Below are 144,179 nucleotides of genomic sequence, written 5' to 3'. Positions count from 1 at the left end.
TCAAAATTATAGGGAAAAATAAATTTTAAAAATTTCCCTTGTTTATTTAGATAATTTGGCCTAACCTAACTTGATTTTTCATAGGGAAGTCAATAGATTCTCTAACAGAAGGAGCTAGCCTCATTATTTAGGCTCATTCATGTCTGCATTAATAAGCTGAAAATAGTAGATGCACCCAGATATCGGGACTAGCTTTTTATTGCTAAGTTCTGCATGTTCTTCTAGGCTAGAATTGAAGAAAGTGTTGAACATGCAGGAAAAACATGGGTGTAATAGATAAATTGCAGACAGTTTGCTGGGAATTTTGTGTCTATTGTGCCCATATGCCTCTTCTTAGTGAGGGCTCACAAAAGAGCAAGTAGCAATATATCAGAACAAAAAAAATTCACCTGAGAATAGCACTCACCTTAATATAGTGAGGAATAATTGAGCCAGTTGTATGAATAGACCTCCTTCAGACTTCAAAAAGTCGTGACTTTAGACCTCCAGGAACAAACAGGAAGGTTAGTTGTTTTTTAGGTCTCAAATCGTTCCTCCACAGGACACACCCTTTTTTGTTTCTTTAAGTCTACTCTGGCACTCCCTCTTCATTTTGGTGTTCACCCATCATCTCTAAAAATAAGTAATGGGCAGGTTAGTGAAACAAACTACATTGACCACTGCTTTAGCTTATTCTAAGGTGACAATTCATTATCTGTGTCTTCACCACACTTTCTAAATTTTCTTTACCCATGGCAAACCCTGCAGCTGGGTCAGGTCGCTTGCTTAGTAGTATAAGACAAACCCTAATTATGGAGTGGTCTGAACCCTTGCCCTTTTCCTTACCAGATTGTAATTGTTGCAATTTTCTGTCTGCTCTGTCACCAGGAATGGAAGTAACAAAAGACTTCCATGTAATTTTTTAATCTGTTGTTCCTTGATACCATTATGTAGCAACCACCCTATGCCCTCAACATGACTAGAATCAGTAACATCTGCCAATATAGTAATTTATTTCAGTGTCTACAGTCTACTGGCATGAGAAGCACAAAGTTACCATTGCCACAGTGGTATTACGTTTAATAATCCTTACTCTATCCACCCGGGGAAGCATTCTGCTCCTGGGATCTAACACCAATAGTCCAGCATTTTAGGAAGGGCAAATTCCACAGGACAATTACTGGGGCTAATTGTGGGAGAGGTCAATTTATTAACTTTCTATTTTCTAGACCCATCTATCCTAGCATTTGGGGATACAGCAACATATGTTGGTCTTTGGTCTATATACTATTCTGGAGGAAAGTATACCAACCCAATTGACACCAACCCTTCTGTAGGCAAATTTCCATCAGGTTGTCTGCTTCTAGATAATGCAGTATACTGTAGTGGATCTCATGGCCATGTGTTCATTGTCATAAGTCCTTCACTGTGGAATTTGTTTCTTTGTCTGAGGCAATATTGTGCATTATTTCATGTCAGTAAATAAAACATGTTGTAAAGCCCTAGGATTGTAGTGCACTGTCAAAGGCACTGCATGCAGGAAAGACATACTGCCATCTGCAATAGGTATATTTCCAGTAAGGATGAATTGTTGATGTCTAAAGTGGAAGAGTTCTGATGGACTTGCTCTTGCTACCCAGTGCTGGTTGACTCCTTGAATGAGAGAGTACCATATTGAGGGCTCAGTTACGTTCTTTGAGGCTGACAAGTTGGTCTTCAACAACAGCTGTCTAGGAGGGAGTCCCTGCTGTTGAACCAATTTACAGTTTTCAACCTGCCACTCTATCCATATCATCCCTAGGTGCATCGCAAAGGCCATCTCTGTCTTATGGAGGTTTTTAGCAGGTTGAAGATGGTAGGATTTGAAAATACTTCTCCCTAGAGGAGAAAAATAAATTGGACAGTGAAAACTCTTCAACAGTTAGTGAAATAAAAACAGTGAGAACGGTGAATGTATTAGTCAATTTTGTGTGTCAACTTCATTGGCTGTGGGGTGCCCAGATTAAACATAATTTTGGGTGTGTTTGTGTGGATGTTTCTGGGCCAGATTAGCATTTGAGTTGATGGACTCAATAAAGTAAATAGCCCTCCCCAATGTGGGCATCATCTAATTCCTTGAGGGTCTGACTAGAACAAAAGGTCGAGGTAGGAACAATTCACCTCTTTTTCCTCTGCCTTACGGATTGAGCTGGGACCTCTTAAATTTTCATCCCTTTGACTGGGATTTACACCATCAGCTAACCTGGTTCTCAGACTCAGACTGAATTACACCACTAGCTTTTCTGGATCTCCAGCTTACAGATGCCAGATCATGGGACTTCTCAGCCTCCATAATCACATGAGCCAATTCCTCATAATCATAAATATCCTTTAATATCTATATGTAAATATAGAAAACAGATCTGGGAGCCAGGAGTGGAAAGAGGGATTGACTGCAAGGGCCACAAGAGAACTTCTGGTACTGACGAAAATATTTTTATCCTGATTGTAGTCATGGTTTCATGAATTTATGCATTTGTTAAAACTCGTCAAATTATACACTTTGTTCATACATAATTATTAACCTATTGTTATAAAGGATGCCTTAATAAAAATACAGTTTTTATTTACTCATTAGTTATAAAATTAAGACACTCTTTGTGCATGTACTGAAAACACACAATAGTATAAAAAAATATCCAGAAGCAATCTGTATGTTAGTTTTCCTTTATACTTTTCTGCTACTCATGAATGTGTGTGTATATTTGTATAAATTGAAACTTTTACTAAATATACACTCAGTTTGGGCGCCTGGGTGGCTCAGTTGGTTGAGCGACTGCCTTCGGCTCAGGTCATGATCCTGGGGTCCTGGGATCGAGTCCCACATCGGGCTCCCGGCTCGGCGGGAGGCCTGCTTCTCCCTCTCCCACTCCCCCTGCTTGTGTTCCTGCTCTCGCTGTCTCTGTCTCTGTCAAATAAATAAATAAAATCTTTAAATAAATAAATAAATAAATAATAAATAAATATACACTCAATTTAATAATAGATTTTACGTTCCAGCAAATTTTGCTTTTGTACACACTTTTAACAGAAAAGCTGCAAGTACTGTAAACTTCTCAGAAATGAAAATATTTGAAGGAAAACAAATTCAAAAACACATGTTATATACACAAAGATATTTTCTCAACTGAAATGGGTAATTTAGGCAATAGGGTAATTTTTTCCCAGCAAAATGTGAAATGGTTCCATTGATCAAGTTATAGTGAGATAGACAATGCATATGCTGATACTATAAACTGTGAAACACAGAAACACATAAAGAAAAAGATCTTTTTAATGGTAATTTGTCTATACTACCAAAAGCCATAACACAATTCACATTACCCCTTTAATTGTTTCAATAATTCAGCTAAAATCTAGGTTAAAAAGATGTTGATATAGTAGTTTTGAAAACAGCAAAAAATTTACATAACTTAATTGTTCCAACAATACAAGAATAATTAAGATTAAGGAATCAGTCTCCATGTGAAACAGAACTTCAGTGTGTGTTAAATCTCAACCAATGCAGATTTTTATATTTGCTTCTCCATTTAAACACTTTAACGCTATAAGCCAGGTATAGATTTGAATTATTTACTGCACAACTCATGTGACTTATGTTACAGGAACACCACATTTAAGTAGCTCTTAATTACTTAATAACTACAAATCTCTCTCTCTCTTTGCTAGTTGAATATGTGCTGTTTTATTTCTCCTACCTCTGGTAACAAGGCTCTTACTACCCTCCTCACGTCAAGACTAATCTGAAAGGGAGTCAATGATTGTATTTGTTTGCACAAAGAAGTCAGTAATTTTAACGTGGGAAGGTACTAACTAGGGTATTGCCAACTGGTGAATGCTTCTCTCCTTCCTTTTCGCAATTCACTTCTTAAAAGGAACAGGGTCCTGTTTTTAATTTCTTAGTCTGTGGTATTATTTCTTCCCAACATTTATGTAAATTGGTTTTATAGAAATATCATATATATTATGAAGGCATATAGTCATAGTTTCCAATAACTATTTAAAGGTTTATGAATATCCTTGGCATTTAATACTAAATTAAAATGGCAACACACAATTCTGGATCCAGCCTAAAGGAAGGAAATAAAGATTAGTTCAAGGCTGAGTTAAGAAGCAGATACAATAATGAGGGATTTTTGGAAAGAAGTATATAGTTATAATTGTACTTCTTAATTGATTATAGTATTCCTGAATTGCTTATGTGTTTTTGTTGTTGTTGTTCTTCTTCTTCTTCTTCTCTAGCACACAGCAAAAGTTTGGTAATGTTTAATTTCTTCTTCAAGTGCCATCTCCCAACCCCCACTCCAGGACCTAGATTCTATTAATGCTTATTGTTAATTTGTTCCTTCCAGATAAGTTGCTTTTACCAACAGGTTTATCTCATACTCCACAGGTTTTACCAGGGTCCAAGAAAGCACACACTACAAATGATTGCATCACCCCTAACAAACATTTATGAAGGATCTACTATGCTCAGAATGCTGTGGTGGTAGATTCTGAAAAGTCATGCCGGCAACAGTGTGTATGAACTAGAGGCAAGTAAAGATTAGAGGGAAAGAAGTAGGAAGCTGTTTTAATAACTGAAATGGAAGGTGATAGAGCTCTGACTGAGGCAGGGCCAATGAAATTGATAAAATGGAATAAATTAAAAAAACTAATAATGTGTATGTATGTATGCATAAGGTGCTCCCTATGTGTCTAAGTGCATATAACTTATTTAACGCTTATTTTAAGTTTGCATATAACTTATTCAATATACCTTATTAATGCTCATATAATATGTGTTACGTACTATTATTTGTCTCAGTTTAAAGATAAGAAAACTAAAACATGGAGACATTAATTAATTTGCTCAGGATTACACAGTTAAAAAGTTCTGGAGTCAAGATTTGAAGGCAGACCTTTTTGATCCAGAGTCCTTGCTCTGAATCATCATTCCATGTTGACTTGCTTAAATGAAGAAATATAAGACAAAGAACAAAAGACACAGTTTATTCACTAATAAGAATGAGTGGTAAAGCTAATGGACAATTTGTCACAAGCATTTAACTTATAGAAGAAATTATTCCATTACTTTAAGTTAAACATGTATGTGAGGGAAAAGTCTATTTAATGAAGAGTCACAAGGCTATAACTGGGATCCAAACCTTTCTAGTGGTGACTTATTCCATCTCCTCAAAAAGTATCTGTGAAAAAAAATAGTCAAATAATTGCTTTAGAAATTAAAGTCCAGGGGCGCCTGGGTGGCTCAGTTGGTTAAGCGACTGCCTTCGGCTCAGGTCATGATCCTGGAGTCCCTGGATCAAGTCCCGTATCGGGCTCCCTGCTCGGCAGGGAGCATGCTTCTCCCTCTGACCCTCCCCCCTCTCATGTGCTCTCTGTCTTTCTCATTCTCTCTGTCTCAAATAAATAAAATCTTAAAAAAAAAAAAAAAAAAGAAATTAAAGTCCATAAATGACAATAAATATCATTACTGCCTGATGAGTGCCTTTGCATAAGTAGTCATTTTTTCACCAAGATTATGAAAATAACATACTCCTTTAAACTCTGTTTTCCATTGACTCCTAGAGAAATCATTCGAAAGTACAAAAACAATATCATTATTGTTACCTTGCTCATTGACTAGTAATAAGCTAATGGCTAATGAGTAGCAGATAGTTAATTTTCTCTCTAAATTAATTTGCGGGTACAAACAGGGCGCAAATACATTTCAAATGAGTGCTCCTGGCCACCAATGTTCTCGTGCATTTTGTGTTATAACCCGATGTGCTAACATTAGACATCCCTAACACCTACAACCAAGAGGGAGGCCAGCAAATATGTGAACTTCACAGAAGTATGAAATTTCTTATAGTAAAATAACTCTCTAGAGAGATTTTAAAAGAATGTCTAAATCCTTAAAATAATTTGAGCACAAACCAAGCTATATTTGTGCAACTGTCATCTCTGCCATAAACAATGACATCATAACCTGTTTCCAGGGGCCCTCTGATTCTAAATTCTGCCTCTGGGCTGACCTAGATTTCCTGAGAATACCTTCTGTGCACTGGTTTGCCTTGCTGTTCCTTCCCAGAGTTTCAGAGTTTGTTCCTAGTGCCTGCCTACTTGCTTACACTGAATTTCCCTTCCCAGTTCAGTACTTTCCAGAACACCAGATTGGAAGTACATGTGTTATCAACACTCTGGGCAGAGAGCTATAGTGAATGCTATTTTCTTACTGGTAGTAACTGTTTGCCATTTAATTTTAAATCTACCTTCTGGCCTTCTAGAACCTGTCTAAATCTGTCAGCCACAAAGAACACGATGCATTATCACCTCTTCACAGCCTTCATCACAGTTGGGCGCTTGAGGCTATTGGATGTTGTACTCTCTCAGCCTGTCTCCTAAAAATCCAGTCTTCCTTTCTTGTTTTCGTTTTTCTACTTATTTATCCATCAGAGCAGTGTTGTACAGGATGTGGTTTGTGAGAGATCCAAGCCTGGGGCTCCAATTAGAAAGGGTTGAATGAAACTAAAAGCCAGGATAACTGCAACTGGACTGCCATTAACATCTTAGGCTCCAAGTCTGTTCAGTGTTGAATAGGTGAGAAGCCTGAAGGGGGAAAAAAGAATATTTGTTTAATCATCGTTGGTATGTAAGTTAGGCAAATTTAACTGCTCCCCGTGCCTGCTTCATAAGGAAACTTATGTGTAGATCCTGCCTCATTACTACCATACTACAAATAAGGTATATTCTGTTATACTTATCTCTTCCTCTTACTAGTTTTAATTTTTTTAATCTTCTGAAATAAAAATAATGGCACTTATTGCATGATGCAACACCTTGAAAACAATGGGAAACTTTTATAAATATGAACCCAAATGAAGTCTGTCTACTCGGATGATTTTCAATTATAATTCTCATACTATACAATAACATACATGGGCTAGGGGAAGATCTTTATTTTATTTTATTTTTTTTAAAGATTATTTTAGAGAGAGAGTGTATGTGTGCATGAGTGGAGGGAGGGGCAGAGGGAGAGAGAGAGGGGAAGCAGACTCCCCACTGAGCATGGAGCCTGACTCAGGGTCCTAGGAGCCTGAGATCATGATCTGAGCCGAAACCAAGATTCAGATGCTCAACTGAGCCACGCAGGCACCCCTTTATTTTTAATTATCCTTTGTGTGTCTTTCATCTTACTGTTTAGACAGTGCTTTAATATAAGAAGTATTTGCATAGGCACCATCTCCTGTATGTTAAAAGTCAATGAAAAAATATAAGTAATATGTGTTAGGGTTCTCCAGAGAAATAGAACTATATCTATTTCATCTATCATCTATCTATCTCTGTATATCATCTATATATCTAAATACATGTGTATATTTACATGTGTATATAGATACAAAAAAAAGAGATAGAAATAGAGATGATAGAAATTGGGAGTTTGAGAGAGAGAGAGAGAGAGAGAGAGAGAGATTTCTTTTAAGAAATTGGCTTATGTGAATATGGAGGCTTGAGAAGTCCCAAATCTGCAGGGTCGGCCAGCAGCTGTAGACTCAGGGAAGAGTTGGAGTCCAAGGGCCATCTGCTGGCAGAATTCCTCTTTACTAAGGGGAAGTCAGTGTTTGTTCTCTTAAAGTCTTCAACTGATTAAAAGCAGCCCATCCACATTATAGAGGGTTATCTGCTTTACTCAAAGTAAATGTTAGTCTCATCCAAAAAATGCCTTCACAGAAACATCCAGAATAATGTTTGACTACATATCTGGGCACTGTGGCCCAGTGAAGTGGACACAGAATAACCATCACAAGCACCATGTACATTTTAGATAATAATAATAATAAAGGATAGAATATATTCATTTGTCAGGATTCTTAATTATAATATTTATTAAAAGATATGGTACACCTAGTTTCCCCCTTAACTTCTAGCATTTTTTTCCTTATAGAAACATTTTTTGGTTACTTTATATTCTGTAACAGTTTCAGTTCAGTTCAACTAGATTAAACACATGCCCACAAGCAATATAGGGTAAAGTCAGAGGTAATATCTTTCATTATTAAGAAGGGAAATGATGTCTGTCTCTCATAATTTTCAACAATTTGCCAAATTGCAAAATGCATTAAAAATATTCTTAGATATTGCTCAAAATCCTCAATTCACCTAGACCTACTAACTTTAACTGCCTCTTGACAAATTAAACAAGCTGGGGAATACATCCATTTCCCTTGTGAGGTGGTTTTTAAACACCTCATCCCTTGATCGTTTTCTTGAGAAACAATGTATGTTTTCTGTAGATTTTTACTATAACTTAATGAACTTATAGAGGAACTAACACTAAATACCAAAATATAGCATACATTCTTTTAAATGTACCTTTTGATTCTAAATCTCATTTCAATTCTTCTGCTCCAGTGGTGAAATTGAGATGATTATTTCTAAGGTCCCTTATGTCCCCAATGTTCTATACTTTATTATCTTAAACATCAGACTAGGTATCATGCCATAGAATATACGGTTAAGCTTGAGGTGCATGGTAATAACAGCTGCTGTTTGTTAAGGACATTAGTAAATGCTTTATATATATAAAATGCTCTCTACATATATCTGATAATCTATTCAGCAAATCTATGAAGTAGATATTATTCCGTCTGTACAGTTAAAGACGCTAGGGTAATATAAATTACCATTGTCACATGACTAACATTTTTCATGGTAACATCATAATAGGTATCATAACCAGCCTAAGTTAATTCTGTCTCTGAGGTTATAAAAACTGAAGTGGACTTATTTACTCTGACAGTTTGGGGTCACTTTGCTTATATAAGCACTATTAGTAGGATTGCCAGATAAAATAGAGGATGTCTGGTTAAATTGAACTTCAGATAACAATGAATAATAATGATGTAAGAAACATGCTTTCACTTAAAAATTATTGTCTGATGTTCACATTTTACTGGTCACCTTGTATTTTACTTGTTAAATCTGATGATCATTAATATGAGTTAAAATTATTTATGATGGGGAATCATAAATTTGAGATTTGGAAACAAATCTCAAATCTCAGGGGATAAGTTAACAAAGATTTTATTTTTTCCTAGTTTTTAAGTACTATGCAACTATACAACCACAATTCTTTGAATCACTGACATCGTCTTGTGCTCGTAATTCCTACATTCCATTTGTTTCTTCCCATATTCTTTGGTCTCATTTCCTATCAACTTGTCTCATTTTACTCCTCTTAGATTTTTCATGGAATGTCTTTAATATTTTAAATATTGCCAATCCAGGTGATTGCTCCTTTTTCTCTGGTTGTTCAACTGATCAATTGTGTGAAAAATTATTTTCAGCATTTATCAAATAGATTAATTACTGCTGAATATTTAGGTTTTGTTTTTTTAATAACATTTCAGTTTGGCACTTTTGCCATATGCTTGATGTGGTCAGAAGGCTGAGCTCTGAAGGACTGAGGAATATTAGGATCTCTATTTATAAATGGATTGGTGGTTATAAAATATATAGCAATTAACTTTTACTTGAAAGTTCAGATTACTCAGAAATCTCAGGAGGAAATAAATTATAAAATAAATGATTATTTTAGCTGAGCTATTCCTTAACAATAGAAAACAGTTCTGCAACAAATTGAGCATTCATGTGTAATCAGATCTACCAATTTTAGTTTTGGTCAGGGCACTTAGGAAAAATGACTGCATTTGCTTGTGTGGGACCCTTGGTTGGTAGAGTATCCTCTCTAAGGAACTGCTTATTATTTTAGTTTTATCCCGAACTGTATATAATAGAATGTCTATATTAGTTTTCTTCTATATTCAATCAGTCAATCATAACCATGTTCCTAAAGGGACGTTAGATTTAGATTTCCTTATAAATAAAAGGGAGCAGAAGTAAAAGTATTAGATATTCCCTAGGATCTGGGATTTGGAAACCAGAGTATGTATTTAATATTACTCACGGAAAATATATATCATCTCAAGTTAAAAAAAAAATTCTAATCTATCCTAAATAATCCTTCCAGTACCAAAGCACATCTATTGACTTAGCATTACCAATGGTTTTCCTGAATCTGAGACCCATATAACTCATACAGTGCTAGTAACCTCACTTCCTTGGACAACACTCTCTTTTTTTCCTTGGACAAGACTCTCTTTTATACACACATTCAAATTGCCTAAGAAAACATCAAAAGTATTTCAATAACCCCAAGATTTATAGAAAACTCAAGATTCCTAGGCCATCATTCATCTTCATGCCTCATCACATAGATACCTATCTCCTTTGGGCTTTACGTGGACTTAAACCCTTCCAGTTTGAAAGCCACAATCTCCAATCACCAAAATCTCCTCTCTCAGTAATGTCCTCATCTGTTCCATTTACCTACTTGCTTAAAGTGGTAACAGCCTATCTCTCCTAGCGATGGTTGATTCCTCTTCATCCCTCTTCATTAGTAGTTTTGTTTTTGTTTTGTTTTCTTTTCTTTTCTTTCCTACTCTCCAGGCTAACACTGTTTCTAGAGATAGATTGTATTTGCACCTGGGTCCTCATTGCCACTTCCTTATAATTATTGTCCAACCTCTTAAAACTCTTCCCTTCATTTGAAGTTCATAATAACAACATCACTCGTTGCTTTTTACAGTTCTTTACAAACTACCACCTCATTTCTCATTTCTTCAGTACTTGAGTAACTTAGTGTTACTAAACTGGAAAACAACAACAACAAAACTTACTGTTCTTTTAATTCTTTTTTTACATAAATATTGTTTTATTTTTTGGTGATTCTGACATCCTCCTAGAAGTTGTTTCTAATATCTCTACCTTTTCAGCTCATTTAGTCTAGGACTACAACTCCAAAAAATTTAAATCCACCAACTTACGTAATCCATTGATTTAACCAACTTCTCATTGATCCTTATTCCCCCTCTGGCCTCAATTCACTCTTTATCTGGTTTATATTGGAGCAGTCATCTCTTCAATAACTCCTTATATGCACTTCAATCTTTCTATTGTACATGAATGAGAAAACCCTGAGTCTAACTCTCTATTTCATATCTTCATCTAATAGCTAAATGTATGTACGTAAATACAAAACTGCATTGTCTGGTGTCAATTTAAATTGATGACCACTAACATCAAGTTGGCCCTTGATATTGTTTAGCAAAACTTTGCTTTTATAGAGCTAGTTCACTCTCTTATTCTCCTCACTGACTATTTTACACCTTCTGTCTCCTCAGACCTCATGTTCTCCTTATTTCTCACTTTCAAGTAAAGAAAATAAAAGCTATCAAGAAAGATTACCCACTACTCCCACCAACAAAACTATCAACCGTCCCAGACTTTACTGCCCATATTTTTCAAAGGATAAAGAGCTGGTGGCCATATGTAAGGATACACCCTTCATTTGTGCACTGGATTCCCTTATTTCTCAACTATTCATACACTCCTCTTGTAATTGTCTGTTCTTTTTTTTAAATTTTTAAACATTTTTTAAAGCTTTTATTTATTTATTTTAGAGAGAGAGAGAGAGCGGAGGAGAGGGGCAGAGAGAAACCCAAGCAGACTCCTCACTGATCACAGAGCCCGGCATGGGGCCCGATCTCACAACCATGAGATCAGACCTGAGCAGAAACCAAGAGGCAGGCACTCAACCAACTGCGCTTGCCAAGCACCCTTGTTCTTTCTTCTTAATCATTGATTCTTCCCTCCCTACCCCCATCAGCATACACCAGAAGTTTTCAAAATTGCTCATTTCATGCTACCCTCGGTGCCTCACTATTGTTTTCAGAGCTCCCAAACCACAACAGATTATTTAACCATTTCTTTTACCAAGTAGTTTAGTCTAAGTAAGTTCATCAGTGTCTATATCCTAAAAATCTAGTACCCTGTGAAATGACAACTCCATTTTGCCTATGGGTCAGGCCCCAGATCCTGACTTCTTCCTGTCAAACGCTACATCCAGATCTATTGGCCTAACCTCACAAAAACCATCGTCTCTAACTTCACAGATCTAAAATCTAACAAATTCTCACCAGTTCCACCACCATCACTCAACTTCAAACCACCAGTACTATTCATGTGGGTTATTGCAATAACTTCCTGCTTCCATTATTACCCTCTACAATCTATGTAACAAGAGACCCTTTAAAACCTGAGTTAGATTATGACATTTTTCTCTTTGAAACAATCTGATGGCTTCTTATTTCACTTAGACTGAAATTAAAAACTGCATATGATCTACCCAATACTTCTTTATCCCTTTGATGTCATCTCCAGCCAGTTTCACTATTTTAGATGTGTTAGCAGCCTTCCTTATGTTCCCCAAACATACAAGCCTGGCTTATCCTAAAGCTCTTGCATTGTTCTTCCTGCCTGAACTACTCTTGCCTTAGAAAGTTTGACTCAATTCCTCACTTTCTTTTAGTCTTTACTAAAAATGCCTTTTAGCAAAGACACCATCTAAAATAGTACACTACTTATCACTCACCATCTTTTTACCATGATTTTTCTTCACTATTAATCGCCACATAAAAGAGTCCGTTTATTTATATATTGTCTGGTACCCCCTTAAGGATGTAAATCAAAGCTTCTGTTTTATTTTTGAGAGAGAGAGAGAGCGTGAGCATGGGGAGGGGCAATGGGAGAGAGAGAGCGAAACCTCAAGCCAACTCCCTGCTGTGCGTAGAGCCCATCACAGTGTTCAATCCCAGGAATGCTAGATCATGACCCAAGCCGAAATCTAGTCAGCCACTTAATTGACTGAGCCACGCAAGCATCCCTGAAAACAGAGGCTTTTTTTTAAAACTGCTATATCCTGGTTCATATTATATTTTCAATAGATATTTTGATGCATAAATAAGTAGAAAAATGAATTTGTTAAAAAAAAAAACTCTGAGGCCATACTGTGATTTAGTAGAATAGGTTGTGGTGATTGAATAGAAATACTTGGCAACACAATGTTAGTTGTACCTTATAAATACTTCAGAGAAATAGGAATTGACTTTGTTTGACTTATGAAGTATTCTCAAAATGAGTAGTTCTTCAACATAAACCAAGATACCGGTTCAATTATATTAGTTCCTGTGATATAACAAGGATTTATATTACTAGAGCATAAAGTGAAAAGTGAATGGTGACCTGGTAGAGGGAGAAGTGAGGCCAATTCATGAATGGCTTCATAGCCATACTTGTATTTTGTTCTTCAATGTCCGTACCTCTACGAAATCTAATTGCATATCATGACAAGTTGTGCAGGAATCCATTTTATAATGTTCTTTTCCTAATCAGGCTAAATTAAGTGTCCAACACCTATTTATGAAAATAAATAATGCATTTTTATGTTTTTAGGTGTTGTTATAGGTATTTTCCATTCAGATGCCCATGAACTTTGTGAAATCTTGTTTCCCATTATTTTATATAGCAAAAATACATATAACAAGTTTATCAGTTATTTCAATGAGAGTAATTAAGCTTTCCATTCCCATAATTAACAATACATAGCATTCTTGGTAATGTGTTTTCATGATCATGGCTAATTGTATCCATCTGCTAGTTTTTAATGAATTTGATGGAATGTATGCAGAAATTAATTGACAATAAAACATGTAAATTTATTAGCTGAATTCAATTCAATGCCATTAGTTAATTGAGTTTTATTATGCAAAAATATTTAAAACACTTTAATGATTACTATTTTACCTACAGGTAAGCTCATTTATCTTAATATTTCAAAGCAATATTACTAAAGAAATATTGAATTAATTGCCAATAACTGTAGCTTAAAAAGGATGTAATACCAAAAGGGTCATGGATATCTTTAAAAATAATCTAACTAGTGATGAAGAAATGAAAATTAAAATAACAGTAAGATATACAGTATTAGTGGAAAAAGTATATTACACAATTTGGGAAGTACAAGATGTAGGGCCACCAAATAAAAGTGTGCAAGTCTTTTATTTGATTGAAAGTGTCAGGCCAAGGAGATAGCTTATGCTTTTTGCCAAGCTTATGCTTTTTGCCAAGCCTCCTGTCCTGGCAAGGGCTGCATCTATCTAGAGGAATTGGTGTGTTTTCTTAATTCACATAAAGTTTCTGTGTAGGCTGGTGGAAGTACCTATCAATATTTTGAAATTTAATGTCATTAGAACTAGCTTTTCTACTTATAGACATCTATTCAGTAACATTCTGGTTACATGTTGTTTGTTGAAGAAATATTTCTAATAAAAAATATAAGGGGCAATTGAAGTACGCATCAGTAACGGAGTAATTAAATAAGCTATGTTGTACACTGGTAATGTGTCCTATTATGCTGCTTTAAAAATAAGCCTGGGTGGCTCAGTCGTTAAGCGTCTGCCTTCAGCTCAGGTCATGGTCCCAGGGTCCTGGGATCGAGTCCCACATCCGGCTCCTTGCTCGGCGGAAGCCTGCTTCTCCCTCTCCCACTCCCCCTGCTTGTGTTCCCTCTCTCACTGTGTCTCTCTCTGTCAAATAAATAAATAAAATCTTTAAAAAAATAAAATAAATAAAAATAAGTTAAATCCTAAAGTATTACTATTAGAAGATATTAATGGTATTACCATTAAATGATAAAGTTATATACACAGTATTAAAAACCATAGTTTCATGTACATTTTACTATAGTCATCTGTACACAGAGGTACACATGATGTGTGTATTCAGTTCTAAAGAATCCTCTATTCTAAGTTGTGCTATCTAAGGTATTTTTAGAAAAAAAGGAACACAGGACAGTAAACTATTCTTAAGTATATTAAAGTTCAAACAAATTAAACATCTGCTTATAGACTTTTTTTTCTTATACTTTAAAATATGAAAAATAGATCTTGGTGAAAGAATATGTAATTTCTGTTTTATTAGAAGCATACATAAGATACAAACTTTAATAAGAGTAATTACTCTTGGATTATGGAAACAAACAGATATGAGGTTAACACTTCTACATTTTGAACTTAATTGAGTGGTTACTCCAATTGCAACGGCTGTTCCCGATGTAGTATGTTTACTAGCACAAATTAACACATCCCCAGAACGTGGTGTAAAGATATTGCTAATGCTTTTTTCTTTCCATCAATTTGTAAGGACACCCAGAAGCTGTTTGTTTTTACCTTGCACGTCCACCGGTATGTCCTACATGTCTTTTCTCAGGACTATCTCAATTCTATTGCTTTGTTCTATGATATAACATGGAGAGATCTTGATCATCTTGACATTCAATGAAATGAAAAACTGGTCCACTCCATTGATAGCATTTGTTGGTTGGATCAGAAGGCAGAAAGAACTTTAGATTCTTTAGTATGACATGTACAAACTAAAAGGTGATAGGTGAACCACACAAGAAGTCATGAACTCTCCACATCACTGAAATTTCTAGGAATTCACTCACCTGAGACATGGTAACATATGCCTTACAAGTAAAAGACAAGTTCTCACATCTTTGACAGATTACTGTAAAGACAGAGGTACAATGCTTGGTAAGCCATTCTGGATTTTTGTGGTAACATGTAGCTCCTTTGAGTCCCTTGTAAGGTTTCCAGTTTAATGTAGAGACAAGAAAAAGAGAAGACTGCAACAGTTGAGGCTGCAGTGATGATAGTTGCTGTAGCCACCGGGACTCACAATGATCTAGCACACATAATGATATTTACTGGCCATGGCAAATAGGAACCCTGTATGGAGCCTCTGGCAAGCCTAAACTGGAGGATCACAACACAGATCTTTAGGCTTAGTAGCAAATCTGTGCCTTCTTTTCCTGATAACTTTACCCTCTTGAGTTTTTCGCCTGCTGTTGGGCCTTGGTGGGTAACATAAACATGAACTATCAGCTTGAACTCTCCTGCAATCTGTTATTAAATGCAAATGTTATGTAAGAAACCAAACTGAGGCAGATCTGGGAGGAACAAATATGTTGCATGAACATATGACTCAGACTCTTTGGCCACTGATTCCATTACTTCTTCTTAAAATTCCATACTGTGGTGGGCCCCTGAGGCATTCCTTGTGACCAGTTAATTGAGAAAAAAGAAAAGAAAACAAAACTCACGTCTAGTTTACAGATGCAACAGTGTCATATGCTGGTGGGAAGCAAATAGGAACAGTGACAGCACTATAACCCTGAGTGCCCGTGACAGACATTTGTAAGGCAAATCCTCCCACTGGGTAGAACTTTGGGTAGTTGTCTACTACATCTGGATTGAGAACTGGCTAGAAGTAAAGATCTACACTGCTTCATCTACAAAAGCTCCTAGTTTTGCTGCTTTGTTAGGAATTGGGAGGAAGAGTGTTAGAATACTGAGTGACAAAAAAGTCTGAGGAAAAGGTCTGTGAATGGAACTGTCCGAAAAAGCATAGACTGTGAGGCTGTTTCTGTCCATGTGAATGCCCACCAAGGAGCGTACACTACGAAGTAGGCTAAAGGCTATTCAAGTGGGAAAAATGAAGAAAATGGCCATATCGGTAGGGATGGCAGCTAGGCAGAGACTCAACATCTTGGAATTTCACTTATCAGTGCTATCCTGGCTAACACTACTGCTGGGTATGTCTGTAATCTGTCAAAGTAGAGACCAGCACTGAGCCAGTCTGGCATTATTACCTAGGCAGAACAGACAGCCACCTAGGGGCAGGTTACTTGCATTGCACCTCTTCAATTAGGGAACAGACGTATGTCCTCACTGAAATAGACACATATTCTGGGTATGGATTTGCCTTCCTTGCCTAGGACCACCATCTGTGGACTGCCACCATCATCTACGGACTCATAGAATGCTTATCCACAGTTAGGTTATTCTGCACAGTATTGTTTCTGCTCAGTGAATTAATTTCATAAAAAAAGGAAATGCACCTAGAGGCCCATAATACTAATTATTCTTGTTACACTGCACATCACCCATAAGTGCCTGGGCTAATTGAAAGGTAGAAGGACTTACTGAAGTCTCATTTAGGTCACCATTTGGGAGATGATACCCCGAGGGGATGTAGTTCAGTCTTATAGGATGCAGTATATGTTTTGAATCAGATCATCCCATGATTCTATCACTCCAGAGAAAGAATATACGGATCTGAGAGTTAAGGTGTGGCAATGTGAATGGCTTCTCTCACTTTTATACACAATAATGCACTTGGAGAAATTTTGTTTTCCATTCAGGCAAACTTGAGCTCTTCTGGTTTAAAAACCTTAGTCCCTAAGGGGGTAGTATTTTAACCAGGGACACAACAATGGTTTCATTGGGTTAGAAAAGGAGAGAGTCACCTGGGCATTTCAGCTCTTTATGCTACTAAGCCAATAGGCAGAAAGGAACTGCACTGCAGGCAGGAGTCATTGACTACAATCACTGAGGGAAGAGCTGTTGCTGCTGCCCATTGGAGTCAAGGAGTGCCCTATTGGATCCAGATGATTCTCTGGGACACCTCTTTTTTTCTTTTTTTCAAGGTAGCCTTCTTAAGATTTTTTTTTTTATTATGTTATGTTAATCACCATACATTAAATCATTAGTTTTTGATGTAGTGTTCCATGATTCATTGTTTGCATATAACACCCAGTGCTCCATGCAGAACGTGCCCTCTTTAATACCCATCACCAGGCTAAGCCATCCTCCCACCCCCCTCCCCTCTAGAACCCTCAGTTTGTTTTTCAGAGTCCATTGTCTCTCATGGTTTGTCTCTCCCTCCGATTTGCCCCCCTTCATTTTTCCCTTCCTGCTATCTTCTTCTTCTTCTTCTTTTTTTTTTTTTTAACATACAATGTATTATTTGTTTCAGAGATACAGGTCTGTGATTCAACAGTCTTACACAATTCACAGTGCTCACCATAGCACATACCCTCCCCAATGTCTATCACCCAGCCAACCCATCCCTCCCACCCCCACCACTCCAGCAACCCTCAGTTTGTTTCCTGAGATTAAGAATTCCTCATATCGGGCGCCTGGGTGGCTCAGTTGGTTGGGCGACTGCCTTCGGCTCAGGTCATGATCCTGGAGTCCCAGGATCGAGTCCTGCATCGGGCTCCCTGCTCAGCGGGGAGTCTGCTTCTCCCTCTGCCCCTCCCCCCTCTCATGCTCTCTCTATCTCATTCTCTCTCTCAAATAAATAAATAAAATCTTTAAAAAAAAAAAAAAAGAATTCCTCATATCAGTGAGGTCATATGATACATGTCTTTCTCTGATGGACTTATTTCGCTCAGCATAATACCCTCCAGTTCCACCCACATCATTGCAAATGGCAAGATTTCATTCTTTTTGTTGGCTGCGTAATATTCTATTGTATAGATATATCACATCTTCTTTATCCATTCATCTGTCGATGGACATCTTGGCTCTTTCCACAGTTTGGCTATTGTGGACATTGCTGCTATAAACATTAGGGTGCAGGTGCCCCTTCAGATCCCTACATTTGTATCTTTGGGGTAAATACCCAGTAGTGCAATTGCTGGGTCATATGGTAGCTCTATTTTCAACTTTTTGAAGAACCTCCATACTATTTTCCAGAGTGGCTGCATCAGCTTGCATTCCCACCAACAGTGTAGGAGGGTTCCCCTTTCTCCACATCCCCGTCAACATCTGTCATTTCCTGACTTGTTAATTTTAGCCATTCTGACTGGTGTGAGGTGATATCTCATTGAGGTTTTGATTTGGATTTCCCTGATGCCGAGTGATGTTGAGCACTTTTTCATGTGTCTGTTGGCCGTTTGGATGTCTTCTTTGGAAAAATGTCTGTTCATGTCTTCTGCCCATTTCTTGATTGGACCATTTGTTCTTTGGGTGTTGAGTTTAAGAAGATCTTTATAGATTTTGGATACTAGTCTTTTATCTGATATGTCATTTGCAAATATCTTCTCCCATTCTGTTGGTTGTCTTTTGGTTTTGTTGACTATTTGCTTTGCTGTGCAAAAGCTTTTTATCTTGATGAGTTCCCAATAGTTCATTTTTACCCTTGCTTCCCTTGCCTTTGGCAATGTTTCTAGGAAGAAGTTGCTGCAGCTGAGGTCGAAGAGGTTGTTGCCTGTGTTCTCCTTTAGGATTTTGATGGACTCCTGTCTCACATTTAGGTCTTTCAACCATTTCGAGTCTATTTTTCTGTGTGATGTAAGGAAGTGGTCCAGTTTCACTCTTCTGCATGTGGCTGTCCAATTTTCCCAACACCATTTGTTGAAGAGACTGTCTTTTTTCCATTGGACATTCTTTCCTGCTTTGTCAAAGATTAGTTGACCATAGAGTTGAGGGTCCATTTCTGGGCTCTCTATTCTGTTCCATTGATCTGTGTGTCTGTTTTTGTGCCAGTACCATACTGTCTTGATGATGACAGCTTTGTAATAGAGCTTGAAGTCCGGAATTGTGATGCCGCCGGCTTTGCTTTTCTTTTTCAACATTCCTCTGGCCTTGCAGGGTCTTTTCTGGTTCCATACAAATTTTAGGATGATTTGTTCCATTTCTTTGAAAAAAGTGGATGGTATTTTGAGGGGGATTGCATTGAATGTGTAGATTGCTCTAGGTAGCATTGACATCTTCACAATATTTGTTCTTCCAACCCATGAGCATGGAACGTTTTTCCATTTCTTTGTGTCTTCCTCAATTTCTTTCATGAGTATTTTATAGTTTTCTGAGTACAGATTCTTTGCCTCTTTGGTTAGATTTATTCCTAGGTATCTTATGGTTTTGGATGGAATTGTAAATGGGATCGACTCCTTAATTTCTCTTTCTTCTGTCTTGTTGTTGGTGTATAGGAATGCCACTGATTTCTGTGCATTGATTTTATATCCTGCCAATGTACTGAATTCCTGTATGAGTTCTAGCAGTTTTGGGGTGGAGTCTTTTGGGTTTTCCACATAAAGTATCATATCATCTGCAAACAGTGAGAGTTGGACTTCTTCTTTGCCAATTTGGATGCCTTTTATTTCTTTTTGTTGTCTGATTGCTGTGGCTAGGACTTCTAATACAATGTTGAATAGCAGTGGTGATAGTGGACATCCCTGCTGTGTTCCTGACCTTAGAGGGAAAGCTCTCAGGTTTTTCCCATTAAGAATGATATTCACTGTGGGTTTTTCATAGATGGCTTTTATGATATTGAGGTATGTGCCCTCTATGCCTATACTCTGAAGAGTTTTGATCAAGAAAGGATGCTGTACTTTGTTAAAAGCTTTTTCTGCATCTATTGAGAGGATTATATGGTTCTTGTTCTTTCTTTTATTAATGTGTTGTATCATATTGTTTGATTTGCAGATGTTGAACCAACCTTGCAGCCCAGGAATAAATCCCACTTGGTTGCAGTGAATAATCCTTTTAATGTCTGTTGGATCCTATTGGCTAGTATTTTGGTGAGAATTTTTGCATCCGTGTTCATCAAGGATATTGGTCTGTAATTCTCCTTTTTGATGGGGTCTTTGTCTGGTTTGGGGATCAAGGTAGTGCTGGCCTCATAAAACGAGTTTGGAAGTTTTCCTTCCATTTCTATTTTTTGGAACAATTTCAGAATAAGTATTAATTCTTCTTGAAATGTTTGGTAGAATTCCTCTGGGAAGCCATCTGGCCCTGGGCTTTTGTTTTTTGGGAGGTTTTTCATTACTGCTTCAATTTCCTTAGTGGTTATAGGTGTTCAGGTTTTCTATTCCTTCCTGGTTCAGTTTTGGTAGTTTATCTCTAGGAATGCATCCATTTCTTCCAGATTATCTAATTTGCTGGCATATAGTTGCTCATAATATGTTCTCATAATTGTTTGTATTTCTTTGGTTTGGGTTGTGATCTCTCCTCTTTCATTCATGATTTTGTTGATTTGGGTCATTTCTCTTTTCTTTTTGATAAGTCTGGCCTGGGGTTTATCAATCTTGTTAATTCTTTCAAAGAACCAGCTCCTTGTTTTGTTGATCTGTTCTACTGTTCTTTTGATTTCTATTTCATTGATTTCTGCTCTGATCTTTATTATTTCTCTTCTCCTTCTGGGTTTAGGTTTTATTTGCTGTTCTTTCTCCAGCTCCTTTAGGTATAGGGTTAGGTTGTGTACTTGAGACCTTTCTTGTGTCTTGAGAAAGGCTTATATTGCCATATACTTTCCTCTCAGGACTGCCTTTGCTGTATCCCAAAGATTTTGAACAGTTGTGTTTTCATTTTCATTTGTTTGCATGAATTTTTTAAATTCTTCTTTAATTTCCTGGTTGACCCATTCATTCTTTAGTAGGATGCTCTTTAGCCTCCATGTATTTGAGTTCTTTCTGACTTTCCTCTTGTGATTGAGTTCTAGTTTCAAGCATTGTGGTCTGAAAATATGCAGGGAATGATCCCAATCTTTTGGTACCATTTGAGACCTGATTTGTGACCTAGGATGTGATCTATTCTGGAGAATGTTCCATGGGCATCAGTGTATTCTGTTGCTTTGGGATGGAATTTTCTGAATATATCTGTGAAGTCCATTTGGTCCAGTGTGTGGGACACTTCTTAGTACTTCTGTGACCAACAGTAAAACTTCAAAAAACAAACAAAAAGTAGCAGGAGGACTCAGGCCTTCAAGAGTAAAGGATTGGGTCACCTTGCTAGGTGAGAACACTGACCAGCAGAAGTTCTGGCTGAGGATAGGGGAAATATGAAATGGGCTGAGGAAGAAGAAACTCACAGATACCTATTATGGCTTTGAGACCATATGCAGAAATGAGGGCCACATTTTCTCTCTCTTTCTCTCTTTCTCTATTTATGTGTTTCCTGCCCATTTTCTTCTTCACTCTCCTTCCCATTTTTATTTTAGATACAACCCAGAGAGCAACTTTACATTCTTGTTTATGTAGTAGTATTCAGTGATACTGTGATAGAATTTGAGGAATAATTAATATATCAATAGCCTTGTTAATATATCAGTGAGGTTGGGAACATGTGTCTCATCATATTGGGGAGAGAACTTCCTTACTTGCATAGAAAATAACCATGTCTTGTTGGTTGGGAAAATATAGTTGTTTTGTGTTGTATGGAAGTTCAAATGTATATAGAATTGTGTGGATGGAGGTGTGCCAGTTTCTGCAGCATTTGGCAATCAGCTGCACCCAGGGGCCAGCAGATTCCCCTGGTACTTTTTCTAGCAATTTTGCAGTGACTGCCGCAGGTGAGACACCTCCTTGTGAATGGCCTGTTCCAGCCTCTCCTTGGGTGACTTTATAGGGAGTTCTAAGTTGAACCAGTTTCTCTGACACCCCAAAGCACAGTTTTTCAGCAAGTCCTGGTGAGACACTGGGCAAATTTGCCACCATCCAGTAAGCCATGCCATGCCCTCTCCAATAATTTCTGAATCCAACCCCTGTTGGCGAAGGGGGAGTCTGTCTATGGGAAGTCCATCTCAACCCTAGAGGCAGTGACTATTCCCTACACCTGCCACTACTGTATTTTTATAGTTTTTTAACTATTATTAACTTTCCATTACTCTAGCCTTTTGTTAATAATTCTTTATTATACACTTTCTCTGGTCAGATTATTATGTGGTTTCTGTCTCCTCATTGAACCCTGATTCATACCATGTGAATTCTCTACTCGTGAATAAAACTTTATATCTCATTCAAGTGTTATGCATATGTGTATGTGAGTTTAATTTGTGTTATTTGCTTTTATTAGAGAACTCAATTTAAAAAACACATTGTTAGAGCATGAAATATTTTAAGGGATACATATATTTTTATACAACTAAATACAGAATTATCTAACAAGAAAACCTGTGAAAGGTAATAAAATGTTAGTATGTGTCTAAAAAGAGAAAGAACAAATAATGGCATAAGGCACATAGAATATATGCTCAGGTCTCTCTGGTGTCACTGAAGAAAAGTACAGGACATTTTTAAAGGGCAATTGCACAGATGTGTTAGTCACTAATTTCACAATCCTTCATGTAATCTAATTAGGTATTGTAGTTATTCTTTTTGTATCATTTCATTTTGCTAAGGTTGAGGACCCAAGTAGCAGAAGGTGATAGTTATCTCCCAATGTTACTTCTCCCCTTATTCCATAGTTACAGGATTGCCTGCATTTCCGTATGGGGGTTTTCCACTGAGCTATTCTCAAGCTCACTGATTCTTTACTTGGTTGTGTCCAGTCTACTGATGAGCCTATAAAAGGAATTCTTCATTTCTATGAAAGTTTTTTTTTTTTCATTTCTAGCGTTTCCTTATGATTTGTAGAGTTTTCATTTTTCTATTTTGATTACCCATTGGTTCTTGTATTCTATCTACTTTTTGCATTCGAGCCTTTAATATACTAATCATAGTTATTTTAAATTTCTGTCTGCAAATTTCAAAAACTGCGTCCTATCTGAATCTGATACTGATGCTTGCTTTGTCTCATTCTTCGATTGTGTTTTTTCTTTGCCTCTTAACATGCCTTTTAACTTTCTGTTGAGAACCAGCTCTGATGTATCAGGTAACAGGAACTGAGATAATAGCCTTTAGTGTGAGCTTTTATATCAATCTGGCTAGGAGTTAGTCTGTGTTTAATGTTTGTGGTAGCAAACAAACTCTGTGGCTGCCAGAGGCTTCAAATTCCTCTGATGTCCTAGTTTTATCTCTACTTTTGACTTTGGGCTTCCACAAAAAGTACCTCCTCAGATAGATGCTCCATTTTGCAGTTCTTTCAGCTGTAATCCACCTTTATTATACTGGAGCTGTTGTGGTAAGGTGTGGGAGATGGGTAGCATTCTATAATCTTATGGACAAACCTCACTCTTTTAATAGGCCTGTGTTCCTGGGCTCAGTATTTCTTAGTCTTCCTTCCCTTAGATGAGACAGGAAAGTTAGAGGGGAGAGAAATGTCTCTCCTCCAGATGCATAAGACTCTGGTAATGTCTTTTCTCTGCGTAGTAGGTCTTTGGGATAGATAATTCTGTGAGTTTATTTCCCAGTGGTTACTCTTTCTACTCCTGTCAGAGCCATAAAAAGACCTCTGTTGACTTTTCACCATGTGAACTGGATGGGGTTCCTGGAAGTGAAACCCACAAAACATGGGGGCCTCCTAAGACCATGGTTCTTGGAGACTCTTACTCACAAGCTAGTTCATGCTCAGACTCCAGCCATTTATCAAATTACCATGTAATTGTTATAAACAGTTTATGACTCCCGTGGCCTCTGTTCCACGTAAGCAGATCTTTAATGTAACTCTCTGGATTTCCTTGTCTCTCCAGATTTCACAGTATCACTTTGCCCTGCAACCTTAATTTTTGGATGGGTTCAAGAAGAGTCATTTTCAATTTGTTCAGATTTTTCTTGTATGAGGACATGAGTGACGAGTTGCAAGTGCTTTGCATGTTGGCACTGGAACCAGAAGTCAAAAATCTGCATTGAAATCCTAGAGGTATGGTCAGTTCTCTACTTGAGGAGACAAAACCACCCAACTTCTAGTCTTTTTTCTCCACTTAAAAATGTATAGCTTTCCCCCCCCCCCCAAATTATAAGCTTTACAATTGCATTTTCCTTTTTAGGAAAATGAATATAAAACTACTGATCAAAATATCTGGCAGTTTGAATCCTGGTGCAACAAAGAAGTAGGCAGTGGGATCTCACTAGTCTCTAAGTAGCTCTTTCTCTGTCTTGCTGATTGGAGATTCAGCACAATTAGAAATGGCTGATAATAAGTCTGAGAAGGACCCTGGAAAGGTCAAGGCAAAGCTGGTTTCCTGCTCACAGAGAGCCAGCTTGCAGTTCTTGCTTGGCCATATTATATTCATGGCACCTGATATCTAGGATGACTGGCTGTTGGCATGTGGGCACGAAGGCTACTGTGTGTAGTGCAGCCATCTTGGAGTACCTCATCATGGAGATACTTGAACTGGCAGGAAGTGCATCAGAAGACTAAAAGGCAAAGAGTATTATTCTTAATCACTCGCATCTTGCTCTTTGTGGAGAACAAGAATTGGACTCTCTCATCAAAGGTTACCATTCAGCACACCCATAGATCTCTGATGGAGAAAACAAGACAACAGAAGACTGTCTAAAGGATATCTGGATTCCTTACGATCTCAGGATGATATTCTCACCCCAGTGTTGAGATTCCAGGGCGTTGTATCTCTGTGAAAAAGGCAGGTTTGCCCTTTGGTAATGCTATTTGAACAAGTTGGAAGTTTCATTAGCTTTCCAACCAAAAAAATATTTGCATTTGAGTCTCAACAATTTTTAAGGGTTACTGTGGCTTCGAAGAATCCACTAATTCTGAAGTGACTATTTTTTAAGTTTGTATTTTCATTATGATGTGGAAGTTATAGTAACAAGCATTTGGTTTTGTATAGACATTATTTCTACTCTGGTGAATAAGCTCAATAAAGGTCATTACCCATTCCATCACCCCACCCTCCCAAAAAAAAATCTCTGTCAGAGTTCTCATAGAGGTGATAGGAAAAAATTAGAAGGGAAGTACTTTTAAGCTGTAGAATTTTAGCAATGCATGTGAAATGTATTTTTGGAAAAACGTAATAGTCTCAAAAAGTTGCACAACATTTTAATAAATGTTTTAAAATTATGTTAAAGGGACCAAGGTATTCCCAGAGTATATAGAACAGCGTGGGCTCTGCTGAACAATGCATTCATCACCATGTCTAAGTAACAGATCATGGGTCACAGGCAGTATATCAATATTAAACAGGGCTCATTGCAAATATTATAAGAGTGTCATAGGACATAATGAATACTAAAATAGAAGGTGGGATGGATACTTCTGCAAAAGTGGATCTGTAAATCTTGATCTCAGAAGTTATTCTGTGATTCACCCTCCAGTACTTCTCCTGTGCTATGAATTATTAAAGCTGGTTACAATTATTTACCTAGTAATGGAAAGAAAAATAGCAGCAGACTTTTGGTTTTGTTATCATATGTTTGCTTTTATTTTTTCTGCAATGCATAGATTAATATGGTAGTAGTTAAATGACAGACATTTGGGGAATATTTTATATCCTTGAATTGTTTCTAGTAACTATATGAGATGTTATTTCATTCAACCTATTTAACTATAATTGTGGAATGTGATCATAATGATCAAAATTAGCAGTACTCGTAAAAATGACAATTAGCTCCTACTGGCTACATAGTTTTGTTTGTTTGTTTGTTTTTAAGATTTTATTTATTTATTTGACAGAGAGAGAATGAGAGAGCACATGAGAGGGGGGAGGGTCAGAGGGAGAAGCAGACTCCCTGCCGAGCAGGGAGCCCCATGCGGGACTCGATCCAGGGACTCCAAGATCATGACCTGAGCCGAAGGCAGTCGCTTAACCAACTGAGCCACCCAGGCGCCCCTACATAGTATTTGAACTAGAATTCAAACTTGTGCTTCCAACAATATGGCAGATGAGATGAACATCCAAAATGAAGAGAGGATATAAAAAATTGAGTTTAATTAGGCCAGGTATGGATCATCTGAGTATCTCCAAATGAATAGTTAATAAACTTTTTCTCTCATGTGCCAAACAGTAAACATTTTAGGCTTCACGAGCCCTTTCGTTTTGGGTACAATTTCTTTCTTTTTTTTTTTTTTTTTTTTTAGATTTTATGTATTTATTTGAGAGGGAGAGAGAGCACAAGCAGGGAGAGAGGTAGAGGGAGAAGGAGAAGCAGGCTCCCTGCTCGGCACAACTCTGAGGACTCTAGTATCATGACCTGAGCTGAAGGCAGATGCTTAAGTGACTGAACCACCCAGGTGCCCCTGGGTGCAACTTCTTAACTCTGATGTTTGAAGATGCAAACAGACCAAGACAGTATGTAAACAAACGAGCATGCCTGTGTTTCAAAAAAACTTTACTTATAGATACTAAAATTAGAATTTCAAGTAGTTTTCACTTGCCCAAACATACTATCTCCCTTTTGAAGTGTTTTAACCATTAAAACATAAAAACAAACAAAACAAACAAAAAACTCTTAGCTTCCAGGTGATGCTAATACAATCCAAGAGCCATAGGTTGCCAACCCCTGGTCTAGATTTTAAATAATCCCTCCAGTGTTTTATCAATGAATTATTTTATTTCCCATGTCTTTCAACATATAAAATATTGTAGTATTGTAGTACATATTGGATTACAGGAAATCCAGAGATATGGGGTGTCTGAACATGTGATCTTCAATGTGTTTCCTCATTTATGCTATAAGGATATATGCACCTACTCAGAAATGATTTGCGAAGCCCTAATATATGTCAAACACTATTCTGGTATTAACAGCTATGAACAAAGCAAATAAGTTGTTGCTCACCAATGAGGTTAAGTTATAGAGGTGGGAGGTAGACCACAAACATATAATAGGTCACCAGATGATAACCGTGAAGGGTTATTAATTATATCTATATAATTACATTATATAATTATATAATTAAAATTCTATATTTATTATTAATATATTATTAATTATATTTTATTTAATTTAGACATATATTTAATTATATTTAACATATAATAATAAAATGTATAATATATAACATATTTATATATAAATATAAATATATTTATATTATAAAATATATCAAAATATATTATATTTTATATATAAAATAAATTTATAATATAAATAATAAATTATGAAAGTGTAATAACACTTATCACAGAGTTAACAAGTATAGACATACCTCATTTTATTGCACTTTGCTTCATTGCACTTTGCAGATACTGTGCTTTTTTTTATAAATTCAAAGTTTATTGCAACCCGTGTAGAGCAAGACTATGGGCACCATATTTCCAATAGCATTTGTTCACTTTGTGTCTCTGTGTCATATTTGGTAGTTTCCACAATATTTCAAACTTTTTCATTATTATTATATTTGTTATAGTGATCTGTGATCAGTGATCTTTGATGTTACTCTTGTAATTGTTTTGGAGCTTCATGAACCACACGCATATAAGACAGAGAACTTAATTGATAAATATTCTGTGTCTTTTTTTTTTTTTGAAACTTTAAGGTCAGTTTATTAAGTTCAATGATGAAAGCTATCAGAAGAATATTCTCCTGAAAATTATTTTTTCTTAGAAAAAAAGAAAGAAAAATCAACACGTCTTTTTTTTTAAGATTTTTAAATTATTTTTAAGTAATCTCTATACCCAACGTGGGGCTTGAACCCTCAACCCCAAGATCAAAAGTCACGGGCTCCACCCACTGAGTCAGCCAGACTCCCTGTGTGACTTCTGATTGTTGTTCCCCCACCTCCCTACCCCCTTCTCAGGCCTGCCTATTCCCTGAGACACAGCAATATTGAAATTAGGCCAATTAATAGCCCTACAGTGGCTTCTAAGTGTTTAAATGAAGAGTTACACCGCTCTCACCTGAAATCAAAAGCTCGAACTGATTAAGCCTAGGGCAGAAGGCATGCCAAAAGCCAAGACAGGCTAAAAGCAAGGCCTCTTGCACCAGCTTTCTGAGTTGTCCATGCAAAGAAAAAGTCCTTGAAGGAAGCTTAAAATGGTACTTCAGGAAACACACAAATGATAAGAAAGCAAAACAGCCTTATTGCTGATACGGAGAAAGTTTTAGTGGTCTGGAAAGAGGATCAAACCAGCCACTACGTTCCCTGAAGCCGAAGCCTAATCGAGAGCAAGGCCCCAACTCTTGTCAGTTCTGTGAAGACAGAGAGAAGTGAGGAAGCTGCAGAAGAGAAGTTTCAAACTAGCAGAAGCTGATTCATTTGATTTAAGGAAAGAAGCTGTTTCTGTAACAAGAAAAATGCAAGGGGAAGCAGCAAGTGCTGATGGAGATGCTGCAGTAAGTTCTCCAGAAGATCGAGCTCAGGTCATTAATGAAGATGGATACAATAAACAACAGATTTTCGATGTAGACAAAATAGCCTTCTATTGGAAGAAGATGCCATCTAGGACTTCCATACCTAGAGAAGAGAAATCGGTACCTGGCTTTAAAGCTACAAATGATAGGCTGACTCTTTTTAGGGGCTAAAGCAGCTGGTGACTTTAAGTTGAAGCCAGTGCTCATTTGCCATTTTGAAAATCCTAGGGTTTTTAAGAATTATGCTAAATCTACCCTGCCTGCATTCTATAAATGGAACAAAAAAGCCCGATGACAGCACATCGGTTTACAACATGGTTTACTGAATATTTAAGCCCACTGTTGAGTCCTGCTGCTTGGGGAAAAAAAAAAAAATACTCCTTCCAAAATATGACTGCTCGTTCACAATGCACCTAGCCACCCAAGAGCTCTGATGGAGATGTGCAATGAGATTAATACTGTTTTCATGCCTGCCGACACAACGTCCATTCTAATCAAGGAGTCATTTCTACTTTCAAGTCTTATCATTTAAGAAATACATTTTGTAAAGCTGTAGCTGCCATAGATGGTGATTCCTCTGATGGATCTGAGCAAAGGAAATAGAAATCTTTCTAGAAAGAATTCACCATTCTTCATGCCTTTAAGAACATTGTGATTCATGGGAAGAGGTCAAAATAAAATTGACAGGCATTTGGAAGAAGTTGATTCCAAAACTCATGGCTGACTATGAGGGGTTCAAGATGTCAGGGGAGGGGCACCTGGGTGGCTCAGTCAGTTAAGCATCTGCCTTCAGCTTGGCTCATGATCCTAGGACCCTGGGATCCAGCCCCACGTTGGGCTCCTTGCTCAGTGGGGAGCCTGCTTCTCCCTCTGCCTGCCGCTCCCCCGGCTTGTGCTCTGTCAAATAAATAAAATCTTTAAAAACAAAACAAAACAAAACAGAAAAACAAAAAACAAACAAACAGAAAGACTTTAGGAGAGGAAGTCACTGCAGATGTGGTGGAAATGGCAAGTGAAGCAGAGTTAGAAGTGGAGTCTGAAGATGTGAATGAATTGCTGAAATCTCATGGTAAAACTTTCACAGATGAGTTGCTTCTTGTGGATGGGCAAAGTGGCGGTGGGGGGGGGGGGGTCGTTTGTTTTTTAGAAAGTGGTTTCTTGAGATGGAAACTACTCCTGGCAAAGATACTGTGAAGATTGTGGAAATAACAACAGAGGATTTAGAATGTTACATAAATTTAGTGATAAAGCAGTGGCAGGATTTGGCAGGATTGACTCCCAATTTTGAAAGAAGTTCTATTGTGGGTAAAATGCTATCAAACAACATCACATGCTACAGAGAATTGTTTGTGAAAGGAAGAGTCAAATCAATGCGGCAAACTTCACTGTTGTCGTAGTAGAAGAAATTGCCACATCCACCCGAGCCTTCAGCAGCTACCACCATGATCAGTCAGCAGCCGTCCATGTCCAGGCAAGACCCTCCACCTGCAAAAAGATGACAACTTGCTGGAAGCTCAAATGATGGTTAGTATCTTTTAGCAAGAAAGGATTTTTTAAAATTAAGGTATGTACACAATTTTTTTAGACATAATGTTTTTGGATACTTAAGACTACAGAATAGTGTAAACATAACTTTATATGTACTGGGAAACCAAAAAAAATCATTTGATTTGCTTTATTGTGATGGTCGTCTTATTGCAGTGGCCTCTAACCACACCTGCAGTAACTTGGAGGTTTGCCTACAGTTTTTTAATCAAAAGGATTGTTAAAGAAGGCCCTAAGAAGGGGGAAATTTGAGTAAAAAGAAAAAAAAAAGAGAGAGAGAGAAAAGCAGAGAGTATGTCATGCGCTATTTGGAGAAAAGCATTTAAACAGAAACCTGCCGGTTGTTTTTTAAGAACAACCAAGAGGGTCCATGTAGCTGGAAAATAACAAATGAGGGCTGAATTGTAAAAGACAAGGTAAGTAAATTATCAGGGGCTGGACAATGTAAAATATTTTGGGCCATAATGAGGACTTAGTATTTTATTATCAGTGGGTTATGAAGCCATTGGGAGTTTTTTAGCAGAACACTAATATTATTTCTGCTTAAAATGATGACTCTGGTTGTTCTCTGAAGAGAGATGAGATGCAGGGATATCAGTTAGGAGGCATTACTCTAATCTAGGTAAGAGATGAGAATGATTTGTACTGGGAGATTAGTAGTGGGGATGATGAGCAATAATTGGAATCAAACATTTTTTTTTCTTATTTTCTTATTTTTCCCAAATTATTTTTTTAAAATTCCAAATGAACATATATTAAACTGCTGTGAGTATCCTACACATTACTTTTAGCCTTTCTCACAGATGCTCTCCATGTATCTATAATCTATAATCTTTACGTTCATTTAGTTTACATTCTGACCAGGAGGTTTGATCTCATTTCAAGCCACAGGTCAGATATACATATACAGGGACATAGGCATACATAAAGACTGATCTGTTTGGATGTTAAATGGAGGATAATATGTGAATGAAAATAGAGACAGCTGAAATCACTCAAATTCCTGAAAGTATATCATTAAGTGCTAGAATTTCTATCTCTTAGTTCACGCTTTATGAGAGATGATTGGAACAGCGCTGTATTTTAATTATTATCAATTTTGAAAACATGTAATTCAATGTCAGTTCAATCTACAAAGGGCTGTTTAGTTTTTGCCTTAAATATACATTCCTTACCTTTGCATATTAAAAAAAAATTATACACGAAACCAAGTCTATCTAAAATTCCCTTTACAAATAGAGGTAAGTATGCATTATTTAGAAATAAGGAGAGACTAAAAGGTTTACTATTAACATCATAACCATATCAGAGAATGAAAAAAAAGTCTTCCATAACGCAATATAGAAGATGTACAAAAGTTGATAATGGTAATGTTACATCTTTGTGAAATTCATCTTTTGAAAAAAAAAGGAAATTATCCAGCAGTCATAAAACCACACGTACTCAAATTTAATCACCCTTTACAAGAATACTTGTGTATTTCTAAGAAAGATTTCCCAAAGACATGCAAACTAGTATCTGCAAATTAATGTTGCACAGGTTCCTGATCTTTCTCTCTCTTGATCACAGGATTATGAAAGCTTGGTTTCATAACCAATAAAGGATTATGCAGAGGATGAATTTAATCTGAGAACTATAAAAGAGAGTCTTTTTGAGTATGACTTTACCTCTAATAATTTGAAATTTCTTCAAAGAGTTCCATTTTATTGGCGTAATTTCAAATACTAGGAGAACTACCACGTGAGTGTAGAGGGACTTTTAGGCAAAAGAGAAAAGAGAAAATCTGAAACACATGCAACAAAGGGAATTGTGAATGGAAAGCAGAGTGTGACCTCTTGCCTTGGCTCTCATGCCCCCAAAGGCTGCACTTTGAACAGCATTCTTCAGGGCCATTGCCAGTACTCCATTTAAAGTGGAACAGGTTTAAATCATTGGCACATAAAGTTTCTTCTATAAGTGAATTTTCTGGTCACTAAGCAGGTGACCTTTAAGACCAGTCTAAGCGGGTTGTTTTCTTTATAAGCAGCACACACTGGAAAATGTGAAATGTGAAGAAGGCAAAGTTAGAGTTTGGTTTACTTATGTGAGAAAAGCAGGATTCAACAACAAAATTGATTCTTCCTAGTTATTATCTGTTCTCTTCATTGGCCATGTTTCAAATACAGAAGCCTACCATTTTATTCCTAAAATCATCCTCTCTAATATATCTCTTCCTCGACTACTGTGGAGTTCTCTGTGTTCCCTTTCTTCTCTTCAATAGTTATCTTGCAAATGTTTCCTAGTCCTGTCTGCTTTTTGTCTAATGCTTACAGTTTTACTGAATGCTTTCTTTTCAGAGATCTTCATGGGAAAAATATCAATTAATTGGTTAAATAACTATAAGCCAGATTCATGCCTGAAACTTGCTTATAACCTACAAAACTCATCCTACAGTTTAGTGTTGAGAGAGGAAGACTGATATTAATCAAATAGCTATTCAAGTAAATGTAATGTTACAAGGTATCTAGTGCCATGAATGTGAGATACTTGGTACCACACAAGCATCTATTAGGGGATTGATATACTCAGGGAGAACAAAGAAGTTTTGTCTTTGGAGATGATGATTGGACTTGGGTATAGATATGCAGATGTTAATTTCATATAGATAAACTTAGATTCAGAAGTAATCACAAGTACAGAGTTTTTGTAGTTAGGGGGACCTGGAGTGAAAACAAAGTTGAGGCTTGAGAGGTGAGTAACTATAAACTCTTACAAAGATTTTTGAGTCTTGTTTAAAGAATTTTTTTTTTTTTGTCCTGAAGGTAAATGGAAAGCCATGGAAGTCTTTTAAGGAACAAATAACTATATGATCATATGCATGTTTCAGAAAGATTTCTCTAGCAGCAGTGAGGATGAAAAATTGGAAGCAGAGGAGAACTGATACTATTTGACCATTTAGAAAACTGTGGAGTTGTTTCAGGAAAAGATGATTGTACTGGATTACATTGAGTTACATGGTATTGGAATTTTATTACTTGTGGCTTAATTTCTCCTTCTTACACTATTTTAATATGTGGGTAATATTTGTATTCTTTTTATGTGTATATTCTGTATCCCGAACTACATAAAATGTAAAGTCAAGAACAAGACATTTTATTTCATGGTTTACAAGTGAAGAGGGACCCAGAGCTCCATGTGTCAGGAGATGAGTCCATTTTCACAGTATTCACATCAATACCAAGCCAGTCTGCTTAACATACTATCAGGACAGTTCTCATCAAGATTATCAAATAAATGGTCAACTTAAGACCTGTGCGTATGCTCTTTTTCCAATTCTCACCTCTTTCTGGTTCCCCAGATTTTCCCACTGTGTCCTCTGGATCTTACAGACTGTCATTGGTCTGTCATCCCCTATATCCTCAACCTCATCTCTAAATTTTTCCAACTTCTTGTCTTGCTGAAACCTTGATTTTCCTGAGCAAGCTCTCCTTCAGCTATATCGGTCCCATTGCTGTTGATTCTGACACTGGGGTAGATGTCTTCTTTGTTTCTCCAGACAATTGTTTTTCTTTTCTTTTTTTTAAAGATTTTATTTATTTGAGAGAGAGAGGGAGGGAGAGCACAGAGGGAGAGTGAGAGGGAGAAGCAGACTTCTGAGCAAGGAGCCCAGTGTGGGACTCGATCCCAGGACCCTGAGATCATGACCCTAGCCAAAGGCAGACACTCAACCCACTGAGCCACCCAGGCACCCCAATTGTTTTTCCCTTTTCTCTAAAATCCATAAGGTTTGAGGAACATAGCTTTAAAATACCCTCAAGATTAATTATATTATAATCTTTGAGGTATTCAAAACTGTGTAAAATAACTTTTCAATAATCTGGCCTCTTAAAAACTTGATCTCCTCTCTCATTTGGTCTTTTCCTCTATTTTCCCACTCCCTGGTTGTAATTTAGGCTTCTTTCTTTCCACTGAAAGTATCCTCTCCAAAACATAATCTCAAGGATTGCATTGAAAACTTCCTGGCACACTCCCTTTCTTGCTCTTCTCTTTGCCCACCCCACTTTCAATTTTCATCTACTAACTTTGTCAGATTTCCAGGGTTCCACAGCCCCTTCATCTCAACTCCTCTCCTTATCCAGTCTACATGTATTGCTATTATAATTAAGTCATCCCTTACATCCTTATTCCTCTTATCTCTGTTATTCTGGCCTGGAGAAACACCAGTCTAGTTAAATCCAAATTTCTGACTACTCCGCAACTTCTCCAGACAGCCAAACACAGCTGGAGAAAAATGCACAAGCTTGATAACTGCATTCACTTTAAATTTATGACCACCAACATCAAATAGACACCCACTGCTATCCATCATTTCTATGATATTTACCAAATACCTTCACTCTTATACAAACTTTTTTCTCTTTAAACTTTTAATACCTGCTCCCCTCTCTTTACTCATAAGTTATAAAGGTGCTATCAATTTTCAGTGAAAAAACAGAAGTAATCAGAAGAGGCTTTCCACTAGACCTCTCCACAGGTTATATCACTACATTTGCATCTTTAAACGTGCACTCTGATACTTCTTTTCTTAGAAAGGATGACTCTCCTGTGTTCCACTTTTGCGCAAAGCCCATCTCCCTCATTCCTACTCAAGGGCATCCCAAGAGCAATTCTTGCTTCTCTCAATGTTAATCTTTCCACTGGGTTGTTTCTATCAGCATACAAGCAGTATATAATTCCTCCCTTCTTTAAGAAAAGCCTCACTTGTCTCCAACTAGTGCTTCAATTCTGTACTATTCTTTATAATAAATTTCTCCATAATTATTTTCTAAACCAATTACAACCAATTCTACTTCTCTCATTTTCTCTTAATACCAAATAATTTTCTTATCACACTCCCAAACTATTCTTACCAATTTGCAGCAATAGCAAATTCACTGGACAGAGATTAATGATTGCCTTTCTGATTATCCCTTCCCAAACTCTCAACTGCCTAGCATGAAATATCAACTTATATGTTTGATGTGCATCTACTAAGAGAATCGGCCAACCCCCCAATTTTCAACACTTTATTAAATGTTTGCTTACTTCTTTCAGTTGTCCATGCAAAACCTTAAAGCCATTGACTCTTTCCTTTAATTTCTTATATTTATTTTTACAAAAATAAATTTACTTAGGTCTTCCTGTATGCTTAGTGAGCTATATAGGGAGCATGATAGTCAAAATATTCTTCATCATGGGGATTATAATATTGTAAACTGCAAATAAATTTCGAGGCTTTACAAGGGGATTGGCCACCTAGATTAACCATACCTAAATATCTGTTTATTTTTTTAAAGAGGTATTTATTTTTTGATATCTCTATATACCTTAATATCATAAAAGCTTGGTCTTTATATCTTATAGCAGTTAAGAGTATAGAATTTTAAAATATATACATATTGGGATGTCATAAACATCATAAACCCAGAAAAGTGCACAAATTATAGTGCACAGACAAATGCATTATCAGAAATTAAAATATTCATCTAATCATCATCCGAGTCAAGAAAGAGAAAATTGCCTGCACCCTAGAAGCTCCCTCATGCCCCTCTCAATAATAGTTATCTCTCCTCTCCCAACTTTTTTGACTCCCAGCATTATAGTTTAGCCTGCTTTGTTTTAAAACTTTATATGGCACAATCATGCAGTAGATATTTCAGTCATCCTTTCCAGCTATTGGCATATATATAATAATGCAGCATAACAAATTGCCCCAAGCACATGGCTTAAAACAATAATCATTTAATCTCACATACACATCTGTGTATTGGCTGATGATCAGCTGATAAAGATAGGGTTTGGCTATCTGGCTTTTCTTCAACTATGTATCTAGATGATCTTGGCTCTTTACTGCATGTTGGGCTCACATAAGACAGTGTGAGTTCATTCTTTTTTTTTTTTTTAAGATTTTATTTATTTATTTGTCAAAGAGAGAGAGCATGAGCAGGGAGGAGGGGCAGCGGCAGAGGGAGAATCAGTGTGAAACTTGATCCCAGGACCCTGAGATCATGACTTGAGCCGAAGGCAGATGCTTAACTGACTGGGCCACCCAGGCATCTCAATGTGAGTTCATTCTTATTGAAGCTGAAGGAGTAGCAGTTATTATGGGACTCTTATTACTTGGTAATGTCAGAATTTCAAGATGGCACACCCTACCACATGAACACATTTTAAGCTTTTCCTTGTGTCATGTTATTAATAGTCCTTTGACTGAATCATGTTACATGGCCAAGTGCAAACCTCAAAGATGGTGAAGTACTTTGTCTCTAGTGAGAAGAATTGCAAAGTTGTATGACAACAGGCATGAATATAGGAATGGGTAAATAATAAAGGTCAATAATTCAATATATAAAGTTTGTCCATTTGGTCACAATTACTCATGCCTCTCCCTGCCATTAAAATATAATCCCCCTGCCATGAACAACAAAAATCTAACCCAATCATGTCTTCAAGCTCTAAGTTATAGATTCATAAGATACATAAGGTCCAGACATGGGTTTTCTTAACACAGACACCTGTATACTAAAAGAAAGTTGTCTGCTTACAAGTACAAATATCCAGACACAATGACAGAACAAGGACCAAATTACTGCAATAAACGGTCTCATTCAAAAGGGAGACTGGAAATCACATAGTATTTGTTGCTTCAAAACAATCTTGAAAACAAACTTGAAAATTTGAAATTTTCTCTAGGTTTTTTTTTTTTTTTTTTGAATACCTGTCGAGAGTTCTGCTCAACTGCTCAGCCTCTTATTTATCTCTTCTTCAGTCAAAATAATCCAAACTGGACAGCTGTAGAGTAAAAGGGACTCCCAAATCCAGGCTCACAATTTTAGATTTCTTTCTTCTCTAACAGTTTGGACCAATAATTCTTTATCTTGTCATTAGCCCTCCAGTGTCTTCAAACAGATTTTCTTTCTTTTCTTTTCTTTCTTTCTTTCTTTCTTTTATTCTTTCTTTCTTTCTTTCTTTCTTTCTTTCTTTCTTTCTTTCTTTCTTTCTTTCTTTCATCTAAGATTTCTGGTCATTCTGTGTGGGTCATTTTGCCTGTTACTAAAAGTGAATCCTCTATATTAATTTTAATGGCTGTATGACCATGAGTAATTAATTAACTTTTAGGAGACTGAACTAGCTCATCTTTAACATATGAATGCATATATTTCATGGTCATTATCAGAATCATAAAGAGTAATATTATAAATACTGAGCCACATGTTTTATGTCTGCCATTATATAATGGCCAAATAAGTTAGTAACTGTTATTATTGGTTTAATTTTAGGTAACTTGCCAGATTCTTTTCCAAACTTTACATTATATGAATTCTCAATCTTTTATTTTTTTAAAAGATTTTATTTATTTATCAGAGAGAGAGGGAGAGAGCGCACAAGCAGGGGGAGTGGCAGAGGGAGAGGGAGAAGCAGACTCCCACGAGCAAGGAGCCTGATGCGGGGCTCAATCTCAGGACCCCAGGATCATGACCTGAGCCCAAGACAGACTCTTAACCGACTGAGCCACCCAGGCATCCCTCAGACTTTTAATTTTTTAAGTGTATGGTATACATGTGAAAATATATTCATTCCCCAAAATGAATTTCTCATATTATCATCTTATTTGATCTAGGAATATAAGATAAATAAAGTAGTAAAAGATAAATCCAAGTTTGTTGGTTTAACCAATAGGATGGGTGGAGTGGCCATTGAGTGACACTGGGAAAATTGCAGTTAAAGGAGGTGTGGTGCCAAACTCTAAAATATGTCTGACTAGATATTCACATGATATGTAAACTCCTCCCATGACAGGAAGGGCTGGCTTATGTAACTAATAGGATAGTGTGCACCTTCCAAGCTGGTTCATAAGAGACATTATGGACATCTGCCTGCTCCCTCTGGAAACACTCGCTTTGCAGGAAGCTAAATGTCACGTCATGAGGGCACTCATGAAGCCCCATAAAGAAGTACATGTGGGGAGGAATGGAGGCCATACAACAAGACATAACTTGCAAGGCATGTGAGTGAACCTTTGCAGAAATGGATCTTCCAGCTCTAGTCAAGCCTTCAGATGAATACAGCCCTAGGTGGGATCTTGACTGTAAACTTATGAGAAAACCTGTACTAGAAACGGTAGGCTGAGCCATTCCTGTATGAGACAGTACATGTTTATTGCTTTCAGCTACTACGTTTTGGAGGTGATTTCTTTTTCATCAGTAAATAACTCAAATATCAGGTTTCAGGGAAACAAAAACAAAACCAGAGTTTGGCTTTGGACAATGCAGCAGATGTTTGTGGTCCAACTCTGCTTGGCGCAATTTATTTCAGAGCAGTGCTAGGGAAGAGTTGCATAGATTGCCAGCGCCCATCCAACAATGTACCAGAGCATCTCTCTGCTTTTCTTTTCAGTGCTTTTCCTGGTGTCTCAGAGTCTGCTTATCCAGATGTAGGCACAACTCTGAAGGACAAGGGAGGCAAAAACCAATATTTTGCTTCAGACCATGTTTTCAAGGTATAAAACTTAAAAATATTATGTTTGAAGTGCTTAGTAGATACCTAAGTTATAATGGTGTTATAATGTTGGATATAACGTCTGCAATTCAAAACAGAGTTCTGGGCTACAGACATAAATTTAATAGTTGTCAGAAAGCGTATTAAGTCATAAGACTGGGGACGCCTGGGTGGCTCAGTTGGTTAAGCAACTGCCTTCCGCTCAGGTCATGATCCTGGAGTCCCAGGATCAAGTCCCCCATCAGGCTCCCTGCTCGGCAGGGAGTCTGCTTCTCCCTCTGACCCTCCCCCATCTCATGCTCTCTCTCAAATAAATAAATAAAAATATTTTTTAAAAAAAGTCATAAGACTGGATGATCTCCCAAAGGATAACTAGAATGAGAAGATCAAAGTACGAGAACGAAGTTATGAGGCACTCTTACCATGTAGATTATTCCATTTTGCTTCTAAATAAAATAGAAGCTCTGATAAACTTATCTATTCTGCATTATCTAATATTTTTTCATTGTAGCACTGCATAAACTATCCATGCATACGCATTAGTCAGGATTCTCCAGAGAAATAGAACGAACAGGATTTATGTATTGATATATATACAATCTACATATATATATAACTTCCTTCCAGTAATGGGAAAAAGCTCTTACAGTGTATGACCAGAAAACTTGGATTAAATAGGGGGGAAAAATATGTTTGAAGGCATTGGTGAGTTAATGATAAGATAAAGAATTATTGGGCCAAGGTCTGGAGAAGACAGAGACCCAAAATTATGAACCTGCATTTTGGGGCCATGTTACTCTATAGATGTCTGATGAGGCCTTTTCTCTCTTCCACTCTGAGAATTGAGAATCCTAGCCACCACCACCATCAGCACATTTATTCATTTGATTGATCTTACATTTCACTGAAATTGGTGTCAGAATTGAATATCAATTTACCATTACCATAAATATATCTACTAAAAAGACTTCAGAATTTCTTTGCACTTTGTTCCTTAATCCTCACAGCCCACCGAACTCCAGACTCAGAGTATATAATCAAATAATATGTATGTGTTCCTAAGCTATCTGCATGAGTTGTTTTTTGTTTTTGTTTTTTCCTTTTCTTCTTATTTTCTTTACTTCTTTACTCCTTCCCTACCTTCTTTTTCTTTGTGGTTAGAGTTCATTTGAAATATATTTAGGGTCATTTTTTTAGTTTCCTTTTAGTTTGAATTTTTTCCCTCTTTCCAAATCTTACTGATTTATTTTTATAGACACGGTATTTTTTTTAAGATTTTATTTATTTATTTGAGAGAGAGAATGAGAGAGAGAGAGAGAGCATGAGGTGGGGAGGGTCAGAGGGAGAAGCAGAGTCCCTGCTGGAGCAGGGAACCCGATGTGGGACTCGATCCTGGGATCCAGGATCATGACCTGAGCCGAAGGCAGTCGCTTAACAAAATGAGCTACCCAGGTGCCCACACACGATAGACACGGTATTAACATGCTTTTATAATTGGCAGTATAAAAAGGTATACTTTGAGAAATGCCTTGTCACTCCCTCTTGTGTCCCTTTACCTCACACCTACCCTATTCTTTGTATGTATAAACTTCATCTTTTTATGATCTGTCCTAATGTTACTTTTTGTAATGATAAGAAGATACACATCTATTTGCTTATTTTCCTTCTTTCTTACAGAAAAGGTAGGGTACTCTGTGTATCTTAATACATTTTTTTTCTCACTGAGTGAAATCACCTGAAAGTTACTCCAGAATTACTCCAGTTTCATATGGGTCTTTCTCCTAATTTTCATTAAGCTGTATAAAATGCACTTCAATTACTAAAATTCACCTCTTTTATGTCATTTTTATTGGATATCCAATAGTCACTTCAAACTTTCCAATTTAATTTCTGCACCTAAGGTGATCTCTTTGTTTCACAAAATAACCCCCAAGGGCAAATTCAATTTTCATTTGCTATCTTTGTAAATTTTTAGACTGCCAAATAGTTACTCTTCTTTTTCACTACATTTATTTGTCATCAAAATCATGCATTTTATTCTTTGAAATATATATATATATTTTAAAGATTTTATTTATTTATTTGAGAGAGAGAATGAGAGAAAGAGATTGAGCATATGAGAGGGGAGGGTCAGAGGGAGAAGCAGACTCCCTGCTGAGCAGGGAGCCCAATGTGGGACTCTATCCCGGGACTCCAGGATCATGACCTGAGCCGAAGGCAGTTGCTCAACCAACTGAGTCACCCAGGCGCCCTGAAATATATTTTTTAAAGATTTATTTATTTGAGAGAGACAGAGTGGGCGAACACGGGTCGGGGGAGGGGCATTGGCAGAGGGAGAGAGAATCCACAAGCAGACTCCCTGCTAATCACGGAGCCAGATTCGGGGCTCGATCCCAGGACCCTGAGATCATGACGTGAGCTGAAACCCAGAGTCAACCTCTTAAAACGGACTGAGCCACCCAGGTGCCTCTGAAATATTTTTATTCTTGGAATACTTTCTTCATCCTATTGCTACTAACCCAGACCTCAACATTTCCATTGTGTATTGTTTTCCTTGCAAATCTCATTGTCTTTGAGATTCCCCTTCCATTATAGTCCTATTTACATTTGCATGTCAATCTAAGGTTTCTAAAGTATCACTTTCCTAACATTCACTGTGTTCACAACCTACAATAGCTCTCCACTATTTATTTCAGTACATTAAAATACTGCTCCCAGGATGCTAACAGTCTTACTATTTGGGCTCTTTCCTAATAATGACAAGTATTGTTCTTAACATCTCATATCTTGATCACACATTATGTGTTTGCTTTGGCCTCTCTGCATTTGATTAAACTGTCATTTTAAACTGGAATGTTCTCCTCATCTGATGATCTGTGTCATATTTCATCGTCCTTCTGCAACTGCTTTTGACCACATGCTTTTGAAGTTCAATTACATTCCTCATAATCCCTATGGTATCATGTAACTGCATGAAAATATTATGTTCCTCTCTATAGCTTTATAAGATGGACTATATGAAATGTACTTGTTTTTCATATACTTCACAAAACAAAACAGAGTTATTAATATTTATTAAATAGTTCCTGAATATTTACAAAATCCTTTAGAAATACTTTGAGTTTTAAAAGTTATATTTCATTGTAAAATTTTAAATTTATTTATATGTTTTATTTATGCTATTTTTATTAATAAAATATTATTGATATTAAGGTCATTTTGGCTCTTTCCAGGCAACTTTGGTATCTAAGATTTTATCTTATAAATTGTACTAAATTAACAATTAGTGTTACTCATATGAAATAATTATTTTGCAAGACTGATATGCTTTTTTTATCTTTATGTAACCAAGGATATGTTAAATATTAAGACAGAAGCAAATGAAAAGTGACCTAGCTATACATCGAGCCATTCTATCTCAGTTCTTAAAATAGCTGACAGTCCTGCTATACATATTATATTTTAAAGTATTTATTTCAGATTGTTGTTCTCATTATGCTCAGGAACAATGTTCCTCAGGGTCACTCTTAAAGTGTTTATGTTAACTATTGAGCTAACAGGGGCTGAAGTCTTTATTACTGATACAAATTTAATACTCTTGTTGTATAGCTGTCTATACACTCTTCTCCAGTAAACACTAGTGATTTGTTTGAATTAAGTTCTAGCTTCACTTATAATAAGGTTATTATTGTGAAAAAAAATCAATTTCAAATTTAAGCAAGAGACAAAGAGTCTTAAATATTGTTTATTCTATTGCATGGTACATTTTTAATATCTTGGTTTGTTTACCCCACTAGTATTATTAAAAATAGAGCGTACATTACCAAGTATATACAGTCTTTGCTGCATCCTAAGAATCTAAGGATGCTTAAAATAAATGCCAAATGGTTGATCAAGATGAGAAATAATGGAGTTCAGTATAGTTTGGGGTCACCACAAGATTTGTAGAGGATAGGCAAACTTAACCTGAATTTTGAAGGAAGATTAATATTTAAGTAAGTAGAGAGGAGTGCTTATGGCATTTCCAGCGAGCCAAATCACAGAGTAGGTCACCTAGGGAAGACCAGAAAAGAAGAATTTAGAGTCTGAAAAACAGATTTTTATCCATTAATGCCAAGTGCAGGAGTCTGAGTCCCAATGCAAGCTTTCAAATCTGCTTTCCAGATGCATAATGTGCCCATAGACATAATTAATATGTCTATGTGATTTACAATGAATTTTAGTGGCAATAAACTGGTTAGAATCAGTTGAAATAGGTGTAAAATGTGGAATTCCTGAATTAGAGTATGTGCTAAATTCTCATTACAGTTGCAATCAGACTCCATCTTTAGCTTTTGCATTTGGAGTAAAAGCACAATCTTGCTGCATTTGTAAAAGAATATTAATCAAAACTCCTTTTCCTTTCAGTGTAGTTATTTGTATCAGATGAACAATAAGACCTTAGTTCCATTACTTTAAAAAGGTCTTGACCACCAGATAAAATCCATTATAGAAAATTCCACTTGTACTGGATACATGTTGCCTCTTCAAGACTGGCAAAGTACAATAAATCTAAAATTCTCAATACAGTAATTACAACTTCAGAGAAATTCTCAGGGATTGGATAAAGTAACAAAGTAACTTCTTATCATTTCTGGACTTTGAACAAAGGACAAAAAGTTAATTGACTAAAATGATAGAGTTTACTTTCAAAATGAAAGCACATTAACCTATAAAATCAGTCTGTCTCATTGAAAATAAATGATTTTACCTCTATATTTTTACTGTAGAAGTCTCTCATGGGAAAGAAACATCATTAAACCATAAATTGTGAGATTTAACAAAATTCATTAATAATGGTTAAATAAATTCACTTTCATGGCATCAGCCCAAATATAGAAGGCACACAATCATGTGTTATTAGCTTAACACTGTTGGGACATCATTAGATGCATAAACTCATATAAATTTTAATGATCTACTCCAATTAGGGGAGCACAGAAATATAAGACAATGTATGGATAAGCAGTAAGGGAACATAGATTGAGAAATTGAGTCAGTAATGTTTGCAACATATCAAAGACTGCAGAAATATATAGAAGGTGTCTCAAACTGCATATTTAAGCATATTTCTTTGAATAAGGAGTGGTTTGACTTCAAAGTGTATTTCAATCTACCTAATGTATATTGACAAATGAAAAGATTGCTCTATTATAAACTTCATGTAGGTTTAACTTAAAAAAAAATTATCTGCACTACTGAGCTTTTCCTAGTGTATAGCCCACATTCCAAGACTGTAGTTGACATAATGTTTGATGTAAATATTACATTTAAATTATCTGTAAGTTATAGTTAACTCAGAAAGTATGTTAAAAAATTGTTTTCCAAATATGTTGAATTTCCATAATTTCTGTCATTCCCTAGCCCTTAGTGAGCACTCTGGACTTTGTAAAGTGCTAAACAAATATAAGTTATTATTAATATATCTAGATACACACAGTTATAAAACAAGTTGAATAAATATAAACAATAGAATTACAAACTTCTCTGGTTTAAGAGTCAAGCAAGAATTTGGCTGCCTACAAATATAGAATATATACTGTAGAAAAAATAAAGTAATTATCCGTATTGAAAATGAAACAAACTTTTGAACAACTGTTAAGTTTTGAATAATTTTTGGGTAGGAGAGAAAAAAAAAACTACAAACAAAATAGCAGTCCTCTAAATTTTTATGAGTAGCTTTCCATCTCCATTACCCTCAGAGTGTGAAAAACTTTAGTGACCAAGTGGTTCATTTTCCCTATTTTACTGATGAGGCAATTGGGACACTGGTGAATATTTGGGTTTCCAGTCTCCAGTCTCTGTGTACTTACGAAGCTTGGAAGTCACCATGCTGTCCTAACAACAAGTAAAAACCTGAACAGACTGAAAAATCAACAACTCTTCTTAGATCCTTAAGAGAAGAGAGGTCATAAGGCAGACCTCTATCCCCCAAACTGGAGTAAATACAGAGAATCACAGCTTAAAGGAGCAGAGACTCACAAGCTGCAGTCTTGGTGGGAACCACTGCTGGAGTGGGGAGACCAGCACTGCAACTGAATGGAAAGAGTCTCAGTGTGGACAAGTTTAAGAGCTAAAAACACCTGCATGACCCAGTTAAGTGAGTTTTACCTCCATGAGTTCAACCAAGTTCTCAGAATAGATATCAGAGAAAAGACTCTGCTTCTGGCCGGCAGAGGGGGAAAGAGCCATTTAGAAATAATGCCATAGCACTCTGTTCTAACATGGGCTGCCATTAGGAGAAATTAATTAACCTAGCCTCATCTGCCAGGGTTTTATCAGAACCTAACTGACGTAAGAAAAGGGAAATACCCAACTCTACCTGGATCTAGCCTTCTACAAGGAGAAAGTAGGATACCCACCTCCAGCCCCCCTGGAGGTGGGTATCCTACGCATAGGTCTATAGAAATGCGTCCCCTCCCCATACCTCACTACCGCATTACTAAAGGTCTATTTGCAGCAGTTCCTTCTACCAGGACATCATGTCCAACTATAAAGAAAAAAAATTACAAGACATGCTAAGAGGCAAAAAACACAGTTAGTTGGAAGGGACAGAGCAAGCATCAGGACCAAACTCAGATATGGCAGGGATTTGGGGCTTATCACACCAGGAATTTAAAGCAATGATTAATATATATGTGAAGGGCTCTAATGGATAAACCATGTTGCATACAAGATCAGATGAGTAATGTATGCAGAGAGATGGAAATTCTAAGAAGAAACCAAAAAGAAATGCTAGAGGAAATAAAAAAATATAAAATATAAAACAAAAAATAAAAATATAAAAAATAAAAATAAAAAATACTGCAACAGAAGAAGAGTGCCTTTGATGGGCTTATTAGTAGATGGCAAATGGTTAAGGAAGAAATCTCTGAGCTTGAGGATATCTCAATAGAAACCTCCAAAACTGAAAGCAATCAGAAAAAAAAAGGACTGAAAAAACAGAGTAGAAATCTAAGAACTGTGGGACATAAGAATAATGGGAATACCAGGAGACTATTTGAGTTTAGTCAGTGGTAAAACCGGGGCTAGAATTTAGGCCTCATAACTCCAGTTCTGTTTTTTTTAAGTCTGTGCCATGTTCCTGCAACACATAGGTCTGCTTCCCAATTGCCTAGTGACTTCAAACCGCTGGCTGCTAGTAAACCCCTCTTGGACTGTCTCCTTGCAAATGCCCTTGTTCTCAATTTACTAATACACATCTAACCACAACCAAAAGAGCATCAAACTAAAAAAACTGCAGAGTACCAAATAACTACATTAAATGACAGTTAACAGGTTAACTAACTCCCTCCCTCTGTGTGTGTGTGTGTTTATGTGTATGTATGTAACTTATTTTCTAAAGCATACAAGTAAAAATCAATCTATATGTTCTATTAGTTGCATATAAAGGGAAGGCAAAACAAAGAGGAGTTTTTAATTAACGTACTCAGGATTTTCTTGTTAATTCACTAGAAATTAAAATAATGGCTCACTTCCTGTTGGTAGAGATTAAAAAATAAAATGTCTATTACTTATACTTCCTGGAAAGCAATAATTTGCACTACTGCAAAGTAGTTCAGTCATTCCCAGATATGAATTTTGATTGTGTCAACATTATAATGGCAGTGAAAATAAACAAAACTTGTCAAATTCAAGTTATAGAATAGCTGCTGGCTCCTATCATAAAGACAGAGTAAAATGTTCACATCATTTTTGGCTTTGGAATGAATTAATTACTTGAAACATATTTTACCTGAACTTTGGGGAACATATGTTAGAGAAACATCTTATGAGGTTAGGGAAAAGGATAGTGATTAATGTTTCTTCTTATATCTAAAGTATTGTTTACTCTTGTGCTGGTGAAGGTAGTTTTATTTTCCATAAGAGGTCACTGCCTTGTAAAAAACACCGTTTTCTGAAAGGACCATGAATTTTGGAAGTTAGCTTCTAATACATGTACTTTCTTAACTTACCTTTCTTCTAATGCCACACCTGCCTAAGTATTTGTAAAAATACCCTTATATCATTGCCTCCTCAAAGCTCTTCTGAGCAGAGCCATCTTAAGAGAGAAGCAAAATGTTTTCTTAATTAGAAGGCTTCATGGATCTTGGGTAAAGTGGCAGTCTTGAAGTCGATGGGTATCTTGATTTCTGTCCATGAGTTTCCTATCCAGTGCATGTGGTATTTGTTCAAAAGGAAAATTTTGAACTCTAAAGAAAAGGATATTTAATGTGGCCATCCTTGTTACTTTCCCACAATAATTATTAACACTCTTTCCTGATAGCCTTGCACAAAGCCCCTGACATGTAATGCATGCAGGTCTTATGATAGCCCTGCCAGAAAGATATCATTAAATCCACTTGTGTATATGGAAATTCAGACCTGAAGATATTAACTAACTTGGTTGATTGCAAGCCCTGAGCATTTTACTAAGGTCCTTAGGACAGGATCAAGGAAAACCATTTCTAAATTGGATCAGCTCCTTAAGGTGAATAAAAGGATATATTATGATTTTTTTTCCCCATTGCACTTGATTTACTCTTTTAGGGTAAGGCATTAGAAACTTCTTTTTCAAGGGCACCTGGATGGCTCAGCCGTTAAGCATCTGCCTTTGGCTAGGTCATGATCCCAGGGTCCTGGGATGGAGCCCCGTATGGGGCTCCCTGATAATCAGGAAGTCTGCTTCTCCCTCTGCCACTCCCCCTGCTTTGTGTTCCCTCTCTCGCTGTCTCTCTCTCTTGCTGTCAAATAAATAAATAAAATCTAAAAAAAGAAACTTCTTTTTCAGAGTAGTGGATAAGTAGAGAGAAGCCACTAACCCTTGAGTTTACATATATATTTTTACTTCTCCCAAGAGAAATGGGAGATAGATTAATCTTTTGTGGAACAAATAAAGAGAATCTTGACCGCTCTGGAGTGGTGTGTTGGGTCTGCAGTGCCCTGGTGATGTCCCGGAGGTATCTGGGAGCCCGGAAGCAGAGAAATTAGTGGGACGATGGGCTGGCTGTTCTTCATTTACTTTATTGACAAGTCATATTAAATATTTTGAGGAAAGATTTAGGCAGGAAAAATACTTGAAAACCATTAATTTAGAGAATGAGATATGAACAGAATGTGAATCATCAAGCAGTCAGGGGACTCAGACAGGAACCAAGAGGGCAGGGGAATAGTTTGCTGGCATCAAAATTTTCCTGGATCTAGGCTGATAAGAAACCCATTATCCTATTCAGAGGAGGGAACTAAATACAACACCAAGGCTTTACCAAAACTGAGAGTGTAGAGTAACACTTCTGCCATCGCTACTCAAACTCTGCTTTGCAGCGTATTCGTCACCACCCATGTTGTAGTTTGAATGTTCCATCGCTAATTTGCTAGTTAGCACTGTGGTGAAACTCTTCAATGATATTACCAAAATAAAACTGGGTTATAATCCTTGATCTAGGGACACAGAGCTGTTGTACTTTGTATGTATTGTGCAAAGACTGTCCCCTAACCAAGGGGACAGATAGGATGTGAAATCCAGTTGGCACTCAACTCATCGGCCTTACTCTCTGGCTTAGGAATGTGTATGCATGGAGTTAAGAGGTACCTTTTTCTCACTTACACAAAGACACCACATGGGCTAGTGGCAACCCTTCCTTGTGCCATGGTCCCCTCTACACCCACCCCTACACCCTGTAATCTGCATTTACCTCTCTCATGGCATTTTTGTTTAACATGGTAATGTAACTCCCTGTAAATTTGGGACATTATTCCTTGCCATACAATAGCATAAGCATAATGATTTGTTATTATATCTCCTACATCTTAGAACTGTCCCTGACACATAATATACACTCCCTAATTGTCTTTGGATTGTTACTGAATGCATGTTCCAATGTGGTAAGATTAATTTGCATGATTCTCAATAGAGAACTTTAAAAAAATATGTGTGCTTATATAACTTTTTTATGTTCACCACAATGAAATATTTGATGCACCATGTGAATTAGATGAATCATATAAAATGTATTTAATTCACTCTAAATTCTAGCATCAAATTAGGTTGTTTTCTGTCATGCATTACTCGTCTTGATTCTTTAGACACTATGATACTCTCCATTGGCATAGAGAGTAAAATATAAAAGCCATAGGAATATCACATGATTTAATCAAATCACATATCTGATTAAGAGGTCCTGGACTGGAGGAGGAAAGAGGAAGTTTCTATTACATGATAGATTCTGTGTCCACTTGAAATTATTCTTTTTCACTTTTAACATACAACCACTCTTTGAATTAGATATTTCATTTTAAAATGAGGTAACTGAATATCAGAGAAATAAATGACCTGGTAAAGTCCCTTATCTTGGGTCTGCCTTTGGCTCAGGTCATGATCTCAGGGTCCTGGGATCAAACCTTGCATCAGGCTCCCTGCTCAGTGGGAAGCCTGCTTTTCCCTCTCCTTCTCTCTCTGCCCCTCCCCCAGCTCATGCTCTCTCTCTCTCAAATAAATAAAATCTATTTTTAAAAAAAGTCACTTATCTTGTAAGTTCCAGAATTGGAAAGTCCAGTGTATTTATATGAGAGACTAATTTGTCCAGCTGATATTTTACTTACACTGATGATGCCTTCACAATGATGGAGTATTTTGTTTACTTGGGAATTTCAGCTAATTATCTCAATACTTTTTCTATACAATGAACAATAACCATTTTGAGTGATGGTATTTTTTCTCAATAAGGTGGTTTTTTCCCATTTAACTGATTTTTTTTAAGCTTTTATTTATTTATTTGTCAGAAAGAGAGAGCATGCACCCAAGCAGGGGGAGCAGCAGGCAAAGAGAGAAGCAGACTCCCCACTGAGCAGGGAGCCCGATGCGGACCTTGATCCCAGGACTCTGGGATCATGACATGAGCCAAAGGCAGATGCTTAACTGACTGAGCCACCCAGGCATCCCTAACTGAATGTTTTGATGTCATTGTTGTATAGTCCAGAGCCAGTCTCTAATTCCCCACTGCATCCTGGTACATGAAGTAAAATACCAAGATGCATTCAAACATAGGCCAAGATATTTTCATTATCACTCTCCACCAAGCATGTATATTCTTCCTTTAATGAAAATAATTATCTTTTCCTACTAGCTTTGTTCTTTGTTTAAAAATGTCTCCCTGCTTCAAAGTCTTCTCACCTATTGCTTTTCTCTGGGATGAATGTTTTTTGTTGTGTTTTATTTTGTTTTAGTTCTACTGAGTGATTCTCAGAAATCTTACATAATACAAACTTTCTCAAAAAAAGCAATATCAAATCATGCCAAGGATATATATTTTTAAAAATCAAAAATATTTAAGCAATCAGTTACATATACAGTTTTTATCTATATTTTGCAGTCTACACAAAGAAAGATAATAAAAAATAAGATAAATAAAAATTTAGATCTGTCTCCAGAAATGTTTATGGAAGATTTTATACATACCACATATGCACACATACTCATATATATATAGTAAATGCCAATAAAGCCAAATTTGCAAACTGTTGTCCTTCTGGGGCGTTTGTTTAGAAGTCATTAAAAGTTGAGCCATTTCTCATAAACATCCAAATTTAAAAGACCAAGCACCCTAGGCTATGTGTGGGTAACTGGTATGACTATCCATTAGATAAGATGTTCTCCAGGTTGTCATGGAGCATGTCATCCCTTTATACATGGGATTGTCCTCACTTGAATTAGGGACTTCTTTACCCATGTGTCTGGTTTAGGATGATTGAAAAGGAAAGGAGATTAACAATAAAGTCTTCTAAGGAAAGAAGGAGGAACCAACATGATTCAGGCTTAGATTGGGCCAGCAAGAGAAATTTACCTGGCAAATGAGACTGAAGAGCATCAAGGAAATACAATAAAGGCAGACACTTAAGGTGATTTCAAACCCTGAATATTATTAAATGAACAAAACATATAGAATACAAAATCTGCCATATGTTTTCTTAGGTAATAATATGATTAGTAGTATTCAGATACCTTGTGTAAACTCAATAAATAATTTTTCAACATCTACTTTATGCCCGGCATCAGGCTGGCCCCCGAGGATGCCAAAATTGGGAAGATAATCCTGCCCCAAGGAAGTCACAAACCAAAGGAGGAGACTATCATATATAATTGCATAAAAATAAATGGACTTACAACTCTTTAGTAAAAAGACAAACCACTTAAAAATAGACAAAGGACTTACCTTACACCACATAAAAAATTTAACTCAAAGTATACTGAAGACCTAAACATAAGAGCTAAAATTATAAAAGTCTAGAAAGTCTAGAAGAAAACATAGGAGAAAATTTTAATGATTTTGGGTTTGGCAATGGTTTATTTGATATGACACCGAAAGCACAGCCAATAAAAGAAAGAATAGATAAAATGACTCATTCAAAATTAAAAACTTTTGTGCATCAGGGGCACCTGGGTGGCTCAGTCATTAAGTGTCTGCCTTCGGCTCAGGTCATGGTCCCAGGGTCCTGGGATCGAGCCCCACATCGGGCTCCCTGCTCAGCAGGAAGCCTGCTTCTCCCTCTCCCACTCCCCCTGCTTGTGTTCCCTCTCTCTCTCTGAGTCTCTCTCTGTCAAATAAATAAATAAAATCTTAATGTACTGTTGGATCCTATTGGCTAGTTTTGGTGAGAATTTTTGCATCCATGTTCATCAGGGATATTGGTCTGTTATTCTCCTTTTTGATGGGGTCTTTGTCTGGTTTGGGGATCAAGGTAATGTTGGCCTCATAAAATGAGTTTGGAAGTTTTCCTTCCATTTCTATTTTTTGGAACAGTTTCAGAAGAATAGGTATTAATTCTTCTTGAAATGTTTGGTAGAATTCCCCTGGGAAGCCATCTGGCCCTGGGCTTTTGTTTTTTGGGAGATTTTTGATGACTGCTTCAATTTCCTTAGTGGTTATAGGTCTGTTCAGGTTTTCTATTTCTTCCTGATTCAGCTTTGGTAGTCCATACATCTCTAGGAATGCATCCATTTCTTCCAGGTTATCTAATTTGCTGGCATAGAGTTGCTCATAATATGTTCTTATAATTGTTTGTATTTCTTTGGTGTTGGTTGTGGATCTCTCCTCTTTCATTCATGATTTTGTTGATTTGGGTCATTTCTCTTTTCTTTTTGATAAGTTTGGCCAGGGGTTTATCAATCTTGTTAATTCTTTCAAAGAACCAGCTCCTAGTTTCGTTGATCTGTTCTACTGTTCTTTTAGTTTCTATTTCATTGATTTCTGCTCTGATCTTTATTATTTCTCTTCTCCTGCTGGGTTTAGGCTTTATTTGCTGTTCTTTCTCCAGCTCCTTTAGGTGTAGGGTTAGGTTGTGTACTTGAGACCTTTCTTGTTTCTTGAGAAAGGCTTGTATTGCTATCTACTTTCCTCTTAGGACTGCCTTTGCTGCATCCCAAAAATTTTGAATAGTTGTGTTTTCATTTTCATGCAAACTGGTGCAGCCACTCTGGAAAACAGTATGGAGGTTCCTCAAAAAGTTGAAAATAGAGCTACCATATGATCCAGCAATTGCACTACTGGGTATTTACTCCAAAGATACAAATGTAGGGATCCGAAAGGGTACATGCACCCCGATGTTTATAGCAGCAATGTCCACAATAGCCAAACTGTGGAAAGAGCCAAGATGTCCATCGACAGATGAATGGATAAAGAAGAAGTGGTATATATATACAATGGAATATTATGCAGCCATCAAAAGGAATGAGATCTTGCCATTTGCAACGACGTGGATGGAAGTGGAGGGTATTATGCTGAGCGAAATAAGTCAAACAGAGAAAGACATGTATCATATGACCTCACTGATATGAGGAATTCTTAATCGCAGGAAACAAACTGAGGGTTGCTGGGGGGGGTGAGGTGGGAGGGATGGGGTGACTGGGTGATAGACACTGGGGAGGGTATGTGCTCTGGTAAGCGCTGTGAATTGTGCAAGACTGTTGAATCTCAGATCTGTACCTCTGAAACAAATAATGCAATATATGTTAAGAAAAAAAAAAAGAAGAAGAAGGTAGCAGGAGGGGAAGAATGAAGCGGGGGAAATCGGAGGGGTAGACGAACCATGAGAGATGATGGACTCTGAAAAACAAACTGAGGGTTCTAGAGGGGAGGGGGTGGGAGGATGGGTTAGCCTGGTGGTGGGTATTGAGGAGGGCACATTCTGCATGGAGCAATGGGCGTTATGCACAAACAATGAATCATGGAACACTACATCTAAAACTAATGATGTAATGTATGGGGATTAACATAAGAATAAAAATAAATAAATAAAATCTTAAAAAATAAAAATAAAAAATAAACTTTTGTGCATCAAAGAAAGCTAGCAACAGAGTAAAAGATAACCCACAGAATGGGAGAAAATATTTCAAATCACATATCTGACAAGGGAGTCGTATCCAGAATATATAAGGAACTCCCACAACTCAACAACAATAACAATGACAACAGCAAAACAAACAACCCAATTAACAAATGCAGAAAGGATTTGGATAGACATTTCTCCAAAGAAGTTATATTGATGGCCAGGAATACATGGGAAGTTGTTCATCATTAGTTATCAGGGAAATGCAAATTAAAATCACATTGAGGTACCACTTTACACTTATTAGGATGACTGTAGTAAAAAATAGTCAATAAAAAGTGTTGGCAAATATGTGGAGAAGTTAGAATGTTCATGAACTGCTGATGGGATTGCACAGTGATGCAGCTGCTGTGGAAAACAGTCTGGCAGCTCCCCAAACAGCTAACCATAGAGTTACTGTATTCCACTCTGAGGTATATACCCAAGAGAAATGAAGATGTATGTCTACAACAACTTGTACACAAGTATATAGTAGCCAAAAAGTAGAAACAATCCAAATGGCCATCAGTTGATGAATGGATGAACAGAACATGGAATATCTTTACAATAGAATGTTATCCAGCCATAAAAAAGGAATGAAGTCTGGACACATGCTACAACATGAATAAACCTTGAAAACATGCTAGATGAAAGAATTCAGTCACAAAAGACCACATATTCTATGATTTCATTTATATGAAATGTCCAGAAGAGACATATCTATATCCAGAGAGTAGAGATTAGAGGTTGCCTAGGGCTGGGGTGAGTGGGGAGATTGAGGAATGATGGCTAACAGATTGTGGTTTCTCTTTGCAATAATAAAACCAAAAATCAATCAACCAGGGGCGCCTGGGTGGCTCAGTCATTAAGCGTCTGCCTTCGGCTCAGGTCATGGTCCCGGGGTCCTGGGATGGAGCCCCACATCGGGCTCCCTGCTCGGCGGGAAGCCTGCTTCTCCCTCTCCCGCTCCCCCTGCTTGTGTTCCCTCTCTCGCTGTCTCTCTCTCTCTGTCAAAAAATAAATAAAATCTTAAAAAAAAAATCAATCAACCAATCAACCAATTATGCCCAGCATATATGTTTAAAAAAATCAAAGATAAATTTAAGCAGGCCAGATGATAAAGTATAGCAATCAGTTACACATATTTTTTATATGTTTTATAATATACACAAAGAAAGACAATAGAAAATTTAGATGTCTCCCCAGAAATACATGTGGAAGAGTATGTGTGCCTGTGTGCTTGTTTTATTTTTGTTTCCATAAAGTCAGAGTTAAATTGTAACTTTGTTTAGAGGGAAGAACTTTTCTTCTTCAAAGACAAACAGAATGTTAGACATCAGAGCAACTTTCAAATATCAAAGGTAGGCTAAGAAGGTAGTTTAACTACGAGCAAATTCGTATTTCATGCAGAACTGGTAAAATATGTTTAATAATTCAATTAAATATCAAACCATTCCAATCATTTGTGTCATGTTCTTGAAACTTAAAAGTTAAATTAGTTCTGTAGTTACATATGACCATACGAAGTAATTCTTAGCCATGCATTTCATTGGTTTTTAGAACATTTTTGGAAAAAGGGGTACTACATTCTGCTATTATTTTTTTTTAAAATGACTATTTGCAGATATAAGCATACATATAAATACAACTACAAGTAGGTATAGCTGTAGATATGGATACAGATAAGCTGTAGATAGCTATAGACATAGTTATCATCAGTGAGTCCATGAGTATTTCAGTTAACTGAAATCTTTGGTTATGACTACATGACCAGAAGATACATTCATACATATTTTCCCCATTTTAAAGTAATAAAAAGGGTAAATGAGACATATTCTCTACAAAAGAGATAATCTATTAGAAGAAAACTATAAATATGAAAATATAATAATTCAAAGAAAACTAGAATAACCACAATAATAAAGGTGTGAAGTACTATAGTGCACCAAAAGGAAATAAATCAGCCTATAATTTCATAAAACTTCTCCATATTTTGAGGTGGGCTATCTATTGTAGCCCTGGGTTTGCCATCAAGTAGAAATGATTTTGTCAGATTGTCGAGCAATCTGACACTCATTTTCTTGTATGAAAAATTAGTGAGTTGGTTCTAGGTTTACTTTAACTTTTACTTTTGATGACAGAATCATTATGGCAACTGTATGGTACTATCATGAAGACCCTGTCCCTTGATGAGACAGGAAAAAAATTCCAAAGTAAGGAAAGCATATAACATATGCATGAAATTTCTAGAGATAAAGATAAATAATAAAAATAAGAAATCAAACTAAATAGAAGGAAGCAGCATTAAGCAAATAATGGGACTGTTCCCCCCCAAATAAATAAATATATATATATATATTTTTTTTATGTATATATATATATATTTTAAGAAAAGTACATTGTTCAGTTTAGATGAAGCAGAGTTGTATGTAGTTTGGTGATAAGCAATAGAGCTAGAGTTGTAGATATTGGTTGGAATTTTGTTGTAGTGGTTGTAGATAGTATTTAATAATAATAATTAAATAATAATTTAATAAAATAGAATTTTATTATGTTTACATTTAATTTGGTAGGTAGAAGGGTCAGGAATGCATTAGACCATGAATGGAGCTGTTCTGGCAGATTTGGGAGAAGGATGGTTTGAAACCAATGCCTGCCTGGAATTTAGGATCAAGTTAATGAGTATCCAAATTAACATGAGAAAAATGAGAAGACAATGGAGAAGAGAACAAACATTAAGAAGAACAAAATACATGAGGTGGGGGGTGTGTGTGTGTGTGTGTGTGTGTGTGTGTGTGTGTGTGTGTGAAGGAATAAGGATAAAGAAAAGGATACACGTTGAAAATTTAAATGTGAATAACTGGATATATGGTGGTGTCATTGCAAGAAGAAAATCACAAGGAGGAACTTGTCCTCGGGGAGACCAGACACAAAACAAAACCTTACATAGTTTATGAGCTGGGAGAAAGATTTGAAATCAACTAGGATAATATGTCTATTTCACACATTAAGAAGCCAAGGTTCAGAGAAGTGACTTAACTAAATCAGATGACTAATGGAGAATGAAATTTTGAAATATGCTCAGTTGGAGGGGTGGAGCAGGTGGAGATAAGGCAAGAGTACAGCTGATGACAGCAATAAATATACAGTTTACTCTCAAAGTAAAATGATCACCTCACTATAATAACTTTGAAAGAAACATACAGAAGAGCAACTTGCTACAAAAGTGCCAGGAATTGCAACAATATTATAATTTTAGGAAAACTAATTTTCTCCTGACATGTCCAGATTATATATTATAAGAAAAATTGAGGAAAGAAAACATTCTTAAACCTCAGAAATATTTCCTGCTGTTCTGTTACACTGAGATTAATTGCAAGTCACACAAGTTAAACAGTACAAAATGTTTTACAGAGCACATGGAAGGTTTCACATGCCCTAAAATAAAGGGCTATAAATGTGACATACTACACTCTACTGGAAGAATTTCTGAATATTTCTATTATAGAGTAATTTTCTCCTACTGCAGCTTCCCTAGGAAAGTGACAAGATAAAACTGATTTCTTAAGCCATCATTTCAAAGGACAATATAATTATCTCATTTTAAAATTGAAAAAAAAAAAGCAGTAATGCTATTAGTAGCTTTCATTTTTCAGAGAAGTTTCCATATATTTGCATACTAAAATTAATTAAGAAATTGCTACAAGGGGCCAATGGAATTAATTTATAAATAGTAAAATTTGTCTCCAGCCACAAATAGTTTTAATCTTCACAGTTATATTTTTAAGAATGCTTATTTGTGTCATTTCTTGTAAATACATAAATAATGGTTTTAATAAATAGAACCATTAGATAAATAATTAAATATCACTTAATTTCTACCCATTTGTAACATATTTCATATAAGTTAATTCCCAGATATATATTTAAAAATATTTATTTAACCAAAATTTTGACATACTTGGAATCTACGATATGAATCTCAATTTTATTTATTTTATTTATTTTTTTCAATGTTTTATTTATTTATTCCTGAGAGTCAGAGAGAGAGAGAGGCAGAGGCAGAGGGAGAAGCAGGCTCCCCACCTAGCAGGGAGCCCGATGCGGGACTCGATCCAGGACCCCGGGATCATGACCTGAGCCGAAGGCAGCCGCTTAACCATCTGAGCCACCCAGGCGCCCCTGAATCTCAATTTTAAAAATAAATGGATTTTGGGACACCTGGGTGGCTCACTCGGTTAAACGTCTGCCTTCAGCTCAGGTCATGATCCCAGAGTCCTGGGATCGAGTCCCACATCGGGCTCCCTGCTCTATGGGGAGCCTACTTCACCCTCTGTCTCTGCGTCTCTCTCTCTCTCTCTCTCTCTCTCTCTCTCTGTCTCTCATGAATAAATAAATAAAATCTTTAAAAAATAATAATAAATAAATAAATAGATGGTTTTTCTGTCACATACTAATGGAAACAAAAAACCTTAAGTATTTTATTTTTAAAAATTCAGAAAAATATACATTTCACAGTAATGACCTTGGTAAACTACAGTATCTCAAGTACATGATCCTACATGGAGGTATAGTGATATATGTATCTGTTGAGTAGAAAGAACCACTTGCCCATCCAGACATCTTTGAGTACTGATGAATAATCTGAAAAAAAAAGAAAAAGAAAAAAATGGGAAAGAGAGAGAAGGAGGAGGAGAAGAAATAAGAGAAGAAGGAGGAAAGAAAGAAAAGAGGAAGGAAGGGAGGAGAAAAGGAATGAAAAAGGAAGAAGAGAAGTCACAAAATCTGATGACTTTGTCTACTAGTAAAGTGACAAAGTGAGGATAAAGGCCAGTCACTACTCAACCTATACTCTCAAATATACTAAAAACTTCACCTCTGCCATATTCTGTGCCTCAAATTAGAACCATGACTCTTAAACATACAGGTTTTCCCCACTATCCAAAATAGAGTGTTTCTATAAGACCTGTGGTAAGCAGAAATGGTGGAAAGCAAAGAAGTAATTACCATTAATTGATATCAAAATTTTTTGAGCATTCTCAGACCCCAGTAATAACCTCTTTGGCTTTTCTGGTACCTGAGAACACATCTTGCTAAAGGATGCACAAAATAAATAGAGATAAAGCACAGATGCTCTCAGACACAGTTCAAAGCTCTGGCAGCTTGATGCCAGGATGCTGAGTATTGTTGTCAGGGAAGGAGCTTGGTGGCACCACTCCTGCTGCTTGAGCCATGTGCTACCCCTACAGCAGCTTGCTGCAAAAACAAATGTTGAATGCCATGTTCGCTTTTCATCTTTTTCCATAAAAACAAAAATCCTCGTTAGATTTCTTTCAGTTAGGGAAAACAGGTACTTAATGTAGGTCTTTCTTAAAAGCTAAGTGGCAAACCTGTAATGGACACTGGAGGAAGGAAACAGGTTTGGGAAATGAATAAATGCATTGTCTCCATTGCAGAACCCTCTTCAATCTCCTGATTAATATTTCCTTCGTACCCTGGGGTGCTTGGGTGGCTCAGTCGGTTAAGCGTCTGACTCTTGGTTTCAGCTCAGGTCATGATCTCGAGGTCCTGAGATTGAGCCCCGTGATGGCTCTGCAGTAGGGTTGGAGCCTGCTTAAGAGTCTATCTCTCCCTCTCCTCCTGCCCCTCCCCTACACACATATTCTCTCTCTCTTAAGAAAAAAAAAATTTCCTTTGTACTCTTTGGGTATCGCCTTCCTCTTCCATGTAACTAACCTTTGTCTACCTTTCTTGAGCTTTGATCATGTTTACCTATCAAGAAAATCTGCTGTAGGGACATCTGGGGGGCTCAGTGGGTTAAGCATCTGCCTCTGGCTCAGGTCGTGATCCCAGAGTCCTGGGATCAAGCCCCATATCAGGCTCTCTGCTCAGCAGGGAGCCTGCTTCTCCCTCTGCCACTCCCCCTGCTTGTGCTCATTCTCTCTCTCTGTCGAAAAAAATAAATAAAATCTTAAAAAAAAAAAAGAAAATCGGCTGTAAAATTATCTGTCGAATAAATCATCTCCAGAATATTTACTTTTTATTAGACAAGAAAATAATTCTTATTTAAGCAATAATGTACATGGAATGACAGATGATGGGATTCACTGAACTCCTTTGCATATTATTAAATTGACAACCACCTACTTTGTCCTCTGACAAAGTCAGTTAAGGTATCCAAAACTGTATTAGATGGGTATTTACTCAAAGAATGTGTAAACATGAATTCAAAAGGATATATGCATCCCTATGTTTATTGAAACATTATTTACAATAGCCAACTTATGGAAGCAACCAAAGTGTCCATCAAGAGATGAATGGATAAAAAAGCTGTGGTAGATGTGCGCACGCACACGCACACACACACACAATGGGCTATCATTCAGCCATATAAAGGAATGAAATCTTGCCATTTTCAACAACATGGTTGGATGTAGAGAATACAATGCTAAGCAAAATAAGCCAGTCAGAAAAAGACAAATACCAAATGATTTCACTCCTGTGGAATTTAAGAAACAAAACAAAGGAACAAAGGGAAAAAGAGAGAGAGAGAGAGAAACCAAAAAAACAGACTCAACTATAGAGAACAGATGGTTACCAGAGGGGAGGTAGGTGGGGGGATGGGTGGAATAAGTGAAGGGTATTAAGAGTACACTTATCAGAATGAACACTGAGGAATGTATAGAATTGTTGAATCGCTATATTGTACATCTGGTACTGATATAACACTGTATGTTAACTACATGGGGATTTTAAAAAAGGCCCAAAAAACCCACAAAAAATGAAAACTGTATTAGATACTTGCTCAAAAGTAACATGAAAAGAATAAAATATGTACATGCATAAAATCATAATATAAAGTAAAAATAATCATCTTGTACTGTGTTCAAAAATTTTACTTAAAAAAGCATAATAGATGAGCACCTCAATTATTTGTTTTAGTTCTTTAGAATTATTTATAGTTCTATACATTTTAGCTTTATGTCAGTTTATTTACTTCAATTGTGAACTTTCCCTAAAATTTCTCTTCATTCTCTTCATTGTGTCCCATGGATCATGTTGTATAAGCAAAACAGACAACCCTTACATCCAGAGTGGCGATGTCAAGGTTGAGGGCTGGTGGGTTGTGGGGGGGAAGAAGGGGAATCCTGGGGGCTTAGGAAGGGTCCTGAACATAAGCTAGGAACTGTCGCTCAGAGCCTGACTTCCATAGGAATCGGGGTTGGGGGCCAAAGCCCAGGGCAAGCCCCCTGTGGGGTACCTATCCTTCCTGCCCTGCCCCTGCCATCCCCAGACCCAGGCCAGTCAGTCTTGAACTCTGGCCACTGTTCAGTGTCTCACCCACTTGGAAATGAGCCAGTCTTTTTTGCAAGGTTGGTTGACCGAGAACATATTTCTCAATTGTAAATAGTTGTGTTTTTGTTTTACAGTGGGTGGAAGGTAGGTGAGGAATATAAATTTGTTGCATGAGTAAATGGGTCAGGCCTTTAGTGTAAGCAGGTGCCCTTCTGCTGGAGAGGGCATTGTGTTGAACATAAGCACCTTGGTAACTAAACCCCTTTAAATAGCTATAAAGGTGTTCTGTATTGATTCAGTTACTGTAAAAGCTTGGGTTTATTTTTTGTAGGACTTAATGGCTAAGAATTAGAATGTAGCAATGGGCTGCTCTGTTGGAATAATGTATATTGTAATTATAAGTAAACATGCAAACCTTTAAAACTTAAAAAAAATTGTTGTTAACTGTTGATAGCTTTTCTCTTCATTGTTAATTGTTGATAGCTCTTTTCTACTCTTAATAATTTATTTAGCCAGTTAAAATCTAAAACTGGCAGAATTTTTTGATTTTTTTAGTACAAATATCAGAACAATCAAAGATTGCTATCAAAATAGATTGATCCTGAAGGCAAACCCCCTTAGAAAATATTTTAAATCAAAATTCTCCTGGAAAATTTAACATAATTTTAAAATTAGAGTAAAATCACAAGTATAAAATATTATGATCGTGATACTGCTATATATCATATACAAGTAACCTTATTTAGTTCTCTCTTTTTTAAAGATTTTATTTATTTATTTGACAGAGAGAGAGGGAACACAAGCAGGGGGAGTGGGGGAGGGAGAAACAGGCTTCCCGCTGAGCGGGGAGCCCTATGCGGGGCTTGATCCCAGCACCCTGGGATCATGACCCGAGCCGAAGGCAGACGCTTAACGACTGAGCCACCCAGGTGCCCCCTATATAGTTCTTATAAGATGGTTTATATACTTCAAAATTTCACATTGCAAATATATGTCATACTGTATAGGATAAAATATAATACTAAATATTTGTGCTCTCATAGACAAATGGTAGTATTCCTTTGTGCTGTTTGCCTTACTCCAAGCTTAAAAGTAATATTAATAGTAGTAGACTCTGTCCCACTTTCCAGGACTAAGGCTTATATTATAATCCTTATTTTAATAATTTTTATACTTTGGCATCTGAAACATAATATGAACAAAAGAGTACTCAGCAATCAGGGGTGTGTGGGTAGCTCAGTCAGTCAGTGTTTCACCCTTGATCTCTGCTCAGGTCTTTATCTCAGGGTTGTGAGTTCAAGCCTGACATTAGGCTCTATACTGGGTGTGGAGCCTACTTAAAAACAATAAAAATAAAGAAATTTATAAAAAGAAAAGAATACTCAGCAATCAAAAATACGCATGGTCTAAGGAAAATAAGGATATTTTCTTCAGTCTTTGTATGAGACTTAAGTTTGGTTATATATTGAAATCATTCTGTGAACATATATTTTATTATATGTCCTGGTTTTATATTTAATCAAATCAAACCTTTTGATTTCTGTACAAAAGAAACTGTATATATTATATAGATTGGGATAATTCATCTGCATCTAATATCGACACCTCATTAAAATTTAAGATCCTCTCCAATATCACATTTGTAAATACTATGTGCTGTTGAAAATCTATGGTATAAATATGAGCTGCTGGTTTCAGTTTTTCTACTTGCTAATGCTACGCCTTCTATAGCCCTGTAAACTGTCATAGTGATCTGCAGAATCCACTTATTTTAAAAAAATATTTACTTAGCATTATGTACCATCTCTGAATACAGACCACTTTTTTGAAAATACAGTCTCATAGTCCATAGTTAAAATTATTTTTGTTATTTTTATTTATCATTCATTCAAACATGTATTGAATAATTATAATATACCAAATATTTTTCTATTCTTATGAGATTAAAAAATGATAAAAAATGACAATGTCCCAGTCCTCAAGTTGCTCACTGCCTAGAAAGGGAAAGAATATACTATCTATATAATAATGGCAGTGCCATCATAACTATATATTATGTAAACATAAGATTACTGCATAGTAATTTAAGTGAATATACATATAAAACTCATATGTGAAATAGAAATTGATTAACTCTATTTGAAAAAAGGTCACAAGAGGTTTCAGAAAAGATAATGAATCTCAGCAGGGTGTTGTGATTTAAATATGAACTACCTAGTCTTAAAGATAGCCAAATATTTTAAACAGAGAAGGAAGCATTTCAGTATTTCCAAAGTATCTCATCCCTTGTGGTTGGTAGCTAAGATGACTCTGAATATGTACATTGAAACAAAATCATGAGGCATCATTTATGTCATGCCAACTTGAGAGTGGAGGAAAGTTTCTGAGCAAACAATTGATGTAATCAGGTTTCATTTCAGAAAGTTCTCTTAAAAAAATAAGAAAGTTCTCTTAAAATTTGAATGCAGAGGATGAATTGTAGGGAAAAGATACAATTATACTTCTCCTTATAATAATGCATTAAATTCCATTTATACTAATAATTTCTAAATTTCCTTTTTCCTTAACAATTATCACTTTGTCACATGTGTTGTCATCATTTGTTATTATTTCTATTGATTCCAAGCTCTCAAATTTAAATTGCAAGGAGGCTGGAATCTTTGTATATTTTGTTCACTGATATTTTGAAAGTACCTAGAAAAGTTCCAATCCTAGTATGTGCTATTGCTTAATATTTTCTCTGTAAATAAAATGTATGAATTTTGCTAATTTGCAAGATAAGCTATTGATTTCCTTATATTTAGTTTGATTGCAGTCCTTGACAAATTCTCTTAATAATCATAGGAATTTTTTTTTATTGATTGTCAGGTTTTCTAGGATGAAAGCATATGATCATCAAAAGGAGAATAACTTTTTTTGATATGCCAATATTTTTACAAATTATTTCTCAATTTCACTGATTGCATTCAGTAGTATATCTTAAACAGAGATAAACAATAACAATAGTCAATACCCCATAATTTTATTGGCATTAAAGATAAAAGTAGTTAACTTTCAAAAATTTTTAAATTATGGTGAGAAATCTGGTGATCTTCAAAAAAAGCAAGGAGGTCAGTGTATGGCAGGAGCAGAATAAATTGAGTATGAGATAGTTATCTTTGAACGTTTCATATTTGGCTCTCATGTACTCTCCTGTATTTTCTATTTTTCTCTGTATTCAGTTTGAGTATCTTCTATTTACCTTGTATTTATATTTGCATCCCATTATGTCTCTAATTTTATCTCTTCATTTTTTTTGTTTCTTTAAAAGATTTTATTTATTTATTTGAGAGAGAGAGAGAATGAGTGGAGGGAGAGGCAGAGGGACTCCCCTCTGAGCACTGAGCCCGAGGCAGGGCTCTATGCAGGGCTCCAATCCAGGAGCCTGAGATTATGTCTTGAGCCGAAGTCAGACACTTAACTGACTGAGCCACCCAGGCACCCCTAACTTTATCTCTTCATTTTACATGGCATTCAAAAATCTGCTTGTTTGTTTATCTCCTAGAAACCACCGCGTGCTATAGGTTTTTGCTTGTACCAAAAATTGGTAACTGCTTCCCTTAGAAAAGTGGATGCAATTTACTGACATTAAGTACTTCACTTCTCTGGAATGTTAGATTATCTAGTCTTCCTCACTTCAAGATATTTTTGATGCTTCCAACTGATTTTGTTGTTGTTGTTGTTATTTTACCCATTTCTCTGGTTGATGACATAGTGCATCAGTCTGTCTCAAATATTCCAGCTCGGAGGAAGTGAAAGTGATATATCTGATTTATTTGATCAATTTGTCTGCTTTATTATGAGCCAGCAAAAAATAGAAGCAAGAACGCATGTTAGAAGGCCATTGCTGTATTCCAAAACACTGATATCAATGCATTCTAAGTCTGCTGAAGTGGAGATATTGGAGAGTCACTGGATTTTGAAGATAGGACCAACAAGATTTGCTGATAGATTTGATGAGATAAAAAAAAGGACTGGCAGATGATTCTAAAATTTTGGTTCAGTCAAAAACCAAGCAAATAGACAACAATATCATCTGCTGGCCTTGGGAACATTGGTGAGGAAGAATGTTTGAGAAAAATGTAAAGTGTATTAGAAATCCAAGAGGAGTTATTGGATAGGCAGTTCTATGTACAAGTCTGGAATTCAGAGAGATTTATGTCTGAAGTAATCCTGTATAGATAACATTTAAAACTAGGAGACTGGATGAAATTATCCAAGGAGGAAATATAGATAGAAAAGATAGCAGGGCACAGAATTACAAAGAAAAACACTTCCAAGTGAGTAAAGGAAAAATTAGGCGAAGAATAAGTTGGAATATTCAGTGGCTATAAGGAAAATCAGGAAAGAATGGAGGGGCGCCTGGGTGATTCAGATGGTTAAGCATCTGCCTTCAGCTTAGGTCATGATCCTGGGGTGCTGGGATCAAGCCCCACATTGGGTTCCTGGCTCAGTGGGGAGCGTGCTTCTCCCTCTCCCTGTCCCCCTCTCCCCAGCTCATGCTCTCTCTCTCTCTCTCTCTGTATCTCTGTCAAATGAATAAATTAAAAAAAAAAAAATCTTAAAGGAAAGAATGGAAATCCAAAAGCCAGATGAAAAGTGTTTTAAAATTGAAGGCATGATCCACTATATGAAATGCTGCTGAGAATTTAATTAAAATGAAGACTGAAATTTGGTTGCCAATTAAGCAATGATGAGATCATAGGTGACTCACAAGTATTTGAAGGTTGACTCTAGAGCTTGACTGGGTTGGCTCCAGAGTCAAGGGAGGAAGCGCAGACCAATCTGGAGAAGTTTTGCACTAAAGGAGAGGAGAAAAATTTAACTATTCAACTAAAAGCAATTGAGGTAAAGAGAGGATGTATTTTGTTAGTTGGAAAATGAAAACACTATGCTTCCTTGATGTTGGGACTGATCCTGTAGAGAAGTAAAATGTGATGATGTAGGATAATAAGATTATACTTGAAAGAACAAAGTCCTCGAGGCAAGAGAAGTTGCTGCCCTTAGGTAGAAACATGGTTGGCTCATACACTGTAATGGGAAAAAAGTTCAGCCCATACAGTACAGTTGCGCATTGAGAGATTGCTGGCAAAGGATGGGAAAGTTCCCTTCTCATGTATTTTCCCAATGAAATAAAGACCCAGCTTATTGATACTTGAAAGGAAAGAAAAGTGCTGGAGGTTTTTGAAGAGAGTACAAACTACAAAATAGTTATCTAAGAGAGCAGAGAGTGGATGGTTTAGTAAAATATAGTAAGATTGCTTTTTGCACTAAGGATCCATAGGAGATGCTCAGTCATGAAATTGACATGGCTTATGTTTTCCCTAGTCAAACTTTGAGGGTGCAGTGAATGATTGTAATAGATTTTATTTTTTATTTATTTTTATTTTTATTTATTTAAATTCAATTCAACATATAGTACATCATTAGTTTTTGATGTAGTGTTCAATGATTCATTAGTTGCGTTTTAAAAAAAAGATTTTAGGGGGGTGGAGCAAGATGGCGGAGGAGTAGGAGACCTGGATTTCGTCTCCTCTCAGGAATTCAGCTGGATAGGGATCAAACCATTCTGAACACCTACAAATTCAACAGGAGATCAAAAAAAAGAATAGCAACAACTCTCTCATCAGAAAAGCGACCACTTTCTGGAAGGTAGGACGTGCGGAGACGGGAATCCGAGGCGATATTCGGGAGGATAGATGGTGGGGGAGGGGCCTCCATCGGCCGCTTCTGGCAAGTGATAGAACCGCGGAGCACAAAATCGGAACTTTTAAAAGTCTGCTCCGCTGAGGGACGTCACTCTGGTGGCTAAGCGGGGGGTGGAACACTTGCTGGGACAGTGTGGTCTCAGGACCCTCGGGGTCACAGAAAGACCGGGGGTGCCTGAGTGTGGCAGAGCTCCCAGGTAATGGAGCAGGGAAGCCGGCTGCAGAGGCAGAGCCCAGGCACAGGCTCTCAGCTCGGGGTGATCCGTGGCACAGTCGGGCCACTGCTCCTCCAGCAGGGGCCCAACAAGCAGCAGATCCGGGGAGACTCACCTTCCTCCCCGGGGAGAAGCAGCGCGGGAGTGCACCACAGGGATCTGCGGGTTTGGAGACTCCACCTGGGGTCTGGTGCCAGAGATAGAAACACGCGGTCACAGGCCGGGTGAGCACGGAGTGCGGCCGGAGACCAGGGAGACGGGAGTGACTGATGGCTTTTCTCTGGGGGCTCAGTGAGGAGCAGGGCCCTGAGTTCTCAGCTCCTCCAGGGCGGAGATTGGGAGGCCGCCATTTTCACTGTCCACCTCCAAAGCTGTACAGAAAGCTTGCAGGGAACAAAAGCTCTGGAGAGCAACCGGAGCAGATTACTTAGCCCGGACCGGGCAAGGGCGGGGCAATTCCGCCTCCGGCAAAGACATTTGGAAACCACGGCAACAGGCCCCTCCCCCATAAGATCAGCAAGAACAGCCAGCCAAGACCAAGTTTACTGATCAATGAGAATGGCAGAACTCCAGCGATAGGGGAATACTGCACATAGAATTCATGGCTTTTTTACCATGATTCTTTAGTCGTTCAAAGTTATTTTTTTTTAACTGTCTTTTTTCTTTTTTTTTAATTTTTCTTTTTCCCTTTTTCAACCAACATCTTATCAATCCCTTTTTTAAAAAACATTTTTATTTTTCATTTTTAGAGTCATATTCTATCCCTTCATAGTAGTTACCCGTATTTTTGGCATATATATGTAAGTTGTTCTCTCTTTAAAATTTTGAGATAGTTTCTTCTAACAGATCAAAACATACCCTAAATCCCTAGTATATGGCTTTTTCTACTCCCCTGCCTGATCACATTCTCTCCCTTTTTTTTTTCTTTTTTCTTTTTTTAAATCCTCTTCTTTCATTTTTGAACAACTTCTTATCAATTACTTTTATAAATTTTTTTATAATTTCCATCTTTACAGTCATATTCCATCCCTTCATCATATCAACCCTTATTTTTGTACATATATAAGTTTTTCTTTCTTTAAAATTTTGGGAGGCACTTCTAACAGACCAAAATACACCCCAAATCTAGAGTGTGGCACTGATCTATATACCAGCCTGATCATATTTGATCATATTCTGGTTTTTGTTGTTGTTGTTTTGTTTTGTTTGTTTTTACCTTTATCTTTTTCTTTTTCTTTTTCTTTTTTTTTTTTTTTCTTTTTCTTTTTTCTCTCTTTCCCTTTCTTTTCCCACAGATTCAGGTCTTTTCTGATTTGTTTAGAGTATATTTTCTGGGGACATTGTTACTCTGCTAGCATTTTGTTCTCTCATTAATCTATTCTCCTCTGCACAAAATGACAAGATGGAAAAAATCACCTCAACAAAAAGAACAAGAGGTAGTACCAACTGCCAGGGACCTACTCAATATGGACATTAGTATGATGTCAGATCTAGAGTTCAGAATCATCACTTTAAAGATACTAGCTGGGCTTGAAAAAAATATAGAAGATATTAGAGAAACCCTTTCTGGAGAAGTAAAAGAACTAAAATCTAACCAAGTAGAAATCAAAAAGGCTATTAATGAGGCGCAATCAAATATGGGGGCACTAACTGCTAGGATAAATGAGGCAGAAGAGAGAATCAGTGATATAGAAGACCAAATGATGGAAAATTAAGAAGCTGAGAAAAAGAGAGATAAACAACTACTGGATCACGAGGGCAGAATTCGAGAGATAAGCGATACCGTAAGACGAAACAACATTAGAATAATTGGGATCCCAGAAGAAGAAGAAAGAGAGAGGGGGGCAGAAGGTATAATGGAGCAAATTATAGCAGAGAATTTCCCTCATTTGGGGAAGGAAACAGGCATCAAAATCCATAAGCACAGAGAACCCCTCTCAAAATCCATAAAAATAGGTCAACACCCCGACATCTAATAGTAAAACTTACGAGTCGCATAGACAAAGAGAAAATCCTGAAAGCAGCTCAGGACAAGAGATATGTAACCTACAATGGTAGAAACATTAGATTGGCAACAGACCTATCCACAGAGACCTGGGAGGCCAGAAAGGACTGGCATGATATATTCAGAGCACTGAATGAGAAAAATATGCAGCCAAGAATACTATATCCAGTTAGGCTGTCTTTGAAAATTGAAGGAGAGATAAAAAGCTTCCAGGACAAACAAAAACTAAAGGAATTTGCAAACACAAAACCAGCCCTACAGGAAATCTTGAAAGGGGTCCTTTAAGCAAAGAGAGAGCCTAAAAGCAACATAGACCAGAAAGGAACACAGACAATATACAGTAACAGTCACCTTACAAGCAATACAATGGCACTAAATTCCTATCTTTCAATAGTTACCCTGAATGTAAATGGGCTAAATGCCCCAATCAAAAGACACAGGCTATCCGACTGGATTAAAAAACAAGACCCATCAATATGCTGTCTGCAAGAGACTCATTTTAGAACCAAAGACCCCCCCAGATTGAAAGTGAGGGGGTGGAAAACCATTTACCATCCTAATGGACACCAAAAGAAAGCTGGGGTGGCAATCCTTATATCAGACAAATTAGATTTTAAACCAAAGACTGTAATAAGAGATGAGGAAGGACATTATATCCTACTTAAAGGGTCTATCCAACAAGAAGATCTAACAATTGTAAATATCTATGCCCCTAACATGGGAGCAGCCAATTATATAAGGCAATTAATAACAAAAGCAAAGAAACACATCGACAACAATACAATAATAGTGGGGGACTTTAACACCCCGTTCATTGAAATGGACAGATCGTCTAAGCAAAAGATCAACAAGGAAATAAAGACTTTAAATGATACACTGGACCAAATGGACTTCACAGACCTATTCAGAACATTGCATCCCAAAGCAACGGAATACACATTCTTCTCTAGTCCCCATGGAACATTCTCCAGAATTGATCACATCCTAGGTCATAAATCAGGTCTCAACTGGTACCAAAAGATTGGGATCATTCCCTGCCTATTTTCAGACCACAATGCTTTGAAACTAGAACTCAGTCACAAGAGGAAAGTCGGAAAGAACTCAAATACATGGAGGCTAAAGAGCATCCTACTGATGAACGAATGGGTCAACCAGGAAATTAAAGAAGAATTTAAAAAATTCATGCAAACCAACGAAAATGAAAACACAACTGTTCAAAATCTTTGGGATGCAGCAAAGGCAGTCCTAAGAGGAAAGTAGATAGCAATACAAGCCTTTCTCAAGAAACAAGAAAGGCCTCAAGTACACAACCTAACCCTACACCTAAAGGAGCTGGAGAAAGAACAGCAAATAAAGCCTAAACCCAGCAGGAGAAGAGAAATAATAAAGATCAGAGCAGAAATCAATGAAATAGAAACTAAAAGAACAGTAGAACAGATCAACGAAACTAGGAGCTGGTTCTTTGAAAGAATTAACAAGATTCATAACCCCCTGGCCAGACTTATCAAAAAGAAAAGAGAGGGCGCCTGGGTGGCTCAGTTGGTTAAGCGACTGCCTTCGGCTCAGGTCATGATCCTGGAGTCCCGGGATCGAGTCCAGCATCGGGCTCCCTGCTCGGCAGGGAGTCTGCCTCTCCCTCTGACCCTCCCCCCACTCGTGTGCTCTCTCTCATTCCCTCGGTCTCAAATAAATAAATAAAATCTTTAAAAAAAAAAAAAGAAAGAAAAGAGAAATGACCCAAATCAACAAAATCATGAATAAAAGAGAAGAGATCACAACCAACACCAAAGAAATACAAACAATCATAAGAACATATTATGAGCAACTCTATGCCAGCAAATTAGATAACCTGGAAGAAATGGATGCATTCCTAGAGATGTATTGACTACCAAAACTGAACCAGGATGAAATAGAAAACCTGAACAGACCTATAACCACTAAGGAAATTGAAGCAGTCATTAAAAATCTCCCAAAAAACAAAAACCCAGGGCCAGATGGCTTCCCAGGGGAATTCTACCAAACATTTCAAGAATTAATACCTATTCTTCTGAAACTGTTCCAAAAAATAGAAATGGAAGGAAAACTTCCAAACTCATTTTATGAGGCCAGCATTACCTTGATCCCCAAACCAGACAAAGACCCCATCAAAAAGGAGAATTACAGACCAATATCCCTGATGAACATGGATGCAAATATTCTCACCAAAATACTAGCCAATAGGATCCAACAGTACATTAAAAGGATTATTCACCACGACCAAGTGGGATTTATCCCTGGGCTGCAAGGTTGGTTGAACATCCGCAAATCAATCAATGTGATACAATACATTAACAAAAGAAAGAACAAGAATCATATGATCCTCTCAATAGATGCAGAAAAAGCTTTTGACAAAGTACAGCATCCTTTTTTGATCAAAACTCTTCAGAGTATAGGCATAAAGGGTACATACCTCAATATCATAAAAGTCATCTATGAAAAACTTACAGCGAATATCATTCTCAATGGGGAAAAACTGAGAGCTTTCCCCCTAAGGTCAGGAACGTGGCAGGGATGTCCACTATCACCACTGCTACTCAACATTGTATTGGAAGTCCTAGCCACAGCAAACAGACAACAAAGAGAAATAAAAGGCATCCAAATTGGCAAAGAAGAAGTCAAACTCTCACTCTTTGCAGATGATATGATACTTTATGTGGAAAACCCAAAAGACTCCACCCCAAAACTCCTAGAACTCATACAGGAATTCAGTACATTGGCAGGATATAAAATCAGTGCACAGAAGTCAGTGGCATTCCTATACACCAACAACAAGACAGAAGAAAGAGAAATTAAGGAGTCGATCCCCTTTACAATTGCACCCAAAACCATAAGATACCTAGGAATAAATCTAACCAAAGAGACAAAGGATCTGTACTCAGAAAACTATAAAATACTCATGAAAGAAATTGAGGAAGACACAAAGAAATGGAAAAACGTTCCATGCTCATGGATTGGAAGAACAAATATTGTGAAGATGTCAATGCTACCTAGAGCAATCTACACGTTCAATGCAATCCTCATCAAAATACCATCCACTTTTTTTAAAGAAATGGAACAAATCATCCTAAAATTTGTATGGAACCAGAAAAGACCCCGCAAGGCCAGAGGAATGTTGAAAAAGAAAAGCAAAGCTGGCGGCATCACAATTCCGGACTTCCAGCTCTATTACAAAGCTGTCATCATCAAGATAGTATGGTACTGGCACAAAAACAGACACATAGATCAATGGAACAGAATAGAGAGCCCAGAAATGGACCCTCAACTCTATGGTCAACTAATCTTCGACAAAGCAGGAAAGAATGTCCAATGGAAAAAAGACAGTCTCTTCAACAAATGGTGTTGGGAAAACTGGATAGCCACATGCAGAAGAATGAAACTGGACCATTTCCTTACACCACACACAAAAATAGACTCCAAATGGTTGAAAGACCTCAATGTGAGACAGGAGTCCATCAAAATCCTAAAGGAGAACAGAGGCACCAACCTCTTTGACCTCAGCCACAGCAACTTCTTCCTAGAAACATTGCCAAAGGCAAGGGAAGCAAGGGCAAAAATGAACTATTGGGACTTCATCAAGATAAAAAGTGTTTGCAAAGCAAAGGAAACAGTCAACAAAACCAAAAGACAACCGATAGAATGGGAGAAGATATTTGCAAATGACGTATCAGATAAAGGGCTAGTATCCAAAATCTATAAAGAACTCATCAAACTCAACACCCAAAGAACAAAGAATCCAATCAAGAAATGGGCAGAAGACATGAACAGACATTTTTCCAAAGAAGACATCCAAATGGCCAACAGACACATGAAAAAGTGCTCAATATTGCTCGGCATCAGGGAAATCCAAATCAAAACCTCAATGAGATACCACCTCACACCAGTCAGAATGGCTAAAATTAACATGTCAGGAAACGACAGATGTTGACGGGGATGTGGAGAAAGGGGAACCCTCCTACACTGTTAGTGGGAATGCAAGCTGGTGCAGCCACTCTGGAAAACAGTATGGAGGTTCCTCAAGAAGTTGAAAATAGAGCTACCATATGATCCAGCAATTGCACTACTGGGTATTTACCCCAAAGGTACAAAAGTAAGGATCCGAAAGGGTACATGCACCCGGATGTTTATAGCAGCAATGTCCACAATAGCCAAACTGTGGAAAGAGCCAAGATGTCCATCGACAGATGAATGGATAAAGAAGAAGTGGTATATATATACAATGGAATATTATGCAGCCATCAAAAGGAATGAGATCTTGCCATTTGCAACGATGTGGATGAACTAGAGGGTATTATGTTGAGTGAAATAAGTCAAACAGAGAAAGACATGTATCATATGACCTCACTGATAAGAGGAATTCTTAATTGCAGGAAACAAACTGAGGGTTGCTGGAGTGGGGGGTGGGGTGGGAGGGATGGGGTGACTGGGTGATAGACACTGGGGAGGGTATATGCTCTGGTAAGTGCTGTGAATTGTGCAAGACTGTTGAATCTCAGATCTGTACCTCTGAAACAAATAATGCAATATATGTTAAGAAAAAAAAAAAGAAGAAGAAGAAGAAGAAGGTAGCAGGAGGGGAAGAATGAAGGGGGGGAAATCGGAGGGGTAGACGGACCATGAGAGATGATGGACTCTGAAAAACAAACTGAGGGTTCTAGAGGGGAGGGGGGTGGGAGGATGGGTTAGCCTGGTGGTGGGTATTGAGGAGGGCACATTCTGCATGGAGCACGGGCTGTTATGCACAAACAATGAATCATGGAACACTACATCTAAAACTAATGATGTAATGTGTGGGGATTAACATAAGAATAAAAAAAAGAGTAAAAAAAAATAAGATAAAAAGAAATAATAACTTGGCAATTGGTTTTGCAGAAGTCTCCCTTTATCAAGGAAAATGTTTATTTACAGTTGAGGTTGAAATACTCATAAATAAACAATGTTTACTAAAAAAATAAAATAAAAATAAATAAATAAAAGATTTTAAACCTCCTCTGCGTTTTTAGAATAAGAACAAAGTTTCCTTGGTTTTTTTCGACAAAGTGACTTTCATGGTATTTAGTATCTACTTCCTTCTTTTTAATAACAGAATCCATAGTTTAAGTTGCACAATTAGCTATTGGGCCAAACACTACAATTTTTTAGCCCTCCCTCAGCTAATTGTGTTTTTATGGCAGAATTCAGGGTAATGAACTATGAAAAAATGACATGTTTAGCTTTTAGTTGATCTCATTAAAAATCCAAGATTCTTGTCCTTGAAGTTCTCTTTGTTCCACTGCCTGCAAACGGCAATGGGTGGTAAATCCTGAAGGACGTATATTAGGGAGGGCATAATTGTCCTGCCAGCCTGGGTCACTAGAGGACACATTTGTACTGCACCATTTAATGCAAGAGAAATAAACATTTATTTGGGGTCTTGTCTTGGAAGCTTTCCTAATAAAACAACAGAATAGTTTTGTAAATTATTTGCTAATGTTTAGTTAAACTATTTACATTTATAGTCATAAGCAAAAGGTAATCATTTTTCCTTTTTTAGTATTCTCAGTTGTGCTATTAAAGTTATGGTTTGGTTTTCTACTATTGATTGGAGAGATTTGCATACTGGGTCTGGACCTTTGAAATAATGTTTAATTATCTCTTCTTTACTAGATAGTTGGAACTCAGTTTGGAAATATCTGTTCCAAATGCTTGTTTTAAAAGATTGATTTTAAATATTTAAATATTTTATTTTCAAATATAGTTAGCCAATTTAAGTGTACTAGTATGTCATATTTTTTATATTTTGCTAAGATATCAGCAGTTTCCTTTTAAGTTTTCTGATTTATCATAATATTTGCTCTCTTTCTTACAGCTTACCCCCTTCACATTTCTAATATATATATTTTTGACCCCTTTCTTTCTTAAAGCTTGTTGATCTATTCATTCAAAGAATCATATTTTTAATTTAGGATTTTTTGTTTCCCATTTCACTAATACCAGATATTTACTTCATTATTTCCTTTAAAAAAATGTATTTCACATTTTTTCTAATTCTTAAGCAAATAATTAAATTTTAATTTAATCTCACATTTTCTAAACTTTAAGCAAAATAATTTGTTTAGGAATCTATCATGTGATCCCCTAAATACAACCTCTTTTTCATCTCTTCTGTATTTGAGAACCTTTGGGTTTTCTGTTATTATTATTACATATGTTAGTAACAACTAACCATCACCATTAGGTTATTTAGCTCCTCCATAGCACTCAACTGGCAGTAAAAATAACCAATAATTGATGCAACTCATCTCTACATATTCATCTCGTTTTTTCATATGTCCAAGACTTCTACAAGCTTAGTTTTCTCTGCGTTCCAAAACACCTGTTCTGATATTCAACTGCTTAGTTTACTTTTTTTGTTTCAAGTTTAAATAAAAACTTTGTTTCAAGTTTTTATTTAAATTCCAGTTAGCTAACAAATATTACAATACTAGTTTCAGGGGTAAAATTTAGTGATTAGTTTCTTATCATTTGTAAAAGAGAACACAATCCTGAACCAGATTTCACTGTTGAGATGCTGCAGCACCACCGAAATTGTAACAGAGCTTGGCTTTACAGACGTAGAACAGTTGGGTTAGGGTTTGGGGGCAAACAAAACAAGAATGCATGTATAAGTGGCTGCTTGGATTGGTGAGCAGCCCCTATGCCTGACCTACTATTATCTGTCACTAGGTGTGTGACTCTCTAATATCACCAAAGTGATTATAGCATATTTTGCTCAAAAGGCCTATAAGGATATGCAGATCTCCTCTGTGAATTATTGCTTTGAATGTGTGTGTGTGTGTGTGTTTAGAGAGAAAGAGGGGAAAGGGGGAGGGGCAGAGGAAGAGGGAGAGGGAGAGAACATCTTAAGCAGCCTCCACACCCAGTACAAAGTCTGACTAGGGGATTGATCTCACAAGCTGAGATCATGACCTGAGCCAAAATTAAGAGACGGACGCTTAACCGACTGAGCCACCCAGGCACCCCTAAAAATATATTTTAAAACAATTTAAAGACCAGATTAATCTAGTTGTAAGGCCCTAATAGCTAATGCTTTTGAAATTGGCAATCTAGATCTATTTTTGTGAGTAGATTTAGATAAATATAGGTAGACCGTAATCAAATATTTCTATTATTCAATCAGATAGTGTTTCCATTAAGAAGCAAGAAAAATAAAATTCAATAAAATTACAGTTATATCAATAATACATATAAATTTATGGATAAGAAGCAAGTAAATATTGCATTCCAAAAAGCAGAAGGCTTAGAACATAGTAACCTAAAATTCATTTTATTTGTTTACTTTTAAAAAATATTTATTTATTTATTTCAGAGAGAGAGAGTGAACACATGAAAAGGGGGAGGGACAGGGAGAGGGAGAAGCAGACTGCCCGCTGAGCAGGGAGCCCCATGCAGGGCTCAATCGCAAGAGCCCAAGACCATGGCCTGAGCCAAGGGCAGATGTTTAACCGACTGAGCCACTTAGGCGCCCCTCATTTTAAATAATTGTAAAAATGTGTATGAAAAACAGATTTTAAAAAATTAAATTAGAATGTAAAATTACTACTAAAACTTCTGTGTAAATAAAAGATAATTTAAAAACCCTATTCCTTCCCTAAAGTGAATTACTAAAGTGATTTTTTTCTAACTTCAAAACATATATATATATATTTTAAAGATTTTTATTTATTTATTTGACAGAGAGAGACACAGCTAGAGAGGGAACACAGGCAGGGAACACAAGCAGGGGGAGTGGGAGAGGGAGAAGCAGGCTTCCCGCAGAGCAGAGAGCCCGATGTGGGGCTCGATCCCAGGACCCTGGGATCATGACCTGAGCCGAAGGCAGACGTAAAACAAATATTTAATTATATAAAATATTGCTTTAAAAATCTTCAAGCATATGACAACACTGATAATTGTAAACTCAAAGGCTCCTAGCAAAATCTTCAAGGCTTTTTTTCTAATTTGCAATCTTTCCACATTTTGAATCTTTCCATATTTTATGTATGCAGGGAAGCACATTTATAGACATGTTTATTTCAATTTTTCCCTATGGATATATTATTTTCATTAAGACATAGATGTCTTGATAAATGTTTTCGTTGCCTAGATAAGTGCTTTTTTCTTACAAGGTCTATACAGATTTTTTTAAGTAAATTAAAAGAATTTTTTATGATCACTGGTTTGTCAGGAGTTAATATTACTTATCTATAGTTACTAATATTAGGGTACAATGTTTCTTTTCTTATTTTGCTCACTGAAGAGTAAATCCCAAGTATTTCCTTTGGGATTCTCTTTAGAGGTTTGTCTCCAAGATTACTTAGTAATATCATTCATCTGGGAGCATAATATATTCTACAAATGCTTAATAAGATTTTATAATAAGTTTTTCCTAAAGTGTTTAAAAATGTAAATTATAATGGCCCTTGGATGTGATAAGAAACGGAGAATTTCTTTTTGGATTGATGTTGTGGGAATAACACAGACATATTATGCATTTAGGAGATGATGTCTTGACTATTTTTTATCATTGTTGTTTAAGAAATAAAGTTTAAATATACATAAGAGTCTTTAAATTATTATTTTAAACTGGTATATGCCACTAATTTCCTAAAACCTAAATACGCTTAAAGTAACAAAACAGACTATATTAATGTAACATTTTTTCCTCCACTTGAATGTTCAAATTCCAAATTATATTTTAAAAGTATAGGGGCGCCTGGGTGGCTCAGTCGTTAAGCGTCTGCCTTCGGCTCGGGTCATGATCCCAGGGTGCTGGGATCGAGCCCCGCATCGGGCTCCCTGCTCTGCGGGAAGTGTGCTTCTCCCTCTCCCACTCCCCCTGCTTGTGTTCCCTCTCTCGCTGCGTCGCTCTCTGTCAAAAATATAAAATCTTTAAAAAAAAAAAAGTATATAGCAGGGGCACCTGGGTGGCTCAGTCATTAAGCATCTGCCTTCGGCTCAGGTCATGGTCCCAGGGTCCTGGGATTGAGCCCCACATCGGGCTCCTGGCTCAGCGGGAAGCCTGCTTCTCCCTCTGCCTGTTGCTTGTATTCCCTCTCTCGCTGTCTCTCTCTGTCAAATAAATAAATAAAATATTTTAAAAAATTAAAAATAAAAAAATAAATGTATATAGCATACAGGAATTAGGGTGACTAGTGAAGTGTAACTTTTCTGATCAAGCATACTCTTTTGTAAACCCAAGTGTTACAAGAATGCACTAATAGGCAATTGAAAACATTTATAGATCTCAAGAAACCATAGTACAAGTCTTTTAGATAGGTACAGAAGAAAATGATTTGGGAAAGGTCATGATGGAAATATATTTGAAACAATCTCAAAAAAATCAATTAATGATAAAAAGTTCAACTATTAATTGGATCTATAAATGCATGTAATGAAACTAGGTATTCTAATCAATATGAAAATTGACTTCCATGAGGTATGCCAGAATAGTCTTCTCTTGATTTGTGTGTAGGTCTATATCATTTCTATAGATTTTTGTTTAACAGCTGACTTCTTCCCTCATTTCCTATGGATCCAGTGTCCCAAGAATGTCTGGAAACTAGGTACTAAATTTGTCATAGGTGCTTACGGTAATCATCTTCAAAGTGAATCCCAATGATTCTTGCTTCCTAGTGTTTGTGCCCTTGTGTAATCCCCTCTCCTTGTATGTGGGCCAGACCTAGTGACCTGCTTTTAAAAATAAAATATGGCAAATGTGTCACTTGTGAGATACTTCTGAGATACAACTATAAAATATTATGATGGTATTTCACAATTTCTTACACTTCAGTACTGTTGATAGATTCAGTGTTAGTTATGAATCTCTTCCCTTTTTAAAGTCTTGTTGTTCCCCTCTGGAAGCTTGTAGTATATCTTCTTTGTTCCTGGAGTTTAGCTACTTCACCAGAGTTTAACGCATGGTATCTCTTTCATATATATTTCAAACTCAAGAGAATTTGCCGCCTCCTCCAAGGACCACTTTCTGCAATTGTTTTCTTTGAGCTTCTTTTGAAAGGATCCAGTGTTATCTGTCTGCTCCCAGCTTCAAGGAGAGGAAGCTGAACCATATACTCTGAACGGCCACTTGTTCTAGCTGCTGCCAAAGGCTACAAAGGCATCCACCCTCTCAAAGAGAACTCAGAAAAATCACTCTTTCACTCATGTAATTGAGGTTTCATCAGTATGCTGACATTTACTTTCTCCAAGGAGCAAATTGGAGAATTAAAATTATATACTGAAGTCACATTTTTTTTCTCACCCATATGATTTAAAGTAATTCTTTGATCACTTTAACTATCTGATGCAGTGTTATCAAAAGTCCAAATAATTTGAGACACTAGAGTTGAAAGGCAATGATAACATATTATACTGTGCAGAATACTCTATTTAAGAAATACATTTGAAATGTTAACTTTTGAGCTCAGAAATATATTCCAATTTCTGCTTTTGTTCTTCATGACATTTGTAAATTATTATGTGTGTGTGTGTGTGTGTGTGTATACACACATTTTTCAAGAAGTTTTCATCAGAAGACATCAAATTCCAGAGGCGCCTGGGTGGCTCAGTCATTAAGCGGCTGCCTTTGGCTCAGGTCATGATCCCAGGGTCCTGGGATCGAGTCCCATGTCCAGCTCCCTGCTTAGCAGGGAATCTGCTTCTCCCTCTCCCACTCCCCCTGCTTCTGTTCCCTCTCTCTCTCTCTGAGTCTCTCTCTGTCAAATAAATAAAAATAAAAATCTTAAAAAAAAAAGAAGACATCAAATTCTGACCTATATTACTCATTTACTGTTTCTTATAGCCCTTCCCTACCCTCAAGTAGTTTATTCTCTACTAAATTGTTTGTTACTCACACATTTATAGAATTTTATAATATCCATACATACAACCTACCAAGAATCTAAGATTAAAATCTAAGCAGTGTTTTAAAATACAGTTGTTCAGGATATATAAATACTTGCGTTGTGTACCTGGAGAAGTCTTGTTAGTTTCTCTGCCTGTAGGAGAATTATAGTTCTTGCTGCTCTTGATCCGAAGAGTACGGCCAGATAACTTTTTTCATCACTTCAGGGCTGATGCTCTGAAAGAAGCATTGATCAGTTTGTCATGTGTCTTTTCCCACAAGACCTACAATGTTTCAGATAGGGGCTGTTTTGCTCATGGCAGAGATGGAATGATGATGATGTAAAGCAGAGCAAAAACTGGCCCATAATTAACATTTAGTAAAAATGACAACCATTATTTTTGAAAAGCTGATGAGAATTGGGAGCAGTTTATTACCATAGCAAAATGCAGTTTATTTTGATCAGCGCACCTCTTGAAAAAAAATAATTCTCTCAGACTTCTTGTTTAAAATGCCAAATGAAAATTAGCAATGAAATGTTTTAATTTTTATTATATTCTCTGCAAAACTAATAAGAAAAGAAACTACATACAGTAAAGAAAGCAATCTACCTTTCTTATGTATATTGCCATTACTTTTGAAATATCCCACCACTGTGTTAACTGAATTTTTTTCTTCCAGTTCTCATGAGCTGCATTCTCAGGAAAATCTCATAACGTCCACTAAGGACTTTATTTTTGTCTGCCTACTTAATAGATCTTTCATTACTCAGCTTTAATGAGACCTAGTCAGGTCCACAGCCCTGCTAATTTTCACGATATAAGGAAATCCAAAGTCCAAGACATTGGGCTACTCAATTACAGGTTATGAAACCCAGACAATAAAGGCACAATGAGAATTGGTTGAGGAACAGACAAAAAAGAAAGAAAGAAAAGAGAAAACAACATTAATCAGCCTGGGACCTGCCAAGTAAATTATTTGTCCAAGGATTGCTCTAGATCAGAGATCAGCAGAGTCAGATGGAAAATATTTTAGGCTTTGAGGGCCATATGATATCTGCTGTTATAGTTTAAAATCAGCTGTAGACAATACAATTGATTGTCAATAAGTGAGTGAGACTGTGTTCCAATAAAACTTTATTTACACAAATAGGTCACTGGTCAGGTTTGGTTCCATTGGCTTTACTTTGCTGAATGCTGCTCAAGGTAGGGCTCCTCTGTAATTGGCTGCGAAACATTGGATACTTAAGGAATGTTATTCCAACATTAATTTGTATATCACAAATTTGCATTTCTCATTCTAGGTAGTTGCTGTAATGTTTTCTTGACTTTAATAGTATTTAATTTAATATATTAATAGTATATTTTGAGATGCAACCTCTTTATACCATTTTCAACACCTATATATTGGTTGATGTGAAGGAAGCTTATATATTGAGATCCACTGGGTTTGAAGAATTTCCTTAATGATTATTACTCACAAAAATGTGAGCATATATCATTTGTTTTATTTATTAAAAATTGCATTATCAATTTTCTGGTAGGCGGTTTGAGTGGGAAAATAAAATTTAAACCAAAGTCAAAAAATGGCTCCCACTGCTAAAGAAAGACTATGTATCTGTGCACTTGTTCCTTTTCTAATATTATTAATAGGTGTAAAGCTTATAAAAATCCAAATAGTACCTAAAATGTTTCTCATTATGGAATAGGTTATCAGCTATTAGCACTAATAGTATTTATTGCATATAATGGCATTACCTTAATTGCAACCATAATCAAATTAAAGTTATATCATAATAAAAGGTATAGTAGCATGAAATAAACACAACATTAAGCAAGCATTAATTTTAAGTGATTAATCTCTTCAGTTGCATATTTTATGCTTGTTACTATAAATTATATTGTCTGTAATTCATTTATATCGAAGGTACAAGTAATGACTTTCTTTATTTACAGCAGATTTTTTATTTTAGGTCCTTATTTGTTTTGTCTCCAAGTGTTTTATTAACAATTGAAAAAAGCAAATAATAACTCAGAAATAATAATCATTATAAGAAATTTTGTGTGAAACTTGGAATTAATATTAAGTTTTTAAGTTAATATACTTTTAAATGCTTAAAGTTACATTTACCTATCATACATTCAGAGTGACTAGCATGTAATAATCTTAATCTTATCTTTTTTGATAGCTCTTATAGTATTTTCCATAAACACTCTATTGGTATATAATTATAACCAATCTTTACCAAAAGAATCAGAGAATTTATAGTCAACCCTTCAAGTAGGATTCCTATTTAAAAATAAGTTGTTGTTGTTTAATCAGATAGAACAGGTGAACTAACTATGCATTTCCATTCCATCCTCTTCAGCTAAATTTATATACTCTTCGTTTTTCTGCAAATATTTAAGAGAAAAACATACCTAAAATAAATTAAAACAAACCAATGACAACTGGATTTTGACCAGGGAAATCTAATTTGACCTTATTTATTCAAGTGTTTTAGAAAACTGATTTGAATCTACTTGGCGCACCTAACTTCTTCAGGATAAGTTGTTTGTATTTTTGTTTTTGTTTTTGTTAACTTACCACCATACATACGAGTAGTAACTGTAATTCAAGTCATTGAATGGCTAGAAAGACTAATAATAATTATATAATAAGTTGAAAAGCTAGGACAAAAATTTGAAATTATGTCTTATCCTTTAAAATTTTATTTATTTATTTTAGAGAGAGAGCACAAGCAGGAGCGGCAGAGGAGAGGGAGAGATAATCTCTAGCAAACTCCACTCTGACCATGGAGCCTAATGAAGGGCTGGATGCGGGGCTTGATCTCACAACCCTGAGATCATGACCTGAGCCAAAACCAAGAGTCAGATGCTTAACTGACTACACCACCCAGGCACCCCAATATATGTTTTATCCTTTAAAAAAGATTTAGGTCTAAATAAATAAATAAATAAATAAATAAATAAATAAATAAATAAAAAAGATTTAGGTCTATGATTCTAAAATATCAGAGTCATGGGATCATGACCTGAGCTGAAGGCAGATGCTTAACCGACTGACCCACCCAAGCACCCCTAAAAGACACTGCATTTATAGTTAAAAATTATATGACATAGATAACCTCAACCCCAAATGTTTTTATTGGTGAATTTTACCAAACATTTAGAAAAGAAAGAATACCAATTCTACACAAAATCTTCAGAAAATTGAAGTAAATGATACTTCCTAATATATTTCATGAGGTCAATATTACAGATACCAATACTAAAGGTATTACTAGTAATTCAAGCCTCATGCCAATATCCTGCATGAACATGAATGCAAAATTTGCAACAAAATATTAGCAAATTGGACCCAACAGTACTTAAAAGAATAGCATATCATACCTAGGTGGGTTTAATACCAAGAATACAAGGTTAGTTTCACATTACAAAATCAATCATCATAATTTATCATATGTATGTGACCCATCCAGAGAGAGAAACCTCATAGTGATTTGAACAGAATCATGTAAGTAGTTTGTATCATATAAAGAATGATAAACTACAATAGGAGTTGGATTCATAAGTGATAAATTGGCTGGTAAGAAGTAAACATAACTCTAAAGAATTTTCTAACAGATATAGAAGCAATCACTTCCCATAGTTTTGAAATAGGGAAGAGCCTCTGCCTATAGTTTGAAGAGCCAGAATGTGATGGAGATAGCAAAATTGTGGCTTGCTGTTGGGCTGCACTCCTGGAAATCCATCCCCTGGAACTTGCCAGAAACCTGCCTTATAGGGCTTTGGGGAAAGCTCTTCATGGGGAGGTTTCTAATGGGAAATTGAGCAAAGAAAACACAGTGGCTGATGTATACACATAAATACATACATATACAGGAAAACAGAAGCCAATGCAAAGCTACTGTTTTCATTTCTATAATCACTCACGAGGTCCTCATTGACAACTATGTCTTTCTTCTTCACCTACTCTTTCAGTATTTCCTCTGTCCTCAGGCAGAATATCTGCTGCTTGGGGTTCTTTATCTAGCGTAGGGACCTAAATCTTCATTGTAAAAAGGCCTGAGCCCTCAATGTCCTGACTTTTTTTGATTGCTATAGTTTTTCATTAACCTTTACTATTGGACATGAATGTACTGGGGAAGTACCATCAAGAATCCCCTGTAATACAGAGGTAGTCTACTTCATGTTTGTTGTGTAGAACATATTTTCACTTAGCAGACAGGGTCAATTGCACCAGCCAGCAAATTAATACCCCCTTTCCCTGTTAGTTTAGTTACAGAAAGAGCGTCAAAAGTCCAGGAGGTGGTCTAATCTTTCCATTTCAGTGGAAGCCTATGTGGTAGAATGTCTTATACTGAAGCCTGAATGTGATGTGGAGTCTTCTCTTGTTCTGGTACCTACTTATAACTGGAAACTTTATGGGTAACTCTGTAGATAAGTCAAATTAACACAATTTGGTATATGTTGCCAAAAAATCCAAAATGGCCTGCCAAGTATCGTGTCTCTTTTCTCATAGTAGATGGTGAAAATTGTAGCAACTTGTTCTCGTTGGAGGGGATTTCTTGACCTGCTCTAGACAAGTGAAATACCAGAAACCACTCTGTGGAGGCAGGCTCATGAGTCTGTGAGTATATCTTCTGTCCTCTTCTTTGCATAACATACTTGCTACTTCCTCTCATCAGATCCAATCAGCATAATGTCATTAGGGTAGTGGACCGCTTAGATGTTTGTGGAGTGTCAAGATGATCAACATCTATAGACTGTGTTATGGCAAGGAGAAGAATTAACATAGCCCTGAATCAACATTCTAGAACTACACTGTTGGCCCTGCAGGTCAATGCAAACTGCTTCTGGCGATCCTTGCAAATTGGTACAGAGAGAAAGGGATTGATCAGGTCAATAAGCTGCATACCAAGTGTCAGACATTGTGGTAAACTAAATAATGGTCCCTTAAGGATGCCCAAGTCTTAATCCTGTTGCCTGTGAATATATTACTTTACAAAAGGGATGTAGTAAATGTGATTAAGTTAAGGATCTTGGGATGGGAAAATTATCCTAAATTATTCGCGTGGGCTCAATGTAATCACAGAGTTTTTTATAGGAGAGTGAACGAAGGATCAGAGTCAGAGAGAGAAGATGTGATGACAGAAACAGAAGTTCAGTTAGGAAAAAAAAAAAAAAGATGCAATCCAGTTGGCTTTGAGGATAGAGAACGTGGCCACAAGCCAAGAAATAGAGGTGGCCTTTAGAAGCTGGGAAAGAAAAATAAAAGAATGTCGCCTAGAACCTCTAGAAAGAATGTAGACTTGCAGACACCTTGATTTTAGCTCACTGTGACTGATTTTGGATGTCTGATCCTAAGAACTATCAGATGAAACATTTGCTTGTTTTCATTCATTAAGTTTTTGGTAATTTGTTAAAGCAGGACAAGGAAACTAAAACAATAGTTATGTTGATTTGTTCCAGAAAAGATATCACATCCACAGTTGAATATTAGATGGTAAATCCCGTTTAACTGGCCTACCTCCCTAAGCCTTTGCATTCCACTCTCCGCATTACACCACGACTGCTCTGGCCATTCATTCTCATTAGCTACTTCTTTTTTTTTTTTACTAAAGATTTTATTTATTTATTTGACAGAGAGAGAGAGCACAAGCAGTGGGAGTGGCAGGCTCCCCGCTGAGCAGGGAGCCCGATGCGGGGCTCGATCTCAGGACCCTGGGATCATGACCTGAGCCGAAGGCAGACGCTTAACCGACTGAGCCACCCAGGTGCCCCTCCTTAACCACTTCTGAGTCCAAGTTTCAACCAGCCAACCAAGTTAGCGGATAGAGTGACATCTAGCTACACATGTCAACATATTCACTCCAGAATCTCCAGTAAGTTCACTGACTATAGGAACAGCAGATAATAGAACATGTATCATGCCGAGCACTGAGACAGAGCAGTCGGGAAATAGTACCCTCCTCTGAAAGCACACGCATGGGCCTTATATCAATATCTCATTGTGGAGAAGCAGAGTTGTGGCTCACTAAAAGACAGAGAAGCCACTGTGGTAAACTTGCCAGAAATTTGCTCCCTAGGGGGCTAATGAAAGCTATTCTTGGGGAAGTGTCTCACAAGGGACACTTTGCTACAAAGTATTTGGAAAAGGTGTCAGGAGAAAGCTCTTGGTTTCTAGATGCTGCCGCCCTCCATATATAACAGAAGGCAAGCAGTAGAGACTCTGTGAGCAGGACAGGAGCCTGGTATTAGAGAAAGCACAGCAGGCTGTAGAAGATGCCAAAGGAGCACAATAGTGACAAGAAACTAAACTCTACTCTGCAGCTTCTCTCCACTTTCCTCTACTGATAAAGCTTCAGTGTCAGGTGATAACAGAAAAATATTTAGGGGGGTCAGATTCATTTTCACAGAGCAGGCGAAAAGGATGCATTTCTAGCTGAGAGACAATAAATCAATGACTGTCACACTATATTAAAAAATTAAAAATCTATAGGATCATCTTCATCTTTGCAGTTTACTCAACCTCAGTTTCCAATATTTTTTAGTATAAACTCTTGTGTGTTCAGTGAAAAACTTTTAGAATGATCCATTCCAGATATATTTCAGTTTTATTTAATAAACACATCCTGTCCACTCTTAGTGTGATATTAAAATAAAATATCGCCAAAGTATTGTCATTTATTTTCTAACCATGCTACTGAATTCACAGCATTTACAAATTTGTAATGATATTTCTTACTTTGTTCTGCTATTTCTAGCTGTAAGCTCGATTTTAAATTGGAAAAAATATGCTTATAAGTGTTACAAAATTGCTCTTGCAGATCTTCTGGCACATTTTTCATAAATAAAAATAAGCATTTTCAGGCAGAATTCCAAAACATGGAGAAATGAATCTGATCATGGGGGAAATTTCCCTTGGCTAGAAAGGAACTAATCACACATTCAGAGAAGAAATTTACATATTTTAGATATTTATAAAAAAGCATGGTACATTCTAAAATAATATAGAAGACAACAGCTATAGAGGACATGATTTATACAGCATATACATTGGCCTACAAAATGTACATAATATCTGGCAGTAAGTTTTTATTTGGGAAACCACTAAAGGTGGAACAATGCAGAGATGAATTTTTCCTAGGGATAGATTTTTATAATAATCTAATGACTATGATTTGACTGCTTTTAATCTGAACACAAAAATCATGCTGAGGTATACGTTCATGCCCCAGAATATCATTTATATATTATTCTATTATTGCATACACAATTGTTAGATACAAATAACTAATGAATGGGCTAAAATAAAGGACTTTAAGAAGGCTAGTAGTGAAGATGGTAGGCTGTTTAAACATACACTCTTGTTACAATGTTATGTGTATAACATTGGATCAGTAAATTAGAAGACTTCATTCTTTTCAAAACCAGTGACTCAGATTGTTAACATTATTGACTCAAAATATAATCTGTTAATAATTTTAAAAAATGATTTTTTGGCAAATGCAGGATTTCAAATAAGTTGAAAGTCTAAATCTGGAGAACATTATGCCATAGAGTAGATTCATATATGTTGTTCATTACACATGTTCTAAGCATCAGAAATTAGGGTTTGCAAGTTTTTTCCTAAATGTCTTTCAAGTTGGAAAAGAAAAAAAAAATGTAAGTACGTTATTCCAAGAAAAAATATTATCTGTTTCATCTGCAAAAGATAATAATAGGAAGTGAGATAACAAATGGATAAAATGTTTACATAAAAAAGTTTTTTACATGGTTAACAGGCCCTTCAACTCTACAATCTTATTTGCAAATCACTAAAAGAACATGGATAAGGACATCCTTTCCTATTTTAATTTAATTAGCTGTCATTATATATTTTTCCTAAATCAGCCTTTTTATGAATACACCTGTCTGCATTTCTCTTATTTTCTTTGTAAATAGTATGGAGGCCAGATATTTCATACTAATAAGGAAACAAGCAAATACTATGAATGCTGATGGAATTAGGGATGACAGGAACTGTGAGTACAACTGCCTTTATTTTACTCTTACAAAAAGACATTGTGAGTCAGAGCACTAGATGGCCCATGGTGTGATGAAAAAAGTCCCCGGGCTGAATGCCTCCTCAAAGGAACTAGTCAAGGCTGAGTCACCACCCCCCAGGCAGGTTGTTTTACTTGGTATTTGCTGTTCCATAATTAGAACAATAGAAAGAAGATGTGGGCATCTGTGAAACTGCAGAGCTTCCGCTAACTTTTTATTTGAATCTGTTAGTTTCTAATTGTTGCCTCAAAGCTAAAAGGTAATTCAGCATCTACACCATCTTCATTTAGATGGTGGCAATAGTATTATAATTCCACCTAGTTTCTCAATTTGGAAATGAATTTAACCCCAAGAGAAGAAGCACCATTATCTTCCCTAATAGTCACTACCTAAGAGAGATAAGTTTGCAACTATGCTGAAACCAATTTAAGTTTCTGCTAAGAAATCTTGATTAAATATGATTTTATATCCCCCTCCTTTTTTTAAGGGAATACAAGCCCTTTATAGAAGAGTTTCTGAAAGTTTTCATTTCTGAAGCAGTTTTGAAATTAAGAAATATATTTCTTTAAAGATTTATTTACTTATTTGAGAGAGAGAGAGAGAAAGAGAGCATGAGCAGGAGGGGCAGAGGGAGAGAAAGAGAGAATCTCAAGCAGACTCCAAGCTGAGCATGAACCTGGATGTGGGGCTTGATTTCATGACCTTGAGATCATGACCTGAGTGGAAACCAGAGTCAGATGCTTAACTGACTGCCACTCAGGAGCCCCGAAATGATATATTTTAGATCTTAGACAAATATTAAGTCTTAGATAAGACACTTTAAAGTGTTGTACATTTGGTGATAAAATATGTTTGTAGAATCAAACTTCACAGTAACTGGGGAGTATAAATACTTAAGTCTAGAAAGTTAAGTAAAAATATTTACTGGTTTAAGTAAAGTTGTGCATAATTACTGTTATATTTTGCCATGTGTATCTCCTCTTGTTTATTTTCTTCTACATTTAGAGTCAAAACAAACAAACTATAGATTCTAGAATAGAAAAGTTGAATGAATAAAGCAATGTTGTCTCTAAGAGCCTCACACAACTTTAAGAAGTCACGTGAAGTGGGGCGCCTGGGTGGCTCAGTCAGTTAAGCATCTGCCTTTGGCTCAGGTCATGATCCTGGGGTCCTGGGATGGAGTCCCGCATGGGGCTCCCTGCTCAGCGGGGAGTCTGCTTCTCCCTCTCCCTTTGCCTGCCACTCCCCCTGCTTTTGCTCTCTCTGACAACTAAATAAAATCTTAAAAAAAAAAAAAAAAGTTATGTGAAGCATTTGACCAAAGAAAAAGAAAGGACATAATTTAATGCCAACAAGAGTTCTAGCTCTACCTCAGTTCCAATGTAAATTTTAGTTACTGAATAAACCTAGCGCTTCAGAAAGCCAAAAATGTCTGAACTTCCAACTCTCAAAAATAGGGACGAATTATTAGAGGAAAATTAATTAGAACATAATTTAAATATATCTTTCAAATTGTTTCCAAGGTATCAATATTCCAGCCCATAGACTCCTTCACTTATGCTAATTATTTTACAATTTGCTGTAAGAGAAAAATGTGCTTTGTATTTATACCTAATGAAAATGTTTTTATAAAACTGTTCTTTCTAACTGAATTAAATCTTAATAGAAGTTTGAGAATTACTGTTCAGATGGGTTGGTCACACAACACTTCTTAATAACTACATATGTTATATCATGATTATTATATGTTAATATACATAATTTATATGCACACATATAAAATTATAATTTATAAAATTATATATTCTATATATTGATTAGACATGTGGGGGGCACCTAGGTGGCTTAGTCAGTTAAGCGTCTGCCTTCGGCTCAGGTCATGATCCCAGGGTCCTGGGATCGAGTCCCGTGTGGGGCTCCTTGCTCCGTGGGGAGCCTACTTCTCTCTCCCTCTGCCTGTCGCTTCCCCTGATTGTGCTCTCTCTCTGTCAAATAAATAAATAAAATCTTAAAAAAAAAAAAGAAAAAGATTAGGCATGCAGTATCCAAGAAGGCAATATTTCAGCAGAGACTTGAATGAATTTAATGAGCCTCTGAATAATTGGGAAAAGAAAATTCCAGATAGAGCAATTAACAAGGGCCCACAGGCAGAAGTCAGTTTGGTAGTGGTCAAGGAAAAGGAAGGAGGCCAGTGTAACTAAAGCAAAATTCATGAAATGAAAGTAGGAAATCAGGATATAAAGGTAGTTATATTTTAGATGTTTAGGGCCTTATAGGCTGTAATCAGGACTTTGAATTTTATTTTACATGTGATGGAAGTCTTGATAGGATTTTAGGAATAGAAATGAATGACATATTTGACCTACACATTTAAAAGATCACAGTGATTATAAAATATTCTATAAGTATTTAACACTGAAAGCGGGAGAATAGTATGAAAGCTATGTCAGTGGTGACTTTGTCTAGAGTGTTAGTAGTGGAGAACTCAGTAAGTGGTCAGAGGCAGCATGTTTTCTTTTGGGTATTTCATTCAGACGGTATAATCAACATGTTTTGCTGATATGATATATGATAGAGGTTTAAGAGTCAAAGATGAGACCAACTTCATTTTTTGTTGTTGTTGTTTTTTGTTTGTTTGTTGTGTTTTATTGACTTAGGAGGGAGAACTCAAGGAGGAGCAGATTTTAGTCTGGGATCTACTAAGCTTGAAAAACCTGTTACATACCTGAGCAAAGATGTTAATAAAAGAGACATCATGAAAAAGACTCCTTGACCAGACTTGAGTCAGGTTCCTCTGAACTCCATTCTTGACTAGGCCCTGTCCTTGCCAGACTTGCATAGCCCAGTTTCAGCCAGAACCTTGTTAGGAGAGAACCCTCACTCTAGATATCTGCTAACCCTTGATATCTGATGTAAGTGTTCATCCCCCAGGTGATATCCGATTATCCTGGCCTGCCTTCAGCAAGAATCTTGTCAAGTTGGTTTAGCCAGAAACCCTCCTTACCCCTGAGGTTTCCTCTTGGTAATTTTCCATCCACTGACCCCCACTGACTTCTTGACTATAAATCCTCACTTACCCAGTCTGTATTTGGAATGGAGCCCAGTTCTGTATAGAGATCTCTTTCTCCCTACTATAATAGGTTATGCATGAAACCTGTTTGTACTGCTTTAACTACTGTCTGGCTCTGGTTTTCCTTTAACTATCATCACATATATCATTTGCCTCTCAAGACTGGCTTCTACCCTTTTCACTTTGATCTGTGCCCTGAGCTCCCTTGCCCTCTATTTCTCTTTGGTTTAGCCAGTTGGGAGCCTCAGCAAGAGAAGAGCAGGAGGAAGTGAGCAATTATGGGTATTTTTTCTGCTCCAACCCACTGAGATCCTATCAGGCTTTCAGTGCTTCTTGTATGAAGGTCACTGCTTTTATCAGGATGATCCTCTACATCACTTCCTTCTTCCCAGTTTTGGATACTACTCCTGGTCCTAAATTCTTTGGGTGTAGAGATATTGGTAGCTTTATGGGTTGAACCTTGATGTGCTGCATTTTCCTCTGTGATTTCCCAATTTTCTGTTTGTACTTCATCAAATCTGCAAATCATCCAAATTTCAGGGAGCAGTATCTGAATTATGATTGGACTCATTTAGGTTACTGATACTGAATGTGGCCTCAGGAAGCAGACCCTCCAAACAGAATTTTTGAATTAGCATGGACATATATTAAAGGAGCTCAGAGATAATCACCTGCTTAGAGAAATGGACCGTATGAACATAGGCTGTCTTTGGTATGCACTATAATAATGATCAATAAAATGATCAACACTGGTAACATGGTAGCAAGTTGAGGTCAATGTATTGTGAGAGCAAGTAACTATGATACTTGGTTTTTATGTCAAAAATATTGTTTATGAAGTTTTTAGTGTCACTTGGTTTCTTAGGGAAGTACTAAAGTGTATACTTAGGCAATAAGGAAATTAAAAGTCATGGATATATAATTAAGAACCTTCATGAAAACTTTTTTATTTTATTTTATTTTATTTTATTAAGATTTTATTTATTTCCAGAGAGAGAGAGAGCACAAGCAGGGGGAGTGGCAGGCAGAGGGAGAAGCGGACTCCCCGCTGAGCAAGGAGTCCAATGTGGGACTTCATCCCAGGACACTGGGATCATGACCTGAGCTGAAGGCAGACACTTAACCGACTGAGCCACCCAGGCATCCCTCCATGAAAATTTTAAAGGCGTTCTTTGTCTCCTATAATAGCTGGAAATGTCAGACTCAATCTGAGAGTAAGAAATAGAGTTGATTGCCAATTAAATGCTCCACACTCCCCACTCCAAATCTTCTATGCTAAAATAAGGACATTGTAGGGAAGGAATAGGACCCTGAAACATGGGATAAGGAAATTTAGGCAGACATAGATAAGGCCAAGAATATGGAACTACAAATTCCCCTAAACCTCTTACCACTGGAGGCAGACATCCATCCTCTTCTGCACTAAAAGCCTTTCTGTAACTTCATTTGGTGAAGTTACTGCAAAAGTTCAAGCTTATTTTCCTCTGAATCTACCATCACAGTTCTTATTGCTTATAAGCCTTACTGATAGTCATCATGGCATGGCCTGGCATGAGAGGTAAAGGTGAAGACAGCCTATATGCCTCACAAATCTATTTCTCAGCAGTGTGAGATGCTTAAGTGGGGAGTATGATAAGGATAATGGAGCAAGTTCGACAAAATATTCTTATATTGTCAGTTGGCCCTATTCCTGGCCACAGGTATACTTTATCCAGGGTTTTGGATTTAATGGGTTGTCTTGAACACCTGGGATAGAAATAATTAGTCCTCTATGTTAATTAGTCTACTATGTCAGTTAATTAAGGTCTGGCTGGACTAAATATGACTTACAGTTGATGAAGTAAAAATTGGAACTTTCCTGGAACACTATAGAAGAGAGCCCCAAGGCTCAGGCAATGCCCCCCCCAACCACTTTCTGCCCCCACAAGCAGGTTATGGAGGGACTATTTACAAAACTATTTTTAAGGTGGAGGAAAACTATAGGGAATATTGCAATATCTTGCTGGTGGAAACAAAGGAAGTGTTACCACCTCTAAGGCCACAGGGAAATGTGTTTCTTTGAAACAGGAATTAAATAACAAGATGTAAAGCACCAGATGAAGACTTTTTATTTTTTAAGTGATTTGGTTTACAGAAAGCTAGACAAGCTAGTAATGAGATACTTTGATATGAATTATTTGATTGTGGAAATTATAATTGCATTAGAATATATCACCTCTGCATTCAGCACTTGGTTTCTAAGAGCATGGTTTCTCTTTCATCCCAGACCTCCCCCCAACCTCAACTTACAGAAGATATTTGGTTTATAAACTTCATTTTTTTCATTTTTCCTTTTGAGTTTTATTTCTAAATCTGTATCTAAAATCATATCTAAAATGGGGATAATAAGGACGCCTGGGTGGCTCAGTCAGTTAAGCGTCTGCCTTCAGCTCAGGTCATGATCCCAGGGTCCTGGGATTGAGTCCCTCATTGGGCTCCCTGCTCAGCAGGGAGCCTGCTTCTCCCTCTCTCTGTCCCCCACTCATGCTCTCTCTCACTATCTCTCTGTCTCTCAAATAAATAAAATCTTTAAAAATAAAATAAAATAAAATGGGGCTAATAATAGTCCCTACCACATAGGTGCTTGTAAGGATTAAAAGGCATAATTGCAAAACACTTAGAGTAATACACTCAATAAATCTTAACTCTTGTTAGTACTAATAGGATTCTATTACAAAAGCTGCAGAATCAGCTAGATCAGTCTTTTGACTTTCACCTGAATATATCATCTCACTTTTATCTTCACATTTATATTTATATTGCAATCTGTGTCTTAAATAAAATCATATTTAGCTTTCTAGATCTAAATGAATTAGCTTGAATTCAACTAATTAGCACTTATGTTACTCATTTGGCATCTTAATTATATATTTATTATTGCTAAAGTCATTTATGTATATATGGCTGATACCTGCTAAGGAAAACCAGAGCTCAACAGTAGTTTAAAGTAAAAAGCAGATTTTATTCAGGAGCTATTACAATAAAAGAAAGGGACCTCAGTACAGAAGTAGGTTCAGTTCCAAATACAGCATGGACAAATGGGGAGATAGCCAAGCAAAGTGGGGACCAGTGAGTGGAAAATTATTAAGAGGAAATAGCAAGTGTAGAGGAGATTCTGGCTAAAGAAACCTAATAGGATTCTTGCTGAAGTCAGGCCAGGGTGATCAGATAGGACTTAGGAGATGGTAGGAGATGAGAAGTTGAACAGACATCAAAGGTGGAAATTCTGGTTAAATTGACTTAGTGGGATTCCTGCTAAATTTGGGTGATACAAGTACCATAGGAACAGATGCCAAGGTTAAGGCTTAGAGGCCTGACTAAAGTTAGGTCAAGGAAAGTGTCTTTTCAGTCCCTCCTCTTGTTAAATAAGGGAGAGGCATTCTTCCATCCTTTGAATAATATGTCTATTTCTCATTCAGTCATCTTCTATTCATTAAAGATCAGCTGAACCATCTACTGGTACTTTGCGTTAGAAGTTATTTGCTGAATGGTGCAAAGAGTCAGGCATTTAATGAGGAGAGTGTCTATGAAAATAAAAGAAAAACAAAGACTAGTAGTTGAGCATATAGTATCTGAGTCCATAGGGCAGTCAGTTGGGAAGATTTCTAGATGTTAGGCTGGAAGCATCTTTACGGAGTGGAGTAAAGACGCACTGGCAATCCCATGGATTTCCTGGTTTGCTGTGTAAATATTTGATGATGGCATTGGGTGTTACAGTGAAATTTCTGAATGTCCCACACAGCAACAGGCATAAAGGTTGCCCATACATGATATGTTGTGCTGGTATTTTGAAGTTATATCAAGTAATCCAGCCGCAGCTCTAAAGATTTAAGGAAAAGGGCAATTTTCGTTCCTAGGGATGACAAATCCTGAGGGTGGGTGAAAAATTGGCAATGTTAATTGCTAACAAAATGCATAAAACAGGATCCAGTCCAGTTTACAGGTAAACAAAAAAGTAGAAAGAAATGGAGCTTACCTACAGGTGAAAAATAGCTCAAAGATAGTAAACAAGATTATAATCAAATAACCCATCAGGATGTTTACAGTTCTCCAGTGAAATATAAAATTTTTCTCTCCAGTCACCTCCCTTTTGATTTTCCATCACAAGATAAATTAAAAAATAAGTGTGGTCTTACTAGATTTGGTCTTATTATTTACATAAGCACAGCAAGAATAGTAATTGATCACATAGACCTTTATGAGTTTGCTTTGCTAGAACTTTTCATAAAGGATCTCAAATTAGATTTTTTAAAGCTTCTTGAGCCATGGGACACCAAGCCAAAGACTTTCCATCAGATGTTTCCTGCCTTATTTATAGATTTGGAGGAATTCCTCTCTTCTTGAGTTTCCTAGGTATCCTAAAGGTCCTGAGCCATCCAGGAAGTAAATGTTCTTACTCACCTGTGAGGCTAGGAAACTATAAGCCAAATACCAGGCAAGTTGTTCCAAGAGTACTTTGTAAGCATTGGCTCCATAAAGTCAACTTTAGTTCCTTAAAACTGTCTGGCCATATTTGATTCTATGTATCATTCTCAAATATGTCATTCCAGTCAGAGCCTGGTGATATATAACTGATATTTCCAATTATGTTTTGTTACAAGGAGAATAGATTCTTATAGAATCTCAAATAATTATATTGCCAGGAAAATAAGAATACTCTACAACAGTTCCCAAATTCTGGAGGGATCAGGTATGGAAAAAAGATAAATGTTTCATTTTTATTTACAAAAGTACATCTACTGTTATATTGTGAGTTGCAGGTAGCTTGAGAGAAAAGGGAAAAGAGTTCCTGATATAAAGAATATAGAACATTGAAGAGCTAGCAGTGTTCCAGACAAAAATTGTAATTATTCTTTATTAGTCCATTCAGTCCCATGTAATTTACTTTTGTTCTGCTTGATCTTGAGTTAGCAGTTTTATGAACTTATTAGCCTCTCCACTAGAGTTCTGAAAATCTTTACTCAGTCCATCAGTATGCTCTTAAAGTTATTTAAGCAGTGCTATCAGAAGCTTTACCCCAGAACCCTTGTCATAATCCTTTCCATACATCTCTGAGACAGTCATTTTTTGTTGAAGATGAAGCATTCTGGCTCTAACCCATTACAAATGCAGTCAGAGAAAAATTAGAGTAAAAGAAAGACTATCATCAGTGGATGACAAAATAGCATGGTAAAAGATCTGAGAGTTCATTTGATAAAGAACTTTGGTTATTTCTGTGGCACAAATACTTTAAAATAATAACTGGAACACCCAAAGAAGAAATAATCCAATCAGGAAATGAGCAGAAGACATGAACAAACATTTCTGCAAAGAAGACATCCAAATGACCAACAGACACATGAAAAAGTGCTCAACACCACTCTGAATTAGGGAAATACAAATCAAAACCTCAGTGAGATACCACTTCACACCAGTCAGAATGGCTAAAATTAACAAGTCAGGAAATGACAGATGTTGTCGAGGATGCGGAGAAAGGGGAACCCTGCTACACTGTTGGTGGGAATGCAAGCTGGTGCAGCCACTCTGGAAAACAGTATGGAGTTTTCTCAGAAAGTTGAAAATAGAGCTGCCTTATGACCCAGCAATTGCACTACTGGGTATTTACCCCAAAGATACAAATGTAGGGATCTGAAGGGGCACATGCACCCTAATGTTTATAGCAGCAATGTCCACAATAGCCAAGCCATGGAAAGGGCCTAGATGTCCATCAACAGATGAATGGATAAAGAAGATGTGGTATATATCTACAATGGAATATTATGCAGCCATCAAAAAACCCCGAAATCTTGGCATTTGCAATGACGTGGATGGAACTAGAAGGTATTATGCTAAGCAAAATAAGTCAATCAGAGAAAGACAAGTATCATATGACCTCACTGATATGAGGAATTTGAGAAACAAGACAGAGGATCACATGGGAAGGGAGGGAAAAAATGAAACAAGATGAAACCAGAGAGGGAGACAAACCATAAGAGACTCTTAATCTCAGGAAACAAACTGAGGGTTACTGGAGTGGAGGGGGGTGGGAGGGATGGGGTGGCTCGGTGATGGGACATTAAGGAATGTATGTGCTATGGTGAATGCTGTGAATTGCATTAAGACTGATGTATCACAGACCTGTACCCCTGAAACAAATAATACATTATATGTTAATAAAAAAAATAAAAATAATAACAACTGGAATTATGACTTATAATATTATACAAGACCTATCATGAACATTGAGGGTAATGACAAATTTCTATGAAGTTCATATGATTTCTAAAATATTTATATTAATAATATTTACCATGCAAATATAACCTGGTGTAGGTTAAAACATTTCTTCTTATTTGATAATGTCTTTTTATGTAATTCAACGTATCAAATAAATGAATTAGTTTAGTATCTTTTTACAACGTGAGAGAACAAATCCTTTGAGATTTTCCAAGAACCCTCTGGGAAATCTCAAGGTCAGTTTGAGAATAAGAAGATTTAATTTAGAATTTGATTTTGGGAAGTTGTTAAAAATGTCAAAAGGTTTGAATACTTGATTAAATAGGATCACAGATGACTATGAATCAATACTTAGGTTCTCTTAAATATTTGAGGCCATGATAAAGATTAACATATAGTACAGGAGATTATTTGGATAAGACAAAATCTTAGATTCTAGGCAGTTACTTGAAAGGTAAAGAAAAGACTTTTATAATCTAGTAAGAGCAGGCCAATAATACAAGAAAACTTTGTTGTTTTAACAGAGAAAAAGAACTCTAATTTTCCATCACCATGCTATTGAACTCATTTTTTTAAACCTTATGCATAAATCCAACTAATCTTAGCCAGCTTTGACAATATAAGGTAAGACTACTTTTCTAAGATCTTTTTCCCACAAACCTTCTACAACTTTTTTTTTTTTACATTCATTACTGTTTTGTTTTGTTTTTCTTCTTTTCTTTTCGTATATTTTCCTCTTTCTCATTCTGGAACAGACCATTAGTAGCTTCTTCTTTTTTTTTTTTTTTCCCCTTTACAGAGAACTCTAGGAAGTGGACAATTGTGCAATGTCCATCACATACTAGGATTCTGTCGCAAACTAGTACACTTTATGAATATAGCCATCACAATTTTTATAGGTGTATGCTTCCTCGTGATATAATTTCTCAAGGTGGCAAAAGGATCATATTTATTGACACAACCAAATATATTCAGCTTCTTCTATATCATATAAAAATAAAAAAACAGAAGCATACAAATTTAAGCTTATGCTTAGCAATGAGTATTTAAGTAGTGCATCTTACTTAGAATTATATAAGTATTTAGTGAATAGTTCTTGCTTAACTTAATTTAGCAGAGGTCTATTGTTTCAAGTTACCAAAAAAGACTTGGGAAACTATTCTCACACACACATATTATAATATTAAACAAAGGTAGTCATCATCTCAAGTTATTTCCTTGTTAACTATTTTTACAAAACATGAACTTTAGGCAAGTATGATTAAAACAAAAAAAAACATAAAAACTTAATTACAAAATGCATGTTTATATTATACTTAATACTAGCTAATAACTCAGAAGACATAGCTGTTATTATTAAACCAACAATACTAAACTAATCTTATTTGCAAAGATTTACCCAAGTTGCAAGAACTTTAAAAGCATTTGAGTTAGCTTCTATATTTCTGGGAGTTTTAGCAATATTTAATTAATAACAGTGCTTATTTATCTCTAAGTTAATTTGAACTCACTCCTTTAAAGGATTTTATAACTTAAGTTGGTAAGACGTTCCAGAAGTAGAAAAATATTACATGTATATTACATACATACATAAACATGCATAAACATACAGACAGACAGGCACAGAGATGGTACTTCTTTTTTCTAAAATTTTAGCCATATGTCAGCCAAACATAATAATATACTCTCATTTATGCTCTTCTTTATATGTGTATCTGAACTGTGTTCATAGCAAATGACCTGTCCAATATGAATGTTAAAGCTTTTTATCAATATTTATGGAAGAGACTTTCAAAATTTTCATTTGCTCTAATATGTAAACTGATGTAGTGTGTGGATTATGTTTTAGATGGGAGACTGAAGGGACATCAAACAGCTGTCTGGGTATTTCCAAAGACCATATAAATGGATAAAATATTCAGTATGTTTCTAATTAGCTCCATTTATTTATTTGTTTTGTTTCAGGATTTCTTTTCCTTTAGTGTCCGTGGTTCTTGGTCATGCCTATTTGAAGAATGAAGAGGTAGACCAGACGAAGAGTGGTGGGCAGCAAAGCAAAGTTTATTGAGTGATAGTACAAAGCTCCTGAAGAGGAAGAAGACCCAAGAGGGTTGCCTTTGGAGTTTCTAAGTCTAGGGGTTTTTATGAGAATGTTGGCCAGCTGTTTTAATCTGTTTATGCCTCCATGGGCCTGTCACCCAATCAGGTTTTGGTCCACCCACTCATCTACCTCTTAGGTAGTTGTTCACGTGGGAAAGGGAAGAGGGCTCCTTCCAGGGGGATGTAGAATAACAGGATGGGATCTTTTTCCTTTTAAGGGTAGTTTCCTCTTAGGATGGGGTGTAAAATGGTAAAGATGGATTATTCAGAATCTATTTTAATAAGGCAAAAGAGACCTCAGTACAGAACTTGGCTCAATTTTGAATGAAACCTAGACAAGTGGAGATCTACTGACAGGGAACAGAGTGGGAGTCAGTGGATAGAAAATTACTGAGAAAACATCAGGAGCAGAGTGAGGGTCCTGTTTAAATAGACCCAACAGGATTCTTGCTAAAGGTAGGCCAGGATTATCAATTATCACCTGGGGGATTGGATAGATGAGGAACTTGATTAGACAAGATATCAAGGGTGGGGGATTCTGGCTAAACTGTTTAAGCAGGATTCTTGTTAAAAACAGGGCAATCAGTGCAGATCTGACAAGGACATGTAACCAGGTCAAGACCTAAAGGCTTTAAGAGGAGCCTGACTAAAGTCACAGAGGGTCGTGTTACATCTCTAACTAGCTGAAAAACCATTTTTTAATGTCTTGTCCTCAATAAATACTTTAATAAATCAAATAATAGTATATACATGCATAAGAGGGGTTAACAAACATCTATCAACAACCCTCAACATTCACCATGTCCTTATTCCTATTGCCATTACAATGATTTTCCATAGCACCAACCCACTGAAGAAAGGAACATACACAGAAGTGGAAAATACGGTGACTGATTTAACACAGAATATGTGTAAGGTGGAATTATCTAGCTTGAAAAAGAAGAACTAACTTGGGGGATTTGCAGTGCTGAATGTCAAGTCTCATCATAAACCTGCAGTATTTTAGAACTCATGGTATTGGTACAAGTTTAAATGAATAGAGGAAAAAAATAGGAAAATAAAAACAAAATGCATATCCAGCCCAGAAACAGATCCAGCTATATATGGTCAGCTGATTAATGACAAAACTATCACTGGAATGTAGTCAATGAGAGAAAAGATGGTCTTTTCAATATTGGCCATGGCTCATTCAGATATTGTTATGGGAAAAGAAAACATCTTGTTCAGTTTCCATTAAGTTATAGGTCTAAATGTAGAATGCAAAACAACCAAGTTTCTAGGAGGATATCATGAACCTAGGATGAGTAAAGATTTTTGCAATAGGGTGCTAAAAGTGTTCCATATGTTAGCCTGGTTGTTAGTTACAGAAGTATAATAACATCAAAGTAATATGCAAAGTGTACAATGTGTCCTGTAGATATTTTATACTTTGAAATAAGTTTACAAAAAAAACAACAGGAGTGGAACTTCTCAGTGAAGGACTTCTGGTATTGAAATCTAAATTAACTCATTTGCTTATAATTAGAACCCTAAGGCAATAATTATTGCCATAATAATTACATATTTTCAAGAACATGGTACTTGGGAGAGGTAATTATTTTTTTCAGTCCATTGTTACAATAGCCATATCACTGTAAGTTAAACATTTAGATAATTGGTCTCTCACTCACTCTTATTTCTTCTTCAAAGCCAAGTTAGCTGCACCCAACTCTTATGCCTACTTCTAAGTTTCCTCTGATATTTCTTTAAAAAAAAAGATTTTATTTATTTATTTGAGACAGAGCTAGAGAGAGAGAGAGAGGGAGCATGTGCAGGAGCTGGGGGGTGGAGGGGCAGAAGCAGGCTCCCCACTGAGCAGGGAGCCTGATTCAGAGCTCAATTCAGGATCCTGGGATCATGACCTGAGCCAAAGGCAGAGGCTTAACTTGACTGACCTACCCAGGCGCCCTCCTCTGATATTTTTGAGAGTGATAGTTTGAATGATTCAAGTGCATGCGGATACTGTCAGGTCAAATACAAATTAAAAATAAGATGCTTAACTCTCCTTGTTGAAAATAAGGGAAGAGACTTCCCTTCTGACCTTTCCTTAGAGCATTTACTTTGGAAACCCTATAATTTTAAGTGTTTTCTTTGTCTTTTGGAAATCTATGTAAATCCCTTTAAAAGCTAAGCAAGACTTTTACCAGCATTGTGACCCAGGAATGTCTTTCTCAAATCCCTCAGAACCATGTCTTTAAAGATGATCAAGGAAGGGCGCCTGGGTGGCTCAGTTGGTTAAGCGACTGCCTTCGGCTCAGGTCATGATCCTGGAGTCCCTGGATCGAGTCCCGCATCGGGCTCCCTGCTCGGCAGGGAGTCTGCTTCTCCCTCTGACCCTCCCCCCTCTCATGTGCTCTCTCTCTCTGTCTCTCTCTCTCAAATAAATAAATAAAATCTTTAAAAAAAAAATAAGGATGATCAAGGAAAATAACTGCCCCACCTCTGCATTTCCGCGAGAGGATAGGAGGTTAAATTTATGGGTGCCTCACTCTAAAACTAGTTCCTATCATAAAGATATGAATTTATTTTTTCCTTTGGATAAATCCTCTTAGCTAACACAGGTTGTCACCCAATTACCTGGTGAATTTAGGATGAACTATGTGTGACAAGTGATGCTGGAAAGTCCTCTTAAGGACTAGTTGTAATTTATCTTGAAAACATGTATGTGATGGGCTGCATATGCTTATCTATTTAAAGGGTGAGATTTATTTGTCTTTGCAATCTCTAGCAGATTGCCTGTGATGCAGATCTCATTCTAGTTTAATGTTTATTCAATGCTACAACTGTTTCTTTCTCTTCCACTTTTGCAGAGGTTATCAAGGATGGGAAGAAGATTTAGGTTTTTAATTTTTTTTACCGAAGAACACATTTCAATCAAATCATTCCTTTGATAACTATTTGTCCTTTATTTTATACCATCAACCAGTGTGAAATAATTATTTTTTTGGTGGGGGGAGGCAAATATCAGTCTAATATCCATCGTCAAATACTACACATATGTTGAAAGTTACAGCACATTACCTTTCCGAGTACATCACTTTGAAGTATACAAGCAATGTTGTATTCATAACTGTTATTTTCATTATATTCTATGAGATTTCAAATTTTGTTTGATTTTATGAACTGTTGAATTATGAAACAGTAAAGTATTCATATCAAGAACATCATTAACAAGATATTCAGTTAGAAAAAGGCAAGTTTGCCTTCAGGAAGAAGTAATTACGTTACTTTGAAAAAAAATTATGGTTTTCAGGATTATGTCATGAATTACTTTTTCAAATAAACTTTTATTTTAGAATAGTTTGGCTTACTATTAGTTTGGAAAAATTTTGAAGATAATTCATTCATTTCATTGCAACCTTCCAATAACTTCTTACTGGAAATCTGGTTACTAAAGTATATATATGTATTTCATTCATTATCTACATCATTACATTATTAACCCTGATAGTTAAAATGCTTGTTGAACTCAGGATAATCCTTAGCTAGAAAAGCATTGAGGTGGATCTTTACCTGAAATATTTTTCTAGTAAATGATTTAAGATATATTTTAGGATTTGACATGAAGGCTTTATGCTTAGTGAAATACAAGTAGAGTCTATGTTTGTTTCATTGTATTTCCTCTGAGAATACAATACTCTGTTAGAAATGTTAGAGACAGCTCACCATCACACGCAAGGGAGACCAGAATACATGACTCCAGAATGTGCTACTTTGGCATGTGGATTATTTTAAGCTGAAGACGAAACCCAACAAATTCAAGAAGAGCTTTTAATCTCCCCCTGCCTAAAAAAATTTAGGTAGAGGGGTATACCAAAAGAGAGCTAATACAAAGATAACTTTTTATATCAGAAAGACTTATTTGTATGGCCTGGCAAACACTCATTTACCAAACATCTGTTTTTCTCATTTTCCTGAGATTTGTTTTCCTCCCTTTTGAGACCCCAGGCCCCTAGCCCCTTCTCTTTAGCTCAGAATGGTATATAAGCCAGAATTATGTGACTGCCAGGCAACCTCTCATGTCTTTGTGGGGCTTCTGTACCTACAAAATTAAATTTATTTTTTCCCCTGTTAATCTGTCTTATGTCAATTTAGGTATTAGACCAGCCAAAGAACCTAGAAGGGAAGAAGGGAAAAGTTTTTCTCACCTATGCATATTTGATGTGCTTACTTACATTTCACTTGCAGGTAGGTTAGAGCCATGTTATTAACTTTGGGCAAGAGACTGAGTGGAAGGATGGAAATATATAGTAATGTTGATTAATTAATTTGTCTGCTTCATACGTGGCTCTATTAGGCAGAAAGTAATTACGTATTTTCAAAAACTATAATCTGTTGATGCTATTACGGGGCTCTATTAGATAGACGTAAGAGATTTTGGAAAATAATTGCATATTTTCCAAAACTGTAATTTACCATGTTATTAGACTAGACTAAACTTATGCTGCGGTTTTGTGGTAATAAATTAATAAAGAGATCCCAGTCACACAATAAAATGCAGGTTTGTTTCTTGCCAGTGTAAAGTTAGATGTGGTTTTGCAGTTTTCCTCCTTGAAGCTACTCTGTCTGAAAAACATGGCCTTAAAGGCCCTCTGTAGGAAAATAAGGGTAACTGGTGACTGCTTCAGTGTGGAAGATATGCATTCCTTCCACTCATGGATATATTTGATATTTAAGGGCCTTTCCATAGAACACCAATACCAGCCATAAAAGCAAATTATGTTAGGAAATCTTGAGAATAAATATTTACACTGAAGAGAAAGTCAAGTGGGGTCATCTAGACCATTGGCTCAAAAGTTAGATTGAATGCATTAAGTATCATCAACTCTGCTTATTTGTCTGTGGTCTTTTGGATGATACTTTACCTCTCTTAGACTGAGTTTCTTCATCTACAATAATATCTAATTAATATTATTGTTCTAAGAAATAAGTGATTCATGACCATGGCATTGTACATGGAAATACAACCATTTAATAATAATTATCAGATATAAAATTGTAATTTCTATACTATTAAACAGTAAACATGTTAACTCATAAATGGTTCAAAATCAAGTAAACATTTTTTTTAAAAGACTTATTTATTTATTTAGAAACAGAGTGAGTGTGAGCACACAAAGGGTGAGGGAGAAGGAGAAGCAGCCTCCCCACTGAGCAGGAAGCCCCATGGGGGTGGGGCTCGATTCCAGGACCCTGGGATCCTGACCTGAGCCACCGAGGTGCCCCTCAAGTAAACATTTTAAAATTAAGTTTATGAACTGTGAAGTGTGAAAAGTTGTAAAAGCTTTAAAAATGGATGGTATTACCCTATATGTCCACACAGTCATTCAGCAGCTACTTACCAAGATCCTACTACGCTGGATGCTCTCATACCACGGGGATTTTGTGGGATAAAATAAGCAAGATCGCTGCTCTCAATAAGTTAAAAACACTACAGTGGGGGAGACAGCTACAATTATGGAAACAAGCACTGGAATGAGAAATATTCCATTAGTTTGTAAAGGACGTTGAAGTATTTCATGTAGGAGAATGAAATAAAAAGTGACTAATAATTGGAGAAGTGTACTTAGATTATGTAAACAAACGACTTCTCTGCAGGTTAGACCTTTTATTGGATAGTGTGTTGTTGTTCTTGTTGTTTTAAGTGGTATCCATAATTTTAAACTCAAATTATCCCACTGCCCTCAAACTGTGACAAATTAAGTAATCCAAAAAGTGGTCATGCAGCAGGTCAAAGTGTACGGATCTGAGGCACATGCCCTCAAAACCAGCTCTCGGGCAGAGCGCACACCACAGAGGCATCAGGGTGTGGAGACACCTCTTAAAACTTAAGGAGCTGAAAAGAGCTGCTTCTTTTTTTTTTTAAAGATTTTGTCTATTTTTATTTATTTGAGAGAGAGAGAACACATGAGAGGGGATAGGGTCAGAGAACGAAGCAGACTCCCTGCCGAGCAGGGAGCCCGATGCGGGACTCGATGCGGGACTCGATCCCGGGACGCCAGGATCATGACCTGAGCCGAAGGCAGTCGCCTAACCAACTGAGCCACCCAGGCGCCCCTCCTCCATTTTCTTTCTCTGGGATTCTTTTTTTTTTTTTTTTTAAAGATTTTATTTATTTATTTGCGAGAGAGAATGAGAGACAGAGAACACGAGAGGGAGGAGGGTCAGAGGGAGAAGCAGACTCCCCGCCGAGCAGGGAGCCCAATGCGGGACTCGATCCCGGGACTCCAGGATCATGACCTGAGCCGAAGGCAGTCGCTTAACCGACTGAGCCACCCAGGCGCCCTGACAAGAGCTTCTTGCTCTGAGCTTTTCGCCTTCAGTAGGGGCGGGCGAATGGTCAACTCTGGAGCCGGTGCCGGGGGACAAGCCCAGTGCCAGCTCCCGTGCCCAGAGGGGCGGCTCGCACGGGTCTCCCCGGAGAGAAATTCGTCGCAGTTCCCGCCCGGGGTTCTTGCCTCCTCCCACCAGGACAGAACTGGGCGGCAACTCCCTGCAGGTGGCGCGCATGCGCAGGCCTCCACGTGTTGGGTGGACGGCGAGCGCCCACTGGTGCGCGAGGCTCGCGGGCGCCCAGGAACCGGTCGGACTTTCCACCCAGGCCTCGGGGAAAGCAGACGCAGCTAGGTGGAGCAGTAGGCTGCGGGTGCCTCCCAGGCTCGGACGGCCTGGTCCACGCAGGAGGTTGAAATTCGCCAGCAGCTCCCCGCACAGCCAGCCGTCATCAGCCAGGTGGGGGCCAGGGCCGAACCCCGCTCAGGGCAGTGGTCCTGGTTCCACTGCTGCACGGGGCCGGACATCCTCCAGGAGCCCCGCCGCCCCTCGGCTAAAGCCCAGGAGGCCTCTGAAGCCGGCAGTCTTGAGCTTCTGTTTCCAAAAACTGACTTTGGGAAGGTGGTCCTGCTTCCTCCACGCAGACTGTGGGAGCTTCCAGGGCTCAAGGTCCGTCAGGTCCATCAGCTGCACCATCTTGGCTTCGTTCTTCCGGGTCACGAAGGCCTCCGTATCAGCGTCACACCTGGGAATGGGAAGGCCCGGCTTTTAAAATCGGGGTTTGGATGCCAGGGCAGGTCACCTCGGCGCTGGCGCTCACAGGTCAAGTGGGTCAAGCTCAAGTCCTTGCAGCAGCATTCCCAAGGGACCTCCGGAGCTGCCGCCGCAGCCAAGGCAACAATGTGAGGACGACATTACAGGAGGAGCAAATAGTAAGTACAGAAACCCCAAGGGGAGAATGAGATTGATGTGCACAGGTACAGAAAGAAAGCCAATGTAGCCAGAGTTTCGCAATTAAAGGGCATAGTAAAAGAAATGTACAGAGAATCAGGCAGAGAGCAGATTATGTAATATTTTACAGACCAGAGTAAGGAGTTTGGATTTTCTTTTAGTTGGTTTGGGAAGTTGTTGGAGAGTTTAAAGCAGGGGAGGCATATACTCTGAGTGGCTTGCTTCCTGTGTGGAGAATGTGCTGTAGAAAATACTCATCAGTAAAATGGTTTCAAGATAGTACCTACCTCAGAAAATTGTTACAAGTATTTAATGAGTGGATGTATGTAAAACTCTTAGAATAGTACCTGGTATATAATAAGCACTACAAAAGTGTGTTAAAGATGAAAAAAAAAAGGGTTTATTCAAAGTTATTTTCAGAATTATGAATGCAAAGGTGCTTGTGATTGTTTAAAAACAAAACAAAACTATTTCAAACAGACTATCAGTAGGGTAGGTTATCTTTAGGGTAGGGAATGACTGAGCACATCCTAATTATTGAACTCATTCTTTCTTCAGTCCCAGTTTTGTGATTATCTGTTGTAGAAAAATTTGTAAGCCCATACTTTGAATATAATAGGTATTATACCCAGATTTGAATTAAAATAACTGAGTGCAAATTCTGTTAGGGTGGGTATTCTCTTTTTCTTTTTTTTTTTAAGTGTCTCACAGTACCTACTAAGTAAGGTTCCCTGTATGTAGATGGCCATCCAAATGGGCGGGCATTAGAAGGAGGGCATTGAAATTGAACAGTATTAAAGAGTGTAAATATTTGAGCACTAAGTGGATGATGAGGGGGGAAAATCACAAGAATAGAGGTTAAGTCATTTTTGTAAAAGTACGACATTTAGCAATTAGTTGTACAGATATTGTATCTGAAGACACTCTTTTATATTGAAATAAAAAGAGTTTTCTGATCAGGTCAATTTTAAGCACTCTTATAAACCAATTAAACAATAAAGTCAACAGACATATAGAAAAATTGAGCTATACACATATTCTGATAAATCTTCTAAAAGCTCTTGAAAATGATCTCTTCACAAAGCCCATGGATGACTTCCATTAATTCAAATGGAAATTTTGCATACATTGTACATCAAGTGGAGATAAAGTTCTTTTTATGTTCAACTCTATAAATTCTCTACTGTACATTAATTGTTTTGATGTATGATACAAAGTATGGATTATGCGTAATGCACAAAGCTTTAACAGATGAACGGAGAATAACTGAAGCTTAACACTTCCACTTCCTTAAACAAAAAGGTGAATACAGTGGAGAGAAAGAAGTACGTGTGTTTTACACCCACTCAAGGAGAACGTGTGTGAAGTTTTATATAGTGAAAGAAGGCAGCGATGAAAGAGGCAGCCTGGAGCTTTCTTCCTGGGAATTTTTTTTTTTTTTTCCCCAGCTGCTTAGTATTTATGGAAAGCTTTCTGAGGTACTCACAGTTCTCCATATATATAGTAATGAGAAGGGTTTTGTTTTTGTTGTTGTTTTTGTTTTTTGAAATTTCCCCACTCTTACAGACTGATGATGGTTTGAGAATAGTTTGCACCTTAAAACTTCTGACTGGTCTCTTGGGTCCTTATTGGCAGCTAGAGTGATCCAGAGACAAAAGTAAGGGCATGATACTCCTCTGCTCAGAATACTCAAATTCCTTCTATCAGATTCAGGATAAAGGCCAAAGGCCTCACATTGGCCTGCAGAGTCCTAAATTATTCATCTCCTGTTTCCTTTCTAACCAAAGCACCATCTTCTCCACCCCCATCCCACTCTGCTCTTTCCAACGAGGTAGGCACAGAACTGCTTCAGGCTCATTACTGCAGGGCCTGCTTTTGCTGCAGACGGAGTGCGGTTCACTGATTACTTCCTTCAGGTCTTTAAACAAATGTCACCTCAAAGAAGACTTTCTCTAACCATTCTATTTAATTGTTAAAATTAAAGCTGCCCATTCTCCACTGTCCGGTTATTCTCTGCTGTCTTCCCTGCTTTATACCCTCCACAGACTCAGTACCAGGAGAGTACATATTATTAATTTGACTGTGTATGCATCTTTCTGTATGTTGTGTATGAGTCTATATTCTCCAGTTACAAATGGAGATTCACGAAAACAAGATCTTTGTTTTGTTGTCTGAATCAGACAACATCTGTAATAATAGTTCCTGGCACATTTTAAGTGCTCAGTATATGTGTGGTGAATGAATATTTGATGAATAAAAAAGCACATGATCCCAGAAAGAAGCTGACTTGAATTATTAGGTGGTCCAGTTTTACTTTAAACAAATCTAATCCTTGTGATTTGTATTTATAGAGTTTTAACAGAAAATGCTGGGGGTTTTTCCCTATAATTTCTATTTCCTCTCCTGTTTCTTGAATTATCATAAAATATCTGTAATAGTCATATAATGAAAAGAAATCTGAAAATGGAATAGCCTCGTAGGTTTATAATATTTATGGTTTTCTTTATGTCTTTTTTAAAGATTTGTTTATTTTAGAAAGAGAGAGAGAGATAGCACAGCGGGAGGGGGAGGGGAGAGAGACTCTCCAGCAGACTTCACACTGAGCACAGAGTCTGACAGGGCACTCAACCTCAGGACCCTGAACTCACACTCTGAGCTGAAACCAAGAGTCAGACGCTTAACCGCCTGTGCCACAGAGGTACCCCTCTTTATATCTTTCTAAAATATTCCATGGAGGGGCACCTGGGTGGCTCCATCAGTTAAGTATCCAACTCTTGATTTCAGGTACTGATCTCAGGGTTGTAATATAGAGCTGGGTGTGGAGCCTGCTTAATTATCTTACACATTAGGAGGGACGAAATAAATAAATATATGAGATTATGAGAACAATTCTAGAAGAAAATAAAATGGGATAAAGGGTCAAGCATTGGTAGGTGGGGCACTTTGGATAACATGAAGACAGACATCATCTCTCAGAAGAAGATGTTTTAAAAGAGAGAGAGAGTGAGAGTGAGCATCTCAGATATCTAAGGGAGAATATTTCAGCAATAGAAACTGACAAGTGCAAGTCTAGAAAGCTCCAGACAGCAGTCTCTGGATGTTGCGGCTGGAGAGGCACGGCTTCTATCAGCAAATGTATGAATTTTTCCCACTCTTCCATTGCATCTGTCTGTGGCCTTAGGACTTTTGACTAATAGAACAATCTAAATTATGAGGATGCACAGAAGGTAAAAATTCACCATTTTATGGTATGGAGCTCATTATGTACAGTCATGGGGTGGTGGGGATTAGACAAGTGCTGCTGAACAGCAGTTGGGAGATTCGGCATTTCTACATTATCACAAATTCCTCACAGTCACCTTTCTCCTCTTTCCTAACGTGGCAATAGGTTTCTGTCTGCATAATTGTTAGAAATACAAGTTTAACAACCAGTTTACGGCATAATTATTTCAGGCCAAATCCAAACAAACCTCCCTATCCACCCAATCCTCTTCCTTCAGTGCTTCATCCTTTTTTTCCTTCTGCTTCATTTCTATATTCTGTTATTTCACGTCTCTGTTGTCTTAGCATTTGTATGTTCACATGCGCACATACACTTAGAGAAATACTATTAATTATGTTTTATTCTGCATTTCAACTTGGTTTAAACATGTCAAAAGCAAGAATCACGGGGCGCCTGGGTGGCTCAGTCGGTTAAGCGACTGCCTTCGGCTCAGGTCATGATCCTGGAGTCCCGGGATCAAGTCCCACATCGGGCTCCCTGCTCTGCGGGGAGCCTGCTTCTCCCTCTCCTCCTCCCCCTGCTTGTGTTCACTCTCTCGCTGTGTCTCTCTCTGTCAAATAAATAAATAAAATCTTTAAAAAAAAAAAAAAAAAAGCAAGAATCACGTATTTTTATCTGTGTATGCTTGTAATATGCAACATGTTTGCATATTACCTAAAAGCATAATAAATATTTGTTACTTGAAATAATGCAAGGTTAAGCATAATAAAGGCATTGAGACAGGCATGTACAAAGTAACTCTCAGAAACTGAGTTTTTCCCTTTGAGCTAAAGGTTACAACATGTGAACAGCAATAATAATGTTCATTGTCCTATTTTGCTTTGCTTTTCTGCCAACTATTGATGAAAGGACCCGTTATCTCCTTTAGTCCCCATACCAACCTTAGGATGTTGGCACTTTTATCATCACTATTTTACAGATAAGGACACTTCAGCATAGAAAGGCTAAACAACTTACTTAACTTCATTCATTTAATAATAGGAGAAGTTAAATCCTATGACATCTGATTTCATAACCTGTATTTCTAAATCTGTGCTACAAATAGGGTGGAACATTTTGCTTAAGTAACAAAATCCCTATTCCAAGCTACTTAGAAATATCAAAGAAACAAAGTTGGTTTCAGGTAAAGCTGGATTCAGTAAAAAAATACTGTGGAGCCACAGTAGTCTCTCTGTGTTGATGCTAATTTCCTCTCTGCTTTACTCTCAAGCCGATTCTTTATATTGTATACTTAGCTTCCAGCAGCTTCAGCCTACAGTCTAACCCCTAGCAGCAGCACTTATAAAAGGGAAATGATTTTTTCTGAGGATTACCATACCTCTCCAGAAGCCCTTTTAGCTCTGGATGGTGGGATGAATGCCAGTTGTCCCTGTCTGCACTATGGTTTCTGATACAAAAGGCTCAGATGGGTCAGCTTTCAGTCACCAGCCCACTGTGAACTACAGGTGTGGTCAGTTACTCCCTCTCCTCACCAGGTAAACATCTGCATTGAGGGCTGGGGAAAGAGAGATCTTAAATAAAACATGCGCTGTAGCCAGAAGAAGGGTCATACTGCACTGAGCAAAGAAGAGGTATATGCCTACTGGAGGTAAATAAGCTTTCATCCAAGTCATGGAAATAATTAAATGCCCAGTATAGGAGTTGGAATAATAATATTCTAGATGTTAGGAAACCATTAATCATGGATATAAAGATCTGTTCTCCAGTAATTCTATAGTTTCTTAAAGGAAAGGCAGTGAGTCTATATTTTTTACTGTTGTATCCTGAAAATCTAGAATGGTATCTGGCACAGAGTGACTGCATAATATATTTGCTGACTTGGAGTTAATTTAACAGACTTCAACAATAGGCAAGATATTAAGAGATTATTTATCAGTCCTAGTGAGACATCACATGTAACTTTTCAATCGAATCTTTCACTTTTCTTATCCACTCTCAGAATTTTAAACTAATTTCTATATTATAACTTTATATATGCCGATAAATAATATACCTAAATCTCCAGCCTTAACTGCTTCTCTGAATCATATATGAAACTTCCTTTTAGACTAGTTATCCAACAAGCACCTTAAATTAAGTATATTTAGAACTGAGCACATTATCAATTATCCAAAGTGTGTCCCTTTTCTTCAACATCCATTTTTTTTTAAAGATTTTATTTATTCATTTGAGACACAGAGATACAGAGAGAGAGAGAGCATGAGGAGAGGGAGAGGCAGAGAGGGAGAAGCAGGCTCCTCGCTGAGCAGGGAGCCCGATGCGGGGCTCAATCCCAGGACCCTGGGATCATGACCTGAGCCGAAGGCAGACGCTTAACCATCTGGGCCACCCAGGCACCCCTCAACATCCATTTAATAGATTGCACTACCTTGTATCTCTGGGCTTAGTTACAAAAACGTGAGATATAAAATCATTTCAGGTGTTCCCTTTATACACCTGAACAAGGGTGAACTTGTGAAAAAGTTCTCTCAACTCTGCTGCCTTATCATTTCTCATATCTGTGTCTTCCAACCTTATGGATTATAATAACTTAATTAGTACCTTACTTGATGTCTGTTACCTGGATTATCAAAATAATCATCTTTCTTGCAGCTTTATTGAGATATAATTGACAAATAAAATTGTAAGATAGGTAAAGTGTGCAGAGTGATGGTTTGATATGTGCATACATTGCGAAAGGGTTTCCCCCATCTAGTTAACATATCCTTCACTTCATATATAGTTACCCTTTTTACTTGTTGATGAGAACATTTAAGTTCTACTCTCAGTAAATTCCAGTTACACGATGCAGTGTTATAATGCAGTAACCATATCATACATAAGATCTTCTTATGTTATAGCTGAAAATTTATATCCTTTAATCACCTCTCTCCCTGTTTTCCTTGCCCCCACCCCCAGCCCTTGGCAGCCATTTTTCTACTCTTTGTTTCTATGAGTCTGACTTTTTCTTTTTTTCTTTTAGAGTTTACATAAAAGTGGTATCATACAGTATTTGTCTCTTTCTGTCTGGCTTATTTCAATTAGCATAATGCTAATTATGTTCTGTGGGGTTTTTGTTTGTTTTTGTGAATCCTACAGGTTTATCCATGTTGTCACAAATGACAGGATTTCCTTCTTGTTTAAGGTTGGATTATCTCTCTCTCTCACCATATATATATGTATATATTTCTTCTGTGCTTTACGCTCAGGCATTTCCCTTTCTCAATCTTGACAGAGTGATCTTCTGTAGTAAATGAACCTCATCAGTCAGACTGGCCCGAGCTCCGGGTTGTCTCTCAAACTTTGTAATTGTCCAAACCATATTCTTTGTTCTTTTTTTTTTTAAAAAAGATTTATTTATTTATTTGAGAGAGCGAGAATGAGAGAGAGAGTACATGAGAGGGGGGAGGGTCAGAGGGAGAAGCAGACTCCCCGCCGAGCAGGGAGCCCGATGCGGGACTCGATCCCGGGACTCCAGGATCATGACCTGAGCTGAAGGCAGTCGCCTAACCAACTGAGCCACCCAGGCGTCCCCATATTCTTTGTTCTTAGTGGTTCACAGTAGTTGAGGATATGCTAAGGCCCTGAGTGTCCCGAAGGGGAAGATTGCATTCAGCTCAATGCAGACTAATTGGAAGTCAGATCCTCAGGCAGCTGCTGAGAAAGTGTGTAGTTAAGTCCCTTCCATGGAGAAACTGGGGGAAGTCCACTCTTGCTACTTCTTCTGCCCTGGGCCAGGGTATATAGCTGGGGGTGGCGGGGAGGGAGAGAGGGGAGCGTACCTGTGCCAGTTAGGAGCTGCTGCTTTGTTTGCTACAGTCCTGTGGCTTCCAGACCAGCTGATATGGAGACCCATCTCTTGGCAGCAGCTGCAAAAGCTGTGGCACTGAGGTATCGCAGGCTCCTTTCGGGGAGATACTGGTGTCTTGTAGTGTGCTACAGGGAGATGGCTAGGGAGGTGTCCCTTGGTTGCTTCATTCCCTGAGAGGATCAGAGACAGACCCCTGATTCATGCTAAATTACCCTTAAGCAGTAACATTTAAAGTACGCAGATGGAATATGTACAATGGAATATTACCCAGCCATCAAAAAGAATGAAATCTTGCCATTTACAGTGACATGGACGGAGCTAGAGTATATTATGTTAGGCGAAGTAAGTCAGTCAGAGAAATACAAATACCATATAATTTCACTTATGTGTGGAATTTAAGAAAAAAAAAACAGATGAACATAGGGGAAGGGGAGAGAAAAGAGAGGGAGACAAACCATAAGAGACTTTTTTTTTTTAAAGGGTTTTATTTATTTGTCTGTGAGAGAGAGATATATATAGTGAGAGCACAAGCAGAGGGAACTGCAGGCAGAGGGAGAAGACAACTCCCCGCCGTTCAAGGAGCCCGATGCGGGACTCGATTCCAGGACCCTGGGATCATGACCTGAGCCAAAGGCAGACGCTTAACGGCCTGAGCCACCCAGGCATCCCAAACCATAAGAGACTCTTAATTACAGAGAAAAAACTGAGGGTTGCTGGAGGGGAGGTGGGCAGGGAACGGACTAAATGTGTGATGGATATGAAGGAGGGCGCTTGTTGGGTTGAGCACTGGGTGTTGTATGTAATTGGTGAATCACTAAATTCTACTCCTGAAACCAATCTTACACTATATGTTAACTAGCTAGAATTTAAATAAAAATGTGGGGGGAAAAGTATGCAGATGGATCTCTTTCAGGGAAAGGCTGGGAGATGGGCATTATTGTCTGTTCCTTCTTAGTTGAGCCCTGAGGAGATAATCAGTTAAGAACTCCTTATTTTGCTACAGCCCTTGGGGGTCCCATGAATGAAAACCCTATTAACTATCAGAGCTAGGCAGTCTGGGATCCCATCCCTTGGGGAGCAGCCATAAAACCTGGGGCCAGGGTTGGAGTTTATAGTGAGAATGTATCTCCGCCTCTCCTACCCTTTTGGATATGTTTTCTTGTTTGCCCACTGTGGAGGAGTCATTCAGTTTCTGGATTTCTTTCAGAGGTAATTGCCTGGTGTGTAGCTGTATATTTGATGTGTCCATAAGAGGTAGGGAGTTCTGCAGCCTCCTATGTCACCATCTTGGTTTATCTCCCTCCAAGAAATCCTCAAAATTATTTTCTTAGTTTCCTTCTTCAACTGGAATTTCATACTCTCAAATCCTCCTATCTTTTTCTTCCAATTTTCTTTTTTATTTAGTATAGACTTAATGGTCATCCATTTATTTATTTATTTTATTTATTCATTTGAGAGAGAGAGCACAAGCCGAGGAAGAGGCAGAGGGATAGGGAGAAGCGGATTCTCCGCTGAGCAGGGAGCCTGACTCGGGGCCCCATCCCAGGACCTCACAATCATGACCTGAGCTGAAGGCAGATGCTTAACTGACTGAGCCATCCAGGCAGCCCTTAATGGTCATCCATTTAAATGATGTTTTAACATATATCTGAGTCCTTCTCCCTTTACCTATTTCCCAGATCCCAGCCTAAGGTAGCTTATCCTACCTGCTTTCTCTTCTCTGGATTTCTTATTAGACAGGCTAGAAAATTGTTGTGGTTCTTTTCTTAATATTTTATATTTAGACATGTAGATCACAAGAAGAGGAGATTTAGGGAAAACCATTTACGGAGAAATCCAGCAATGTTGAGCAGTGGGTAAAATGGTTACACTCTTTAGTTAGAGTAGCTGGTTCCCTGTTCTATGGCTCTATGTGTTGTGGTAATATTATCTAATTCTTGTGGAGAATGGTAAGGTGAAGGTAAACACATTCTGGAGAAACAGAGTGAGATAGAATTTTGTTAAATAGAAATTACAGTTGATGCAATAAGTCAAAGATGGCTCTAAATCTTTTAGACCAAAGTCAGAGTATCTGACTTAGTAAGGGGAGATATTCAAAAGCATTATTATTTTTTTTTTTTTTAAGATTTTATTTATTTATTTGACAGAGAGAGACATAGCGAGAGAGGGAACACAAGCAAGGGGGAATCGGAGAGGGAGAAGCAGGCTTCGCGCAGAGCAGGGAGCCCGATGCGGGGCTTGATCCCAGGACCCTGGGATCATGACCTGAGCCAAAGGCAGACGCTTAATGACTGAGCCACCCAGGCGCCCCTCAAAAGCATTATTGAATGGAGGAGGAAGGGACTCTTGAAATGGGGTGGGGGCAGGACTGTTGCATTAGGGAGAACACTGAAATAAGCTCTGCAGGTGTCTGAAGGGTTAGGAAAAAAATGGGTTTTCTTTTCTAGAGGGAACTGAACAGGGCTAGATGAACTGAGTGTGGGAAAGTGGGATGAGAAAAATGGCATGATTGGATAGTAGATCAGAGCATGTTTTACCAGGAGTGAGTCTATTTTTGAAAGAGGGCTTTGAGAAGTACTATATGACGGCTCAGGATGAGGATGGGTCACAATCAGGGATCTGGGGAAAGAATCTTAATCAATGTTTTGTTAATAATCATTTTGTTCTGATTAAACAGTGGGGACCAAGTAGTTAAGCTAATCATTTGTGAAACAATGAATGGAGATTTGGATGGTCTGTGTCTGGCCTTATCACAGATAAACAATGAGGGGCTTCTTTGAGTCTCCTCTCAGTCATATGCGGAGGGATGGTCTGTGCAGTAAGCCATTTCCTGAAACACAAAATGTGGGAGAATTTCTCAACACTTCCTATTTTCTAGCATCACAGGGCTTGAACAATGTTCAACATGGCCATTGGACAAACAGAAGAGAGGGTCCAAATTAGGATAAAAAAGTCCAGGTTGGTACATTTTTAGTAAATTATCTTAATAAATGTGTATTATAGATGGTTGGTGAAATAAAGCTCATTTGGAAAGAGAGGACTAAAAATATCTGAAACTATTACTCAGGGCCAAAAATAATTTGTACATTTTTTTTCTTGAATGAGTGAATGGATAAAAGAATAAAAATGAATAATATCATCACTACTGACTCTAGTCTATAAAGAAAAAAAATGCCTATTTGACACTTTTACTTAGTCACTGAATAGATCTCTCAAAAGGAATTCTCAATTCTAGTCATTCTCTGCACCACTGCCTTCCCCTAAAAAGAAAAAGAAAGTAAAACTGGTTTTCCAGTATTCTCAGATTAGTAAAAGGGACCACCATTCACCAATCTTTCATGGCCAAAGCTAAGTGTTATCCTTGCTTCTTTTCTTTTCTACCCTGTATTTAATCTATCAACAAGTACTTTGGGAACTATCTTCAAATATATCCTGAATATAATTACTTCTGTTCCTTTTTTTTTTTTTTTTGGTGACCACCTTAGTTCACACCATCATCTATTACACTACCATAGTAACTAACTGGTTGATTTGCTTCCAAGTTGGTTGCCTTAGACTGTTTTCCAGGCAGCAGCCAGAATGATCTTTTAAGAAGTTAATCACATCATTCCCTGTTTTAAACCGATTTATAATTTCCCACTGCTCTCAGAATAAAATTAAATCTCTTATTATGGCCTAAGAAGATTTACATAATCTTTTACTATGTAACTGTGGAGGCTGCTCTCTTGCATTGTTGCTCTTGCTCACTGGACTTTATCCAGTTTGAGCTCCTAACAATTTCTTCCAAACACCAAACTAATTGCAGGTGGATAGCCTTTAGTCTTACTCTTCTCTCTGTCCAATGCATATTTCTCCAGATTTCTCATCCTTTTGTGTGTTTTTTTTTCTTTTACACAATCATGCGTCAGTGATCATTCTGGCATTCACAGAATCCCCTCATCCTTTTTATTTATTTTTTTTTATAGATTGTATCCTGTCTCATCTTCTCCCCTATAAAATAGAACATGCAGGGTATCTACGTTAAAATGGTAACTAAATGCAATAATAACAAAAAAAAAGTGCTTAGGATCTTTCTTAGCACATGATGGTATTCATCATCACTGCCATCTTCAACATCACACCCACAAAATTATTTTGCTAATTTATATGTATTATTGAATACTGTCTCTCTTAGAATGAAGTCCTATGAGAGGAAAGACTTTGGCTTGTCTACCCTTTATCAAAAGAAGTATAATGTCAGGCATGGAGTGAGGAGTCAGTAAATACTCACTGGATGATTTCTGTAAGAATTGTCATCTAAACAGTGTCTCTTATCAATGCTTCTAGTTTTCAAGAGGTGCAGGTAGCCTCATGTCACTCAGGTGGTGGTATTTATGTTAAGAGAACACAGAGAAGTCAAGGAGAGAGAAAACCAACACTGTATCAAAAGGGCAAGATATCAAAGAGCACTGGAAAATCATTTATCACCATTCAGAACATAAAAGTAGCTCCGGTGACCCATAAGCAACTCTAATGACCCAGACAGTAGATATAGTAAGCCAGTAATTTTGTTGTTGCCTTTGAATCAGACATCTATTGCTTTTTGGTCTAGTAACCTCCCACACTCATGACTCTTTTGTCCCTTGTCTGTTGTGATTTCTACTTTCAGCACTTCTTAACCATGTTTCTCCTTTCACCATGTTATCTATTGAGCTTTGTGTTTAAACTCTCCATTATAGATTTGATTGCATAATGATCATCTGTGGCAGATGATGACATCTTTGGTCGTCTACTTAATAGTGGTCACTCATATTTCTTGCTAAAAGAAGCTCTGTTTTGTTTGGGTACCAGTGGTCAGTTCTGGTGATGATTCACGATTGCTTTAGTTCAGTTATGCTTGCCTGACTCCCACTGAAATAGAATGTGAGTGAGAAATTAGGGGTTGCCTATCGGAGAGCTTCTGAAAAAGGTTTTGTTTTCTAATAAAAATTGAGAATGTCATGCGAGAACGCTTTAGCTCCTATTCCCTTCCATTTCATACCCCATGCTGTCTTGAGACCACATAATGCCTGAAATTGTGACAATCAACTTAGAGCTGTGAAGTTTGACGCCTCAGATGTAAAGATAATATGCTGAGGAGATGTCACATAATGACATAGTTATGCCTTCAGCGCTGTTCTCGGAGTGGCTGCGCTACTGAAGGAGCCCCTCAAGTGAACAATACATTTCCTTGCAGTTCCAGCCACTTTTGGCCAATTTTTGTTACTTCCAGCTGGACAAATCCTGATACACTCCCCAGTGGATAGTAATATTAATGAAGTGATTTCTCTACAGAGGACACCAAAGCATGATGGAATGCCTCTAATTTCTAGGAGAAATACTTGGTCTGGCATGTTGTGACTACAGCACTGGAATCACAAAATTCAAAGCGTGGCCAATAACGGATAGAGGACTATCTGTAACCTTTATTCTCCGAAGATGGTGTGGGAAGAACAGGGTCTGAGAGGTACTCTATGTATTCATTCCCAAGGCATTTTGCCATTTTATTTTTATTATTTATTTATTTATTTATTTTTTAAAAGATTATTTATTTGAGAGAGCGAGAATGAGAGAGAGAGAGAGTACATGAGAGGGGGGAGGGTTAGAGGAAGAAGCAGGCTCCTCGCTGAGCAGGGAGCCCGATGCGGGACTCGATCCCGGGGACTCCAGGATCATGACCTGAGCCGAAGGCAGTCGCTTAACCAACTGAGCCACCCAGGCGCCCCAATTGCCATTTTATTTTTAAAAAGTGGAAGAATCAGCTTTTTATATAAGACCCATAGCTGATCACAAAACAGTGTAGATGTGTTACATACCCCTAACTAAATCTTTGTCCTGTGTTTCCTTGCCTCATGTTCCCTTACCCAACTTTTATATGAGCTTCCAGTGGGAGAAGATGACTCAGAACTTTTGTTGCATAGAAGAAAAGTAGATGTTAAAAAGGTGGTAGGATAATTAATGAGATACAGATTATTGGGTGCAAAATAAAGCTGTGCTCTCACCTCAAAGCCTAGAGTGTAAATATTAGAACCTAACACAGAGTAATTAATGGACAGTGTTATATACATTTGTAGTTGTGTATTTTTGAACAAAAATCAATATATGGCTAGTCATCAAAAAAAAAAAAAAAAAGGCTAGTCATCTACTCTATACCTAAATACACAAGTAGTTTGTTAAAGAACTTCAGAATAAGTGCATGTAAAAAAGACCAATAACTAGTCTATTCTACTTTTGAATATTTTTAAATTGACTTACTCTTTGTGTTCCCTAATGTGCTCAGAGTTAATTAAATGTTACTTCTCTTCTTCATAAGTAATAACAAAGAAGCCATTTAAAGCAAATCTGATTATTCTCTTAGATAACCCCTTCATAATGTATTTTGCTTGTGTGTCTGAATCAAGTGTTTGTAGTACTTCTTTTTTTTTTTTTTTTTTTTAAGATTTTATTTATTTATTTGACAGAGAGAGACACAGCGAGAGAGGGAACACAAGCAGGGGGAGTGGGAGAGGGAGAAGCAGGCTCCCCGCAGAGCAGGGAGCCCGATGTGGGACTCGATCCCAGGACCCTGGGATCATGACCTGAGCCGAAGGCAGTCGCTCAACCGACTGAGCCACCCAGGCGCCCTGTAGTACTTCTTTGAAAAGAAGGAATTGCTCTCCAGCTGAACTGAATTATTAGCATTTCCAACAATTGTATTTTTAAAGTATGTCAGAAAGTGACATAAAAGTACTAGTTACAGTCAGTCATGAAGCCACGTTATAAAGTGGCCTATCACATTTCAAACCTTGCATTTTGTCATTCTTTGAAGTAGTCTTCTTCCCCCAAAAGAGGAGGTGGGGGATCTATCACTAAAAATGACATGAATCTCAGATACTGCTGACAGACAGAACCTGTCTCCTCATCCCTGTAGCTGTAGGCTGCTGAGGATTTGTTGAAAGATCCACAGTGACAGTGGAAAATTTTATATACCCAGGTTTTTTTTGTGTGTGTATATTTTATTTTTTTATTTTATTATTTTTATTTTTTTTATTCTTATGTTAATCCCCGTGTGTGTGTATATTTTAAATAAATAACTCAAAGTGACGTGTTATAAAGCAGCATTTCTTAATCTATGATAAATACTTAGAAGGAAGTATCATATGTGAATGTGATACTACATATGATAATTTATTAACACATATCTATAAAGCTTTAGGAAATGGCTAATTCCGAGTCATTTCTGACTAAGAATACTTTTTGAAACCATGCAGGTAAAGTAAATTCATCTTCCTTTAATCAATAACTTTCTTCTTTTTGCCTCCACATCATCATACCTATAACAATTTAACAAATTATTCCGTCATTATATTTTATATCATCACACATGTTTTACCCATTGCATCTTAAACTATTAATTAGTTGACCTCAGCACAATTACAAGCTACTTCAGAAATCTGTTGATTGACTCAATCTTACTTACTATACTTGTATTAGAAATAAATTATTAATGGGACACCTGGGTGGCTCAGTTGGTTAAGCATCTGCCTTCGACTCAGGTCATGATCCCAGGGTCCTGGGATGGAGCCCCATGTCGGGCTCCTTGCTGAGCAGGGAGCCTTCTTCTCCCTCTCCCTCTGCCCCTCTCCCCGCTCGTGCTCTCTCTGTATCTAAAATAAATAAATACAATCTTTTAAAAAAAAAGAAATAAATTATTCTTAAAATATGTTTTAGCGTTTTGTGGAATTGCATTATACATGTAGACAAGTGCACATACAAGTATTCAGCTTGATGTATTGCTACAAACTAAACACACCCACAATATACATAAAGTACAAAAATCTTAAATATACAGCTCAGTTTTTATAGATGGTTATACATGTATAGTAACCACCAAGATTGAGATACAGAACATTTCCCACAACACACAAGGCCCCTCCTGTTGATTCCGAGTCAATATGCTCCAGAGCTAATCAGTTATTGTGACTTCTATACTTATAGATTAGGTATTTTTGCTCTGCTCTTTTTTTTCCCATTCTTTTTTCTCACAGTGTTTGTTTATATATTTTTGTATCAAGTTGCTTATGTTTATGAATTCTGTATTCTGCTATTAAACTCATTAAGCACCTAGTTGTATTTTATAGTTTTAAAATACCCATTTGTTTTTTTGGAATCTATTTTACTTCACTGTTGAAATCCTCAATTTTAATCAGTATTTTTCCATCATTTCCTATATATGTTTCAAAGTATTAATCACAAATTAAAAAAAAAAAAATCTTGTCTGCTATCTCCAGAGACTAGATTATCTATGCATTTGCTTTCTTGTCACCTCTCCATTGATTTTTGGTCATATTTTCCTAACATTTCACGTACATCATGGTTTTGTATTATATGGTTAGACAAAAAACTATAGAAGCTGCAAATGACATCCCCCACCGAAGCTTTTCCTTTGAAGCTGAGAGTCTGCTCACCCCAACCAGAGCTAGGTTGCTGGTTTAGTAAGACCCAGTCCTCCTTGTTTTTCAAGATGACCCTCCTGGTATTTTTTTTTTTTTTTTTTTAAGATTTTATTTATTTATTTATTTGAGAGAAACAGCATGAGAGGGGAGAGGGTCAGAGGGAGAAGCAGACTCCCTGTCGAGCAGGGAGCCCGATGCGGGACTCGATCCCAGGACTCCGGGATCATGACCTGAGCTGAAGGCAGTCGCCCAACCAACTGAGCCACCCAGGCGCCCCCCTCCTGGTATTTTTCAGACCCTTAATGGGTCTCTGACATGTCAGATCTGTGAGACTACGAGAGAGTTTCCGTTCTGCCCTTAAAGATTTTGTGCTTGGCTTTTTATCCTTCTGTCCTACATGGGCTTCAAAAGTCATAAAGGAAAATGTTATTTTTCTGTGGTCGGTTCCTTCCTTCTAGTGGAACTTTGTCTCCTAAGTGTTACTAGACTCTGGAGGATTTCATTCTACCTTGCCAGTTTATCCTACTAGTCTCCTAGCTGCCCCCCGAAGTTATAGTTAAGCCCAGCTATGAATTTGAGACTCTGATGGTTGCAGTCCATCATACCAGCCCTAATCAACTGCCAAAACATCATTGCTTTCTTTCCAACAATAAAGTCTCTCCTGACTGGGCCAAGCTGCATTTCAGCCTATGCTAAGAAATGGCAAGTGACTTCACATTTTCAGTTTATCTGGTCCTCATTGCTCCCACAGTCCTCAGTGTTTTTTTAAAATAAAGTTTTAAAGCTTATTTGTCTTTTGTAGCAGCTGCATTAAGAGCATTGGCCAACATCTTCACCATCTTTTGCCACAATGATACCTTCCATGTAAAGATGCATAGTATAATAGATCTCTTTTCCCTCCTAACTCCTTCCACTTAAGCCCTTACCTGCTCAGAGTACTGTTTAAGAAATCTAATTTTTAGAAAGATTACAAAAGCTGTGACATTTTTAAAAAAAGATTTATTTATTTGAGAGAGAGAGAAAGAGCGAGCCTGAGCTGGAGGGGCAGAGGGAGAGGGAGAAAGAATCTCAAGCAGACTCCGCACTAAGTGTGGGGCTGATGTGGGGCTCGATCTCACAACCCTGAGATCATGACCTGAGCCGAAACCAGGAGTTGGATGCCTAACCAACTGCACCACCCAGGCACCCCAAAAGTGGGGCCTTTAAATGCACTTGTGCATGTATATGTGTATGCATCTGTATGAAAATGATTGGAAAATGATTAAAGATCCAACAGATTAGCAGGTATCACCATTTGTAGATGTTCCAAAAACATGTCAAATTCAGTGTATCAAAATTAAAGTCTTCTCCATCCCCACCATAAATTTTGCTTTTCTTCCATCTGTATTGTACAGTGCCCATTGTGGCTGCATAAAGCTAGAAAGTTGGGAGATTATCTCTTTTACCTCTGACATGAAATTTATAAATGAATCCTGGGATTCTCTTTGCTAAAACACTCTCCCTTTACTCCATTAGGGCTTACTCCAAGTTCATTTTTTCAATTACCTTCATTATAGCAACCTCCCAGTGAACTTTCTTCTTCCAGTCTGATGCCCTTCTAATCATTCTTTCCCATAATTGCCAGTTACATTTCTAAGAGAGAAAAGAACTGTGTAACTTTTTGATTTAAACCTTTCTGAATAAATTTGTTAGTAACTACTGATACATTGGCTTAGCACATAATGCATTTCTTTCTTTCTTTTTTTTTTTTTTTTAAAGATTTTATTTATTTATCTGACAGAGAGAGAGAGACAGCTAGAGAGAGAACACAAGCAGGGGGAGTGGGAGAGGGAGAAGCAGGCTTCTCGCCGAGCAGGGAGCCCGGTGCAGGGCTCGATCCCAGGACCCTGGGACCATGACCTGAGCCGAAGGCAGATGCTGAACGACTGAGCCACCCAGGCGCCCCAGCACATAATGCATTTCTTAATCTGATTTCTGCCTTACTCTCTGGTGTCTTACTCTTGTCTTGTATACCCTTCTCTCCAGAATATAATGGCCCCTGCAGCATCCCAAATGCAGAATGGCACTACCATATCTACATTTTTTATGATGCTCTTCTCTTGACTTGGAATACATTTTAAATTTTCTTCTCTGAATAACACCTATGGTTCCTTCAAAAGTACCCCCACATGTTTGTCTTGATGTCTCATGAGTGACAATAGAGTCTCCTTTGTTGAACTTCCAAAATACCCCCATGCATACCTCTGTCATGGGTCTTAATCATAGTCATTTTAAATCTTTGCCATGTTTCTCCTGCTAGAGTGTAAATACCTTGAGAACAAGCACCTTATTTATTTGACTTTATATTCTCAAAACCTATCACCATATATGTTACAGAGGAAAAAGTTTGTTGAGAAGAATGAGATTATATTGATGAAAAATCTGCAGATGGTGCCTTTATTATTCCCCCATATTACAGTTTTAAATCAGTAGTATAGGCATATTACTCTCAAGAGGACAACTTATTATGGAACAACCTATTCTTTTTGTTTATCTTTGAGTTATTCATCTTTTAATTATTTTTCTTTCCTCAAGACAGTTTTAGATGTTTTGCGATACTTTTTTTGCAAAAACTCTTAAAGATCAATATTCGTTAGGTAATACAATTATTAGATAAACCCTTTGCTTAAGAACCAAATGTTTTTATTATTTCATTTTCTATCAGTGTTATTTATTGATAAACACTGGTCAGTTTCAGGATAGAAATTTAGCAAGAGTAACATTTCTGTACCATTTTCTGTCGGATTAGCACATGCTTTACAGGTGATTATCTGGAATTGGAATTAATAGGTTTTTATTTTAGCCATAAAACTTTGTTGACAGTTAATATGAAATCTTCATAATTAAAAAAAATTGTTAGGTTTTCTCATGAGTACAGTTTTCATCCTTTATAAAAGTTAAAGTGAGTTATACTTAGCTATTTTAGCAAAAGATAAAATTCATCTCACTCCATCCTTTTTCCTTGACTTTTCACTGAATTAAATAATAGAAGCTGGTAACACCCTAAACTGATGCCATCTGCTGTGATGACAGAATTTCAACATTGTGACAACAATGTCATATCAAATATAAAGACTGATAGATTTAGGGAAAATTAAATAGTGTAAAAAGAAATGTTGAAACAATTAGTAAATGTGTTAGCGAACATTTTTTAAAATGTGAAAGGTAAATGGATCTTGGCTTTAAGTATGATACAGTTTCAATTTCTTGATTTTTCTCTTTAGTGGAAACACAGATGTGTTCACCATGTTTTATTGCAGTAGTATTTTAATCAAAATAAAACATTTTTCTATGGCGGTGGATATGTTCTCTCTATATAGCCTTCCTATGTGATATGATTTCAGGCCCTACATCTTAATGGTCCACACAAGGGAACAGCCCCAGATTACAGAAAAACTTCTTGGCATAAACTTGGTTGTACTACAGAAAGAAAAAAAGAAAGGAAAAAATGTTGTGCCAGTTAGAGATGCTTACCACAAATATTATAATGTACAGTAAAGAACTGTAGCATGTACTAAGAGATGCTAAACAAGTATGGTCACTCATAGTTTTTTGGTTTCTTAAGTCAAAAGTACCCTTATATTCAACACTTAACACGGGTAAGAGACTGAAAATGTTTAATACCAAATTACACCTAAAATCACACAGTGAAAAAAAACTTTAAAATAGACACTGATTTGTATATCAAAAAATGAAATCTAGAGTTTACTCTTCAGGTCTATAACTGTCAACAATATAGAATATCTGTAAAAATTTCAATGAATCTGCAAAATCAGTGTTAATTTTAAAATGTGTATAGATCACTTTTTATGGGGTAATTTTAATTATTTGCTTTTAATACTTTAATACATTTTATTGTAAACTGACATTAAAATAACCTATATGTAGCACTTAATATTTTACTGTAAAATATGTAAACTATATTTCTGGTAGAGTTTTACTGAAAATATAATATCACATATGCTGTTAAGTGCTGAGTTTTACGTTGAAGATAGGAATTTATGGAAAGGAGAGACTCCTGCAGGTCAAATATTTAGAAATGTTACAAAACAACTGGATTTTGAGCTGGACTTAAAATTATGTGTAGTTTTATAAAGTTGGACATAATTTGAATAAGATAGTATTATAATATGAATAAATAGACAGTAATTATTGTATTCAACAAATCCACAATAACTATTATAGATAACAAATATGTAATATATATATATTTACTTTACAGTTAAAGTGCGTATATCCTAAGTATTCAGATTAATGAATTTATACAATTATAAACCTATTTAACCAATACCCAAAACAAGATACATAACATTTATGTTCCTCTAAAAACTTTTCCACCTGTCTCTCCAGTCAGGTTTCTCTCTTCCTACCTCACACATTCCCCCAGTTTCTCGCTACCACTCTCTGATGTCTGTTAACATAGGTTAATTTTGTCTGTTTGGGGGCTTAAAATAAATTCAGTTATACAGCATGTAGTCTTTTGTGAATGACATTTTTTTTCTCAGCATATATATATATATATATATATGATATATATATATATATCTTAATACTCATCATTATTGTGATTTTGCGTTCATTCATTTTATTGCCAAAAAGCATTTCATTGGATAGATTACTACAATATATTTATTCATTCACCTATTAATGAGTATTTGAGTTGTTTCCAGTTGGAGAAAGGTTATTAACAAGATTATGATAAATATTCATGTACAAGTATTTGTGTCGATAATGTGCTTGCCATCAAACATTCCTTTGGGAATGTCCATTCATATATTTTGTTAATCTTTTATGTTGTTTTACTTCTTATTGGTATGTTATTATCATGATGTAAGTGTTCTTTCTATACTCTAGATAAAATTTCTTTTCAGAGATAGTTTTTTTTCCTTCACATCTGTGGCATGTGTTTTCACTTAATGTTGTATTTAAGAAAGAAAAGACACTTTATTTATTTTTAAAGATTTTATTTATTCATTTGAAACAGAGAGATAGAGAGCGAGAACATGAGCAGGGGAGAGGCAGAGGGCGAGGGAGAAGTAGGCTCCCTGCCGAGCCAGGAGCCAGACGCCGGGCTCAAGCCCAGGATCCTGGGATCATGACCTGAGCCGAAGGCAGACGCTTAACCATCTGAGCCACCCAGGCGCCCCAAGAAAAGACATTTTAAAATGTCTTTAGAAATACGTACATACATGCATGTATGTAGTCTGTTTCTGGAATTCCTATATGAATTCTGAATGCCAACACTATATTCTGTTGATCAGTATAGTTTTATAGCTAGCTTTGAAATAAGATACTGCAAATACTCCAACTTAGTTCTTCTTCAAAATTGATTTAATCATTCTAAATCCATTGCATTCTCATAGAAATTTTAGAATCATCTTGAAACATTTACAAAAATATCTTGATAGAATTTTTGAGAGTTTGTTAAATCTCTAGATCGGTTTGGAGAGAATGAATATGTTAAAAACTAGATGGTGCACACTGTGAGCTGTGAGCATGATAGATATTTCCATTTATTTATGTCTTTTATGTTTTTCCCAACAATATTTCATAATTTTCCATGTACAGGTATTATGGGGTAAATTGTGTTTCCCCAAAATCCATATATTGAAACCGTAATCCCCAGTATCTTAGAATGTCATTGTATTTGGAGATAGGGCCTTTAAAGAAGTAATTAAGTTAAAATGAGTAATTAAGTTAAAACCAATGTGACTGGTGTTCTCTCTTTTTTTTTTTCCCTTTAGAGATTTTATTTATTTATTAGAGAGAGAGTGCATGAGCAGGGGGAGGGGGAGGAGGAGGGGCAGAGGCAGAGGGAGAGGGACAAGCAGTTTCCCCACTGAGCAGGGAGCCTGACCAGGGGCTCCATCCCAGGACCCTGAGATCATGAACTGAGTCAAAGGCAGACGCTTAACCACCTGAGCCACCCAGGTGCCCTATGACTGGTGTCCTTATAAGAAGAGGAGATTAGGAGACAGACAGTGAAGAGACCACCATGTGAGGACACAATGAGAAGGCAGCCATCAGCAAACCAAGAGAGGCCTCAAAAGAAACCAAACGTGCCTACAACTTGGTCTTAACTTCTAGCTTCCAGAACTGTAAGAACATACATTTCTCTAACACTATAAATTTCCCTAAGAATATACATTTCTCCCTAGTTTGTGGTATTTTGTTAGGTCAGTCCTTGCAAACGAATACAACCAGCTTTGCACATATTTGGTAAAGTTATACCTAAGTATTTCATGTTTTTGCATGTTATTACAAATGATATTATCATTTAATAGTATTAATTCATAGCCTGCAGTCCTGATAAATTTACTTATTAGTTATCATAGCTTTTTTATTCCTCAGAATATTTTATGTACTATGATATTTTCATCAGTGGAGAATATAATTTTCTCTTTTTTCCCAATCTGTATGTCTTTTTTATTGCATTTTATTGGATTACTGCACTGGTTAGAGCCCTACATATAAAATATGCATCAGATATATAAAATAATAATAATAATAATATAATATATTGCTGTAATATATATATATATTCCCCCACCCCCACAAACTGGACCATGAGGTTGGCCAAAAAGAAAACCCAAATAACTTCAGTAGTGTCAATATTACATTGTTTTCTTTAGTATCATAATAATTAACCTGCAATAAAGGATTTTAAAGGACACTAGCTGTACTTCATGAAAATGCTAAAAATACATAAATCTATTCATTAATTTAGAAAAACAAAAAGGAGAAAAATACGTTTGATTGACAGCTTCAAAAATGACTCAAATAATGTCCTCCCTGTATTTTCCTTCTTCTTTTTTTAAATTTTCTTTCTTGATTAGTTACTTTCCACATTGATCCTGGCCTTGGCTACATGACTCACTTTGGGCAACAGGATGATAGCAATTATTGCAAAAGTCCAGGCACATTGGTTGCACAATTGTGTGAATGCAGTTAATGCTACTGAACCATACACTAAAAATTGTTGAGATAGTAAATTTTATGTTGTATGTATTTTGACACAACTAAAAATAATAAGAAAAGAAGTCCTTGTATATTAGAATATACCCTTTTATTGCTCGTGGACTAGCCTAGTGAAGAATCAATCAGAGATTATGTGAAGGCAAACCAAGTTACTTAAATGACAGCCAGCTAACCTTCAGACATGTGAATGAGATTATTTTAGATTATCTAACCTCAGCTGACCTACCACTTGACCACAAATGCATGAAATCAAAAGATACATCATCCAGGCTAACCAGACATAAGAACCCACCATTTATTCTTGAGAGAGAATAAATGGTGCTTATTTTAAGTCAGTAATTTTGAGGGGATTTTTTTCATACAATAAAAGTGATATAATTTAGATTGAAACAGAGATATCACAAGAATTATAATAAACTTTAATCAAATTATGGAAGTTTTATAAACAATTATGTACCAATAAATTTGAAGGCATAGATATAATGGAAACATTACCAGGAAATAGAAAGTGCCAAAATGTCAAAAAAGAAAATAGAAAACTTCAAAAGACCTATAACGAGTACATAAATATAAATCAACCCAGGCCAAGATGATTGTAAAGCCCTATGAAATTTTTAGATAAATTTGTTCCAGGAAGTATAAACATCAGGAAACTCAACTATTCATTTGACAGAGTAAGTACAGCCTTGGCACTAAACCAGACAAAGATAGTACCAGGGAAAAAATAAAATACTGATTTTATTTATTAATATAAGTGACAAAAATCCAAATATAAACTTAAAATTTTTACATCATGATCAGGTAGGATTTTTCCCAGGAACTGGAAAAATAGTTATAAATTATTTATTTAAAAATGGTTATATATAATTTTATATGTATTATCACTAATGTAAGTATATCAATGTTCTAAAGAGGGAAAAATCATATCATAATTTTAATATTTATAAAAAAAGCATCTGAAAATTTTCAAAATGTAATTAAGATTAAAATTCTAAAAACACTAGGAGGAAAATAAAATTTCCTCCCTAGAGCAAAACTCAATTAATGGGGATAACAGACACATTCCATTTAAGATCAGAAATAAAACATGGATTCCTACTATCATTTTTGCTGTCCTTTACAATATTGGATGTTCTGTTTAATACTTTTAATTAAAGAGAAATGTAAATGATTACATTAGTTCGCTAGGACTGCCGTAATGAAGTACCACCAAGTAGGTGGCTTAAAAAACAGAAATTAATTGTCTCACAGTTCTGGAGGCTAGCAGGTGGTTTCTTCTCAGGGCAGTGAGGGAAAATCTATCCCATTTTTTCATCCTACCTTCTGAAGGATCACTGGCAGTCTTTGGAATTTTTTGGCTTGTAGAAGTATCACCCTTCTGCCTTTCCTTCACACTGTTCACTCTGTGTGTCTCTTTCCAAATTTCCCCTTCTCACAAGAACAGCAGTCAGTTTGGATTAGGGCCTAATGACCCCCATTTTAATTAATTACATCTGCAAAGACCCCATTTCCAAATAAGGTCACATTCTGACGCACTGGAGGTTAAGGCTTCAACATATACATTTGCGGGGGGGCACAATTCAACCCATTACAATGCTATAAATTTGGAAAGTATCATCTATTTTTATGCACATCAAAAGCAGGAGAAATTATAGACCTATAAATAGAATAAGAGATTTCTGAAAGTTTTCAAAATTTGCTGTTAACATCTGGGTACCAAAGTTTGACACATGGATATAAGTCATTGCTTGATCTGGGAGGTACAGCCCAGGGAAGCAAAGATGATGAGAAATGCAAGTAGGACAAGAAACAATGTGAATCACTGCTTTTAGACTCCTACTTCATAAGAACTAACAAAAAGAGCATTTGTTCATTGGGTGAGTCTGTTCAGCATGGTGGGATTTTGTAGAAACTTTGCAACTGAGGGGCGCCTGGGTGGCTTAGTTGGTTAAGTATCATGATCTCAGGGTCCTGGGATTGAGCCTTGAGTAGGGCTCCCTGCTGAGCAGGGAGTCTGCTTCTCCCTCTGCCCCTTCCCCAGCTCGTGCTCTCTCTCTCTCGCACTCTATCTCAAATAAATGAATAAAACCTTTAAAAAAAAGAAAGAAACTTTGCAACTTTAAGTATGTCTTGGAGCATTCTACACAAGAGATAAAAGAGATAGAATTTTCTTCCTAGTTACCCCGCATCTGAAATACCCCGTTGATCAGTGTTCAGCCATTGGTAGGAAAGTTTCTCACAGTTCTGATTTGCTTTTCTGGCAAAACAGCTGTTTTACATAATACAATATGATGTGATAGTCCTTTTTGGGGCAACATATTTATAATTAGATTCATTTATTAAAATGGGTAAATAATCCTTTTGTAAGGTTTAAGTTATCATATTTACTTTATAACATAAATATATGTAAATATATAAACATATAAATAACATTTACCTTATAAATGTTATTTAAATGTATGATTTTCTTCATGCATTTTATGTTATTTCATATACTAATATTCTAGAATAGCTAGAATGTTATGAAACCATTACAAAGTTTTTTTTTATTTTTTTAACATTTTATTTATTTATTTGAGAGAGAAAGAAAGTGAAAGAGAGCACAAGTGGGGTGAGGGGCAGAGGGAGAAGCAGACTCCCCGCCGAGCAGAGAGCCTGATGTGGGGCTTGATCACAGGACCCTAGGATCATGACCCGAGCCGAAGGCAGACGCTTAACTGACTGAGCCACCCAGGCACCCCAAGTTTTGTTTTTTAAACTTACATTTGTGAAAATCATACTGAGTAGTTTATTAAACCTGAAAAAAAAATCACTGCTATCAGTCCCATTAAATAATGATTTTTGTGGTCTAGTTCAGGGTAAGGACATTTTTTGTTGTTTCATACTTCACTGACAAAAATAGAAAAAAAGAGAAACAAAGAAAAAGAAAAACAATTAAGGAACATTATTTTTGGAAAAAAATTAATTTTATTTAAACTAAGATAGGGGCCCTGGGTGGCTCAGTTGGTTAAGCATCTGCCTTCGGCTCAGGTCATGATCCCAGGGTCCTGGGATTGAGTCCCCCATGGGGCTCCTTGCCCAGCGGGGAGCCTGCTTCTCCCTCTGCCTGCCGCTCCCCCTGCTTGTGCTCTCTCTCTCTCTCTGGTCAATCAATCTTAAAAAATAAAATTAAAAAACAAAGCCAATTTCATCTTATAAAAAACAAACAAACAATTCTTTCATCTTTTATTTCACACCATGGTTAGCCAGAACTGTATAGGCAGAAAAAATGGGAAGCAGTAAGGGAGAAAAAATAGCCACAGACCAGGGAAGAAATATACAAACACAGTGGACGAAAGAGGACTAGAGCAATGTTTTGAAGAATTGAAGAGCTATCTTTAGAAGATAAAATATCTTCTAAAGTTTATGTTCTTCTAATCATCTTTTCTTATAATTTCCCTCTGTAGTATGAATTTACTTTTTAACCATTGCTGAAGAACATTTTGTGACACTATATTTTTAATTCTTTAATTCTTCAAGAATCTTCTCTAAGTGGGGATGCCAGTGAGAGATACTATTCTTTGGGCTGCAATGGTAATAGGCAAAGAAATAATACCTTAAGTGTTAGACAAAACTTCTGGCCAAGGATGCTTTGCTACTGTATTATAAATTACTTCTTAAGTTACCATTTTCCCTTTACCTATTAACATTAAAAGATTGCTAGAAATATTAAATTGTACAGCCACTAGTCTTTTCTATAAAGCATACTGCCAATATGAATGTGGAAAAATAGTGAGCAGCTCATTCAAATAGGGATTTCTATATATACCAATATATTCCTCAAGCTACATCCTATTGTTATGCTATACGTAATCCTTATGCTTCTTTAAATATTCATATCTAGGGATAGAGATTTTAAAAGGAGAGATTTATGTATCCTGCATCATTCATTATATATTTTTAGTATGAGCATTATTTTGAAAATGTCTAACCACCATTCCTTTAACCTTTAATCTGCAGCCGTCCTAATATCCCATCTGTTATCATCTTGCAAATATTACCTAAAATAAAACAAACACTAAAATGAAATAGTATGCATGCCTTGAGTCTGATCTATTGCCAAAAGCAGTAGTCTAAAGGGATCAGTTTCTTTAGTTCTTTGTTTGCCTGAAAACAAAGATACAAGATAAAACTGTGTTTCAATTAAATATCAAAGAAAATCAAAGTCATTAGATTAGTGTAGACCACACAGGGTTCTTATGAAAAAACTTTTGAAAAGTGTGTCTTGATAAATCCCCTAAAATATATTGACTTTGCCAGCGTTAGTCCACATGGCAGATCTTCCATTCTGCAACCAGACTGTTTCATGTAGAGATTAACCCAGTGATCCTACACTTGAAAGAGAATGCTCTAGGACTTAATTTATATTCAAGCCTCACTATTCTCTGGGGAAAGGCTGGATAATCCATACAAATTGCCAAGTGATGAAACCAAGAGCAGAAATGGAAATGACAAAACTGTCACTGATTTAGTCACTTTTAGATAAAACTAAATAGAAATTGGTTAAAGTATGTTACTGTGAACTCCTTAAAAATCATGACTTAAAAGAATACATCATTCTCGTGATAAAATGGAAATCTTTGGCTATTAAATTAATGTTTTCTGGTCATAGCCACTGACTTTAAGGGTGCCTAATTAAGGTTTGCAATTATGTTTATACATTTAAAACTGCAAAGTTTATGTTTAAAATACCACATGGGGAAAAATTTTTCTTAATAAAACAATGAAAAGCCAGTAACAGCATATCACTGCAATGTGAAATTTATGACTTCATTAGGTGAAACTCCTCTTTTTTTTTTTTTTTAAGATTTTATTTATTTATTTGACAGAGAGATAGCGAGAGCAGGAACAGAAGCAGGGGGAGTGGGAGAGGGAGAAGCAGGCTTCCCATGGAGCAGGGAGCCCGATGTGGGACTCGATCCCAGGACCCTGGGACCATGACCTGAGCCGAAGGCAGATGCTTAACGACTGAGCCACCCAGGCGCCCTAGGTGAAACTCCTCTTGTGACAGGTCTATAATATAGTTATATGGAATCTATTTAATTTACATAATACATAGGTACAGGGAAACAACTATCCAGTTTTATAAAATTGATACCTTGAAGCATATAAAGTTGCAATTATATGAATTACATAAATGAAAAAAATAGTTGAATATTGAAAATCTTAGCATAGGAATAGATTAGTATAACTCCAAATGTATATAATGTGTAAGTGATTTTATATTTCTCTTTTTTCTAGAGTATCATGTTCTATGTGACATATACTTCCAATGATAAAATTTCTCATTAAAAATTTTAAAAACATATTTTGTCACTCATAAATACTGAGAAAGCATGTGCTAGGTATATCTGAACGTTATAGAATGATAAAAAGTGAGTAAGATACTCCATCAACAAACTTAAAATAAAGTGGCATGGAAAGATTTACAGATGGTGATCTATAGTCCAAGATCAGATAACTGATATGAGGGGGATATAAAAAATGGTGAGTGGAATTCCAGGCTGAGGGAATGCTGCACAGAAAAAGAAAGTGATTCCTGTGTCCTAGATTAAAGAGTATCTGGAGACTAGAGTGTGCATTTGGGTTTGTATCTGTATATATACAAATGAGCTCGTATGTGTTTATGGAAGTGGAGTTGTAATGAGCTTAGGTTTTAAAACACTTAGTTGAAATTATGGCACTTCCTATAAAGCAGTTCCTACAAAAAGCATACCAAGTTGCCATCTGCATTACTTCTGTGAGTTTACAGCAATACCACATCGAACAATAGATGCTCTGGTTCCTCCAGTTTCTCAGAAGCTATGTCTGAGCAATCCATCCAAAGGTGTCATAAGTAATTTGTGTACAGACAAGAGATAAACTGAGTAGAGCAATAGGTCCCTTTTTTTGTTCTGTGACTCTATGTAAGTCATCTGTCCCTATGTATTAGGCCAAGCCCAGAGCTTCTCATGTTTACTAACTGGCAGACATTCAGACCGTTGTTAAGAGGAATTAGATGAAATAAGGCTGTGCTATTTGAAATAGAAAACTAGATAACTTTCTTTATATCTCTATTGTAATATAAAATTCTAAAAATAATTTCTTAAATAGCAACGATCTATCTGGTTACTGATAGAATTTATTCAGAGCATTACAAGATTTATGGGATCTAAGTTTCTTTGCTTGTTTTTCATTTAGGAAATGTGGATTAAAAACACTTAAGTTTATAGAAAATTAGTTTGAAATTCGTATTTTTGTGTTTTTTTTAATTTTAAGTTTTTATTTAAATTCTAGTTAGTTAACATATAGTGTAATATTGGTTTCAGGAGTAGAATTTAGTGATTCATCACTTACATATAACACCCAGTGTTCATCATAGCAAGTGCCCTCCTTAACACCCATCACCCATTTAGCCAATCCCCCACCCACTTCCCCTCCAGCAACCCTGTTTGTTCTCTGTAGTTAGTAGTCTCTTACGATTTGCCTTCCTCTTTTTTTTTTCCTCTTCTTTCCCCTATGTTCATCTATTTTGTTTCTTAAATTCCACATATGAGTGAAATTATATGATATTTTTCTTTCTCTGACTTATTTCACTTAGCATAATATACTCTAGCTCCATCCATGACATTGCAAATGGCAAGATTTCATTATTTTTGATGGCTGAGTCATATTCCAGTGTGTGTGTGTGTGTATACCACTTCTTTATCCATTTATCAGTTGATGGACATTTGGACTCTTTCCATGATATGGCTATTGTTGATAATGCTGTTATAAACATTGGGGTGCATGTGCCCCTTTGAATCAGTATTTTTGTATCCTTTGTGTAAATACCTAGTATGCCATTGCTGGGTTGTAGGGTAGTTCTATTTTTAACTTTTTGAGGAACATCCATACTATTTTCATAGTTCAATATTTAACATCCATACTATTAACTGCACCAGTTTTCATTCCCACCAACAATGTAAGAGGATTCCCCTTTCTCCTCATCCTAACCAACAGCTGTTGTTTTATGTGTTACTAATTTTAGCCATTCTGACAGGTGTGAGGTGGTATCTCATTGTGGTTTTGATTTGTATTTCCCTGATGATGAGTGATTTTGAACATCTTTTCATGTGTCTGTTGGCCATCTGTATGTCTTCTTTGGAAAAATGTCTATATATGTCTTCTGCCCATTTCTTAACTGGATTATTTGTTTTTTTGGGTGTTGAGTTTGAGAAGTTCTTTATGGATTTTGGATACTAACCCTTTATCAGATATGTCGTTTGCAGGTATCTTCTCCCAGTCCGTAGGTTGCCTTTTAGTTTTGTTGATTGTGTCCTTCACTGTGCAGAAGCTTTTAATGTTGATGAAGTCCCAATAGTTCATTTTTGCTTTTGTTTCCCTTGCCTCTGGAGATATGTCTAGTAAGAAGTTGCTGCAGTAGATGTCGAAGAGGTTGCTGCCTGTCTTCTCTAGGATTTTGATGATTTCCTATCTCACGTTTTTGATCTTGCATCCATTTTGAATTTATTTCTGTGTATGGCACAAGAAGGTGGTCCAGTTTTATTTTTCTGTGTGTTGCTGTCCAGTTTTCCCAACACAATTTGTTGAGGAGACTGTCTTTTTCCTATTAGATATTGTTACCAGCTATGTCAAAGATTAGTTGACCATATAGTTGTGGGTGCATTTCTGGGTTCTCTATTCTGTTCCATTGATCGATGTGTCTATTTTTGTGCCTGTACCATACTGTCTTGAAGACTACAGCTTTGTAGTATAGCTTGAAGTCTGAAATTGTGATGCCTCCAGCTTTGTTTTTCTTTTTCAAGATTGCTTTGGCTATTCAGGCTCTTGTGGTTACATACAAATCTTAGGATTGTTTGTTCCAGCTCTGTGAAAAATGCTGGTGGTGTTTTGATAGGGAGGGCATGAATGTGTAGATTCTTTTGGGTGCTTTAAACATTTTAACAGTATTTGTTCTTCCAATCCATGAGCATGGAATGTTTTTCCATTTTTTTGTCATCCTTGATTTCTTTCGTAAATGTTCTGTAGTTTTCAGAGTACAGATCTTTTACCCCTTTGGTTAGGTTTATTCCTAGGTATCTTATGGTGTTTGGTGCAATTGTAAATAGGAATTAGAATTCTCCAAGGCATCACCTCATTCCCTATTGAAGGTGGCTTGATAAAAGCATAAAACTTGATCCCTTTTCTGACATTACACTCTCTTCCAGTCCTGCCTTAGTGAATTCCTAGGTAGGCTTTTCTTGTCAGACATTCACTGATTATATTTTATAATCTCCTAATTATATGACTTTGCTTCAGAAAAGTATATACTATTTAAAAAATGTAATATAAACAATTTTAAATTAATAGATTTGTTATAATTTCAAGCTTTGTATAAATTTTTATCTATAAGTTACATTTTATGATCTGTATAGTGTGCATATGAAAAAAATCCTTAGTGCTGCTAGGGTTGCTTACATATAATAAGCAGTTTAGTCATAAATCAATTTTTCTCTGTTTCCGATTGTGAGCTCCTGTCTTTGTACTTTATAGTCAGAACTACAGAGATACTCATTAGGCTCTCCTTCCTTTTGAAACAGGAGTGGTTCAATTATTCCTTAAAATATTTTAGCAGCTTATTGTGAACTAGGCACTGTTTGGGCTAATGGGGAGCTAAAGAGATATAAGGTATGCAATAGCTCTGCCCTTATAGAATGTATATTGCATTAAGTGGAAGAAATTGATTTTCCTTATGTTCTTCCTACATTATGTTGGTGGGTCTGGGGGTACACCTCTATGTACACACAGAGAGAAAAAGAGGGAGAGGGAATTAATGTTAGGTTTCTGTAGGTTGTTTTATTCATTAATATTTCAGCAGCACGCTTTAGACTAACATAAATCGTGGAACGTATTTTAAACTATTGTTTTCTTGCTTTGTTTGCAGCATGGGCCTTTCTCAATCTATATGTAGTTATTTTGTCAGACCTCAAGTGCTCTGCTCTACTGCTCTGAGGGATGACTATGTCCATATTCTTCGGTCCCTAAGATTCTCTCCCATTGACATCAGTTCAGTTGTCCTTGAAAAGCCAGAGCTTCCCCATTTCCCTTCAACATTATTCACATTCACTTGCTTTCACAAAAGTTTCTTTCAATTGACCTATAGGTTGTCATTCCTCTTTGAATGATGTTTAGACTTTCAAAATTCTCTTCTTAGTTCCTAGTAGTATAAAACTAAGACTTACTGATCTTCAGATTGGAATCTTGTCCAATATAATTTGTGTTTATTCACTGAAAAAGTGAAATTAAAATCAGTCACTTTGCAAAATTAATATCAGAGTTCCCAAACATACAATTGTAGAAATATTTGAAACACATACATTTATGAAATCATCTCAGTGAAAACATGAAATAATATGTAACCCTACTATGCTTAAAAGAAAAAATATAAATAAATCCTTTAAATTTCTCAAAATTAATATTGAATATTTTAAGCAGAACCATCAAAAGTGTATTAGTAAAATTTGTAACTTCTTACAATGTTTAAAAACTCAGAAATTCAGATAGTTTAATTAGCTTATGTAGTATTGTATATGTATTATATTAAACTAAAATTATAAATAGTACACATATAAGGTGTAGTATAATGATAAATATTGATACATAAAGAAACTAATTGTTAAGGCTAAGATTTATTGTTTATAAAAAAACTCAAGCAACCAATGTCCCCATCACTCTCTGATATTATCTCTAACTGTAATTAAAGATCAGGTGGTATGCAGAGTAATTGATTTACTTGTTATTTTATGTATTTCTGTTTTTCCAACATCGCATTTAAGATTTTACCAAGAAACCTTCACAGATTTAGTCACAATTCTAAGCACTGTACTTAGCATGGAGTCCACAAAAGGAGCTCAGTAGACATTCCATGAATAAATGATAAAATGAATACTTTTATGTTTGTAAAATAAAATGTAGCCAATATAAATCCTGAGCATTTATATAAAATATGAAAACAAATATAGGTATATAATATTACATTAGTTTTATTGAGAATTGATTGTGCAGATGCTCTCTGCAGAAACTCAAAATACAAGATGTTTAAATGCAGCATTTGCTTAGAAGAAGTCATTTCAAAGTCTCACAGAGATGTCTTGTCTAAAATCATGGCATATAAACAAATGGGAAATAAGCCCCTGGTGCTATTTGTGTATAAAGTGAAGCAACTAACTTGATACTGAGACAGATGCAGGGCATAGGCAGAAGAGAGGGTAGTTTATGTGTCTGTCAGTCTGGAGAGCATTAGGAAAATAAACAAAAGATAATAAATTTGCTTGCTTACTCCATCCTTGATGTCATTTATAGTTAAACAAATTTAATTTTTATTACTTTACATCAGGAGTTCATGTTTGGCTAAAAAGAGGGGGAAAAAAAGTAAATTACTAAAAAAAAATCCTCTAGATTCTAGAATTTTTTATACATATTCCTAATCATTGAGCAAAATTATCTAAGGACAAGGATTTTCATTAACTGTGTCCCTGAAAAAAAAATTATGATTATTTGCCCTCTGAGTCATCAGTAAATTAATAATGACTGAAGATATGTTTCCTTTTTTATTAGCTATGGATTAAGCTGTTGATTGAAATAGAGGCAGAAAATATCATCAATTAAATTATTAAGTAAATACACCTTTTCATAAGCTGGATGCAATTTAATATTGAACACTGAAGATGACTTTCATGTTTCCAAATGGTGATATTTACTCATCATTAAAAAAAATAGGCAATCCATATTTGACATCAGTTTATTAAATATCAATGAGTTATTCATTTGTACATGAAAATGCTAATGTCACACACACACAAAAAGACCTAGCAAAAGTAAGTATTTAGTAAGAGTCTAACCCAATCTTGAAATTTCTAAATAGAGCAAGAAGAGCAAGCATATACTCAGGGACTTCAGTGCACAGTAATGTATCATTTGACATTCAAGAATCCATTGAAATGGGTGCCTGGGTGGCTCAGTCAGTTAAGCATCTGCCTTCAACTCAGATCATGATCCCAGGGTCCTGGGATCAAGTCCCACATCAGGCTCCCTGCTCAGTGGGGAATCTGCTTCTCTGCCCCTCCCCTGGCTCCTGTGTGTGCTCTCTCTCTCTCTAAAATAAATAAATAAAATCTTTTTAAGAAAGAATCCATTGAATTCATGAAGCAAGAAGTCATTTTCATGACTAGTTTAATAATTTTCTTTGAACTACATGCCTGTTTTTTAAGGACTTAAAAAACCCAAGGAACAGAATTCTCCAAAAACTTAGAAAAGACTGTTTTAAAGTAGGTTATAATCTAAATAATACTGTTTTTTTTTTTAAACTAGTCCTATGAAGTAAGATTTCTGCAAATTGTGACAGAGGTCTAAAATTTCATTAAGCTGGAATATTTTTTTCTCAATTTAAAGTGTTAACTCTGCATCAAGAGATAAAATGTCAATATATGATATATGTATTTAAAAATATAAAGGAAGACTTGATTGAAAGTAAAGAATTGGGAACCTTCACAGATGAATTGGGAATGATTTCTCAGATAGATTGTATAGAGCTAGAAGAGAGGAAGCCAAGAACAGAAAGCTGAGGAACCTTAATACAGAATGGCCAGGATGAACTGAGTTGGTCACATTAAATTACTGACAAAATTCTTATGTACATGGGGAGAGGCGTGGTGGGTGGACAAAATGGGTGAAGGGGAGTGGGAGATACAGGCTTCCAGTTACGGAATGAATAAGGCGTGGGAGTAAGAGGTACAGCATAGAGAATACAGTCAAAGGTATTATAATAGCGTTGTATGGTGAGGATGGGAGCTACGCTTGTGGTGAGCACAGCATAAAGTATAGAGAGGTTGAATTGCTGTGTTGTACACCTGAAACTAATGTAACAATGTGTCAACTCAACTTCAATTAAAAAGAAAGTGATAAAGAAATAAAGGCTCTCTCAGAAAAAGCAAAATCATATATACATTTGGTCAAATCACAATTCCACCCTCAAAAATAATTATGTTTATTTTATATAAAGATGAATGCTGATATTAAATACAGATTTATGATGTATAATTATTTTTTTAAGGATTTTATTTGACAGAGAGAGAGAGAGAGCAAGCAGAAGCAGGGGGAGCGGCAGGCAGAGGCAGAGGGAGAAGCAGGCTTTCTGCTGAGCAGAGAGCCCGACATGGGGCTCCATCCCAGGACCCTGGGATCATGACCTGAGCTGAAGGCAGACACTTGAGCCACCCAGGCGCCCCTATGATGTATAATTATAAGATTAAGAGTATTATTGTGCATGTACAGAAACAACAAACACTTCAAACTATTCTTATAAAAATTAATAAAGACATTAATATGATTTATGTATTGCATTAGAACTAATACAATTGTTTTGGTATGTGTAATATTTCACCTTTTTCTTAACATCTATTAAAGTTTTATTATAAATAGTCAAATAATATAAAATATAACTCAGACAAGCATTTATAATCTATAATATGTATAAAGAACTGTATATGGAAAGTCATGATTAAAATGGCATGTAAGTGATACATATGTGATGCATATTTAATTTTTTCTAAATATAGAAATTGGCTTATTACTCTATAATCACTACTTTCTAGAAGAAAGGTTTTTACAATTCAATAAAATTTCATTAAATGGAGGAAGTATGTAATTTGTCATCATTCAAATGAGAAATTTCAATTAAAGCCTAAAGTCCGTATTTAAAAATCTATTTAAAAAAAATCTATTTTAGTTTCAGTAAAAGTTAGTAGCCTGATGTTGCTGATTCATTATGTGTTTGGCTTAAATTAAAATTTATGCCCTTAAATTATGTATCTTGCACCTACAGTACATAGGTTTTCCCCAGATCCAGTTTAGGTCATTTTGAGGACCACTTTCCATTGGTGATTGTGGTTATTGGCCAAATATTTCTAATTCTTCTCCCTTCTAATTACATGTTAGACTTGCATTTTCTGGCTTTCTTATAGATTATTGTAACTATGTGATTAATTATGGCTAATGAGAATGTTACTTCCAGACTGAACATTTAATTACTTTTCTGAGTCTTTCTAAAACATCTTTTTCTTTTTTCCTTTGCCATGGCAACTAGCAGTATTTAAGGTTGTGCCTACTCCATCATCCTGAGAGAATTGTCTTTCTATCCTTGATGAGCATAGTGTGACCAAGAAATAAATTTTTGTTATTGTAAGCCACTAAGATTTTGCAATTTTTTGTTACTATAGCATAATTCAGCCTATCCTTACTGATGTAGAAATTGGTGCTGACATAGGGGATGCTACTGTAACAAAATCAATTCAGACCCTTTGGCAAACAGAATAAAAGCTATAATTTAAGGACTGGAGAATGAATTTTGTGATACAGTGGCAAAACATTTGGTAAACTTTTATCTGCAATGGTGTTAAAACAAAAATGTACCTAAGGAATTATATTCCAAAAGAAGAGGTCAGAATATCAGCAACCTTTGCTTATTCCTACTGGCTGTATTTACAAAGCACGACAAGGAAGAGATGAACAAAGAAAAACGAAAAGAAATAGAGGGTCTAGAGATTGGGTGAGGAGGTGAGTTGACATAGGCAACTGCCACTCATCTCTAACTGGTAAAATATAAAATAGAGGGTTTTGAGCAACAAAGCCTGCTTAGAACTTACCTTTTGCATAGTTGAAATCAAAAGGATAGTAGTCACACTCACACTCATATATTCATTGCCAAGATAATATGTAATACATCACCTGTTTTTCTTAACATCTATTAAACTAATCATCAATGTATATGTGTAGTATGTAGTTCTGGCCTGAGAATTATATGTAAGTATAGGTGATGCGTGGCATTTCCATGCCAAGCATTTACTTGGCAGTTCAAAACCTCAGGAATAACATTTCTTCTAGAATGGCATCCGACATTTGATGGAGGCTTCTCTATAAACCTGGTTATTGGGGCTGATTAGGGGACTGTCCCTCCTCTACCCATTACTGATTTACAATATACATGTAGCATAAGGAAGAAATATACTTTTGTTGTTTTATGCTGTTGAGATTTGGAAGTATTTATGAATGACACATGATCAAGCCTTTGGTGATGAACACAGGGAAGTATATAAGTTTGGTGAATTCTCCATTCTTAGTGGAATCAACCTCTCAAAGGCCCAAGTAAACCATGAAAATTAAGGCCTGATGTAGTATGACAAAATTGCAGTACATCCTATATTACTGAAGAGGAAATGTATGAAGATATTAAGTTTTCTTATGTCATGTTACTAAATGTGGCGCAGTGGCTTATTATGGCTGAGAGGTCAATTGTTTTTTCTGGTATTACTGTGAAGGAAAATTTTAGTAAACTCCAGAACTTACGGACTGGGAAAACCAGGACCCCTATATTATTTGTGACAGAATTAGATTCTGAGCAATAACCTCCTGGTTTAGTAATTGTGACTTGGCATCTATAAGTTGAGTCTTCTCATATCGTGATTAGAGAGGCTGAGTTATTTTTTTCCCTAAGTATTTAGTAGATTACAGAGTATAATCTTAGAACTGTCATAGACCTAGGGTAAGATTAACTATAGATCTAAAAGTATGCCAAACAGGCAAATAGTCTTTAATAAAATCTTTAATAAAAATTTTTAAGTCACAAAATAAATTTAAGTAGCAAGAAAAATGTTCCAAAGCTACAGGTATATCTACTAGAAAAGTTTCGTACTTCTCAGGTATAATTTAGGAGTTCTAGTAGATTAAAAAAAATCCTGGACTAACAGGAAATTACAGGAGTTCGACCAAATTAAAATAGCATTCTTACTCTTGCTGGTATGGCCTTTTTTTTTTTTTTTTTTTTGCAACACATTTAAAAATAAAGTAAGATAAAAAAGGAAAACAAATCTGAGTCTGCTTAGAAAAGTAGCCTATTTCAGTTTCACTCTGCACTCAAATTGAGGGATAAGATGGCAGGAATTTGCAGTTGCAGAGTGAGAGAAAGGATAGGATGCTGGATCATTTTGGAACATTTTGAAAGAGCAAAAAATCAGATTGCTTTTTCTGCCATTTTTGCTTGAGGAAACATCATTTCTTGTTAGTTCCTTGTCCACAGTGCTGGACCAGTTTAGGCTAATGATGTTCACTCCCATCTGGGCCATCATTACTACAACAATGCTGGCGGAGGAAGTGGATAACAAGTTTTCTGAAGCTGAAGAATTTTTAACCTCCCTTCAATAATAGTTTGTATAAACTCCTCCATGTTTTAAATAGCATCAACAGTATGATTCGTACAAAAACATTATTTTAAGCCAAATTTTAGGGCACTAGAAGAAAACTCTCAGCTAACCTGATGCAATTCCACATTTACATGAACAAACCACATTGTGCCAAATGAAAGAAGAAATGTGAAAGGGTCAAGAGGTTTTTCTGTGTAGTGTTTGGTGGAGGCTGTAATGATGGCAGTTACTCAAGAGCAATTTCCTTCAAGGAAGGAGATTACTTTTATACGGTACCGAGATTCCTGTTCGTTAAGTTTTCCAAATAAATAAATAA

Source organism: Mirounga leonina, unplaced genomic scaffold (assembly GCF_011800145.1).
Source record: "Mirounga leonina isolate KUSES-001 unplaced genomic scaffold, KU_Mleo_1.0 Mir_173, whole genome shotgun sequence".
Taxonomy (NCBI): Eukaryota; Metazoa; Chordata; class Mammalia; order Carnivora; family Phocidae; genus Mirounga; species Mirounga leonina.
Note: the sequence above shows the minus strand (reverse complement) of the source record.